The sequence below is a fragment of the Mytilus galloprovincialis genome, chromosome 10 (assembly GCF_965363235.1).
Source record: "Mytilus galloprovincialis chromosome 10, xbMytGall1.hap1.1, whole genome shotgun sequence".
NCBI classification, from domain to species: Eukaryota; Metazoa; Mollusca; class Bivalvia; order Mytilida; family Mytilidae; genus Mytilus; species Mytilus galloprovincialis.
The window spans coordinates 7924660-8034606 of NC_134847.1; the positions used below are offsets into that span (position 1 = coordinate 7924660).

The following is a 109947-nucleotide window of genomic DNA, read 5'->3' on the forward strand; positions in this document are numbered from 1 at the left end:
TTCATAATCAATTCATTGTACATGTTCAATATACGAATGTTTAATGTTTGTTCATTCAAATCTTTAAATAAAAAGGCAGCAACAGTTTTCATAATTACGTTTGCCTTGATTTTTGGTTAAATGCCTATAACGCTTATACAGAGCTTTGATTTGTGTTGACTCTTAATTCGCCAGTAAGGTAAACGCCTATTACAATAAATGGTTACCAACCTTTTAGTCTGTCCATTGATAGAGACGGCTGGTCCGGAGTAGCATAGGTCCCCCTATAACCTTAAGCTTGCGCCAGTTAATACATTTGTGAATAATTTTTTTCATATATTGTCGGATTGCTGGGATATAGTAAAATTGTCGGAAAGAAGTGACTACTTTCTTATCCAAAGTGAATTAGTCTATTTTGGACATCCTATATAGCGAGAGTTGACAATGTATCCTTGTCACGGCACAAATATCGTAGAGTGGTTGTATAGAACACAAATTAAGGCTAAGAAATAAGAGCGTCTGCTTGCATTGCTATTGTATTGGAACTCTGAATAGATAACGTTACAACAACGGTGACATCGTTAACATAGAGAGTAGTAACGGGAACATCTCATGTGCAATCATTAACAGTCCCATTGGCAATCATACCACATATTTACCGTATCTGTTGTATCCTTTATGTCTAGTTAGATTGGATAATGCGTTCAACATAAATAGTCAACAAATTTTGAATTATTTAGTTATAGAACATTACCTGTATAGCAGAAAGTAAAGTTAAAGGATACTACTGAATTCTTTTCTTTCTTCCTAAGAAAGAAATTCCTGTATGACGTCAGCCTCATACGAATAAAGGAACAAGTTAGCCAGAAGTGGGGCACAGCTGGTTTCTATTTCAATGCCGATAGTTTATTTAAAAACACGCCCTTTAAACGTAGCAAATATGTTTTCAATCAAGAAAGCAAGCCTCTTGATAATATCAGTTTCAGAAAATTTGTTTGTTTAAATCAGAGGGATTTTTTACAAAGTAGGATTTGTCACTCCATCAGACAAGTTATTTGTAAGAACGATGACCATTTTTGTTTTATAAAAAGCAATACCAACTCTTTCAATTTTTCTTTTAGTTTGGAATAGAGAATACTTGTGTTTCGTGTAGAAAGGTCAAATGTTTAATACTATTGAAAGATGAAAGACTACTACTGTAGATTGTATGTACTCTTTGGAATTTGTTAGTATCCACATATGATTCATGCCACCTCTAGAATAGGCAATTTCACAATAACTTTGAAGCTCGGCTTTGATTGCTGATATTTGTCTAGAAAGAGGTTCGTGAATCAATTGGAATACCCAGCAAAATACAGTGAAAGTATGGTTTTTAGATGTCACTTTTTTATTGGCAATAGTCACTTGTGAACTAGCGTGATGATAGTCTGCCATTTATTATCAATAAAAACAAGAAGCAATGATGAATCCAAGACGTAATACAACATGTACAACAATAATCAATCATTCGGTTTTTATTTTTTTACTGAAATATATTTTTTTTAATACACATATACATACATGATGGGCTTGATTTAATTCTAAACATGTATGTCTTTGTAATACTTCATAGACTGATGACAACCTTAGATATCCATTTAGAAAAGTTGATTATACAACAGTGTCTAATTTCCTTTAAACAATAATTCAAATAGTTTGGGTTAATAGAAACGTTGAAATGCCCATCTGTCTATCTGAAAGATGTTACCTGACCTTTACTATTTCTAGCCTTACGCCAAGAGTCATTTTAGATATTCTCGTCACTTTTTGCATATATTTGTGAAAACGACACTAATAGTAGTCGATCAGGCAGTCTACCTCTTTTTTTTTTTAGAAATTATTGCTCTTTAAAAATGATGAATTTGTACTTTTTTGCTTTGGGGGGAAATCATAGTAAAAGAGAGGAACTGTTAACAGTAAAAATGTTCAGTAATGCAAATACAATAAGAGCAGTAAAGTAATCAAATCTATATATAAATAAATGGTCTACAATGATAGGTAAAATTGAGAATGGAAATGGGGAATGTGTAAAAGAGACAACAACCCAACCATAGAACAGACAGAAGGTCACCAATAGGTCTTCAATGCAGCGAAAATTTCTCGCACCCAGAGGCGCCCTTCAGCTGGCGTATTCATTGTTGAGGATACATATAAATCCAGGTATGCTGGACAGATTTTGTATAGCCTTTGGTTAAATATTTTATATTTTGCCGATGAAAGATGAGAGAAACATACTAATGTAGGAATGTTCCTAGGAATTTTCTTATTCCAGGAATAGATTACCTTTGCCGTATTTGGCACAACTTTTTTGAATTTTAGGTCCTCAATGCTCTTCAATTTTGTACTTGTTTGGCTTTATAAATAGTTTGATCTGAGCATCACTGATGAGTCTTATGTAGAAGAAACGCGCGTCTGGCGTACTAAATTAAAATACTGGTACCTTTTATAACTGTTTACACCACTGGGTCGATGGCACTGCTGGTGGACGGTTCGTCCCCGAAGGTATCACCAGCCCAGAAGTCAGCACATCGGTGTTGACATGAATATCAATTATATGGGCGTTGTTATAAATTTAATGTTACAAAACTATGAATTTTTCGAAAAACTAAGGATTTTTCTTATCCCAGGAATAGATTACCTTAGCCGTATTTGGCACATTTTTTTTGGAATTTCGGGTCTTCAATGCTCTCCAACTTTTGTTTGGCTTCACTGATGAGTCTTATGTAGACGAAACGCGCGTCTGGCGTACTTAATTAGAATCCTGGTACCTTAAATAGCGATTCTCGAGGGTATCACCAACTCAGTAGTCAGCACTTCGGTGTTGACATGAATAAGAATTACCGGTAATATGGTGATTTCTATAAATTTCCTGTTATAAAACTTTGAATTTTTCGAAAAACTAAAGATTTTCTTATTTCGTTTTAGGCACATTTTTTTGGAACTTCGGGTCCTCAATGCTCTTTAAGTTTGTGCTTGTCTGCCCTTAGATATGAGCGTCACTGATGAGTCTTATGTAGACGAAAAGCGCGTCTAGTGTACTTAATTAGAATCCGGGTACCTTTGATAACTACTAACTGGTATTTTTGCTTCTGAACCTGCAACGGTGCCAGGTGATCGGGCTTCTAAGAACCTCTTAGAAATACTGTTATACCCCTGCTTTCAAAAGTTTTTAACAAACTACTCCTGTTTGAATCTTTGATGAATCATACCTACCAGTAAAGTAAATAGACGTACCAGATTAATACATATCGGTTGTATAGCAAAAAATATTGCCAAATATAGAACAATGGTACATGTAGGTTCCAGAATTAAAATAGTCTCATTAATTTTGACATTAGATCCAGAAGTATTTTTGTATCTACATATCGCTGAAGACACATCCCTTTTTTTAAAGGTTATTTTCCATGTAAGTCTCATAAATAATATGTATTAGCAAGTGTATAATTCTGCAGTGACTGTAACGTTACGGACTGTGGTTAGTGGTATCATTATAACATATATTTTCTCTTTTATTTGGTAGCTTTATGAATAAGGTTCCATACACAGTTTTCTAAATAAAATGAACATTATTAAGAACTGGATACATCTTCTTCAGAATCACTCCCTTTTGTTCATGACCCGAAAGTCTAGAGAAGAAAGTCTATTGGCCCTATAGAATCATTCAAAACTGTTATTTGGAACCAACTAATTGACTACACTGGGTTTACTCAATGATACAAAAAATCTTATATAATGTCAAAAAAATGTTAACTTTAACAACAAAGTCTATTGATTTTGATATGTTTCCTTGATTATCATTCATCATGAACACTTATAGAAGTTCAACATTTGAAGTAGCCAAAGGTAGTTCTTACATTTTAGACAATATAACCAAAAAGACAAAGAAAGAATAGCTAACGCCTTAGTTCAAACACGCTTTAGAGAATTAGGAACATATAGTCTGGACAAATAAAAATTAAAAAAGAGAAGGTAATCGTGATAAGTGAAAAGTTTGATCACAATACAGATGATACTGACATTAATATTCAAGGTACTTAATACTAAGATTTTACACTACCAAGAAACTACACATTACATGATTTCAACTTATAAATTACCATGCACTTATTTGTTTCTATTTATATGTTTAAGTTCAAATCAATCAGATATTGGAAAACTGGAAGATGCATGATTCACACTTTGTGGAGACCAGAGCTGCTAAACATGTACTAAAATGTATACAGGAAAACAGTTGCGTAACTATTACTGCAAGTTTTGGTGTTGGGAAAACAGCAACTTTACGTCATGTGGCATTAAAAATGGCCGATGAAGGGTACGATGTTCTACTGGTAACCAATTCACATGACATTATTCAATTTTACGATCCAAACAAGAAAACATTGTTTGTCATGGATGACTTTTGTGGAATTTATTCCATTAACCAATCTGATCTTAACAGTTTAGAGTCAGTCATGCAGCGTCTAAAATTAATGATTCAAAACAAAAAAACAAAAATACTTGTAGCCTGTCGATTGCAAGTGTTTCATGATTACAAGTTTCAGTCACTTTCAATTTTCAGAACAGGTGTATGTAACCTGCAATTAGAAGATTTGTGTTTATCTCAAATGGAGAAACAGTCAGTTTCAGAATTATATCTTGGAAAAAAAGCTTTAGAGGTTTATCAGTACCGTGATTTATATAAATGTTTCCCTCTTCTCTGTAAATTGTATGCTGATAATCCTGAACAAAATATTGCAGAATTTTTCAAAAATCCATTTTCAGTGTATGAAACAGAACTAGAAAAATTGTATCAAAAGGGATATAATGTGAAATATAGCGCCTTAGCTCTGTGTGTTATGTTTAACAACAGATTGGAGGAAAAAATGTTAACAGATGAGATAGATACAGGAAAAAGAATCATTATAGAGAATACAAATAAGGAATGCAGATTAGACAGAGGAACATCTACGCTTTTACTACTAGATGAATTGAAGTCACTCGAACATTCTTTCATAAAGAAAACACTAAATGTATATTCAAGTATAAACAATAATATATTTAACTTCCTTGCATATCATTTCGGACATACGATGATCAAATGTTTGATTAATAATGCAGACAGTGAGCTTATTATGCGGAGATTTGTATTAGAAAGAAAAGATGACATGGATCCCTTTATCACTATTGTACCACCTAAATACCATCATATGTATATGCAGAGACTGATTGAAGACTGGTTTAAAGGTATATTACATTGTGTGTTTAATAACATCAACATGAAGATACCAGTGTTCAGACAGAGATTCCTTTGTTTTTTAAACACACTTGATATTTCAAACCAGAACAAATTAGCACATACCTGTGATGTTAATAACAAAGATAATGTACTATTACAGTGTTGTCAATATGATGACATTCCTTTTATTCAGTGGTGTATTTATCTTGGTATTGATGTTAACCAGTGTAACTATAAGGGGATGAGCCCGTTATATATATCAGCACAAGAGGGTCTTACTGAGGTGGTAATGTTATTGCTGAAAAACAAAGCAGACATTAATAAGTGTACAGATGATGGAGCATCTCCTTTGTATGTTGCTTGTCAGAAGAATCATATAGAGATAGTGAAGTTATTACTTGATAAGAAGGCAGTTATTGATAAGGGCATGGATGATGCAACATCACCTTTGCTTATTGCTAAGAAGATGAATCATATAGATATAGTTAGAATGTTAGAAGAGAATGGGGCCTTCTAATGAATAATCAAGATGGAAATAGTTTGAATCCTGTAAGGCAAGGAAATTTACGTATAGAAATAGTATAATGAAAGTTCGTATATAGATGTAAGAATTAATTATTTTTTATGAATTACCTTTTGATTTTGATGTTTCCGGTGGTTGCATTGTTTGATTAAAACGAGGCTTATACATGTGGAAAAATAGGGCTGGAGAGGACACCTATTGATTTTGTAGTCAATATGTCAAGTTAGTTCAATGTCACTGTTACTTAAAATAGTATTCTTTTGAAAAAGTTGATTTTCTTGAAAGGTTTCTTCTTAATCTTCTAACTTACAAAAATGATGTTGAACACGCCTACTTACCTACTTTGCAAACAAAGCTATAAATGGTAACACGTAACTTTGATCTATTATCTTGAAAATCACGAATGATAAAGAAATCTGACATGATAAAATATATTCAGAATATCCAAATCTACATACTGTCAAATATTGCTAAAACTGTTTTACAAAATCTACGTATTTATCAAGAATACTGTATGCTCCAAACGTTGTATAAAGATGGCTTATGTGACGAGGTTTCAGTTTGTGATATGTCCATATTTCTTGACCTTATTTGTATAGTTCAACAAGTCCCAAAAAAACTAAATTATTTTATGAAATTTGAATTTCTCAAAGATATTGAGTTCGAATATAGTTAAATTTGGTACAAGGTATCCTTGCATGGCCACCTTAAATTGATATTGATATTAATCTTACTTCTTTGATCAGTAATCAAGCTGAAATTTCTAGGTGAATTCGAAATTATAAAAACAGTTTAATCATATGTATAATAATTGTAAGGTGTACATTTTCGTTCGGTATGTATCATATAACCTTGACCCCATTTTAAGGATTAATTAATCAATGATTATATTTTGCTGATTTGCCTGTCGTTATAAGCAATGCATATTAATTAATCTTGAAAGGTGTGCATGTCTGTATGGCAGGGTTCAAAGACATTTTAACCTGCATAACTTTATTTTAAAATGCAACCTAATTTTTGTTTGTGTTCTTTCCTGTTTCTGTGTTTATGAACATTAATAATGTGTTAAATAACTGTCGATCCACACATATTTACGCAGACAACACTTATATTTAAATAATCCACATGTATATACAATTCCTGGTGTCAATCTGAATTAATACTATAGTATCTATTTGAAGTGACTTATAGGTCCATTGGGCCGGGTGTAATTTAATTGAAATATTTTAATATTGTACATATTTTGTTAAACACAATGTCACTATAATAAACATATTTGTATTGTATTGTATTGTATAGTCTTTTTTTCTTCGCTGTGAATACCACTGTCACTCTAATATAATTATAATCAATTTAACTATTGTCAGTTTATTGTCTTCATACTGTATGCCACAACCATTTAATGTAAATGTGTTTGAGCTAATAAATGTTGTCAAATGTCTATTGTCTATCACACCACAAATGTATTAAACCACATATCTATGTATATATATATATTACCCTGTAAGACTAAATAGGAAAAAAGCTTGTTATACAGTGTTTCAGATCAAATTCATTGGTTTAGTGAGTGTTAATTTGTGTTCTTACGTTTTTTGATTGAGTTAAGCCTTCCAATTGATATTTTATAGTGTGTTTTTCTATGTTGTGATGTTAATCTATTGTTTCAGAAAAGGGGAAGGTTTGGTACCATTAAAGCGTTTAATCCCGCTGCAATTGTTTGCACCCGTCCCAATTCAGGAATCCGATGTTCAGTTGGTGTCGTCTGTATATGTGGTTCCTAAGTGTTTCTCGTTTCTCGTTTTTATATGGATTAGACCTATGATTTTTCAATTTGAATGGTTTTACACTAGTTATTGTTTGGGCCCTTTATAACTTGCTGTTCGGTGTGCCCACTGCTCCGTGTTGAAGGCCGTACCTTGACCTATAATGATTTACTTTTATATATTGTTATATGGATGGAGAGTTGTTCCATTGACACTCATATCACATCTTCTTATATCTATTTACTTTAATCCGTAATATTTTCTGCTTTTAAGGATTATGTACCTTTGTGTTGACTCAATGCTAAACATATGGAATTTTAAAGAAAATCCACAGCTTTTACCTTGTACTCTTAATATTTTGCAATGCGATAGCTATATTATATTTATATAGAGAATTATTGCATGCAGTGCTTACAATGATTTCCTTATAACATGTTTATAAATAAAGGCAACAGTAGTATACCGCTGTTCAAACTCATAAATCCATGGAAAAAAAAACAAAATCGGGGTAACAAACTAAAACTGAGGGAAACGCATAAATATAAGAGGAGAACAACGACACAACACTACAATGTAACTAACACACACAGAAACGGACCAAGCATCAGACAAAATACCACGAGAATAACAAATATAGCATCAAAACCAAATACATGAATTTGGGATAGACAAGTACGTTGACTCAGCACGAGTTGTTTTTGTAATTGAAAAGTTGTCTAGGACTTTTTTGTAAACAATTGATGGCACTAGCACATCATAGACAAACAATTAAGTAATCTATGTTTTAAATTTTATAACAGAAATCTCCGTATTAAAATGTTTGGATTTTTCTAAAAATACCTTGGTTTTATTTGCCACAAAATTGACTTGTTCTTTTAAATGCAATGAAACTATAAATAATAATGCTTTGTTTTGCACGTGACTCTTCGGCATTGAACAAGCCTCCGTGCACACGTTGTATATAAGTTAAAGTTTCTAAACGACAAACGTCAAAAAATTGGTGACATTTATATGGAATGGTTAAGAACGTTTTCGGTTTTATTGATCCTCACACAAGATTTTTTTTATCTTCGTTCATAATTTTGTATATATTAGACACAATTGGAAGTTGTAGCAAGAAAGAAACATTTATATTATTTAATATAAGATTAATAGTCATGTACATTTATAAGTCAATGATGTGTGCATTATAGTCAAGATGAATATGAAATAATACCTATGGTGGAACTTTATAAGTTGTAATATCGTCTGAAGATACCGACATCTCATGTTGTAATTTGAGAATCAAAAATATAACTTTAATCAAGTATTACCTAAAACAGAAATAAATAGATGCGCCTGGTTATTAACTGTTGTTTTGAGTTCAGTTCATTCGGCATATTTATGTAAAGTATTGGTATAACAGATAATCAGATTTTTCTAAATAAAAAAATAATATGTAGATTTCTTTGTGTGTTAAATATATATATCTGATTAAAACCCATTTTAGATTTTAGATTTAGTGTTTAATTATTGCCCACACCTATTTTTTACATTCATATCAACATTACATTGTTTTGTTTTTATCAACAAGTCATAAAATAATGCTAATCATTCCAATCTGTATAATAAGTACAGTTTTCGAAGAAGTTACATTAAATTCGTCTAACAGAACAACACCAAAACAATACACTGAAAGAATCAAAAGAAAATAACAAAATATGTGTGCGGTATTCTATAAGAAAATACGAAGATGAGGTATGATTGGCAATGAGAAACTTTTCCACCAGAGATTAAATGGCGTAGAAGTTATCAATTTCTCCAAAATCACCAAAACTAAATATCAAAGGCAAATAAAATGTTAAATTCTGTTTGAATTTTTTACTTCTTAATTCGAAAAATTAGGTATATAAACCCTGTTTTGTATCATAATGAAAAGCAGTGTAAGATTCTATACGGTCATCATGAACACACTTTATATTGTAGCATGTTTTACTTAGAGAAAACAATTCTTTGTTTTTACTATATTTGCCACTTGCTAGATTGATAAACAGCAAATACTAGTGATTGGACCCAGTTTATATACAACTACAATCAACTCAATCAGAGGCGAGCATTTCACCGTAATATTATTTGAGTTAACTATTTAATAGGGCAAATCATATAAAATGAGTAAACAAATGAGATACAGTTTAATTGCCAATGAAACAACTATCCACTAAAGACTGACTTGAGCACAAGGATGTGTATATGTAAAGGATATAGCATACAGCCTGCTCTAATATGTAACACGGGTGCACACACTGAAATGTCTCGCCTTCTTTACTAATCATTGATAGTATGTTGATAGCCTTAAATATAAAGCTTTACTACAATTGTCACATAAACTTAACATTAACCAAGAAAACTAAACATTGACATATGACCCATGAAAATGAGGTCAAGGTCAGATGAATTATGCCATGTAGACCTGTACAGCTAACAATTCTTCCGTACAAAAAAAATAATTGACATTTTGCTTTTAGTTTAAGAAAAACCGACCAAAACACAAAAACTTAGCTCTGACCACTGTACCATGAAAATGAGGATTGTAATTTAGTACGCCAGACGCGCGTTTCGTCTACATAAGACTCATGAGTGACGCTCATATCAAAATATTTATAAAGCCAAACTAGTAAAAAGTACAAGGTCAGATGACACCTCACAGCTAGCTATATATATATACAACTCGTCTTAACATCAACCCAATTAGATCTGAAAATTTGCTTTTGCAAATTTTTTGTTCTTCCCTCGCCGGGATTCGAACCCATGCTACTGAGATATCGTGACACCAAATCGACTGCACAGTAGCCGTCCCGCTAGACCATACGACCACCTGGGCTTCACAATAATAAAGCTTTCGGTGGCCATGTGTTTCCTTTCCTCGTCAGTTTTAATTTAGCGTCGTACTACAGTACATGATATATAGGGCATGGAGATAGAGTTGTCACTGACTCAGACGTACTTATATATAGTTTTCAATTTAGACTTGTTTTTATATATATATATATATATATATACAACTCGTCTAAACATCAACCCAACAATGTTAGATCTGTAGCAAATTTTTGGTTCTTCCCTCGCCGGGATTCGAACCCATGCTACTGTGATATCGTGACACCAAATCGCCTGCACTGCAGCCGTCCCGCTAGACCACACGACCACCTGGGCTCTCAAAAAAGAGCTTTCGCTGGCCGTGTGTTACCTTTCTTCGTCAGTTTTAATCTAGCGGCGTACTACAGTACATGATATATAAGGCATGAAGATCAGCTAAATTATCTATAGTAAAGGATCCTACAAATTAATGTAATATACAGTCACAGAAAATAATTATATTTATAAGTACGTCTGAGTCAGTGACAACTCTTCAACAGATGTATCCATCGGATCGCCATCAATGATGGGGATACATGGCTGTGTACATAATGTATATATACAACTCGTCTAAACATCAACCCAAAAATGTTAGATCTGTAAATTTGCTTTCGCAAATTTTTGGTTCTTCCCTCGCCGGGATTCGAACCCATGCTACTGTGATATCGTGACCCCAAATCGACTGCACAGTAGCCGTCCCGTCAAATCGCCTGCACTGCAGCCGTCCCGCTAGACCACACGACCACATGGGCTCTCAAAAAAGAGCTTTCGCTGGCCGTGTGTTACCTTTCTTCGTCAGTTTTAATCTAGCGGCGTACTACAGTACATGATATATAAGGCATGAAGATGTTATTGTTACAGATCAGCTAAATTATCTATAGTAAAGGATCCTACAAATTATTGTAATATACAGTCACAGAAAATAATTATATTTATAAGTACGTCTGAGTCAGTGACAACTCTACAACAGATGTATCCATCGGATCGCCATCAATGATGGGGATACATGGCTGTGTACATAATGTATATATACAACTCGTCTAAACATCAACCCAACAATGTTAGATCTGTAAATTTGCTTTCGCAAATTTTTGGTTCTTCCCTCGCCGGGATTTGAACCCATGCTACTGTGATATCGTGACACCAAATCGCCTGCACTGCAGCCGTCCCGCTAGACCACACGACCACCTGGGCTCTCAAAAAAGATATATATATATATATATATATATATAGAGAGAGAGAGAGAGAGAGAGAGAGAGAGAGAGAGAGAGATCTACACCTTACAATCATTCCATACACCAAATATAGTAGACCTAATGCATACAGTATAAGAAAAACAGACCAAAACAAAAAAACTTGACTATAACCACTGAAACATGAAAATGAGGTCAATATCAGATGACACCTGCCAGTCGGACATGTACACCTTACAGTCTTTCCATACACCGAATATACAAAACATGTTGATTATATTATCTGAGATATAGACTTGACCACCAAAACTTAAACTTTTTCATTAATTCACGAAATGAGGACGAGGTCAAGTGAAAACTGTCTGACGGGCATGAGGCTCTTGCAAAGGTGCACACATACCAAATAAACTTTTCCCATTACTTATAATAAAAGAGATTTTAAAATTACAAAAAAATCTTAACTTTTTTTCAATTAGTCAATAAACCATGAAAATGAGGTCAGTTACATCGGACATGTGACTGACGGAAATTTCGTAACAAGAGGCATCTATATACAAAGTATGAAGCTTTCAGGTCTTCCACCTTATAAAATATAAAGCTTTTAAGAAGTAAGCTAACACCGCCGACGCCACTGCTGACGGATCACTATCCCTATGTCGAGCTTTCGAGGTTCGACAAAAACTATACTGTATAGTACACAAAAAATACCCCAGGATGAAAACCTGTAAAACAATTAGATATAGAAAAGAAACAACCTGCTTTATACTAAATCGAATATCAACAAAACTAAATATTAGAGCAAACAGCAACAAAAACAAACAACTGCATTTCAGACTTCTAGCCGGAGACAAATAAAGACTATGGTAGAATTACCATATAGTTGTGAGCGTGAAACCCTGTCAAAGATGAAATAAAAACAAACAAAAACAACCATATATACATATTTATATCAAAGTAACAAAAGCATATTCAGTACAAAAGAGCTTTTAAAAAATCTAAAAAAAATACTGATTCTGAATCATACATGAACGGCTAATGCAGTAAGTCTAATGTTATATATGGATTTGAAACAAGGGCTGAAGCATAAAAACAAACATGGGTCCAATGATAAGCGCATTGAAATCACAATTATGGGTTCGTACAATATATATTGAAATGGAAAGTGGAATTTAAAATTGTCCCTATAGAAAATATCTTCCCTGTAAGTACCATGAACATTCAAATGGATCAACCCTTATATAATTTGTGTTGGTATATAGAAATTGCAAATCATTTACCTATTCTAGGCAGTTTAGTCTTCTAACTTTAAAATGTACAGTTTACTGTTACCTTTTCCGTTGGAACTCATTCTATTGAGTATGTTTTGGGGGGCAAAATATTCTTTATATATGTCTGAATTTGGATTGTAATTTAATATTTGACCCATAATAACTGTAGTCAAAGAACTCAGAATGGCTATATGATTTGAATTTATATTCATGATTTTGCTTTTGTGAAATACACTATGCTGTTGCGAATTGACCGCCTCCCCCCCCTCCAAAAAAAACCCAAATATAATGACCTTACTTTTTTTCTCGCTTTTGTGCAATACGCTATTTTCAGCTCTTTGGTCGGGTTTTTGTCTCTTGACAAATTCCTCTATGATTGTTTTGCAAACTTTTAAATATTGGCAGACATGATCAATTCACGTTATGTTTATTTTATCTTACCTCCTATATATTTCTAGGAATATGATTGGTTAAAAGCAACTGCGTGTAGTCTGAGTTCATTCCATACTAGGTTAGTAGGGTTCCATATAAGGTAAAAGGCGGGGTTTATTTAAATACACGGTTAGTAGGCGTGTTACGTCCCTTTATAAAACAACAAGATGCTGAAAATATCTTAAAGGTTACAAAAGACGATGGAATAGATGATGAACGATTGAAATAAATTCATAAAACACATTTAAAGCTTACACATTTTTGTTGTTGACATTTGTTTTTGTATAGACTAATGGAAGTACGTTCTTTATACTGACGTTAATGAAGACTTGATCTTTTGATAGGCCACTAGTCCAAATACCAAATGTTACGATAGTTGGTAAGATGCATTCGTTACATAGTTTGCTAATGTAACTTATATATATAATGTCGGCCATTTTAATTTGCAGCTGTTTTCCTTGCAGGGATCCATATCCAAAGTAAAACATGTTCAGTTTCATCACAACTAATTTTTTAATTTAATTTTAAAACTCTACAAAGCTTCATGTTTTTATCGTAAAGTGAACACTTCTCCAAGTATACTAGACTAAAAGTTTCTCTCTATTTTTTCCTTTAGTTGCTATTAAAATATTAATATATATATATATCTATTTAAAACATTCAATTTTTTAACACAATATGCAAAAAAATAAGTTTTTAACAATAACATGTGCAGAGTCGAACCCTGAACAGTTAGGGTGGATCAAAATGAACACAATATCCAAGCTTGATACAGGTATGAATTTGGATTGTAATTAAATACTTTGTAATTATAGGTTTCATAGAACAATTGTAGTTGAAGAACTTGGAATTGGTTATATGATTCAAATTTATATGCAATTGAAAATTTCTTGCTGTCGTGCAATTTACTGTGATGTTGCCTTATTATTGTAAATTTGTTTTCTGACTATATACAAGAATTAGCAAAATGAATTGTGACCCCAAATTGTTCTTTGGAAAATATGCAATTTCTTAAATCTTGACGGTTACCCCTCCCAAAACAATTAGTCTGCAAACCAATATATTGCTATATCCCTTTTTAACCCTTATTCCCTAAACTCAATCCCAGTTCTCTCTTGTAATATGGAACCTTGCGGTACAATTTCAGAGTTATCAATACACTGACACACAAGGTATTGTCCTGAAACTGCAAAAATGCTTGTTGTTTGTCCTTTTTTGCCCCCTTATTCTTAAACTGTTGGTAATATAACCACTCCAAAAGCATTCCCAATCTTACTTTTGTGGTATTGAACCTTCTGGTAAAATTTCATAGATATCCATTTACTTACGCTGAAGTTATTGTTCGGAAACCAATTGTATCTTTGGACGACGTCGACGACGCCAACGCAGACGACAACAATGACAACGTAATAGCATTATACCAACGTAATGACAACGTAATAGCATTATACCAACGTAATGACAACGTAATAGCATTATACCAACACAAATTTGATGCGGTTCGATAAAAATTCATCTGCAACACATAATTAAACTAGATATTTCATTTCTTAAACCTCATAACTCATTTATTTTGTCAGGTAATACTTTTCTTAAAAGGAGGAAAACTACAATTTCATTGAAATTAGTTATCAAAGGTACCAGGATTATAATTTAGTACGCCAGACGCGCGTTTCGTCTACATAAGACTCATCAGTGACGCTCATATCAAAATATTTAAAAAGCCAAACAAGTACAAAGCTGAAGAGCATTGAGGATCAAAAATTCCAAAAAGTTGTGAAACTTGTACTTGTGGTTTGTAACCACTTGAATTTGCAATTAGACTTTACTCAAAAGGATTGATAACAAGAGTGCACACGCCGAAATGTCTCGACTTTTTTACTTACCATTGATACTATGTTGATAGTTCTAAATATAAAGCTTAACAACAACTATCAAATACATTTTAAATAATCAAAGGTCAGATATATCAAACTGGAAATACACCTACAATCATTCCATACACCACATATGCTTTAACTATACATGTAACTGAGCTAGTGCATATCTAAGAAACATAGTTGACCTATTACTTATAGTTCCTAAGAAACAGACTTAACTAAGAAAATCAATGAACCATGAAAATGAGGTCAAGGTCAGATGAATCATGACAGACAAACATGTATACCTTACAATCATTCCATACACCAAATAAAGCTGACCATTATTCCTTAAAGTATTATTTAAGTATTAGAAAATAGATCAAGAAACACAAACATAACACTAGGCAAAGAACTGTAAATATGAGATCAAGATCATAAATAAAACATGCCTGACTGACATGTACATCATGATTTTTTTTAATACACCAAATAAAGTAGACCAATTGCATACATTATAAGAAGAATAGATCAAAACACAAAAACTTAACTTTAACCACTGAACCATGTAAATGAGGTCAAGATCAGATCACACATGTCAGTTGGGCATGTCCACCTTACAATCAATCCATACACCAAATATAGTAGACCTATTGCTTATAGTATCTGAGATCTGGACTTAACCACCAAAACTTAACCTTGTTCACTGATCCTAGTTACTATATAATAAGAGAGAAATTAACGTTACAAAAAATGATAACTTTTTTTTTCAAGTAGTTACTGAACCATGAAAATGAGATCAATGACAATGGCGATATGACAGACGGAAACTTCATACCATAAATTCATAAGGCATCTAGATACAAAGTATGAAGGATCCAGTTATTCTACCTTCTGAAATATTAAGCTTTTAAGAAGTTAGCTAACGCTACCACCGTCGTAGCTGCTGCCGCCGTAACCACCACAAGATCACTATCTCTATGTCGAGTTTTCTGCGACAAAAGTCGACAACAATTGATTAATATCGTATAATCAAATTTTAATTGCATTCAAAACTGAACAATAACCTATCACAACGAGCATATCAAATTATTGCAAGACACTCTTATTTTTCATTATATTTTTCTCCAATTTTTTTATTAAAACATTTACGCATATTATAGTTATAATCAATCTAAGGCTGAAGATTATTTTCCAACAGTATAATCACAAATCAAAGATGTATTCTGAAAAAGTAGGCAATATATAAAAATATATATAGCTAATACTAATAATGACCACTGTCCTTTCCTCGATCTTGATATCTATATCTTTAACGGAAAGCTTAATACTAAAATATATGATAAAAGAGATAATTTTTCCTTTCCTATCTTTAATTATCCATTTTTAGATGGCGACGTTTCCTTGTGACCGTCTTACGGTGTTTATATATCTCAACTTGTACGATTCGCTCGTGTATGTTAAAATGTTTTAGATTTTAACGAGAGAAATTTATGTATTATTGAAAAACTATTACACCAGGGTTTTCGATATCACAAACTAGTCAAAACATTTACTTTTTTTTGATAATTGTATCATCGATATAAGGACATCATTCGTTAATATAGCTCAACATGCATACTTCTTATACGATCAGGTATTTCACTTTCTTTCTTTTTTTGTGGAAATGTTCTTTATAAAGCACAAAAATGTCAGTATTCACCTCAGAAGCTAACAAAACCTTTAAAAAGACTTAAGAAGGAATATAGTTACGATAATGTAGTCAAGTCATTAAAGATTGCATATTTTGGCGTTAATATTGATTCATTTATACTAGGGTCTTTGCATCGGAAATAAACACATTTATTTAAAAACCAGTTGTTGGCATGACACGGGTTGTGTTCTTATCATATATGTTATGATATTATGATACTAAACCCCTAACGGGAATGATTGTGCCTGATATTCATATGATGAAGACATAATCTTTAAATAAGTTTAATTGAAGTCTGGAGCTGGCATGTCAGTTAACTGCTAGTACTCCGTTGTTATTTAAGTATTATCGTCATTTTGTTTATTTTCTTTTTTTTTAGTCTTCCATTGGTTCCAGTCATAATTACATAGTACCACATATGTAGATCTATTGTAGCTTTTTGGTAGCTATAAGGAGTCATCCAATGGTTTCATTCATACAGACATTCCTGTAGATCTTGTTTTGCTAATCACTTTAGCATTTTACAATTTCTTCATATGTATTTATACTTTATTATATAAAAGGCAAAACATGAAAATATGTTACAAATTATAAATTAGAAGTTTTAATTTTTTAGCCATGTTGGGCAACAGACAAAACTAAGAAAATATACAAACTTCATACTACACTCCTTTAGTATAATGAAACTAAAGTTTGGTTGAAGTGTAGAAGATTTCTTTTTTAAAATTAATGCTGAAAAACACCAAAGCCAAATAATGACAACATTTCTTGTTATAGCCAGGATAAGCCAACAATAACCACATTGTACAATACTTAAAAAGGGAAAACAAGAGGGCAAACACTGAAAGTCTCCCCTGCTTTACTAAAAATATCACATAAACTTAGTATTATCAATAATCAATGTAAATGAGATCTAGGTAAAACAGACCCTGTCAGACAGACATTTACACCTAAAAATCATACAATACAACAAATATACTTTGCCAATTCCTTACATAATATGAGAAACAGAATGAATTATGAAATTTGAACATTGAGTAATGAACCATAAAAATTAGTTCAATGTCAGATGAAACCTGTCAAACCTCACATACACCTTATAATAATTCCATACACAAAAAAAATGATCAAATTTTGTCAAAGCCTTTTCATGTTAATGAACATGCAGCAGCTAGTCTGCCATACATACCCAAATCAATAACCGATTTTTTTTTTCTCTTTGAAAATCTGGTTTAAATTATTGACCATATTGCTAATAGTATCTGACAAATAGAACATTCAAATAAAAAGAAATAATGGGCAATCCATATATCCTGATAATGACCAGTTTCTCAAAAAGCTATCATATAATTGTCCATTCTGCAATTTTTTGACCATCACTAAATATTAAATATTGACTGGTAATTCAAACAACTTTGATCAAAATCTTAAAAATCATCAAAAGTGAGAAGTAAGATATCAAAACGACATTCAAACTCACAAGTCGAAAATATCCTGACAAAACCATGGCTAAAAAAGACTAAGAAAAGAAGACAAACAGAAGTAGACAAAACACAACATTTCAAATCATTTTAATCATGGTTACAAAAATATCACAGCAATTTATTGCATAAAAAATACTAATAAAATGGAAAATCAAATCAATATCAAACTGTACAGTTTGAATAAAAATAAATTCAAAAATTAAGACAAAACAATAAAAATATAAGTTCTTTATCAAATGGTCTACTAATAATTACATAATATTTTGTTATCTTTTTGGTAAATAATTATGTTTGGATAAATGTTATTCTGTGGATTTCTAAAAATAAAAATGACATCTTCTATCAACATGTCATTATTCATCATTTACCTGTGCTATACTATATTACAGTAATTGTTAAATATATACATTCATTTGTTAATAAAAGATAAAAAATATTTGGTTAACTTCTGTAACATGAAAATAGGATAAAGTAAAGTAATATCCTATCCCTATGGGCCACCATACATGGCTAGCTCTATTCTATGTTTAAGTTCAGTGTACTGTAAAATCAGTATCAAAACTGTAATTTGTCATATAGTATTTGCAATTGACCATACCATGAACATGTCTACTAGGTTGCAGCAGTAAATGAATGTTTTCAATGATTCTAAGTAAACCACCTAAAACAAACAAATAATCCTGAGAATGTACTTATTTCCCACTAACATATTTCTATTGTCAGTAGGGTCAGAATCGTAATTTGGCAGAAAATCAAAATGTTCATGTTGTAAAGAAAATGTATTCTATTGAACCTGTATTGTGGCAGGTTTTAGTTTTCAATATATCTTGTTGAAAAGGTTGATGGCTCAATATTTTCTGTAACATAAAATTTCCTGTTTATGCAAAAACATAACCTTGGTTACCACACTGTAAAGCTACCATCAGTCTGTTATGTAACTCTGTCTTTGATTTATATTCTGGCATCTTCAGCATGTTGATACTATAAAATAATAATAAAGAATTTTCTCTTATGCAATGCAGTTGTGTATTTTCCTACAACATAAAGTAAAAAAAAAAACAGAGGCTTTCAAGAGCCTGAATCGCTCACCTTGATTTTTTTGTATTTATCTTTCGATTAAGTGTTTACGTGTCCAATTTCATTGTAGTGTTTGAGATTTTGAGTTTGTTAGGTTTTTAAAAGGTGACTAACTGCAGTTGACTTGAAGATGCTTGCTTCAACATTAATTAATTTGTTGCAAATAACTGTCTCATTGATTATCATACAAGATATTGTTCAGTAGTTTCAGAGAAGATTTTTTAAAGTTTGAAATCATGATTAAAAAATTGTGTAAAATTGTCTTTAAAGGACAATAACTCCTTCAGGGGTCAATTGAAAGTTTTGGTTATATAAGCTTATTTGTAGATCTTACTTTGCTGAAAATTTTTGTTGTTTACACTAGTTTATCTTTATCATTAATAATATTCAAGATGATAACCAAACACTGCAAAATTTCCTTAAAAGTACCAATTTAGTGGCAGCAACCCAACAATGGGTTGTTAGATTCATCTGAAAATTTCAGGGCTGATAGAACATTACCTTATGAGCACTTTAACCCAATGTCAGATTTGCTCTAACTGCTTTGGTTTTTTAGATATAAGCCAAAAACTACATTTTACCCCTATGTTCTATTTTTAGCCATGGCGGCAATTTTTTTTGACGAAACAGAAACTAAAACACAATTCTATTCTAGACACCCTTATAATCATTCAGCTAAAGTTTGGTTGGAGTTGGTTCAGTGGTTTCAGAAAAAAAGATTTTTTAAAGTTGGAAAACATGATAATCAAATTGTGTAAAATTGTCCAGGGCAATAACTCTTTAAGGGGTCAAGTGACAATTTTGGTCATATTAACTTATTTGTAGATCTTACTTTGCTGAACATATTTGCTGTTTACAGTTTATCTTTATCATTCATACTATTCAAGATAATAACCAAACACTGCAAAGTTTCTTTAAAATTACCAGTTTAGTGGCAGCAACCCAACAATGGGTAATAAGTTTCATCTGCAAATTTTAGGGCTGATAGAACATTACATTATGAACACTTTAACCCATGTCAGATTGGCTCTTACTGCTTTGGTTTTTGAAATATTAGCCAAAAACTGCATTTTACTTCTATGTTCTATTTCTAGCCATGGCGGCCATGTTCTATGACGAAACAGAAAATAAAACACAAACTTTATGCTGAATACCATAAGAATCATTCAGCTTAAGCTTGGTTCGAATTGGTTCAGTAGTTTCAGAGGAGAAGATGTTTGAAATAGTTTACACCAGACGGACGACGACGGAAGCCAAGTGATGGCTAAAGCTCACTGTTCCTTCGGAACGGTGAGCTAAAATAGGATAAAAGTGAGTGAAAGAATCTATCTAAAGAATGGTATACAATGCCACAAAAATACTGTTATTAATATCGTTAGTATATTCATCATATAAGTTGAATGTGATGCTATAATGCTTGAAGCAATGCCAACTAAAAATATTTTTTTCTTCTAATAATAATCTAGATTGTGTTATGGTTGGTGGCTTGATAAAAACAGTAAAAACAGTCAACTTGTTCATTTGCTCTTGACTCTGAGCCTGTTTTCACTTAAACATTAAAATGATAAAGTTATCACATGTTATAATGGTACCACAATCTTATTTGCTATGAATCTTAAAGTCCATTAATATTCCTTCTCAATAAGTAAACAGATAAGGCTGCAAATAACATGTACAAATAAATAAGAAGCAGTCTATACAAAGGAGGACTATAATTCCTTACCAAGTACTGGCTGTAGGTAATGTATGTTCTTTATATGGCACTATAGCTATGGTAAAATGTTGTGGCCCTCCTCCACCAACAAACTTTTCAAAACCTCCAAACGGTACTCGAGAACTGTATTTGAAAATAAAAATCAATAATAATCTTTATTGTCTTAAAGCATGCAAAGAATTGCTTGTGATAAACAAAATACAAATTACATAACATATATATATATATATCTACATTTGATTTAACAATCATTTCGTCGAGATTCCCTTGTCCTCTTCATTGACTGTCTTAAAAATGAACCTAGACTTTGTACCTGTTGAAAACTGGATATAGGAAATATTGTAGATTTATAAGTGAAATTCAAAATTTCTGTTTGAGTTTTGGGTTAATATATTGATATTCATTTCATTTGTCAATAACTATTAATCATGTAGATACTATTGGTATCCCTAATCACTTATGTGTTATAGAATGTCTAGATCACTAATTTTAATATAAAAAAAAAATTGAACTGTGACCAAATAATTATTTTGTTCAGGATTGTGTATAAAAAAAAACACAATAATTTTATCATTTCTTTATAAAAATAAGGAGATGTGGTATGATTGCTAGAAAGATGTACAATTATCCACCAAAGTTCTAATAAAGTGTAAGCAGTTTTATGTCTACATTACCTGCCAGTGGTGAACTGAAGCAGCAAAACTCTGTTCTCTTGACTGAAATCTTCAACAATTTCCCAAAACCACTAAAAGTATGAAATATTTAAAAAAAAAATTAGTATTTATACAATTTTTTTTATTCATATCTAAAAGGTGTATACAAAACAATATCATTTAAAATCAGTAACATCACAACAATGTCTTGTTTGTTAACCTTGATATTGTCTTTTTTAATATCAGTATAAGGACATTGTTCCATTTATTTGACCACATAACCATAAAAAGACATTGGCAAGGTTTTAAGTATAAAATGTTTATCAACTGAATTTCCTTGGCAAACTTTAGAACCATACATAATAAGTGGTGTTGAAAGCTGTATTTGAATGAATGGTGCTAAGTAGTTTAATATTTTATTCAACATTTTAAAGATTTAATCTCACTACCATATTCTTTTTTTAATTTGATATGGGTGCAAAAATTTATTCCTATAATACTACAGTTTTTATGTGAATTACTTGTAATAAACAAATTTTTTAAGCTAACTTTCCAAAGAGCACCTATTTAATTATTTCACACTAACCTGGATAACAGATGACTGTCTATCATAGCCATTGTATTCTGTATGTTTCTCCCAGTCACTGATATCTATCTCTGGAATACCTGACAACATTAACTCCTAAAATAGAACATAAATACAGTAAATCATCATTGTCTATCATAACCATTGTATTCTGTATGTTTCTCCCAGTCACTTATATCTATCTCTGGAATACCTGACAACATTAACTCCTAAAATAGTACATACATACAGTAAATCATCACTGTCTATCATAGCCATTGTATTCTGTATGTCTCTCCCAGTCACTTATATCTATCTCTGGGATACCTGACAACATTAACTCCTAAAATAGAACATAAATACAGTCAATCATCATTGTCTATCATAGCCATTGTATTCTGTATGATTCTCCCAGTCACTGATATCTATCTCTGGAATACCTGACAACATTAACTCCTAAAATAGTACATAAATACAGTAAATCATCATTGTCTATCATAGCCATTGTATTCTGTATGATTCTCCCAGTCACTGATATCTATCTCTGGGATACCTGACAACATTAACTCCTAAAATAGAACATAAATACAGTAAATCATCACTGTCTATCATAGCCATTGTATTCTGTATGTTTCTCCCAGTCACTTATATCTATCTCTGGGATACCCGACAACATTAACTCCTAAAATAGAACATAAATACAGTAAATCATCACTGTCTATCATAACCATTGTATTCTGTATGTTTCTCCCAGTCACTGATGTCTATCTCTGGGATACCTGACAACATTAACTCCTAAAATAGAACATAAATACAGTAAATCATCATTGTCTATCATAGCCATTGTATTCTGTATGTTTCTCCCAGTCACTGATATCTATCTCTGGAATACCTGACAACATTAACTCCTAAAATAGAACATAAATACAGTAAATCATCATTGTCTAGCATGGCCATTGTATTCTGTATGATTCTCCCAGTCACTGATATCTATCTCTGGAATACCTGACAACATTAACTCCTAAAATAGTACATTAATACAGTAAATCATCATTGTCTAGCATGGCCATTGTATTCTGTATGATTCTCCCAGTCACTGATGTCTATCTCTGGGATACCTGACAACATTAACTCCTAAAATAGAACATAAATACAGTAAATCATCATTGTCTATCATAGCCATTGTATTCTGTATGTTTCTCCCAGTCACTTATATCTATCTCTGGGATACCCGACAACATTAACTCCTAAAATAGAACATAAATACAGTAAATCATCACTGTCTATCATAACCATTGTATTCTGTATGTTTCTCCCAGTCACTGATGTCTATCTCTGGGATACCTGACAACATTAACTCCTAAAATAGAACATAAATACAGTAAATCATCACTGTCTATCATAACCATTGTATTCTGTATGTTTCTCCCAGTCACTGATGTCTATCTCTGGGATACCTGACAACATTAACTCCTAAAATAGAACATAAATACTGTAAATCATCACTGTCTATCATAGCCATTGTATTCTGTATGATTCTCCCAGTCACTGATATCTATCTCTGGGATACCTGACAACATTAACTCCTAAAATAGAACATAAATACAGTAAATCATCATTGTCTATCATAGCCATTGTATTCTGTATGATTCTCCCAGTCACTGATATCTATCTCTGGGATACCCGACAACATTAACTCCTAAAATAGAACATAAATACAGTCAATCATCACTGTCTATCATAGCCATTGTATTCTGTATGTTTCTCCCAGTCACTGATATCTATCTCTGGAATACCTGACAACATTAACTCCTAAAATAGTACATACATACAGTCAATCATCATTGTCTATCATAACCATTGTATTCTGTATGTTTCTCCCAGTCACTGATATCTATCTCTGGAATACCCGACAACATTAACTCCTAAAATAGAACATAAATACAGTAAATCATCATTGTCTATCATAATCATAACCATTGTATTCTGTATGTTTCTCCCAGTCACTGATATCTATCTCTGGAATACCTGACAACATTAACTCCTAAAATAGTACATACATACAGTCAATCATCATTGTCTATCATAACCATTGTATTCTGTATGTTTCTCCCAGTCACTGATATCTATCTCTGGGATACCTGACAACATTAACTCCTAAAATAGTACATACATACAGTAAATCATCATTGTCTATCATAATCATAACCATTGTATTCTGTATGTTTCTCCCAGTCACTGATATCTATCTCTGGGATACCTGACAACATTAACTCCTAAAATAGTACATACATACAGTAAATCATCATTGTCTATCATAACCATTGTATTCTGTATGTTTCTCCCAGTCACTGATGTCTATCTCTGGGATACCTGACAACATTAACTCCTAAAATAGAACATAAATACAGTAAATCATCATTGTCTATCATAACCATTGTATTCTGTATGTTTCTCCCAGTCACTTATATCTATCTCTGGTATACCCGACAACATTAACTCCTAAAATAGAACATAAATACAGTAAATCATCATTGTCTATCATAGCCATTGTATTCTGTATGTCTCTCCCAGTCACTTATATCTATCTCTGGGATACCCGACAACATTAACTCCTAAAATAGAACATAAATACAGTAAATCATCATTGTCTATCATAGCCATTGTATTCTGTATGTTTCTCCCAGTCACTTATATCTATCTCTGGGATACCTGACAACATTAACTCCTAAAATAGAACATAAATACAGTCAATCATCACTGTCTATCATAACCATTGTATTCTGTATGTTTCTCCCAGTCACTGATATCTATCTCTGGAATACCTGACAACATTAACTCCTAAAATAGAACATAAATACAGTCAATCATCACTGTCTATCATAACCATTGTATTCTGTATGATTCTCCCAGTCACTTATATCTATCTCTGGAATACCTGACAACATTAACTCCTAAAATAGAACATAAATACAGTAAATCATCATTGTCTATCATAGCCATTGTATTCTGTATGTTTCTCCCAGTCACTTATATCTATCTCTGGAATACCCGACAACATTAACTCCTAAAATAGAACATAAATACAGTAAATCATCACTGTCTATCATAACCATTGTATTCTGTATGTTTCTCCCAGTCACTGATGTCTATCTCTGGAATACCTGACAACATTAACTCCTAAAATAGAACATAAATACAGTCAATCATCACTGTCTATCATAGCCATTGTATTCTGTATGTTTCTCCCAGTCACTGATGTCTATCTCTGGAATACCTGACAACATTAACTCCTAAAATAGAACATAAATACAGTAAATCATCATTGTCTATCACAACCATTGTATTCTGTATGTTTCTCCCAGTCACTGATGTCTATCTCTGGAATACCTGACAACATTAACTCCTAAAATAGTACATACATACAGTAAATCATCATTGTCTATCATAACCATTGTATTCTGTATGATTCTCCCAGTCACTGATATCTATCTCTGGAATACCTGACAACATTAACTCCTAAAATAGAACATTAATACAGTAAATCATCATTGTCTATCATAACCATTGTATTCTGTATGTTTCTCCCAGTCACTGATATCTATCTCTGGGATACCTGACAACATTAACTCCTAAAATAGAACATAAATACAGTAAATCATCACTGTCTATCATAGCCATTGTATTCTGTATGTTTCTCCCAGTCACTGATATCTATCTCTGGAATACCTGACAACATTAACTCCTAAAATAGAACATAAATACAGTAAATCATCACTGTCTATCATAGCCATTGTATTCTGTATGTTTCTCCCAGTCACTGATATCTATCTCTGGAATACCTGACAACATTAACTCCTAAAATAGAACATAAATACAGTCAATCATTATTTTTTTTTAAATTCTTTGCATTTGAAACCAAAGTCATTTATATCATTTTTGTTAAGCAATATCAAAAATTGTTAAGTACATATACATCTCTTTGGTGACATACAAAATATAAGAGTATCTTTGTCACAATGATTTATTTACTGAAATATATAAAGTTTATTCATAGTTTGCACTAATTATCTCCCTTTGAAAGGTAATATAAAGGAAATAATTCAGTGTATTTAATATTTTCCTCCTTAAAATGGCTGTGAGTAAATAACTGATTTTTTTTCTCTACATCTGATTTGCAAGTAATAATTAATACAAAATCAAAGCATGACCTCAGTGTTGCAAAAGTGTAACTCTTGACTATATTTTTTTTCAAATAGAATTTCATGGCAATTGGAACTCAGTTTTGAAAGTGTCCTCGAACTTTTTCTGTAATAAATGATACTAACCAATTCATACTCATCAAACATTTGTATAAGTGATTGTGGAATGTACTGGTGGAAACCAGATAGAAAGCTATTTATCTGTGGCTGTATGGCTCTAGTCATTCTTAATTCTGTTACTAACTGAGCATACTCTGTCTGCAATAAAATATATAATTATTCTGTATTAAAGAATTTTAAATTGAGAACCTGTTCAACACTTGCATATTCTACTAAACAAATTTTTTTTCCTCTCGATACTATCTTTTGATTGTCAGAAGCTTCTGTCCAAGTTTGGTAAAAATCCAGGAGTGTTTAAGAATCTTAAAAATGTTTTTAAAACTTGAAATGCAGACTGTATGTAATGATAAACTGGAAGAAAGTAAGTCCATTTAAAAGTAAAATACAGGAAAAATGGATTTTTTTTTTACACAAAATTTACTTCTGGATACTATCTTATGATTAGAAACATGTTTCTGTACAAGTTTGGTACAAATCCAGGATAGTTTAAGAAAGTTATTAAAATTTTAAAAACTTTAACCACAAAGTGAATGTTATGTTTCCAGGCAGAACCAGGTGCTCCGCAGGGCGCAGCTTTATACGACCGCAGAGGTCGAACCCTGAACAGTTGGGGCAAGTATGGACAAAACATTCAAGCGTGATACAGCTCTGAATTTAGATTGTGATCCAATTTTTGACATTACATGGGTTTTTTTTACACAAAACAAATGTCAAGATTTTACAAATCAACTAAAGATTTCTTCTTCAAACTTTTTAAATCTAAAATTAAATAGTTGATCATGACACAGCATAGGTTTCTGACACATAACGAATGTGGTCTAATGAATTTAAAAGTTTTTTGTTGCCTTTGAGCAATTCCCTATGCTGTTGAATATTAATCCTCTCAAAAAAATGTTTGAAGAAATTTTATTTTTATTTATGAAATCTGAAATGAGAAAAAATTAAATCCCCCCCCCTTTTTTCACATCCCCGTTTCCCTTTTTCCAAAACTGATATCAATTCAAATTTCTAATGGAGTTTGCAACAATAACTACTCTTTTAAATACATCATAAGATATTAAAATGTAAAATAAAGTGCTTGTTATCACTGAATGGTAAAGATTGGTTGGTAGTAAAAGTGAATATACATTGTTTATTGTATAAAACAATAAAAAAAACTTCATCAGCAACATTTTATATTGGCTGATTAAATTGATTGATAGAAAAGTATCTTTGAAAGGTTTATAAGTGCATATATATCAAAACATAAATAGGACAGAAGCTTGTTTACGTTCATAAGATAGTATCCTAAAATAAATTTTGTAATAAATAAATTCTATTTTTTCTGTATTTTACTTATAAATGGACTTAGTTTTTATACGACCGCAAAAATTTTAATTTTTTGGTCGTATATTGCTATCACGTTGGCGTCGTCGTCCGAATACTTTTAGTTTTCGCACTCTAACTTTAGTAAAAGTGAATAGAAATCAATGAAATTTTAACACAAGGTTTATGACCACAAAAGGAAGGTTGGGATTGATTTTGGGAGTTTTGGTCCCAACATTTTAGGAATTAGGGGCCAAAAAGGGCCCAAATAAGCATTTTCTTGGTTTTCGCACTATAACTTTAGTTTAAGTGAAAAGAAATCTATGAAATTTTGACACAAGGTTTATGACCACAAAAGGAAGTTTGGGATTGATTTTGGGAGTTTTGGTCCTAACAGTTTAGGAATAAGGGGCCCAAAGGGTCCAAAATTGAACTTTGTGTGATTTCATCAAAAAATGAATAATTGGGGTTCTTTGATATGCCGAATCTAACTATGTATGTAGATTCTTAATTTTTGGTCCCGTTTTCAAATTGGTCTACATTAAGGTCCAAAGGGTCCAAAATTAATTTAATCAGTCAAATTGAATACTGCTAACTTTTTTATGTATATCAATCTGTATTATCCCTAATTAAAGTGATCTGACCTTCTTTAATGCTTTATCTTGTACAACAGCCTGTTCACATATATACGTATACCTTCATTATTACATAAAGGCATAGTAAAATATGAATTACTATAAAAGTTTCATTTTTAATCTGTAATTACCCTCTACATTTAGTTTTCCATCTGGAGTATACCCAATAAGTTTCTTCAAGGTGACGTTACCTTATTTTCTTCTGTCACTGTTATCTTTCTGCCTCCAGGTTTTAGTTCTACTTCCTGCATCACACCAAACACATCAGTCTCAACAGAAAATGTCAGGTCCAATCCTAAGTTGTCAATGTCGTGGTCAAGTATCCACTGTTATATAAAGTCAACAACCGTTATGAGAAATTATTACATAGGTTGCAATGAATTTAATTAATTTCCCAGTGAAAAAAAGACACGATAATTTCACATGTAAAATAAACGTAGTTATTTCACTCCTCTGACGTCATATAACAAAAGGCATTGTCAAGACGTCAGATCAAAATAAATTGTGAAGGCTTTGAAAAAGATATAGTTCCTTGCATTTTCTACTTTAATTTCAGAAAAAAAGCAAAGAATTCAAATATCGAAAATATATTCAAAATATTCAACTTGTGACAGAACAACACTGATAATTAACTAATATACTACTTGCATTCGAGAATTTAATGGGGTTTTTTTTCAGTCACTCGTTGATTAATTTAATTTTGGATGTAACACGTCTTCTAATACACTGACAACATTTTGCTTATCAGCTCATAGACTTAATTTTGTCATGTGACCCTGACGTCATCAATGTTTTTTCTTGATTTACTCGTGTTTAAAATGGAATTAAGAATTAAATTATAAGAAATGCCTGTAATATTTTTTCTGCCTTGGAAATAACATAAAAAATGTGTTGCACACTTTAAATAACCTGCTACACATTTTTGATGTTATTTCGATCTTCATAGACATAAAAAAAACATTACTGTAACAGTCATTCTTTGAATTTTTTTCTCTATTTAAATTCTCTGACTAGCTATTTGTATAAATATCTATAGAATGTCACAGATGGTTATTCAAAATTTACTCTACAAAAATCATATTTTATCTATCGATATTTTTGGGTAAAACAAACAAATGTTTAAATAAGAACTTATCAATGCATTTGTTATCTTTGTTTAGCTTTGCAAGAGAAAAAGTAAAATGTCCATACTGTCACTGGTTTCTTGAATGCTATATTAATGGCATGAAACCAGGTAATCAGTTACTGTATATGATAGCAAGTTTTTCAAGAGATATCAAATCTTTCTTCTGTTAATTGTTTCATATTCTTGATTGATTAAAGGAAAATATTTTGAATAATACACATACTTGTAGATTTTTAGCATAGTCAGGATCAATAGATGCCACATCTGTATAGTTCACTGGAATACCTACAAATTAAAAGTCAAATTGTACATATGTTTTTATTCCTGTTTATTATGGGAATAATAATATACTATCTAAAATAGTCAGATATCATAGTGTTTCAATCTGTTGTTTTATTTAATTAGAATGTGCTGAAAGATAGTATGGTATGTTAACTTGTGACGCTTTCTTTGTGCAAAGCCTGAACACTTGAGGTATCTACTTCTTTTATAGGAGTAACAAAATGGGGATCGCATATGGAACAAAATCTTCTTTCTCTTCTGGAGCACCTGAGATCACCCTCTTTTTTTTAACTCAATCTTTAGTTTTCAAGGTTGCGTTTTATGTAGTTTGTTTTTTCATTGTTTTTTGGTTGTTAGCTATCACATTCATATTGTCAGTTTGTTTTTGACTTACGAGTGAAAATATCACTGTGGTATCTTTTGCCTCTCATTTTTCAAAAGCAAACATTTTTTTCAAACTATCCAAATTACATTAACCAATTAACCTATATTATGATAATAACAACTTTTCAGAAATTTTTGTTTGTAAAGTCTTACAATTTCCTAATTGATTTTTTATTCAATTATCACGGATAAGACTTTAAAGCATTCTCTTACATTCTAAACTACAGGCCTGGTATCTTTCACGAGGTTTAACTTACAGTTAATCAAACTTACCAAGGATATGTTTATAGAATGATCTGGTAAAGTAAACATTGATTAACTGCTTGTGATAGAGACAAAGTCCTAATATTTGTCCTGCAAATCTAAAGTAGTTAAGGTGGTCTGGATTAATAGCTGAGTTACTGTTTGGCTGGAATGTACTCCCTAAAAAAGATATTTTCATAAAAGGGTAAAAAAGAACTCCTTAAAAAGATATTCACGCAATAATAGGATGAGAATGTAATTTTGTGCTAAAAAGTACATCTTAAATATATATCAACGTACATAATATATGTTGTCATGTATTAATGCATACATTATAAGAACCATCCATTAATATAATTATAGAGTATTTAGAACTTTTTTCCCAGTCCCTCCTGTACATGTGTTCCTTTTCAGGTATGCACTAGTTTAATTTTATTCTCTCAACAAGACCTTGGAAATGTATTTCTATACCAAGATCTAAATTTGGTGACAGTAGTTTTTGGTGTAAAAAATGGTTCCATCTTTGAAATTCTTGTGCTTCTTTTGCAACATTTTTAAAGATCTGACATTTTAAATATTTCTGAAATCATCCAAAGTTTATTGTCTCTATGACAGCACATCTCCTTATTTTTCCTCATAACTATTTGTTAAGGTCTATTTGGTCATTTAGCAATTGAAGTATTTAAACATTCATAGCTTTCAAGTTTTTCCTTTTGAGCCTTCTTGTTGATGGTAGATCAGAAGAGTGCTTTGGACATTTAAAACATATAAACGGTTATCTTAAAAAAAAATTAAACCATTTATCTTTAAGCCTTAAAATATTTTACATACCATCTGCTGACTGGGTAAACAATGCATAATCTGGGTTTAGGATTTCTTTAGATAAAACATCAAACCATTCTCTCACTACTCCCTGCCCCTAAAATTAATCAAGTAAAAATAATGTTTAATGAATAAGATATCCCATTTGGTTTTTTATTTCATGGCCATTGCATTTAAATTTCTTTATCAAGAAATGGTATTACTCTATTTATTTCACTTGACTGGGCGGAGTTTAACGTATTCGCTCACAATAAAACAGTCCATCTATAGATAGGTGTTTTAGGATAAACTCATCAATGAAGTGCCAGTCATTGTTTTGTAAATTCCTTTGATGACACTGATAGGTGATTAGAAATCAGAAATAATTATAACGGTAATCATCCTTGTCACACACATCCTCAAATAGACTGTTCTTATGCAAATTAAAACAAAAGCTCCGCCCGATCAGTTGAAATAACATTGGTAATACTGGAGAGCAAGTTATGAATTCTATTTCTAAGCAATATGCTTGTTTCCAATTGTTAACTTTCTGACCAAATGTTTGGTTTTAATTGGTGTCAGATGGCGGGATCCAATTAGCCTATAACACATTTAAATGACATAAGAATTCAGAGAATAGTAAAAGAGTATTTCTGGTAATGGAAATGATATGTATCATACATACTCCTTTGACATTTTGACAATAACCAGAGTAAGAAATTTTGTAATATTTTAGATTTTTCATTCATTCATTTTCTTAAAAGAATAAACAAACATAAGACCTATTTTTTTGGAAAATATTGATATATTTATGACATTTAAAGATTTAGTATTTAACAACAAGAATATACATGTATAATTAAAGTTACAATAATCAATATTACTTATCTGACGTAAACTATTTAAAAACAAATTTTATATCTACAAAATATTTTAGAGAAAAGTACAAAAGATGGATAACAAATAATCCAAATAATATAAGTACCATGCCCTCTTCACCATCAAACTTTAACGCCAGTCCTTTCTTCAATTTATCAGGATTTTCTTTAAGCACCCTATCACAGCTACTGTCGAATATTCTTTCTGTTCATAAAAAAATAGATATGGTAATCAGTTTTGTAAACATGAAATCATTATGTTTTGTACACAATTCCAACATTCAATATATGTTGTATAAGAGACATATGGAAGACGTTACTTTCTAGTCATGAAATAATAAAAAAAAAATAATCTGGTAAGGAACACCCTTTCGTTACACAATGATATTTTTTATTTACAAATAAACATAAAATTTAACTAAATATTTCTTTTCTAATAACTAGTTGTGGTTTGTGTATTTGAATAAACAAATATGTGTACTTAAACTTATCATATTAGCATCATAATATAACTTAAATATGCAATGCTATTGCAGTCATCTTGATCAATCAATTGAATATAAAAATAATTTTACTCATCAAATTAATCAGTCTTTGCTTTATTATTAAGCTGTATTTAAATTAATTAAGAAAATATGGAGGGGGGAGTAAAAATAACAAAAGATAAGATTATTTCCCTTTTTTTATATAATTTAGCAAAACACTACCTCTATTTATAATGAGAATGTCCTGGTCAGTTGCTGGGATATGTAAAGCTTCACTTGGATTCTCATCATTGGATATATCCTTACCTCTATTTATAATGAGAATGTCCTCGTCTGGTCAGTTGCTGGGATATATCCTTACCTCTATTTATAATGAGAATGTCCTCGTCTGGTCAGTTGCTGGCATATATCCTTACCTCTATTTATAATGAGAATGTCCTCGTCTGGTCAGTTGCTGGGATATATCCTTACCTCTATTTATAATGAGAATGTCCTCGTCTGGTCAGTTGCTGGCATATATCCTTACCTCTATTTATAATGAGAATGTCCTCGTCTGGTCAGTTGCTGGGATATATCCTTACCTCTATTTATAATGAGAATGTCCTCGTCTGGTCAGTTGCTGGGATATATCCTTACCTCTATTTATAATGAGAATGTCCTCGTCTGGTCAGTTGCTGGGATATATCCTTACCTCTATTTATAATGAGAATGTCCTCGTCTGGTCAGTTGCTGGGATATATCCTTACCTCTATTTATAATGAGAATGTCCTCGTCAGTTGCTGGGATATATCCTTACCTCTATTTATAATGAGAATGTCCTCGTCAGTAGCTGGAATATGTAATACTTCACTTGGATTTTCATCATCGGATATATTCTGGTAAAACCATTCTCTTCTTTTCACGAAAGGCTGAGGAAAATTATTAAAATAATTGAATTAAAAACATTTTATCACAAATTTATGTTAATTTTTTTTCTAAAATTGAAATTTGAACTTGACTAGTATTTATTTTATTTATGTTGCATAATAATCCATAACGTTGATTGGCAGAAGAAACAATTGGGAGGCATTCCGAAATTATATCTCATTTTCAAATGTACTTCATCATTACAGTACATGATTCACATTATAACAGTACAACAGCTCATAGGAAACAAACAATCAAATTGATATAACTTGTATCCTAAAACGTAAATATAATGAACTAATTCTGTGTGATATATTTTTTTTTTTTGGTAAAAAAATGTATATATTAATTAGGACATTAGTTTTCTCTTTTGAATTGTTTTGCATTTGTGATTTCAGGGACTTTAAAACCTGACTATGGGGTATGTTCTTAGCTCATTGTTGAAGGCCGTAAGGTGATCTGTTAATGATTATTTCTGTGTCATTTGGTCTCTTGTGAAGAGTTGCCTTATTGGCAATCATACCACATCTTCTTTTTTATTTTCTATTTTCTAAATATAAATCATGCAATTCAAGATGGCAGCTAGTTCGTTTTTACTACCATACAACATTAATGCGGTAACATGTCTATAGAGTACTTATCTATAACTAGCATTGTTAGACCATACTGTTTGTATCAGGTTAAGACACTGGTATTATACACCACTAATAGTTAAAAGCTGCAGCTTTGTATGTGACAATTTTCACTTAAAAATTAATTTGGTACTATGCACAATTAGTTATACAAGCATATTTTGGGTACAACTTAATTAGACACTCTTATAGTGACTGTCATTAATGCTAAATATACAAAATTCCTTGAGCGCAATATGGTGCCACTATTAATCCATCATTCTGTCCCTGCAGCATGTGCAGAATGTTTAAGAAGGACTATGAATTAGGAGCTGTCAATTATGTGGTTTTTTTTGCATTACCTATACTTTTTGTTTGTTATATATGATACACATAATAAACATGAAGTTATGGTACCTGGAGTCACCTCTTTGTCATTAGTTATCTGTAATACTGTAAATTCAAAAATTATTGAGATGTTTTTTATTATTGCAAAAAATGCAACAGGGTGATCATCGCAATAATTTAAACTCGCATTTAGAATTTTTTATATATGAATTAAAACTAGATTTTTCTCCATATCGCAAAAATTAACATTGCATTTTAGTCTAAAATGACAAAATCACAATAATACCTGCATGTCACTATTTCTTAAATTACAGTACTCATAGTCTCATATATATGTTACAGTAAATAGGTGAAATTAGGAATTACATGTAATTACTAAAATTTAGGAATTACATGTAATTCCCGATGCACTTAGTAAATACAAGTAATTCCTAAAACTGCCCAGTTATTACCAGTAATTACTAATTTTTAAATGATTTTTTACACCTATTTACTAACTGTTAAAACAATGTTGTAATATGGTCAGCTGATCATAATAATAATAATCTTTATTCTCATAAACCATAAGGTACAACGGTACAGAGATATACATACATATAGCAATAAAAACAAACTTATTTATAATAACATCTTATACACAAACATACATACACACAGGCATACACTAACTATCGTTAAATACACACATACACATATATTAGTATGTACAGAATATACAAAATGGGGGTTATGTTATTGCCTAGAGAACAAATGATTTATTTATTTGGCGTATAAATCTACATAATTTTTCTAATTTAAACTTGTTAGTACAACTCATTATTTCTTTGAATTTTAAAATATTTGGCCTTTGCCACAAATTTTTATCAATTAGTTTTTCCTGTTATTTTCAAATAATTTACATTCCAGAATATAATGATATTCGTCACCAATACAGTTATTATTACATTTCAAACATTTTCTATTTTCCCTTTCTATACCATTCCACCGTCCTGTTTCTATAGGAAGTCTATGATTTGTGGTTCTAAACCTGCACAGCGTATAGATATCTTTATCTTCTAATATATTTAAAAAACATTCAAACTGAAATGTCTCCTTAATTAATCTATAATTTATAGATTTTTTGGTGAATTTAACATAAGTGAATGCAATTCCTGTCTAAATTGATCATGTAGGCGCATCTTTATCGAAGGGATAAGCCAATCTGAGCTAGGAAAAAGCTGAGTTGTCCAAATATAGGAAAAGCCAGTATCATCAAACACGTTTCTTAAAAACTTTAACCATGGCGATTCAAAATGATTGTCGACCGACAATTTGTATAATAATTGATAAGATAAATAAGACAGCTTTGAATCCTTTCCAGATAAAAGTCGTGTCCAAAATGCAATCATTTTTAGTTTGATATCTAGTTGAATAGGAAAAATGCCAAGTTCACCATAAATCATATAGTTCGGGGTGGATGATTTTAACTTAAGTAACAATTTACAAAATCGTAATTGTACCCTTTCAATACATTGAATATTTTTACAAAATCCCCATACTTCTGAGCCATACAAAAGAATGGGCTTTACCATTTTATTAAAAAGTTCTAGTTGACAAAATCAATTGCTAAATTATGAATGCGACCTCTTTTTAAAACCTCATACATTGCTTTTGTTGCCTTCTCTGCTTGCTTTTTTATTGCCTTACTAAAATTGCCGGTCCTGCTAAATAGTATACCAAGATAGTTAAATTCATGAACTATATCTATATCTGCCCCAGTTATGGAAACATTTAAATCTGCACAAGGCCTTCCCCTGGAAAATATCATGACTTTGGTTTTGTTAACATTTACCTTCAGTTTCCATATATTACAGTACTCTCCAAATTTCTTTAATATTTTTTGTAAGTTTTCTTTTGATTCAGACATTAGGACCGTATCGTCTGCATATAGCAGAACAAAAAGTTTCAGGTAAATGTTTAACTTATCTTCTAGTAAATCTGAAATCACGTTAAGACCCTGAGGATTTTCCGTTTCTAAAAAATCTTGCAAATCGTTCAAAAATAAGGCAAACAAAAAAGGCGACAAATTCTCACCTTGCCGTACACCACTATCACATGAGAAATAGTATGATTTCTGTTTATTATACGTAATACAGGATTTAATATCTTTATACATATTTAAAATAACATTATATATTTTCCCTTTAATACCATGTAAAAGAAGTTTATACCAGAGAGCCTCTCTCCAAACTGTGTCAAACGCCTTTTCAAAATCGACGAATGCACATAACAGCTTTTTATTTCTATATTTCAAAATTTCAAAAAATTAGTATAGAGCAAACAAACTATCAGTTGTCGAGTATGATTTTCGAAATCCAAATTGATTTTCATTTAGCAAGAGTGTTTCTTCAGAGAAAAGACATAATCTTTCATTAAGTATAGCTGTAAATAATTTACCAAGGCAACTCAAAATTGTTATCGGACGGAAGTTTTTTGGATCAAATTGGTTGCCTTTACCTTTATATACAGGTTTTATATTTCCAATTAGCCAAATATCGGGCAAAACGCCGGAGTCAAATATGAGATTAAATAGCTTCTCATAGATCGGAAGAAAATAATCTGCAGTAGATTTCATGTATTCATTTACTACATAATCTTCACCGAAGGCTTTGTTATTCTTCAGATTTTTAATCCATTTGGCTATTTCTTCTCAAAAGTTATGGTAATACCTACTAGAAGATCAGTGAATACTCTTCGAAAGTGATCAACCTAAAATAATCTTTTTTGTTATTGGTGCATAATTCATATTTCGATAATAATAAACATATAATATCTTACCTTTTGCCGATAATAATCCAAAAGCGAAAAGATTAACACATGAACTATATTATCCTTCAATCATGTCAGGTTACGATTATTTGATCACACTAAGACCTTGCACGATTTTTCTAAACGAGCAATATGTGTCAGGTAGACTGTATCCAATAGTAAGTATAAGCCCTAAAAATCCCTATCCCTTTACTTTCTTGTTTGGTATCTTGAATTATGTCTTTAATTTTAAAGCAAAAAAATCAAGTCAGTAAATAGCTGTAAAAATGACAAAAATAATCAGTAAATACCAGTAATAACTGAATCAACTAGTAAATACATGTAATTACTAAATTGGCTAGTGATTACAGGTATTTACTGAAATGTTTAGTAATTACGTGTAATTCCTAATTTCACCTATTTACTGTAACATATATATATATATATATATATACTAATTCATACCTGCAATTTAATGATATGTATAAACTGGGACATCAATTCTGGACATTCCAATAAGAAATGGAAATGATCAAATATCACAGTGGTATTTCTGAAAATATATCAACTGAGACATCAATTATGGACATTCAATAGTACATCAATATGGTGAAGTCTTAGGGACCCAACAAAACTATTTGACTTATTTTACATTCTAATCCTACAAGGTCCCAATTACATTATGTTGTTTCATTTCAAGAATGTATCTTGTATCGTCAGCCAGGAGTGTAAAGGAGGAAAAAGTTTTACAAGTATTTCAACACAATGAGGTTCTACTCTAACTAACATATGACCTTGCTTTACATGTATCTGGCATTTCACTATATTTCTTTAATTATAAAACAAATGCCAACATTATTTCATTAATGATAATAAATTTACAGTTTCAAACTAGGGTATCTGATGCAAAAACATATCTTTTAATGAATAATGATCAAATAATCTGATCTTTCAGTCAGTTATAGTAAAAATTCCTAAATTGTACTGCTTAAATTAATAGCATGTGTTCAACCATCTTAAGATATGCAAGAAGTATTCTCATCATGTTATATTTTGTATAGGTATCTTAATAATGTAAAACAAACTATATGTGTGTTTACCTCTGAACTAAAGCTTTGAGCACCTTATTATGTTTACAAACAAACTCTATAAATCTTGGAGATGTAATCCTAAAATTAAAGTAAAAACTAATCATTATTAAATAACTCAAAAGCATTTTGAAGTAAACAGACTAAAAAATGTCATGCATTTTTAAAAAAAAACTTTCAAGAAAATTTCTGCTTTAAAACAAAATGTCTTCAACAAAACATACATTTTCTTCATGCAAACAATGCAGAAATTACAGTATACATTGTTTCACTCATTTAGATTCAAGCATCACTGAATAGCCTTCTGTATAGGAAAGACATGTTTGGCATACAAAAGTTTAACTTATTCTCAAGGCTACTTTTTAAAATTTTCACTCTATTGTTTGTATCTTGTTTGTGTTTTTTGTTGGATAGTAATTATACGACATCCCATTATTTTCATATATTTTTGGTCTTAAATAGTTATTATATAGATTTAGATATAAAAAAACATACACACACAATAGACAACACCAACCCCTTATATTCAACTTCGTAGTTCCAAAGTAATAGATGTCCAAACTAATATCAATGGTAACTGCACATGGTCAAAAAAGCCTGATCTGGCCTTAAAAGCATTATAAATGGGAAGGTCAATAGGTTTACTTGTGGATAAAAACCTCCACATTTCTTTCTGGACCAAATGTCATAAAACTGAAGCATAAAATAGAATTATATGCACACTCCAGCTGTCAGCCGAATGTCTAAATGAGATTAGTAAGTAAATGGATACTTTAACAAATGTTGATATTTCTATTTAATATCTTATATGTAAATGTCTTGTTCTGATTTGGTAAGATAAGACCATGTGATATAAAAATGTTTGCTTTAATTGCATATGATAAGAACATGTGAGATGCCATGCCTTACATTGATATGGGTATGACAGGAACATGTGATATAAAATGTCTTACCCTGATTGGATATGACAAGAACATGTGATATGAAGTATCTTATTCTGCTTGGGTATGACAAGATCATGCGATATAAAGTGTCTTATTCTGATTGGGTATGACAAGAACATGTGATATACAATGCCTTATACTCATATTGGGTTGAAAGTACAAGAACATGTGATATAAAATGCCTTACTCATATTGGGTATGACAAGAACATGTGATATCAAATGTCTTACTCTGATTGAGTATGACAAGAACATGTGATATCAAATGTCTTACTCTGATTGAGTATAACAAAAAACATGTGATATAAAATGTCTTACTCTGATTGGGTGTGACAAGAACATGTGATATAAAATGCTTGAACAACTCCACAGATCCTTGGTAATGTAGCACCAATTACATCCTGGTCCTCTAAACTCATATGTTTTAAAATTCCCTCAGATACTTGAAGTTTATCTTTACTACAGTTCACATCTAAGTACTGATAAGCTGCCTTTTGTTGTTGTGGAGATGCATTTGATGAAGTAGTGGTATTCATTGTATTTGGCTTTTCAGCTGAATGAGATCCATTTTCATTTTCAACAAGATTTTCTGTAGATTGTTTTGGACTTTTCTGGTCAAATTCTACTTGTAATAAATTCAACCAGTCTTCAAGAAGCTGCCATAGACTTTCTGCTGGCTGAAATATTTTATTATTGAAAAAAAATCAAAATTGACATTTTTTATTTAAAATACACAACATTTATATACATTTGAATTAATTCCAAAATTTTATTTGTGACATAGCAATGATGACCAAAAAAAGTTGAACTAAGAATAAATTGGCAATTTATTGTTGGTTCATGTTGATAAAATAGATCACCTAATATTTATGGCCACTCCTGGCTTTCAAATTTTTGATAATTCTGTTTGAAAATTAATCAAGAAAAAGCTTCAGACATACAAAATGTCTTCTGCAGTTAAGAATGAAAACAAAACTAAATTTCATGTCTGTAGTGCTTTTCTGGATTGACCTTCAACTGGAACGCTCAAAGCTGAAAATTTGAAAGCCAAGGATTGTCAACTTGATGGACATTCACTGTTTTATTCTTCACGACCCTTCATTTCTATCCTTAACATACACTGTATATTCATAAATTTTTGCTTTTTTGTTCCTTTTTTCCACATACTTCAGTTGTTAAACAAAAAAACAAAGATGTGAGATTAGTTTTTATAATGTTTGGTATGAGCCATTCAAAAAGATATCAAAATTCAGAATGTCACTCTTTGATTTTGGAAAAAATCACTATTTTCAAAATAAACAAATCAGGGCAAAATTTTCTAAATTTAGAGTAAATTACATGTGTTTGTCTCTATTAAACAATTTAAGATATAATTTCAGTGATATAAATAATTTAATAACCTTGAATATCCTTATAGTTTTTGGTGAGACAGGAGTGACACCATTGGCTACTGCTGACTGTATGGATGATGTCATAGACTGGTACACTGATGTGTAAAGTTTACATAGAACTCTGACACAGGTCAACAGTACAGAAACATGGACTTCAACATTACTGGATAAACTGTAATTAGAATAAATGTTGTAGAAATTAATACAGCAGACTGTATGGATGATGTCATAGACTGGTACACTGATGTGTAAAGTTTACATAGAACTCTGACATAGGTCAACAGTACAGAAACATGGACTTCAACATTACTGGATAAACTGTAAGCAGAGAAAAACATAGATTTCAACATTACTGGATAAACTGAAATCAGAATTAATTTTCTATAAAATGATAAATCAAAAGATCAAAGCAGGGAATTAAATGTATGTACACCTACTGGCATATCCCTTAAGGAAATAAATAGGGAATGTGTCTATAGGCCACAGTTTGGACCTTTGGTTATTACAAGCATTGTGTATAAATTTCATAACATTTGGTTGAGCAGATTCAGCATTTTTTTAAATTCATAAAGGGTCATAACTCATAGAGGTAAAAGTGATGCCATCCAATTTCAAACCTGATCTGTATTTTGGGGTCATATGCATTGTGCAGTTAGTTTCATAACATTTAGTTGAGGCAAACTAAAGTCAGAGAACTGAAATGAAGAATTATGTTTATAAAGAGGAATAACTCATGGATGGTATAAGTGATGTCATCTATGTTTAGTGGTTAAAAACATTGTGTATCAGTTTTATAACATTTGCATGTTTGATGCAAACTAAAATAAGAGAACAGAAACCAATTTGGGGGACATAAGGAGGATGGACAAATGTGACAGATAGGATGAACAAAGGTAACACTTAATGTGTGGGCATAAAAAGCCACTTATTCATAGCCAAATTGCTTTCTATGTTAAACCTGCAATTTGAAGCATAAATGGCTACTTTGTCTCAAGTTCAAAAACAAATAATTAGTACTAGCCATGATAAACTCTCTTTTGGCCAATCCATGTGGTAAAGCATCATTAAGCAAATAAAAAAATGCAAGAAATAAATATATATTTGATTTTTTATAGTAGGGTTGCTATATTTATTAAACAGATGATTGAGGAATTGGCTTATTTAATAATTTTACCAAATTTAGGACTTGAAGAAATGCTAAAATATGTTGACCAATAAGTCACAAATGAGGTCAGGTGTCTGACCAACAGGTATACCTTACAATGATGCCTTTAAAAATAAGTTTATTGGTCCTAAAGCCCATTTATTGGCATATTAATTAAAGAAATTTAAAATTAAAAAAAATTGTTATATCGTAAATAGTCTGGTAATTTAATAACTGTTGAATTTTAAAACTTGTTAGTATTATTGATTAAACATTTTTTTGGCATGATATGAAAACAGAAAATTTATTTTATTAGAAGCTGTTTTCTTTATTAATTTTTTTAAAGAAAGTTACTGCCAATAACCTGATGCTTAATTTTCCTAGAATAATTACCTTTGAACAATTATTAACTGTAAGAATCGGTAAATAGTTATCAAAGGTACCAGGTTAATAATTTGATACGCCAGACGCATGTTTCTTCTACATAAGACTCATCAGTGACGCTCAAATCAAAAAAGTTTCAAAGCCAAACAAGTACAAAGATGAAGAACATTGAGGACCCAAAATTCCAAAAAGTTGTGCCAAATATGGCTTACTAAGATAATCTATTCCTGGGATGAGAAAATCCTTAGTTTTTCGAAAAATTCAAATTCTTGTAAACAGAATACACATATATTCATCTATGATAACAGACATTTAATTCTTTTTTATTGCAAACAATCTATTCCTGGGATGAGAAAATCATTAGTTTTTCGAAAAAAATCAAATTTTGTAAACAGAAAATTTATAAAATTGACCATATATTTGATATTCATGTCAACACGGAGTGCTGACTACTGGGCTTGTTATACTATCGGGGACGAAACGTTTACCAGCAGTGGCATCAACCCAGTGGTGTACATAGTTATCAAAGGTACCAGGGTTATAATTTAATACGCCAGACGCGCGTTTCTTCTACATAAGACTCATCAGTGATACTCAGATCAAAAAAGTTTAAAAGCCAAACAAGTACAAAGATGAAGAGCATTGAGGACCCAAAAATTCCAAAATGTTGTGCCAAATACGGCTAAGGTAATCTATTCCTGGAATAAGAATACTTAGTTTTGTAAACAGAATACACATATATTCATCTATGATTACAGACATGTAATGCCTTTTTTTTATTGCAAACAATATTTGAGAAAAAAAGTATATTTGTTCATGTACAATACTGCTAGGCTGTTTACTAAAGCCTTACATTTATCTACATTTACTAGCAGTAAGTCATCTGTCCATTTTTAGTTTTTTATATATGAAAGTAGGAAATATTCAAGAACCAGCTTTTTTTTCAGACTAAAAGAAATGAAGTAAAGATTGAAATACATTTTAAACATGGCCAAGTGTGTTATCATGGTTATGGTAATTTTTCAGACAACCCTTAGTCTTACATTTTTAGGTTTTTTTTAATCATAAATCAATTTATTTATTATTGTGCATCTCTTTTTTTTTAATATAAAACAGGAAATATTTTAGAATAAACTTATAATTTACATGTCTTTCCAAAACAAAGTATAAACTGATTAATGCTTATAAAGTGTCCTAGAATTATTTCCTTTTGAATGTTTATAGTACAACTGTAAGCTATTTTAGAACAAATTTGGAATTTACATGTCTTTCCAAAACAAAGTAACTAATGACTAATGATGAAATTTCCCAACTTTATTACTTTTTTAATACTTATAATAGAACTGTAAGCTATTTCAGAACAAGTTCCTTTCATAAACAAAGTTAATTGCAAATGGTTCAATTTTCCAAGAATAATTACCTTTTAATACTTAAAGTATAAATATAAGCATAAGTAACACATGCGAATTAAGACATCTCTGGTGAGACAGTTCAGGTATTTATCTTAGCAAAGACATTTTTTTAGATTTGTTTTATAATTTATTTAAGTTCAACATTGTATGACATTGTTAACGTTGTGTATTCTTGCTTCATTGTGTTAAATTGGTTATGTCTACTTAACTCTGCTTAAAGACAAATCCTTCTATTCAGATCTACCAATAATATCTTCTTTATATTTTATTTTTACTTTAGGCTAGGTAAAAGCTTTAAAATAAGCAAATAAAAAAATGGGGTCACCGACCTCGTTTTCGATTTAAAACGCCATCTTTTTCACGGAATTTGGAAATTGGGACTTCTAGTCAATAGCAGTGTAATATTTTTTTTAAAGTCCGTATCCAATAAAAACTTGTCTGTTTTGTTAACCTAGTTGTTAATACAAACTATTTTAATAAAATCACCCTTTACTGAATGGAAAACAATAATGATAAGTCGCTATAATAGTTTTCCCGCCCTTTTTTTATTGTGAAATACCTATAAAAAAATAAGTTTAAAAAAAATTGACCAATAATTTCTCCATGAGTCTTCAATAGAATATGCGTTGTTTATATCTAAACAAAATAAGGAAATAAAAAGATGGGGTCACCGTAATGGAAAAAAAGATATTTCAAAAAAGGGGTTAACAATTTGAATTGGCGGGAACACATTGCGCCAATTCTAAAAACAACGTCGAAAGACGTTCGGCCGTTTTAGGCTATATTCTCACAAATTAGAGACAACCCAGTTCTCGTTATTTGCTGTTTTGTTGTTTGTTTGTTTTAAACTACGATAAATTCACATTAATCTACACATGATAGTACTTAGTTTTCAGTCAGTATCACAGACACGTAATATAAATGCGGTGGTTGGAAAACAATGCGTTGTACAAATGTACACACGAATGCTTCTGTGAACATTTCATTTCAGGTTATTCATAGTGCTTATGTGTTGAACAGAAATTCTTTTTAAAATAGTGAAGACATTTTTATATAATATCATTGTTCAATCAAAGTACATCTGAAAGACAAGACAGAATTTTGCTTCCGGTATCATGAATTTTAATTTCGTTTAAGAATGTTGTTCCTTTTTATTTTGATGATAATTACTTAAAATCATTAGAAATCTAAGACTCCGTTTCCAATAACAATAAAGATCGATCATTTCTGAGATCGCCAATCTTTAGTATTGCAAAAATGAGAAAGATCGAGCTTCAATCGGACGTAAACATTCCATCTCCAGACGTAGTTTTAAAAGACCGATTTTTTTATGAACCGATTTTTCTTCAAGTGAAAACGCTTTAGATACATCGTGATCGACTTTTCAATCAATCAATCGATATAAAATTCCAAGTGTTTTATGTAGATATGAAAATAAATCTGCGCATGGTCAGTATAAAAATGTTTTCAGTGTTTATTCTCAAATGATTTGACAAATGGAGATAATAAAAACCAAATTAATATATTCAACGTTTTTTGCGTCATTCTTCTGAAAATATATAAATAGAAAAAGAAAATGTGGTATGATTGCAAATAATACAATGCTCCACAAATGACCAATTGATACTGGAAATTATTAGCTATGGGTCACCGTACTGCCTACAACAATGAGCAAATCCCATACCGCATACACAACTATAAAAGGTCCCGAAAGGACAAATGTAACACAATTCAAACTAGAAAATAATAAAAAAAATAATTAATGAAAAACAAATGTGTGACTCTTTTACAAACAACAACCACTTTAAATTACATATTCCTGAGTTGAGACAGGACCCGTTACAGCACTCGACTGATACCGTTACTTATTCGTTCCTTATTTGATTATATGTTGAAATACATTGCACCTATTACGAAACAAATCTTTTCAATTGTTTTCTTGTCTCTGGTGTTAGCTATAGGTTCTTAAAAGTGAAATATACCTATTAGCGCGTATGTACCAGTTTTAGCGCTAGACCGATGACCTGCTACTTATTCGCTTACAATATGTTTGTTATAGGTCGCACCTTTTTAAACAAATCTTTTCCATTTTTTTTTCTTGTCACTGATGTTATTTATTGGTTCTAAGAGATAAATTAACCCTATTCTAAGGCGTAAATACTGGTTTCAGTGCTCGACTGATGCCCTGTTACTTATTCGTTCCATATTCTCTTTCTATACGTGTGATATTCGGTGCACCTTTTAAAAAAAATATCTTTTCAATTGTATTCATTCAGTATTTTTTTTCTGTAGATTACTCATCTTCAAACGAAATGACCGTTATAAGTAATTTTTTTCTGACAATTCTTTTTTTAATTACTTATGACATGTTAATCAAATATAATATAAATAAATGCAGAAGCATATAATTATCTAATGAACCAAATTTTTCCTTATTCAATTTTTTACGATTTTTTGTCAACGAAATGGTTAGGCTGATTATTTTAGATATGCAATGTATACTAAATGTAAACGCACAAGTTCTTTTAAAAAGATCGAAAACGCGAGATGCTCGTCAGAGATCGATTTTATTTCAATTCCGTGCAAGTGTTAACGGGGTATAATTAAGAATGTCTGCTTGTCATGTTTTGGAATTTTTGTCGGATTTTCGGACTCCTCTGTTTTTATCCATTTGAATGCCTTAAAAAATTTTCCCCATGAACCCCCATTTTTCATTTTATAAATCTTTTACATGTATAATTATAAGTCATTTGTAAAAGTCTTATAAAATTTTATTTATTTTTTAATAGTATTAGAGAACTTTAACTGGTCAATGATAAAGCTATGAAAAATCAAGAGAGAACAAGCACATTGACCCCTATAGTTTTTTTGCTTTTTTGATTCCTGAATTTATTCCCTATCAATACATACTAGTTTTATGAAAAGTTATTTATTTTGAAACTGAGCAGCGAACATCCTTAACACCATTTCTGTTTTGATCACTCATCCTTAGGCATCTATGAATATTGAAATATTCCGTAATGTTGCTAGAAACTCAGTCTTAGTATACTCATACAGCTCAGTGTCATACCGTGAGTATGAATAAAACCTAGTCCGACCTCTTTTCTCAAATCTCCTTTTAATTATTTTTTTTCCATATGCATTCATCTGTAATTCTTCATTCCGACATCTTTTTAACACAGACACGATTATGTTTTTTTATACAAAAATTGCGCACCTTATACATAAATATCAAACAATCGGAACAAACTCGGAATGGTCATATAAAAAAACCTACAATGTTAGAAGATTATATGTTAACTTCTCTAGATGTACTTTGTTTTACATGTATGCGTCATTAGGTTACTGTTTTGTTGGTGTTTATTTGAAATCTAATTATCATATTCATGTAAAAATGTAAGTGTAGTACACATTCAAAATACGTCAGTGCAATTTGCCATATCCATACTTATTGCTAAAGATACAGTGAATTTTGAGGACATGATCAGAAAGATTGATGATTTTCGTACTTTCTTAATGATTTTTTTGTAAAATATCGATGTAATTAAGAACCTACAAAAGTCTATACATGTAGAAAATTAAGAAAAAAGTATTATATTAAAATTTGATTGGCTCATCTTGTTGTCGAGTATCCAGATTCTATTTCGTTTCTTTACGGTCATTTTTGTGTATTTTTTGTTGTTAAATTGCTGTATAGTTGACTCTCTTTTCATTCTCATATTTTATCCAATTCTGGAACATGTCTATTATATAAAACAATTTTCATTTTTTTCTCGGCAAATTAACCTATCAAAATGATTGTCACTCTCTCCATCGGCTCAAAGAGGAATAACTCTTATAAATGTTTCCAGTTCGCGGAAACCGCGACGTCATAAACCACTGACGGCACAGTGCTGTTGCGCTTGTATATGCGCATAAACAATAGAGGGATTTGTCTTTAAGCTTATTAACTACAAATACACTCTTGTTTACATATAAATTTATGCTTTTAAAAGAGTGCCAGATATGAACTAATTTGGCTAAAGTGACATTTGGACAGTTTTGCATGGTTTTCTGGCAGATTTGCTCTTAATAAACATGTCCATCTTTTATGGTGGGATTCTCAATCTTCAAACTCATACTTTATTTTTAACTTTTTTTTATAAGAGTGTCACTGATGAGTATTTTGTAGATAAAACATGTTTGGTGAATAAACTTTAATCCTGGTATCCATGATGAGTTTATTTATGGTTTTGGTATTTACATACATATAAAACTATATAAAAAAAGTAGGAAATATTTTCGAACACATTTTTTCTATCCTGCAGGATGTCACAGTTTTAGAGTTTCGTTCCCTTGAATTATTTAAAAAATATTTCACTTACTTTTCAGACAAAAATTATATTTGTTAATGTACATCATTGTACGACATTAAATTTCATTGACATTTATAAGATCTCATTTCCTTTCAGCTAAACCTATCAAATGATAACTGTAATTGGTTGTGCTCACGAAGTGTATAGATTGATTAATGTAAAGTAAGACAGACTGATAGGTATGTTAATAATCCACAAAATAACAGCTTAGCAATGTCAAATTGAGTCCAGTTATATGTATTTTCAAGAAAGTAGGAATACTTTTAAAAAATTTTATATTTAAAGCCACTGATGTATCTAATAAAAATTTTATTTTTTCGTGGATTTAAGATAACTTGCATTTTTGTGGATATTACATTTTGTTGATTTGGCAAAGTTTGCAAACATTTCTTTTGAAAATTTGTAATTTATTGAACATTTAAATTTGTGGTTCCCCTGTTCAAACAAAGTCTGTGAAATTTGGTACCCCACGAATATTAATGAGTCCACAGTACTGTAAATAATACGATTGACAATAGTATACAAAACACAACCTAGAAACTAAAGAGTGAGCAACATGAACCCCCCCCAAAAAAAATGGATTGATCTCAGGTGCTCCAGAAAGGTAAGCAGATCCTGCTCCACAATGTTGCTGATGGCTTCAAAATTGTAATATCCATAACAGTAATAGGAATATCAAAGCAAACAGTTGAATTTTATGAAAGTTGGCACCTTAATTCATCCTCAGTTTTTGGTACAGATCATGTAACTCAATCTTAAGCATTCAGATAGCATTTTTGTTGACTGTTATTTGTATATTTTTATTTTTTATATTGACCATGGTGTTGTCTGATTTCCTTACAATAACAGTATTTTATTGCACCTTATATTTGTATTACCTTTGTGTTTTTATACAAATTCAATGTAAAAATAAGTCAAACTAACCTCAGAAGATTATGTCCAATATTTGATAGTTCTTCAGCTAAAGCTACCAATATTCTATCTGCCATTTCATTATTCTTTTTACACAGAAATTTCAGCACCTTCAAATACTTAAAATATAAAAAAGAAAGTTTTTATTTAAATTTCTTGGTGTCTGATCTGCAATTATGATAATGATTGTGTATTATTACTGATTGTGATATTTTTACTGTGTATGTATTTGCATGGCCTCGCTGTGACTTGTGCATAGCAAAAAGTCAAATCACAAAAATACTGAACTCAGAGGCAAATTCAAAACGGAAAGTCCTTAATCAAATGGGAAAATCAAAAGCTCAAACATATCAAACGGATGGATTACAACTGTCATATTACTGACTTGGTCAGGCATTTTCTTATGTACAAAATAGTGGATTAAACCTGGTCTTAAAGCTAGCTAAGCCTCTCACTTGTCATCTTGTATGACAATTGCATCAAATTCCATAACATTGAAAACAATGTGTGAACAAAACAAACACAATAGATAAAAGTGTCCCAAATACAAGAGATGATTTTGCAGTGTATTATTTGGTCTCTTTTGGAGAGTTGTTTCATTGGCAATCATACCAGGTCTTCTTATTTTTTATATGTACAGATTTCATCATTTTATTTACCATCGATTCTTTGAGATCTTCTTTCCTGACCATCTGAATCAATTGCTCAAATAATTTAGGAAAATGCATCAGTAAATTGTCACAGGTTTCACAGTATCCTCCCTGAAATAGATAAAATAGAAAGGGTTTATATATTTATAAAGGGCCCATTTTAACCTCAAATTTCAGGTTCATCTGAAGAAAGATTTTGTACACTTTTTAAACACATAAGTGTCTACTTCAGTCGATTCAATTAGGTTGTGTGAAATTTTTTAACTTCATGAAAGACACTTGAGAGTCTGAGATTGTTTTGACCTCAAAAAGCATGTTTATTAGGAACATATTAAAGTACATTGTAATTTTATTGTTTCAGTAAATTTGTCAAATCTGTATGAAATATGTAACAATTGACAAAATTTCTGTAACAAGGAAATAAATGCTTATGAAATTATATGGATATAATAGACACAACAGGAAGATGTTCTTGAAAAATATACTAACAAGAAACTGAAAGGGATACCATATTTTCCAAAATTCAAAATAAAACAATAATGATTATTTCCTGCTAACATGACTCATAACGAAACCTTTTTTTTAAATTTTCGGTTGATAAGATTACAAATTATTAAGCTGAAACTATAAAAGGTTTCAACTTCATGAGGTAAAGTTGACCATAGATGGATTTGGCTAGTGTTTTAGGTTCTTCTTGGTCTTAAGCAGATCAACTGTTTTGGAACTTACACATCCTTTTAAGCTTTCAAATAATCAGCATTGAGCATTTCTTATGAAAGGTAGTTCAGTAAAAGTGTTTAGGACGCATAAAATTATTAATTGTTATTTTTGTCTCTCTGTGTAAACACAATATAAACTTTCCACCAGATGAAAACTATGAATGTAATGAAATTGTCATATTTCAGATTAATGGATAATCAGTTTTGTATTAAGAAAGGTTAAGAATTATGCTAATAAATCTTATGCATACCTGCCAACATTTTAAGATGCCCATGGGGGTTTTATGGCCAAGGTGGCTCTCAGTCCTAAAAAAACTTTAAAGGGACCATCAAATCTATTTCAATATTGTTTATTTGCTTCTTTAAGGTGGTACCTAACACTACAGGGAGATAACTCTGTAAAGTCAGCTTAACGTTTTAATTACGTTGGGTTGTAAACGGAATATTAAGCTTCTCAATGATCAAAACTGGTGTTTGTCAAATTGCTATATAACCAGTGTAATTTTTCTGATAAAACGGTTGGTTCAATTTTTTTGAAAGTTTTATATTTTTGTCAAAGGGTCAAAGTAAATACTTTGTCAAAATTTTATGAAAATTAAACGAGCCAAATTAATTTAAGTGAAAGTGTTGGGTACCACCTTAAGTGACAGATGGCAGGTATATATGCTTATGACATAGAAAATATATGTACACTGAGAAAATGAAATCACTTCCAATGTATGCTGGAAGTTAGAACCCTTTAACACATATTAATTGCAGTATACATTGATACTTTTGCATATAATTGTTCTTTATTCTTCTTTTATGGATACCAAAGTAAAAAGATGATAAATCTGTCAATATTCATGTTGTTCAATTGTTTATAATACTTCATTGTTTTCCTTTTATCTAGCTCAAAAAGAAAACATTTCATTATTTTTATAAACAGTAAACTGTGTTAAATTTTTGTCAGTGTAATACACAACTTCACAACCATCTGGTGGAAATGAACCATTGTTGTGTTCAATTTTAACTGTCATTTAAGACAGGAACATGTATTATTATTACAAAAGTCTATCACTGCTCTCCTCTAATGTATTTTTATTTTCTTATAGAAACATACAAATGTACATTCGATAAAGTGTGACAATGGCAACAAATAAAAGTGAATCATTACATCTTTACAAATTCTTGTGTCAGAAGATTGGATCTGAACAGATTGTGAGACAAAGGCGGCTAACTTCCACAATTGTTGACATAGGAAATAACTCATATATAAAACAAATCTGTAGTGGAAGCAAAGGTGAAGGGCTTAAATTAAAAGGCAGTGACTTGGATTTAATGTATATTTTTTCTACTTTAAAAGTTTATGAATCGGCTAGAGATATTGTTCCTCGAATCAATATGCCTTATCCTCTTGTTATGGATACAGAGGATGTATCTCCATGTTTCACAAAGCTACGTCCTATCTTCAATGATCTAAATACATTCTGTAAAGTAATACAAAACATAGTGCAGATTGATAGCTTTGGAAAATATTTTCTTTCCAGTAAATTATTTAAAATGCATCTTTTTGGAGCATATTCAAACTTAAAAATACATGGGCCATGTTTATCTGACAATGATAATATTTTTGACATTGCAGTAGTTCTTCAATGTGATCACTGGATATCTCCGGCTCAACCTTGGATAACTAGATCGCGTAGGACATGGCCTTTACCAGATATAATTTCCAAAATAACCTCCTGCGGTGTTTTATTTGTTCCAATTGGGTATAAAGGGTCAGTGAATGAGGAGGAAGAGTGGCGAATATCATTTTCAATTGCAGAAAAATTCCTCATATTTTCGTTCAACCATACCCAATTATTATGCTATGCTTTGTTGAAGATTATACTCAAAGAAATAGTAGAAAAGCATGAAGATTTGAAAGGTTTACTGTGCTCATATTTCTTAAAAACACTGATGTTTTGGATTATAGAGGAATCACATACCTACACCTGGAGGCCTGACAACATCATCTCATGTTTCAAGGCATGTTTACAAAGACTTATTTATTGTATACAATATTCAACTTTGTTACATTATTTTATTCCAGACAATAATTTATTCTATTTACGATTCAATTCTTTGAGCAAACATATATTGATCAGCATCCTGGATACTTTATATCAGCAACGACAAGGATTTCATTGGTTAGCATTATCAGAGACTTTATCTGATTATCCCAGATTAACTAATCATTCACCAATAAATGAACATATCATGGAATTTATAGAAACACGTAAAAGTCCGTTTCTTAAAAATGAATATAAAGTTCTACTGTGTAATATGCTACATTATTCCAGAACTGATTTATCTGTAGGTTTATTTACTTCATTTTTTTCTAATGCCTTTCATGATTTTCCAGACACACAACAAACAAATTACAAATTAAATAACAAAGTCCAATACTATAAGTACAAACATGACCTCAGTCATCTGTTGATAGGCGTACAATCAGATGCAGTATCTGGATGGATGAAATTAGCATCATATTTTTATGTTCAGAAAAACTATATAACAGCTTTATTTCTATTAGATTATTCTTTGCTGAAGTGCACAGATGAAAAAATAGATAGTTCATTAGTACACATGTATCATGAGGTAAAAATAAATTGGAATCCGAATCAGGAATATGTGATGAAACTAACAAAGCACTGGAAACTTTACACAGTACTTAAAATGCTGGTTGTTCAGTGCATTACATTTTCTGTTGAATCACCAATCATTCCACCAGAACTACAAATGAAGGTAGGAAAACTTCCTGTTATATTTCCTTCAATACATTTTGCACATTTCCTTCATTTCCTGTGTTACTTTCATTTACATGATCTTACATCTTGTACATATGCTTTACATGAACTAGAACAATCAAGTTTAGAATGCCATAAAAATGGTGATAGATTATATGTCATGACATTTCTTGGCATAGCTTATCAGATGATAGGTGAGACCAGCTTAGCAAGACAACAGTTCTACCATGCTGACCAAATTAGACAGGAAATTTACTATACCATGTGTAATTAATAATCATGCTTTTAAATGATTTCAGAATCGAGAAATTGAATAAAAAAATTACCAAATCCAACACAATTTTTTAAATCACAGAAACAAGTTGTTTGAGAAATAAAAATGTTAACATTTCAGAAAGTGTTTATAGCATTTTCTTAAAATTTCCCACAAATTTGATTTTTTATTGGTTAAGGGGGCTCATAGGAATAAATCATTTTCTTTAAGTATAGGATTTCGCTATATTTTTCTTCGAAAGAAGAATACATTTTTGTAAAGGTACTTTTTTCTGTTGAACTAATAGGAGGAATAAAGGTAATATCGAAATAAAAAAAGAACTTAATTACAGAAATCGCTCAAATTTTTCAATAATTTAGTTTGAGTACAGCTTATTTGAAAAAAATAATAAAAACTGTAGGTCACCAATGATTTAAAAAAGATATTTCAATTTTAATGCAAAAAAGTGGCATTTTTGCACCAAAGGGAGATAATTTGGAGCTTTTTCAATGATATCTTCATTTTAAAATTCATCTGCAGCTTTTTGAATGATTTTTGTACCATATGATAAAGTAGCAACTAATAAAGTAATAAATAAAATTTGTAATGAAAAAAGAATTAAAAAATCTGAAATTTTTGTACCCTTGAGCCTCCTTAAATGACATGGGCTCCTTTTAAATAAAACAACAACTATATATACATTGTACATGCAGAAATTATCTAATGTAGTTTTCATAAGACCTAGAAAATTGTATATTACACTTATATTCATTAATAAAAGTTGTTTATATCTTGTCATTATCTTAGTGTCTCTCTAGCAATAAAAGGGATAACCGGAATTATAATGAGATTGCTCTCCATGAATGTCTCCCATGCTGTATCAATGAGAAAGTAAATTATGTGTAATTATCATAAATTTAGTAGTAAATACAGTAGTTTTGAATATTTGATAAATAGCCTGCTGTTTAACCCATATCGCGCAACTTTATCATACCCTTTATCACACCCCTACAAAAAAATCAATTTTTAAATTAACTCCTTTTTAATTTATGCAAGCTTCAACAGAAATATTTTTTTCAAAATGGGTCCTAAATGAAAGGTCATTCGGGCAAGACGCAATTTATTGAGTGACGTCATTGTTTTAAACGTGACGTCACAAACGTCGAGTTTTCATATTTCAGACACACGAAATGCAACAGTAAAAAAGAACTTAATGAAATACCATACAAAACACACAAAAAATACAATAAAAAACATTTTTTAAAACAACAGCACGCAAATTGTAAGGTAACCCAGGTGCTTCGGATGATTAATTGAGCAGTTCTCTTAAAACAAGACAAAAGAAGAACTGAAGGTAACCCAGGTGCCAGGAATCAGAAAGCAGTTCATATATACTCTCCTGTTGAAATATATGATAAAGCTCATAAAACATGACAAAATCCGTAGCATATTCCGTATCATCCCGAGATACCAATATCATCCCTCGGGCCTAAAGGCCCTCTGGCTGATATTGGTATCTCGGGATGATACGGCATATGCTAAAGGCCCGAGGGATGATATTGGTATCTCGGGATGATACGGAATATGCTACGGATTTTGTCATGTATTATTCTCTATTTATAGACTGAGTATACTACATTATAGACAAAATATGGTTCAAGTCCCAAAACTCCCATGAAAATGATCACATCAAAGTGACAGTATCATGTAATGATAAACTACACAGAACAGAATTTAACAATCCTTCCAAGTATGAGAGCTGAATGTCAAATGGTCTCTCAGGATTTGTGTTCACAATTACAATACTCCAAAAAATATTTAAAGTCCCTAACTCCTGTAAAAGTAGTCAGTTCAAAATGAAGATACAATATTTCAACTACCGGTACACATGATAGCAAATAATCCTACTGAATACAAGAGCTTTCTATCATATAGCCTCTGAGGAAGTGCGTTCACAGGTAAAATAATTGTCAAAGTCCTGTGACTCTCGTAAAATATTTAAATCAAAATGACCGTGTAATATGGTCAACTATACATATGATGGCAAATATTACAGTATAGCTGGGTTATTTTTGCTGGTGTAAAATTTGGCAATTTTGATTGAATAAGGCATACAAAATATATTGGCGGTTATTATTTGGTGGATTAAAACTTTTATCGATACTTTTGCATGTGAACTTTTAAATTGGCGGAATTTATTTTTTGGCGAAAATAACCGCCTATACGGTAGTACCAAGTATGAGAGTTTTCTGTCATATAATAGAGGAGTTGCCTTTACAAGTTGCTATTGTTACAGTACTCCAAAAAAGTCCAACAACATCCATAAAAATAGACCATCCCCATGGCAGTACAATATGACCAAAAACACATGGCTGTAAACACTCCTACCAAATATGAGAGTTTTCTGTTAAATGGTCTTAGAGGAGTTTTGTTCACATGGTGTTATTGTCCTAATACAAAAGATAATTAGCTTATGTTTGTCTACATACCATGATGGCAAACAATCCTACAAATAACAAATCTTTTGGTAAAACAGACCCAGTTGAGTTGTTTTCACAAGGTGTCAGTGTTACAATACAAAATAAAAGAAGAATGTGTTTGAGGACACAAATGCCCCTACTCAAGCTTTGCAATTTTAAAAAGTTTAAAAGGGGCATAACTCTATATCGGTAAGCGACACAGTCCAAAATCAAACTCTGTCTGCTAGTTTTGGTTCCTATAACTCACATAAAATTAATAAAAAAACAGAATTCCAATGTCCCCTGTGTTGTAATTTATATATCTAAGGGGCATAACTCTTTTGATAGTCAACCATTATGAAACTTGTGCAAGATATTGCTAAAATCAACCTATAGTACAAGTTTTATAAAATTCTGGTAAGAATTGTACCTGTGTTATTGAGGTCAAGGTCAGATAAAACTTGTCAGTCAGAGGGCGCATTACGTTTGCGCGCATTTAGGGATTAAAATGTTTTACGTTTGCGCGCAGCTTTTGCCTACATTTGCGCGCATTTATCTTACAGGTAAACCCAAGTAAAAAAGGGTCTATAATAAAACGTAAATAACATCAAAATCTAAATGACTATAATTTTCATATTAGATACGAAGTTAAAAAGCATTAACTTTGAAAATATATTTTAATTATATATTGTTTATATATATTGAATTCTAAGACAAAATATAAAGTGTTCATGATAAATTCCGTTATAACTAAGAGCATACATGTAACTTCATTGCGAATTTGTCAAGGTGAACAAGTACCCCGAATAGCGATGTCTTTTAAATTCGTAAATAATTTTTGTTTTTTGATTTTAAGTTTTGTCAAGGCACAAACAGTTGAAGGTTGTTTTTTTTTTATAGCAAATTGGGGGGGGGGGGTAAATCATTAGTATGTGATGAATATAAAACTTTTCGTATTGATAGAATAACCGACTTATTCTGCTTGAATCCCACTCGTTGGTGAGTAGGTGACTTAGACAAATGGAAAGGGTACTTTTGAACAGATATATCATGTTAAGGAGGGGTATTTGCGAAAAATACCAGTCGAGAGAATGTTAAATTTCACGAGCCGTAAGGCGAGGGAAATTCATTCTCAAGACTGGTATTTTTCGCAAATACCCCTCAATAACATGATATATCTGTTTAATTACACCGAATGTTAATGTACTAAAACGCATTGATGATCGTGACATTACAAGCGTCCAGTTGGATAGAGTATTTTTTGGCAAATACCACGGCAGAGAGGGTAAAAAAGGCATATCCTTTTAGCAAATACCCCGGCGGCGTTAAAAATGAACGATATTCATTTGATAACAGTAAATTGGTGAAAAATACACTGGCTATTAACCAATCAAAACCCCGGATTCTCACATAAGGTGTAATTATACTTAAAAATGATTGAATACATTTATAAATAAATAAGTATTATTACCTGTGCTTACCTGAGTTAACCTGTCAAATAAATGCGCGCAATTGTAATCAAAAGCTGCGCGCAAATGTAATGGTAATGCGCGCAAACGTAATGCACCGCAGTCAGAAATGTTCACCATACAACTATTACCAAATACAAATTGCCTAAGGTTTATAGAATCTGCGTGAGACTCGACCATGTGTGTCTATCAATTGAAAAACAAGAATGTTTCGCTTGTATACTGATGCCCCATCGACATTATCATTCTATATTCAGTGGACTGTGAAAATAAAAATACTGTATATATGTCCCAAGTGTAAGATGCATAGAAAACAGGTTTGAGAGGTGCTCTCAAATGATATTCTGGTACAAAAAACGTACCCCTGTTCACCTTCCCATTCTTAATAGGTTGTAAAAAATCAAAAAAGTCATACAAATCCAAAATAAAATATTATATCTCAAGTAAAATGATGTTTCGTGTGTATTTAAAATGATACAGATTTCAGCTTGTTGTTCTGTGTGAGCCAAGGCTTCGTGTTGAAGGCTGTACATTGATCTATAATGGTTTACTTTTATGAATTGTTATTTGGGTGGAGAGTTGTCTTATTGGCACTCATACCACATCTTCCTATATCTAGTTTCTACTTAAATGTTTCCACACAGCTTGAAGACCAATAATTCTTATATGATTTACATATTAATATGACAGTTCTTGTCCATTCGTTTTTGATGCGTTTTGTTATTTGATTTTGCCATGTGATTATGGACTTTCCGAATTGATTTTCCTCTGAGTTCAGTATTTTTGTGATTTTACTTTTTATATTAGGGAATACGTTCATATGATTGGTTGAGAGGACTTCCGATAGTTGATCTTGACGTTGGTTATTTTTCAATAGATGACGTTGACCGAACTTCTTTTTGTAACCAATGTAAACAAGATGGCGGCGATAATAACAACAACGTAACCAAAATGTATTTTCACTGCAAGTTAATCGTTCAATAAAATAATACACAAAAACATTCGTTTGAATGATAATAAGAGTTTTTGCAGTTTACTTTTTTTCACATTGCAACTTTTATTTTAGTACATATTTTTGCGCCAGGCCTATTCAGTGACATAAATATACAATTTACGTGTGATAGAGGTAACGAGTGTGGAAAAATATATTCCCCATCTCTGATTTGAAAGAATTATAAGGATTAAACGCCTTTTTAAAGGAATTTATTGGTGTATAAACTGAACAAAGTCACTCACAAACATATCATAAAAGTCCTTAGGCGTTTAATCCTATAATGATATTAGAAAAATTAGTAGAGAAAATAAAGATAAGCATTTGGAATTCTTCCACCAATGTGAGTGCAAATCTACTTGTTGATTTTAGTTGGCATAAAAGAAACAAATTACAGTTGAACTACTATTTCATTATTTTTATTATAATCATTTGTTTTGATTGTGTATAAAGTTGCTACTTCTAATCAGCCATTAAGTAGAATCCAAAAAGTACTGAACTCTGAGAAAAATTCTAAACAGAAAGTCCCTTATCAAATGGCAAAATCAAAAGCTCTAACATATCAAGCGAATTGATAACAACTGTCATATTCCTGTAATGTTGCCCATGAAGCCCAGCTTGGTTCAATGTCAGATGAAACCTGCCAAACAGACATGTACACCTTACAATCATTCCATGCAAAAAGAATTTGTAAAGGTTTAGTCAAAGCCCTTTCATGTTTTTGATATTTTTGGCAGGCGCCAGCCCACAATACATCCCCAAATCAATAATCAATGTTTTTCTTTTAATCAGATTACAAATTAGTGACCATATTGCTTATAGTATCTGACAAATAGAACAAATAAAAAGAAATAATATTAACCAAATAAACCAAGAAAACTAGTTCAAGATCAGACGAAACCTGCAAGTGGGAAAAACACTTTTTTATCTATTGCGAACAGTATCTAGGATATGTACCTAAAAAAAAAATTACAAAAAGTTAACATTATATCCACTGCTACCACTGCCGTTAACCAGTTTACCAATATAATCCCTATGTATCACATTCTACAACATTTCAACCTTCACTAAATCTTAAATATTGACTGCCTATTCAAACAACTTGATTTTTCATTTTGGCTGAGTTCAGGTAGATACGGTTACTGGTCATAAACATTTCGGCATATTTTTTAGCAGTGACTGTAAGAGGACCAAGCATGTTGATTCTTTAATAGAAAGGGTATCAAAATAATTAAATGTTCTTAGACGTTTGAAATTCCGACTAAAACGGGAATATTTAGAAAGAATATATTTAACTTTTATAAGGCCTGCAGGAAATTAAAGTTAAAAGAAGTAAGATACAAAGAACATAAATCCTTCCCACCACCATTTCCAGTTCAACCAACATTGCCAAGAAATTTTGCGACAGTAAACTACTTTACGGCATTCCCGACGCGATTGGAAGTAGTACCTCCGGCCAAAGGGAACCCAGTCGAAGTGGTAGGGGTGTGCCCTATAAGTGTTGTCCAAATTAGGAAGAAACTTTATAAAACTGTACACTGACATTGTACTTACATTCATGTTACACAAATTTAATTTCTATTTAAAAACACATTTTATTTATACACTTACCATTATAATAGTTTACAACCATTTTAAAGTAAAAGACAATTTGAAAAATTATAGATTAACTCTAAATTTAGTAACTTCATTTGCATTGTACTATGTTTGATTCATTTTCTGTTCAACATTACATAATGATATAGAGTATCCCATAGCAACGTCAACAATGGACAATTATGACGTCACATACATGATACCATTTTTTTGTACTTCAGGGGTTCTAATTTTGTATACTTTGTCCTGATGAAGCCGATCTAATCGGCGAAACATGTCGACAATAAAAGATCCAGTTTACTTAAGTGTTGTTGTCAATGTAGCGGTAATTGATTTTTTTATCTGACAACCCTGCATACCATCTGGTATCCACTTAAGGGAACTCTACCAGCACAAAACATAAGAGGCGTTGGTTCAGCAGCTCTTTATTTATCTTTTTATAAAGCCTGTTCCAGAATATTCTTCTGAAGTTTGGGATAATTGTGGTCAGTTGAATTCTGAAAGATTAGAAAAATTACAACTGGAAGCAGCACGTATTGTCACTGGTCTAACAAGCTATGCTAGCACTCAATCACTTTATTTAGAGACGGGATGGAAAAAATTAAAGATTAGACGGGAAGTGAAGAAATTAACTTTATTTTACAAAATTATGAAAGAGGACGCCCCAGAATACTTATTAGATTTAATACCACCTACAGTTGCAGAAACGAACAACTACAATCTACGAAGCAGTCAAAATATATACCAAACCTCTAGCAGACTGTCTCTTTATCAGGAATCATTTATTCCATCTAGTATCAAACTGTGGAATTCGCTCGATTTAAGTATTAGAAATGAACTTTCTTTAAATATGTTTAAATTAAAAATTAAACAGAAATATTTTAAAAACAAATCACATGAATATTGGCGATAGATATTTAAATGTTTTACACGCAAGATTAAGAAACAAATGCAGTGCCCTGAACATGGATCTGTATCACGCAAATATTAAAACTAACGCAATGTGTCAATGTGGTTATTTTTATGAAAATGCTCAACATTATTTCCTCTCGTGTAAAAATTATACAGTGCAAAGGAATAAATTATTTTTTGAACTTAGAAAAGAAAATATACCTACCGACTTTGAAAATTTAATGTACGGCAATGCTTTGTTTAATATGAACATAAACACGCTAATTTTTATAAAAGTGCAGAATTATATTAAAGAGACCAATCGCTTTTCATAGTTTATAAACATTATGGTTAAATATATACCAATAACAATGTTATTACTTTTTGTTGACTTCGAATGAAATTGTTCATTTTTTCCTAAGACAGGGATCATCAATTTGATTTTATTATCCATCAGTTGACAACAACACTTTAATTTAATTGTTCAAAATACAATAAAAATTTACCTTTTGAGTGAATTTTTATTCAAAGATTAAAACAACCTATTAGGTAGGTCTTTCATAAAAATTTACGGTCAACTCGACTTTTAGGAATTGATGAACAATGTCGTATAAATTCTTGTTAATTTCATGTCTCCATATTAATATTGTTTATGATGTTATTATTATGTATTTCATATTTGTTCGGATATGTATTATTTGTATGTAATGGAGAAGACGTTCTAAGTTGCAAAACTTGTGTCCAATCCTATTGTCAATGTTTTGTAACGGAGTTGCGCAGCTGTGTTATAATCTCCCTTTGCTAAACACGGAATGACGCCAAATTAACTATGTCACTGTCAGAGAAAGGAATAACAAAGTGTATATTTAGATAAATTATATGGTAATGATTTGGTAGACGTTTCATCCAACTTACTGGATATTTAAGAGAAGATTTTGCCATTCTCATGGAAGAATTATACCTTCATAAATGGACCTGTGAAAAGTATAGACTTATTTAAGAAATATTTTGTACTGGGTCTGAATTAGACCACTTGGATTTATCATTAATCCGTCTTACATTTATTACTACATGGATTTATCATTAGTCCAGCCAATGAATTTCGCTATACATAATCAAATTTATGGTTTTGATTCACTGTTTTCATGTAAATTATGTAGAATATATTTAATAAAGTATCTGAACACCTGTATTTGGTCTCATTTGCCAGATCTCAGTCGCAGCGGAAAGAACCATTAATCTACAAGAGGGAACGGTAACGCATAGCCACCCGACCCTCCTGTTACAGTTTTTTTGGACAATAAAATATGTTTAAACTAACCACTTTTATCAAAATCTTTGGACATCATCAACAGAGAAAAGATACTAAAGGACATTCAAACTCACAAGTTGAAAATATACTGACAACACCATGGCTAAAAAAGACAAGGATAGAAGACAAACAGCATTACAGAAAAAAAAAACAGATTTGGAAACATTTCATTTATGATTAAAAAAATATCACAGCAACTTATTGCATAAAAAATAATAATAACATGGAAAATCAAATAAATATCAAAATATTAATTCAAAAATTAAAACATAACAATGAAATATTAGTTCAATAACAAATGGACTACTAATAATTAAATAATATTTTATTATCTTTTTGGTAAATAAATATATTTGGACATTTGTTATTCTGTGGATTTCTAAAAATAGAAATAACATCTTCTTTCAACATGTCATTATTCATCATTTTCCTTTGCTATACTATATTATAGTAATTGTTAAATATATACATTCATTTGTTAATAAAAGATGAAAATTTTGTTAACTTCTGTAACATAAAAATAGGATAAAACAATAACATATATAGGCCATCATACATGGCTAGCACTATTCTATGTTTAAGTTCAGTGTACTGTAAAATCAGTATCAAAATTGTAATTTGTCATATAATATTTCCAGTTGACCATACTATGAACATGTGTTCTAGGTTATGTCAGCAATTTAATGTTTCAAATGATTCTTGGTAAACCACCTAAAACAAACAAATTATCCTGAGAATGTTCTTATTTCCCACTAACACATTTCTATTGTCAGTAGGGTCAGAATCGTAATTTGGCAGAAAATCTAAATGTTCATGTTGTAAAGAAAATGTATTCTATTGAACCTGTATTGTGGCAGGTTTAAGTTTTCAATATATCTTGTTGAAAAGGTTGATGGCTCAATATTTTCTTTAACATAACATTGTTTCTCAATTTCAAACAGAAAATATGGTAAAACGTTTGTTCATCAGACCTTCTAACTCAAGCAATTAAAACCTTTCTGTATATGAAAAAAAGTCAAATTCCAAGTAGTTTCAGAATTCAAAATGCCAGAGGTTTTCAAAACAAAACTTTCAATAACTATAGGCTATTCAGAAACATCAGAGTTCTCTGGTCAATGTGAGGCATGCTTTTTTGTTTGGTGTCACAATGGGTCTCATCTTGAATAGTTTTAAATGAACTCTGTGCAAAAATGTGTAAAATGGTTAAACAACATTTGGTCAAAATGTATGGCTACTAATCACAAACTAACAATTATTTTTTTAAGCTTTAAAAAATTTGAAAATTCTTATTGTAGATTAAGTATGATACAGTAAAATGCATGGCTTGTACCAATGAGGGTAGGATTTTATATCTCTCAAATATATTTTAAATTGCAGTTACATGACTTTCAGAGGAAAGAGATATTAACTTTAAATTTTGAATAGAGTTTCTGTTCTCATATTAAAAAAAATATATGAAGTTACAATAGATTTGCCATAGAAAATCCGATGATCCTGTTTGTTTCTGGTTAAAGCCTACACTGTCTGTTTTAACATATATTCTACAGTAGAGAAGAGATATGGAAAGGTTACTGAAAAAAACATTTACCACTCTTTGATAAATGGATAGATTATTTCATTGAGTTTCTATATTCTCTTTGATTGATCATCATATTCTATAATTCATTCTACATGTTCTAACTCTTAAACAGTCAAAGTTCTGGTCATCATTGCCAATCCCAGAATTCATTGCACTTCCTGTTCATGCAAAAGCATAACCCTGGTTACCACACTGTAAAGCTACCATCAGTCTATTATGTAACTCTGTCTTTGATTTATATTCTGGCATCTTCAGCATGTTGATACTATAAAACCAATAAAAAAAATATTCTTATGCAATGTAGTTCTTATATCATATAAGTTAAAATGATCAGATAAATGTATGTGAAAGGAATTTTTCGGAAGGATACCATGCAACATTACTAAATTCTTTTACATCAAGTTATTGTGCTATTTTAGTTGGATGTGATGCTATAATGCATGAATGCAATGCCAACAAAACGCATGTTCTTATATATGTAGATTGTGTTTGGTTGGTGGCTATCACTTCACATAAAAAAAACATTCAGTCAGTCAACATGTTCATTTACTCTAAGCGGATTTTTCTACGCAGATTATCACATGTTATAATGGTACCACAATTTTTTTTTTTTCAATAAATCTAAAATATCCTTAATATTCCTTCTCCATAAGTAAACAGATTATTAATCTTGACTAAAGATACCCTAGGCCTGTACAAATAAATAAGAAGAAGTCTACACAAAAGAGGAGTGAATATTCTTACCAAGTACTAGCTGTAGGTAAAGTGTGTTCTTTATAAGGAACTATAGCTATGGTAAAATGCTGTGGACCACCTCCACCAACAAACTTAGCAAAACCTCCAAACGGTACTCGAGAACTGTATTTGAAAATAAAAATCAATAAGCATGCAAAGAATTGCTTGTGATAAACAAAATACAATTACATAACACATACATATGTATCTACATTTGTTTTAACAATCATTTCGTTGAGATTCCCTTGTCCTCTTCATCGACTGTCTTAAAAAGGAACCTAGACTTAAACCTAAACTGGATATAGGAAATATTGTAGATTTATGAGTGAAATTCAAAATTTCTGTATGAGTTTTGGGTTAATATATTGATATTCATTTCATTTGTCAATAACTATTAATCATGTAGATACTATTGGTATCCATAATCATGATAATCACTTATGTGCTATAGAATGTTTAATTCACTAATTTTAATATCAAAAAAATATTGAACTGTGACCAAATAATTATTTTGTTCAGGATTGTGTATTTAAAAAAAACCAATAATTTTATCATTTCAATATAAAAATAAGGAGATATGGTATGATAGCCAGAAAGATGTACAATTATCCACCAAAGTTCTAATGAAGTGTAAACAGTTCTATGTCTACATTACCTGCCAGTGGTGAACTGAAGCAGCAAAACTCTGTTCTCTTGACTGAAATCTTCAACAATTTCCCAAAACCACTAAAAGTATGAAATATTTATAAAAAAATTAGTATTTATACAGTTTTTTTTTATTTATATCTAAAAGGTGTATACAAAACAATATCATTTAAAATCATTAACATCACAACAATGTCTTGTTTGTTAACCTTGATATTGTCTTTTTTAATATCAGTATAAGGACATTGTTCCATTTATTTGACCACATAACCATAAAAAGACATTGGCAAGGTTGTAAGTATAAAATGTTTATCAACTGAATTTCCTTGGCAAACTTTAGAACCATATATAATAAGTGGTGTTGAAAACTGTATTTGAATGAATGGTGCTAAGTTGTTTAATATTCTATTCAACATTTTAAACATTTAATCTTACTACCATATTTTTTTATTTTGATATGGGCGCAATACTCAAATTTTTTAAGCTAACTTTCCAAAGAGCACCTATTTAATTATTTCACACTAACCTGGATAACAGATGACTGTCTATTATAGCCATTGTATTCTGTATGTTTCTCCCAGTCACTGATATCTATCTCTGGAATACCCGACAACATTAACTCCTAAAATAGAACATAAATACAGTAAATCATCACTGTCTATCATAGCCATTGTATTCTGTATGTTTCTCCCAGTCACTGATATCTATCTCTGGAATACCTGACAACATTAACTCCTAAAATAGAACATAAATACAGTTAATCATCACTGTCTATCATAGCCATTGTATTTTGTATGTTTCTCCCAGTCACTGATATCTATCTCTGGAATACCTGACAACATTAACTCCTAAAATAGAACATAAATACAGTAAATCATCACTGTCTATCATAGCCATTGTATTTTGTATGTTTCTCCCAGTCACTGATATCTATCTCTGGAATACCTGACAACATTAACTCCTAAAATAGAACATAAATACAGTAAATCATCACTGTCTATCATAGCCATTGTATTTTGTATGTTTCTCCCAGATACTGATATCTATCTCTGAGATACCTGACAACATTAACTCCTAAAATAGAACATAAATACAGTAAATCATCATTGTCTATCATAGCCATTGTATTTTGTATGTTTCTCCCAGTCACTGATATCTATCTCTGGAATACCTGACAACATTAACTCCTAAAATAGAACATAAATACAGTAAATCATCACTGTCTATCATAGCCATTGTATTTTGTATGTTTCTCCCAGTCACTTATATCTATCTCTGGAATACCTGACAACATTAACTCCTAAAATAGAACATAAATACAGTAAATCATCATTGTCTATCATAGCCATTGTATTCTGTATGTTTCTCCCAGTCACTTATATCTATCTCTGGGATATCTGACAACATTAACTCCTAAAATAGAACATAAATACAGTAAATCATCACTGTCTATCATAGCCATTGTATTCTGTATGTTTCTCCCAGTCACTGATATCTATCTCTGGAATACCTGACAACATTAACTCCTAAAATAGAACATAAATACAGTAAATCATCATTGTCTATCATAGCCATTGTATTCTGTATGATTCTCCCAGTCACTGATATCTATCTCTGGAATACCCGACAACATTAACTCCTAAAATAGAACATAAATACAGTAAATCATCATTGTCTATCATAGCCATTGTATTCTGTATGTTTCTCCCAGTCACTGATATCTATCTCTGGAATACCTGACAACATTAACTCCTAAAATAGAACATAAATACAGTAAATCATCATTGTCTATCATAGCCATTGTATTCTGTATGTTTCTCCCAGTCACTGATATCTATTTCTGGTATACCTGACAACATTAACTCCTAAAATAGAACATAAATACAGTAAATCATCACTGTCTATCATAGCCATTGTATTCTGTATGTTTCTCCCAGTCACTTATATCTATCTCTGGGATACCCGACAACATTAACTCCTAAAATAGAACATAAATACAGTAAATCATCACTGTCTATCATAGCCATTGTATTCTGTATGTTTCTCCCAGTCACTGATATCTATCTCTGAGATACCCGACAACATTAACTCCTAAAATAGAACATAAATACAGTAAATCTCCATAGCCATTGTATTCTGTATGTTTCTCCCAGTCACTGATATCTATCTCTGGTATACCTGACAACATTAACTCCTAAAATAGAACATAAATACAGTAAATCATCATTGTCTATCATAACCATTGTATTCTGTATGTTTCTCCCAGTCGCTTATATCTATCTCTGGGATACCTGACAACATTAACTCCTAAAATAGAACATAAATACAGTAAGTCATTACTGTCTATCATAGCCATTGTATTCTGTATGTTTCTCCCAGTCACTGATATCTATCTCTGGGATACCCGACAACATTAACTCCTAAAATAGAACATAAATACAGTAAATCTCCATAGCCATTGTATTCTGTATGTTTCTCCCAGTCACTGATATCTATCTCTGGTATACCTGACAACATTAACTCCTAAAATAGAACATAAATACAGTAAATCATCATTGTCTATCATAACCATTGTATTCTGTATGTTTCTCCCAGTCGCTTATATCTATCTCTGGGATACCTGACAACATTAACTCCTAAAATAGAACATAAATACAGTAAGTCATTACTGTCTATCATAGCCATTGTATTCTGTATGTTTCTCCCAGTCACTGATATCTATCTCTGGGATACCCGACAACATTAACTCCTAAAATAGAACATAAATACAGTAAATCATCACTGTCTATCATAACCATTGTATTCTGTATGTTTCTCCCAGTCACTTATATCTATCTCTGGGATACCCGACAACATTAACTCCTAAAATAGAACATAAATACAGTAAGTCATTACTGTCTATCATAGCCATTGTATTCTGTATGTTTCTCCCAGTCACTGATATTTATCTCTGGGATACCTGACAACATTAACTCCTAAAATAGAACATAAATACAGTAAATCATCATTGTCTATCATAACCATTGTATTCTGTATGATTCTCCCAGTCACTGATGTCTATCTCTGGAATACCTGACAACATTAACTCCTAAAATAGAACATAAATACAGTAAATCATCATTGTCTATCATAACCATTGTATTCTGTATGTTTCTCCCAGTCACTTATATCTATCTCTGGGATACCCGACAACATTAACTCCTAAAATAGAACATAAATACAGTAAATCATCACTGTCTATCATAGCCATTGTATTCTGTATGATTCTCCCAGTCACTGATATCTATCTCTGGAATACCTGACAACATTAACTCCTAAAATAGAACATAAATACAGTAAATCATCATTGTCTATCATAGCCATTGTATTCTGTATGATTCTCCCAGTCACTGATATCTATCTCTGGAATACCCGACAACATTAACTTCTAAAATAGAACATAAATACAGTAAATCATCATTGTCTATCATAGCCATTGTATTCTGTATGATTCTCCCAGTCACTGATATCTATCTCTGGAATACCCGACAACATTAACTTCTAAAATAGAACATAAATACAGTAAATCATCATTGTCTATCATAGCCATTGTATTCTGTATGTTTCTCCCAGTCACTGATATCTATCTCTGGTATACCTGACAACATTAACTCCTAAAATAGAACATAAATACAGTAAATCATCACTGTCTATCATAGCCATTGTATTTTGTATGTTTCTCCCAGTCACTGATATCTATCTCTGGAATACCTGACAACATTAACTCCTAAAATAGAACATAAATACAGTAAATCATCACTGTCTATCATAGCCATTGTATTCTGTATGTTTCTCCCAGTCACTGATATCTATCTCTGGTATACCTGACAACATTAACTCCTAAAATAGAACATTAATACAGTAAATCATCACTGTCTATCATAACCATTGTATTCTGTATGTTTCTCCCAGTCACTTATATCTATCTCTGGAATACCTGACAACATTAACTCCTAAAATAGAACATAAATACAGTAAATCATCACTGTCTATCATAGCCATTGTATTCTGTATGTTTCTCCCAGTCACTGATATCTATCTCTGGAATACCTGACAACATTAACTCCTAAAATAGTACATAAATACAGTAAATCATCACTGTCTATCATAGCCATTATATTCTGTATGTTTCTCCCAGTCACTGATATCTATCTCTGGAATACCTGACAACATTAACTCCTAAAATAGAACATAAATACAGTAAATCATCATTGTCTATCATAGCCATTGTATTCTGTATGTTTCTCCCAGTCACTGATATCTATCTCTGGGACACCTGACAACATTAACTCCTAAAATAGAACATAAATACAGTAAATCATCATTGTCTATCATAGCCATTGTATTCTGTATGTTTCTCCCAGTCACTGATGTCTATCTCTGGTATACCTGACAACATTAACTCCTAAAATAGTACATAAATACAGTCAATCATCATAGCCATTGTATTCTGTATGTTTCTCCCAGTCACTGATATCTATCTCTGGAATACCTGACAACATTAACTCCTAAAATAGAACATAAATACAGTTAATCATCACTGTCTATCATAGCCATTGTATTCTGTATGTTTCTCCCAGTCACTGATGTCTATCTCTGGGATACCTGACAACATTAACTCCTAAAATAGAACATAAATACAGTAAATCATCATTGTCTATCATAGCCATTGTATTCTGTATGTTTCTCCCAGTCACTGATATCTATCTCTGGAATACCTGACAACATTAACTCCTAAAATAGAACATAAATACAGTAAATCATCATAGCCATTGTATTCTGTATGTTTCTCCCAGTCACTGATATCTATCTCTGGAATACCTGACAACATTAACTCCTAAAATAGAACATAAATACAGTAAATCATCACTGTCTATCATAGCCATTGTATTCTGTATGATTCTCCTAGTCACTGATGTCTATCTCTGGAATACCTGACAACATTAACTCCTAAAATAGAACATAAATACAGTCAATCATCACTGTCTATCATAGCCATTGTATTCTGTATGATTCTCCCAGTCACTGATATCTATCTCTGGAATACCTGACAACATTAACTCCTAAAATAGTACATTAATACAGTAAGTCATTACTGTCTATCATAACCATTGTATTCTGTATGTTTCTCCCAGTCACTGATATCTATCTCTGGAATACCTGACAACATTAACTCCTAAAATAGAACATAAATACAGTAAATCATCATTGTTTATCATAACCATTATATTCTGTATGTTTCTCCCAGTCACTGATGTCTATCTCTGGGATACCTGACAACATTAACTCCTAAAATAGAACATAAATACAGTAAATCATCATTGTCTATCATAACCATTGTATTCTGTATGTTTCTCCCAGTCACTGATATCTATCTCTGGAATAGCTGACAACATTAACTCCTAAAATAGAACATAAATACAGTAAATCATCACTGTCTATCATAGCCATTGTATTCTGTATGTTTCTCCCAGTCACTGATATCTATCTCTGGAATACCTGACAACATTAACTCCTAAAATAGAACATAAATACAGTAAATCATCACTGTCTATCATAGCCATTGTATTCTGTATGTTTCTCCCAGTCACTGATATCTATCTCTAAGATACCTGACAACATTAACTCCTAAAATAGTACATAAATACAGTTAATCATCACTGTCTATCATAGCCATTGTATTCTGTATGTTTCTCCCAGTCACTTATATCTATCTCTGGAATACCTGACAACATTAACTCCTAAAATAGAACATAAATACAGTAACTCATCACTGTCTATCATAACCATTATATTCTGTATGTTTCTCCCAGTCACTGATGTCTATCTCTGGGATACCTGACAACATTAACTCCTAAAATAGAACATAAATACAGTAAATCATCATTGTCTATCATAGCCATTGTATTCTGTATGTTTCTCCCAGTCACTGATATCTATCTCTGGAATACCTGACAACATTAACTCCTAAAATAGAACATAAATACAGTTAATCATCACTGTCTATCATAGCCATTGTATTCTGTATGTTTCTCCCAGTCACTTATATCTATCTCTGGAATACCTGACAACATTAACTCCTAAAATAGAACATAAATACAGTAAATCATCACTGTCTATCATGGCCATTATATTCTGTATGTTTCTCCCAGTCACTTATATCTATCTCTGGTATACCTGACAACATTAACTCCTAAAATAGAACATAAATACAGTAAATCATCACTGTCTATCATAGCCATTATATTCTGTATGTTTCTCCCAGTCACTTATATCTATCTCTGGGATACCTGACAACATTAACTCCTAAAATAGAACATAAATACAGTAAATCATCACTGTCTATCATAGCCATTGTATTCTGTATGATTCTCCCAGTCACTGATATCTATCTCTGGAATACCTGACAACATTAACTCCTAAAATAGAACATAAATACAGTCAATCATCATAGCCATTGTATTCTGTATGTTTCTCCCAGTCACTGATGTCTATCTCTGGGATACCCGACAACATTAACTCCTAAAATAGTACATAAATACAGTTAATCATCACTGTCTATCATAACCATTGTATTCTGTATGTTTCTCCCAGTCACTGATATCTATCTCTGGAATACCTGACAACATTAACTCCTAAAATAGTACATAAATACAGTAAATCATCATTGTCTATCATAGACATTGTGTTCTGTATGATTCTCCCAGTCACTGATATCTATCTCTGGGATACCCGACAACATTAACTCCTAAAATAGAACATAAATACAGTAAATCATCATAGCCATTGTATTCTGTATGTTTCTCCCAGTCACTTATATCTATCTCTGGAATACCGGACAACATTAACTCCTAAAATAGAACATAAATACAGTTAATCATCACTGTCTATCATAGCCATTGTATTCTGTATGTTTCTCCCAGTCACTGATATCTATCTCTGGAATACCTGACAACATTAACTCCTAAAATAGAACATAAATACAGTAAATCATCACTGTCTATCATAGCCATTGTATTCTGTATGATTCTCCCAGTCACTTATATCTATCTATCTCTGGGATACCGGACAACATTAACTCCTAAAATAGAACATAAATACAGTTAATCATCATTGTCTATCATAGCCATTGTATTCTGTATGATTCTCCCAGTCACTTATATCTATCTCTGGAATACCTGACAACATTAACTCCTAAAATAGAACATAAATACAGTCAATCATCACTGTCTATCATAGCCATTGTATTCTGTATGTTTCTCCCAGTCATTGATATCTATCTCTGGAATACCTGACAACATTAACTCCTAAAATAGAACATAAATACAGTAAATCATCATTGTCTATCATAGCCATTGTATTCTGTATGATTCTCCCAGTCACTTATATCTATCTCTGGGATACCTGACAACATTAACTCCTAAAATAGTACATAAATACTGTAAATCATCATTGTCTATCATAGCCATTATATTCTGTATGTTTCTCCCAGTCACTGATGTCTATCTCTGGGATACCCGACAACATTAACTCTTAAAATAGTACATAAATACAGTTAATCATCACTGTCTATCATAACCATTGTATTCTGTATGTTTCTCCCAGTCACTGATATCTATCTCTGGAATACCCGACAACATTAACTCCTAAAATAGTACATAAATACAGTAAATCATCACTGTCTATCATAGCCATTGTATTCTGTATGATTCTCCCAGTCACTGATATCTATCTCTGGAATACCTGACAACATTAACTCCTAAAATAGAACATCAATACAGTAAATCATCATAGCCATTGTATTCTGTATGTTTCTCCCAGTCACTTATATCTATCTCTGGAATACCTGACAACATTAACTCCTAAAATAGAACATAAATACAGTAAATCATCACTGTCTATCATAGCCATTGTATTCTGTATGATTCTCCCAGTCACTGATATCTATCTCTGGAATACCTGACAACATTAACTCCTAAAATAGAACATAAATACAGTAAATCATCACTGTCTATCATAGCCATTGTATTCTGTATGATTCTCCCAGTCACTGATATCTATCTCTGGGATACCTGACAACATTAACTCCTAAAATAGAACATAAATACAGTAAATCATCATTGTCTATCATAGCCATTGTATTCTGTATGTTTCTCCCAGTCACTGATATCTATCTCTGGAATACCTGACAACATTAACTCCTAAAATAGAACATAAATACAGTAAATCATCATAGCCATTGTATTCTGTATGTTTCTCCCAGTCACTTATATCTATCTCTGGAATACCTGACAACATTAACTCCTAAAATAGAACATAAATACAGTAAATCATCACTGTCTATCATAGCCATTGTATTCTGTATGATTCTCCCAGTCACTGATATCTATCTCTGGGATACCTGACAACATTAACTCCTAAAATAGAACATAAATACAGTAAATCATCATTGTCTATCATAGCCATTGTATTCTGTATGTTTCTCCCAGTCACTGATATCTATCTCTGGAATACCTGACAACATTAACTCCTAAAATAGAACATAAATACAGTCAATCATCACTGTCTATCATAGCCATTGTATTCTGTATGATTCTCCCAGTCACTGATATCTATCTCTGGGATATCTGACAACATTAACTCCTAAAATAGAACATAAATACAGTTAATCATCATTGTCTATCATAGCCATTGTATTCTGTATGATTCTCCCAGTCACTGATGTCTATCTCTGGAATACCTGACAACATTAACTCCTAAAATAGAACATAAATACAGTAAATCATCACTGTCTATCATAACCATTATATTCTGTATGATTCTCCCAGTCACTGATATCTATCTCTGGAATACCTGACAACATTAACTCCTAAAATAGAACATACATACAGTAAATCATCATTGTCTATCATAGCCATTGTATCCTGTATGATTCTCCCAGTCACTGATATCTATCTTTGGGATACCCGACAACATTAACTCCTAAAATAGTACATAAATACAGTAAATCATCATTGTCTATCATAGCCATTGTATTCTGTATGATTCTCCCAGTCACTTATATCTATCTCTGGGATACCCGACAACATTAACTCCTAAAATAGAACATAAATACAGTAAATCATCATTGTCTATCATAGCCATTGTATTCTGTATGATTCTCCCAGTAACTGATATCTATCTCTGGAATACCTGACAACATTAACTCCTAAAATAGAACATAAATACAGTAAATCATCATTGTCTATCATAGCCATTGTATTCTTCTGTATGATTCTCCCAGTCACTGATATCTATCTTTGGGATACCCGACAACATTAACTCCTAAAATAGAACATAAATACAGTAAATCATCATTGTCTATCATAGCCATTGTATTCTGTATGATTCTCCCAGTCACTGATATCTATCTCTGGTATACCTGACAACATTAACTCCTAAAATAGAACATAAATACAGTAAATCATCACTGTCTATCATAGCCATTGTATTCTGTATGATTCTCCCAGTCACTGATATCTATCTCTGGAATACCTGACAACATTAACTCCTAAAATAGAACATAAATACAGTAAATCATCACTGTCTATCATAGCCATTGTATTCTGTATGATTCTTCCAGTCACTTATATCTATCTCTGGAATACCTGACAACATTAACTCCTAAAATAGTACATAAATACAGTAAATCATCATTGTCTATCATAGCCATTGTATTCTGTATGATTCTCCCAGTCACTGATATCTATCTCTGGAATACCTGACAACATTAACTCCTAAAATAGAACATAAATACAGTAAATCATCACTGTCTATCATAGCCATTGTATTCTGTATGATTCTCCCAGTCACTGATATCTATCTCTGGAATACCTGACAACATTAACTCCTAAAATAGAACATAAATACAGTCAATCATCACTGTCTATCATAGCCATTGTATTCTGTATGTTTCTCCCAGTCACTGATATCTATCTCTGGAATACCTGACAACATTAACTCCTAAAATAGAACATAAATACAGTCAATCATCACTGTCTATCATAGCCATTGTATTCTGTATGATTCTCCCAGTCACTGATATCTATCTCTGGGATATCTGACAACATTAACTCCTAAAATAGAACATAAATACAGTTAATCATCATTGTCTATCATAGCCATTGTATTCTGTATGATTCTCCCAGTCACTGATGTCTATCTCTGGAATACCTGACAACATTAACTCCTAAAATAGAACATAAATACAGTAAATCATCACTGTCTATCATAACCATTATATTCTGTATGATTCTCCCAGTCACTGATATCTATCTCTGGAATACCTGACAACATTAACTCCTAAAATAGAACATACATACAGTAAATCATCATTGTCTATCATAGCCATTGTATCCTGTATGATTCTCCCAGTCACTGATATCTATCTTTGGGATACCCGACAACATTAACTCCTAAAATAGTACATAAATACAGTAAATCATCATTGTCTATCATAGCCATTGTATTCCGATGATTCTCCCAGTCACTTATATCTATCTCTGGGATACCCGACAACATTAACTCCTAAAATAGAACATAAATACAGTAAATCATCATTGTCTATCATAGCCATTGTATTCTGTATGATTCTCCCAGTAACTGATATCTATCTTTGGGATACCCGACAACATTAACTCCTAAAATAGAACATAAATACAGTAAATCATCATTGTCTATCATAGCCATTGTATTCTTCTGTATGATTCTCCCAGTCACTGATATCTATCTTTGGGATACCCGACAACATTAACTCCTAAAATAGAACATAAATACAGTAAATCATCATTGTCTATCATAGTCATTGTATTCTGTATGATTCTCCCAGTAACTGATATCTATCTTTGGGATACCCGACAACATTAACTCCTAAAATAGAACATAAATACAGTAAATCATCATTGTCTATCATAGCCATTGTATTCTTCTGTATGATTCTCCCAGTCACTGATATCTATCTTTGGGATACCCGACAACATTAACTCCTAAAATAGAACATAAATACAGTAAATCATCATTGTCTATCATAGTCATTGTATTCTGTATGATTCTCCCAGTCACTGATATCTATCTCTGGAATACCTGACAACATTAACTCCTAAAATAGTACATAAATACAGTAAATCATCATTGTCTATCATAGCCATTGTATTCTGTATGATTCTCCCAGTCACTGATATCTATCTCTGGGATACCTGACAACATTAACTCCTAAAATAGAACATAAATACAGTAAATCATCATTGTCTATCATAGCCATTGTATTCTGTATGATTCTCCCAGTCACTTATATCTATCTCTGGAATACCTGACAACATTAACTCCTAAAATAGAACATAAATACAGTAAATCATCACTGTCTATCATAACCATTGTATTCTGTATGATTCTCCCAGTCACTTATATCTATCTCTGGGATACCTTACAACATTAACTCCTAAAATAGAACATACATACAGTCAGTCATTATTTTTTTTTTAAATTCTTTGCATTTGAAACCAAAGTCATTTATATTATTTTTGTTAAGCAATATCAAAAATTGTTAAGTACATATACATCTCTTTGGTGACATACAAAATATAAGAGTATCTTTGTCACAATGATTTATTTATTGAAATATATAAAGTTTATTCATAGTTTGCACTAATTATCTCCCTTTGAAAGGTAATATAAAGGAAAAAATTCAGTGTATTTAATATTTTCCTCCTTAATGCTTGTCATGTTTTGGATTTTTTGTCAGATTTTCGGAGTCCTCTGGTTTTATCCATTTGAATGCCTTGAACCCCCATTTTTCTTTTTGAAATTCTTTAACATGTATAATTTTAAGCCATCTGTAAAAGTCTTATAAAATTTTAATTACTTTTTAACAGTTTTTGAGAACTTTAACTTGTCAATGATAAAACTATGAAAAGTCAAGAGAGAATATTTTCCCGCCAAAATTTCAATGGCTCATATCTCGAAAACAAGCACGGTGACCTATATATATTTTTTTGCTCTTTGGATACCTTTATAAATTCCTTATCAATATAAACTAGTGTTTTGAAAAGTTAATTACTTTGAAACTGAGAAGCGAACTCCCTTAAAATGGCTGTGAGTAAATAACTGATTTTTTTTCTCTACATCTGATTTGCAAGTAATAATTAATACAAAATCAAAGCATGACCTCTGTGTTGCAAAAGTGTAACTTTTGACTTTTTTCAAACAGAATTTCATGGCAATTGGAACTCAGTGTTGAAAGTGTGCATGTCCTTGGACTTTTTCTGTTATAAATGATACTAACCAATTCATACTCATCAAACATTTGAATCAGTGATTGTGGAATGTACTGATGGAAACCAGATAGAAAGCTGTTTATCTGTGGCTGTATGGCTCTAGTCATTCTTAATTCTGTTACTAACTGAGCATACTCTGTCTGCAATAAAATATATAATTATTCTGTATTAAAATATTTTAAATTGAGAACCTGTTCAACACTTGCATATTCTACTAAACAATTTTTTTCCCCTCTCGATACTATCTTTTGATTGTCAGGGTGGTGAGCTAAAAATTTACTTCTGGATAATATCGTATGATTAGAAACATGTTTCTGTACATGTTTGGTACAAATCAAGGATAGTTTAAGAAAGTTATCAAAATTTAAAAAACTTTAACCACAAAGTGAATGTAATGTATCCTTGCAGAAAAACTAAGTCCATTTATAAATAAAATACAGGAAAATTGGATTTTTTTTACAAAGTTAACTTCTGGATACTATCTTATGATCATAAGCAAGCTTCTGTCCAAGTTTGGTACAAATCCAGGATAGTTTAAGAAAGTTATTAAAATTATAATTTTTTTTACCACAGAGTGAATGTTATGTTTCCAGGCAGAAAAACTAAGTCCATTTATAAGTAAAATACAGAAAAAATGGAATTTATTTATTACAAAATTTATTTTAGGATACTATCTTATGAACGTAAACAAGCTTCTGTCCTATTTATGTTTTGATATAAATGCACTTATAAACCTTTCAAAAATACTTTTCTCTCAATCAACTTTTTTATGTATATCAATCTGTATTATCCCTAATTAAAGTGAACTGACCTTCTTTAATGCTTTATCTTGTACAACAGTCTATTCACATATATACGTATACCTTCATTATTACATAAAGGCATAGTAAAATATGAATGACTATAAAAGTTTCATTTTTAATCTGTAATTACCCTCTACATTTAGTTTTCTATCTGGAATATACCCAATAAGTTTCTTCAAGGTGATGTTACCTTATTTTCTTCTGTCACTGTTATCTTTCTGCCTCCAGGTTTTAGTTCTACTTCCTGCGTCACACCAAACACATCAGTCTCAACAGAAAATGTTAGATCCAATCCTAAGTTGTCAATGTCGTGGTCAAGTATCCACTGTTATATAAAGTCAACAACCATTATGAGAAATTATTACATAGGTTGCAGTGAATTTCATTAATTTCCCAGTGAAAAAAAAGACAGGATAATTTCACATGTGAAATAAACGTAGTTATTTCACTCCTCTGACGTCATATAACAAAAGGCATTGTCAAGACGTCAGATCAAAATATATTGTGAAGGCTTTGAAAAAGATATAGTTCCTTGCATTTTCTACTTTAATTTCAGAAAAAAAGCAAAGAATTCAAATATCGAAAAATATTCGAAATATTCAACTTGTGACAGAACAACACTGATAATTAACTCATATACTACTTGCATTCGTGAATTTAATGGGTTTTTTTTTCAGTCACTGGTTGATTAATTTAATTTTGGATGTAACACGTCTTCTAATACACTGACAATATTTTGCTTATCAGCTCATAGACTTAATTTTGTCATGTGACCCTGACGTCATCAACGTTTTTTTCTTGATTTACTCGTGTTTAAAATGGAATTAAGAATTAAATTATAAGAAATGCCTGTAATATTTTTTCTGCCTATTGGAAATAACATAAAAAATGTGTTGCACACTTTAAATAACCTGCTACACATTTTTGATGTTATTTCGATTTTCATAGACATAAAAAAAACATTACAGTCATTATATGAATTTTTGTCTCTATTTAAATTCTCTGACTGGCTATTTGTATAAATATCTATAGAATGTCACAGATAGTTATTCAAAATTTACCCTGCAAAAATCATATTTTATCTATCGATATTTTTGGGTAAAACAAACAAATGTTTAAAACAGAACTTATCAATGCATTTGTTATCTTTGTTTAGCTTTGCAAGAGAAAAAGTAAAATGTCCATACTGTCACTGGTTTCTTGAATGCTATATTAATGGCATGAAACCAGATAATCAGTTACTGTATTTGATAGCAAGTTTTTCAAGAGATATCAAATCTTTCTTCTGTTAATTGTTTCATATTCTTGATTGATTAAAGGGAAAATGTTTGAATAAAACACATACTTGTAGATTTTTAGCATAGTCAGGATCAATAGATGCCACATCTGTATAGTTCACTGGAATACCTACAAATTAAAGGTCAAATTGTACATATGTTTTTATTCCTGTTTTTTATGGGAATAATAATATACTATCTAAATAGTCAGATATCCTAGTGTTTCAATCTGTTGTTTTATTTAATTAGAATGTGCTAAAAGATAGTATGTTAACTTGTGATGCTTTCTTTGCACAATGCCTGAACACTTGAGGTGTCTACTTCTTTTATAGGTGTAACACGATGGGTATCACATATGGAACAAAATCTTCTTTCTCTTCTGGAGCACCTGAGATCACCCTCTTTTTTTTTTAACTCAATCTTTAGTTTTCCAGGTTGCGTTTTATGTAGTTTGTTTTTTCATTGTTTTTTGGTTGTTAGCTATCACATTCATATTGTCAGTTTGTTTTTGACTTGCCAGTGAAAATATCACTGTCGTATCTTTTGTCTCTCATTTTTCAAAAGCAAACATTTTTTTCAAACTATCCAAATGACATTAACCAATTAACCTATATTATGATAATAACAACTTTTCAGAAATTTTTGTTTGTAAAGTCTTACAACTTCCTATTTGAATTTTTATTCAATTATTACGGATGAGACTTTAAAGCATTCTCTTACATTCTAAACTACAAGCCTGGTATCTTTCACGAGGTTTAACTTACAGTTAATCAAACTTACCAAGGATATGTTTATAGAATGATCTGGTAAAGTAAACATTGATTAACTGCTTGTGATAGAGACAAAGTCCTAAGATTTGTCCTGCAAATCTAAAGTAGTTAAGGTTGTCTGGATTAATAGCTGAGTTACTGTTTGGCTGGAATGTACTCCCTATAAAAAGATATTTTCGTAAAAGGGTAAAAAAGAACTCCTTAAAAAGATATTCACGCAATAATAGGATGAGAATGTAATTTTGGGCTAAAAAGTACATCTTAAATATATATCAACGTACATAATATATGTTGTCATGTATTAATGCATACATTATAAGAACCATCCATTAATATAATTATAGAGTATATAGAACTTTTTTCCAAGTCCCTCCTGTACATGTGTTCCTTTTCAGGTATGCAATAGTTTCATTTTTTCTCTCTCAACAAGACCTTGGAAATGTATTTCTATACCAAGATCTAAATTTGGTGACAGTAGTTTTTGGTGTAAAAAATGGTTCCATCTTTGAAATTTTTGTGCTTCTTTTGCAACATTAAATTTAAAGATCTGACATTTTTAAATATTTCTGAAATCATCCAAAGTTTATTGTCTCTATGACAGCACATCTCCTTATTTTTCCTCATAACTATTTGTTAAGGTCTATTTGGTCATGTAGCAATTGAAGTATTTAAACATTCATAGCTTTCAAGTTTTTCCTTTTGAGCCTTCTTGTTGATGGTAGATCAGAAGAGTGCTTTGGACATTTAAAACATGTAAACGGTTATCTTTAAGCCTTAAAATATTTTACATACCATCTGCTGACTGGGTAAACAATGCATAATCTGGATTTAGGATTTCTTTAGATAAAACATCAAACCATTCTCTCACTACTCCCTGCCCCTAAATTAATCAAGTAAAAATAATGTTTAATGATTAAGATATCCCATTTGGTTCTTTATTTCATGGCCATTGCATTTAAATTTCTTTACCAAGAAATGGTATTACTCTATTTATTTCACTTGACTGGGCGGAGTTTAACGATTCGCTCACAATAAAACAGTCCATCTATAGATAGGTGTTTTAGGATAAACTCATCAATGAAGTGCCAGTCATTGTTTTGTAAATTCCTTTGATGACACTGATAGGTGATTAGAAATCAGAAATAATTATAACGGTAATCATCCTTGTCACACACATCTTCAAATAGACTGTCCTTATGCAAATTAAAACAAAAGCTCCGCCCGATCAGTTGAAATAACATTGGTAATACTGGAGAGCAAGTTATGAATTCTTATCCTAAGCAATATGCTTGTTTCCAATTGTTAACTTTCTGATCTCGTGTTTGGTTTTAATTGGTGTCAGATGGCGGGATCCAGATAGCCTATAAAACATTTAAATGACATAAGAATTCAGAGAATAGTAAAAGAGTATTTCTGGTAATGGAAATGATATGTATCCTTGGTATTCCTTTGACATTAATAGACAAAAACCAGAGTAAGAAATTTTGTTGTTATTTATTCATTTTCTTAATGTAAAATAAATAAACACATATAAAACCTATTTTTTGGAAAAAATTGATATATTTATGACATTTAAAGATTTAATATTTAACAACAAGAATATATCATTAAAAACCAATCCTTCAGAGAACAATTGAAGGTCTTTCCACCTCGATAATAAGAATGAAATTTAAAAAACCTTGTTAGAAAATGTCACTCCGTGTTGATGTAATGTGGTAAATCAAACTGATATAAAAGAAAATAAGATTAATAGGTTTATGCAGTAGACTTAATCGTTTTATAATAAACCAGAAATAATTTTTAGCAAAGGTCAAAATCAAGAACGTCAAATTGACCTTTGACCTTGACCTCAATTTTGAGGTCATAGATTAGTGATCTCAAATCAAAAGACCCCAGGTCAATCACTTGTATGGTTGTGTAAAAGTACTGATTTCAAATGCATAAGGGGAGAATACTCCTATAAGGGATAACCAAAACTCTTCGAGTTAATAGGTTGAAGTTGCGCCTTATTGTAAACAGTTATTTGGCAAACAAATTATATCATTTACTGTAACAGTTTCTTTTGAATAACGATAACAAGCAAAATTTAAAATTTAAAACATGACCTTGACCTTTGACCTTAGCCTCAATTTCCTTCAAAATTACCAAGGACTTCATATCTAAAGACTGTAGACTTCTCCGACTTATAATGTATGAATTGATCCAACATATCGCCTATCTTAAATTTTCAAAGGGAAATAACTCCCATAAGATGTCTTCCGATCACTCCAGTCAAAATTAACCACATCATTCTTAAGAGTAGACGAACAATGTGGTGAAAACAGTTTGTTAAAATCTTTTATGGTTTTAGAGATATGGCTATAACAAGAAAAAGGGGACATGGGGAGATAACTCCTATAAGAATAAGTGTTTGGTCACACAGGGTGAGTTTTGAAACCCCCATTACTGTACAACATCATTGGCTTAAAAATCCATTCGATATGTTGTAAAACAAAAAAAAGAATCTCAGACGGCAGAAGAAAAAACTAGAGGCTCTAAAGAGCCTGTGTCGCTCACCTTGGTCTATGTGACTATTAAACAAAGGAAGCAGATAGATTCATGACAAAATTGTATTTTGGTGATGGTGATGTGTTTGTACATCTTACTTTAATGAACATCCTTGCAGCTTACAATTATCTCTATCTATAATGAACTTGGCCCAGTAGTTTCAGTGGAAAATTTTAGTAAAAATTTACAAATTTTATAAAAATTGTTGAAAATTGACTATAAAGGACAATAACTCCTTAGGGGGTCAATTGACCATTTCGGTCATGTTGACTTATTTTTAAATCTTACTTTGCTGAACATTATTGCTGTTTACAGTTTATCTCTATCTATAATAATATTCAAGACAATAACCAAAAACAGCAAAATTTCCTTAAAATTACCAATTCAGGGGCAGCAACCCAACAACGGGTTGTCCGATTCATTTGAAAATTTTGGGCAGATAGATCTTGACCTGATAAACAATTTAACTCCATGTCAGATTTGCTCTAAACGCTTTGTTTTTTGAGTTATAAGCCAAAAACTGCATTTTACCCCTATGTTCTATTTTTAGCCATGGCGGCCATCTTGGTTGGATGGCCGGGTCATCGGACACATTTTTTAAACTAGATACCCCAAAGATGATTGTGGATAAGTTTGGATTAATTTGGCCCATCAGTTTCAGAGGAGAAGATTTTTGTAAAAGATTACTAAGATTTACGAAAAATGGTTAAAAATTGACTATAAAGGGCAATAACTCCTATATGGGTCAACTGACCATTTCGGTCATGTTGACTTATTTGTAAATCTTACTTTGCTGAACATTATTGCTGTTTACAGTTTATTTCTATCTATAATAATTTTTAAGATAATAACCAAAAACAGTAAAATTTCCTTAAAATTACCAATTCAGGGGCAGGAACCCAACAACGGGTTGTCCGATTTATCTGAAAATTTCAGGGCAGATAGATCTTGACCTGATAAACAATTTGACCCCCGTGTCAGATTTGCTCTAAAGGCTTTGGTTTTTGAGTTATAAGCCAAAAACTGCATTTTACCCCTATGTTCTATTTTTAACCATGGCGGCCATCTTGGTTGGATGGCCAGGTCATCGGACACATTTTTTAAACTAGATACCCAAAAGATGATTGTGGATAAGTTTGGATTAATTTGGCCCAGTAGTTTCAGAGGAGAAGATTTTTGTAAAAGATTACTAAGATTTACGAAAAATGGTTAAAAATTGACTATAAAGGGCAATAACTCCTATATTGGTCAACTGACCATTTCGGTCATGTTGACTTATTTGTAAATCTTACTTTGCTGAACATTATTGCTGTTTACAGTTTATTTCTATCTATAATAATTTTCAAGATAATAACCAAAAACAGTAAAATTTCCTTAAAATTACCAATTCAGGGGCAGCAACCCAACAACAGGTTGTCAGATTCATCTGAAAATTTCAGGGTAAATAGATCTTGACCTGATAAACAATTTTACCAATTATCAGATTTGCTCTAAATGCTTTGGTTTTTAAGTTATAAGCCAAAAACTGCATTTTACCCCTATGTTCTATTTTTAGCCGTGGCGGCCATCTTGGTTGGTTGGCCGGGTCACCGGACACATTTTTTAAACAAGATACCCCAAAGATAATTGTGGCCAAGTTTGGATAAATTTGGCCTAGCAGTTTCAGAGGAGAAGATTTTTGTAAAAGATTACTAAGATTTACGAAAAATGGTTAAAAATTGACTATAAAGGGCAATAACTCCTATATGGGTCAACTGACCATTTCGGTCATGTTAACTTATTTGTAGATCTTACTTTGCTGAACATTATTGCTGTTTACAGTTTATCTCTATCTATAATTATATTCAAGATAATAACCATATAACGGCAAAATTTCCTTAAAATTGCCAATTCAGGGGCAGCAACCCAACAACCGGTTGTCCGATTCGTCTGAAAATTTCAGGGCAGATAGATCTTGACTTAATAAACAATTTTATGATTTGCTCTAAATGCTTCGGTTTCAGAGTTATAAGCCAAAAACTGCATTTTACCCCTATGTTCTATTTTTAGCCATGGCGGCCATCTTGGTTGGTTGGCCGGGTAACCGAACACATTTTTTAAACTAGATACCCCAATGATGATTGTGGCCAAGTTTGGTTAAATTTGGCCCAGTAGTTTCAGAGGAGAAGATTTTTGTAAAAGTTAACGACGACGGACGACGGACGACGCCGGACGACGGACGACGCCGGACGACGGACGACGCCGGACGACGGACGCCAAGTGATGAGAAAAGCTCACTTGGCCCTTCGGGCCAGGTGAGCTAAAAATCAGAAGAAAAACAAAAGGTCTGTCCACGAAAGACCTAATTAAAGTTACAATAATCAATATTACTTATCTGACGTAAATATTTAAAAACACATTGTATATCTACAAAATATTTTAAAGAGAAGTACAAAAGATGGATTACAAATAATCCAAATAATATAAGTACCATTCCCTCTTCACCATCAAACTTTAACGCCAGTCCTTTCTTCAATTTATCAGGATTTTCTTTAAGCACCCTATCACAGCTACTGTCAAATAGTCTTTCTGTTCATAAAAAATAGGTACGGTAATCAGTTTTGTAAACATGAAATCATTATGTTTTGTACACAATTCTAACATTCAATATATGTTGTATGAGAGACATATGAAAGACGTTACTCTCTAGTCATGAAATAATTTAAAAAAAAACGGTAAGGAGCATTCCTTTGTTACACAATGATCTTTTTTATATACAAAAAAGTAAAATCACAAAAATACTGAACTCAGAGGAAAATCAATTCGGAAAGTCCATAATCACATGGCAAAATCAAATAACAAAACGCATCAAAAACGAATGGACAAGAACTGTCATATTCCTGACTTGGTACAGGCATTTTCAAATGTAGAAAATGGTGGATTGAACCTGGTTTTATAGCTAGCTAAACCTCTCACTTGTATGACAGTCGCATCAAATTCCATTATATAGTCACCGATGCGTGAACAAATCAAACAGACATAATAGGTGAAATGTCAAAAATAGGGGTACAGCAGTCAACATTGTGTTATCATCTTAATCACTATAAAAGCAACAAATGTAACGAAGAAGCACAAAAAGGCATACATCAAATTAACATCCTCATTTTGATTATATTATACGATTATATTTGTCTATGTAAAATGCACCCATCAAGGAAGGAGGGTATGGGTACTGGTGTAAAATTGCGCGTAATAAACATAAAATAATCTTAAATATTTTTTTGCTAATAACTAGTTATGGTTTGTGTATTTGAATAAAGAAATATATGTACTCTAATTCATAATAATAACAACATTACTTTAATATGCAATGCTACTGCTGTCATCTTGATCAATCAACTGATTAAAAAGAATTTTGCTTGTCTTATTAATCAGTCTTTGCTTTATTATTTAGCTGTATTTTCAGTTAATTAAGACATATGGGAGGGGAAAGTAAAAATAACAAAAAAAAAGATTATTTCCCCTATCTTTTTATATATCATTTAGCAAAACACTACCTCTATTTATAATGAGAATGTCCTGGTCAGTAGCTGGGATACGTTCTTACCTCTATTTATAATGAGAATGTCCTCGTCAGTAGCTGGGATATGTAATACTTCACTTGGATTTTCATCATCAGATATATTCTGGTAAAACCATTCTCTTCTTTTCACAAAAGGCTGAGGAAAATTATTAAAATAATTATATTAATAACATTGATCACAAATTTATGTTAAGTTTGTTTTCTAAAATTGCAATTTGAACTTGGCTAGTATTTATTTTATTTATGTTGCACAATAATCTGTAATGTTGATTGGCAGAAGAAACATTTCGGACGCATTCCGAAATTATATCTCATTTTCCAATGAACTTCTTCATTACAGCATATTCTTCCCAATATAACACTTCAACAACTCATAAGAAAACAAACAATAAAATTGATATAACTTGTATCCTAAATGTAAATATAATAAATGAATAGTTCTTTTTGCATCAAATACAGTCTAAAGGTGGGATAATTTGGAAGTTTACAAAAACGAAATTGTTGTCTGCTAAAATAAAGTTTTTTGTTCGTTGCTGTGTGATATATCTGTTTTTTATTCATATTTGTTTTTATACATTAATTAGCACATTAGTTTTCTTTTCTGAATTGTTTTACATTTGTGACTTTTAAATCTGACTATGGGCTTTGTTCATTGTTGAAGGCCATAAGGTGACTTGTTGTTGTTAATTTCTGTGTCATTTGGTCCCTTGTGGAGAGTTGTCTTATTGGCAATCATACCACATCTTCTTTTTTATATTTTGAAATAAAAAACAAAAGATAAAATGTATAAAGTTTTTTTCCATGTATAAAACAAATTGAATCACTACATATTCCTTCTTTTTCTTTTTGTATTTGAAATATAAAATTATACAAATGTCAGTGGGGGATGAAGGAGGGGGAGTAAATGGTGTACACACCCCTTTGGTCACATCTTTTTTTAAATAAAATTGTCAAATATATTTTTCCTGGTAAATATACAAAATTCCTTGAGCGCAATTATAATGGTGCCACTATTAATCCATCATTCTGTCCCTGCAGCATGTGCAGAATGTTTAAGAAGGACTATGAATCATTAGGAGCTGTCAATTATGTGTTTTCTGCATTACCTATACTTTTGTTTGTCATAAATATGATACACATAATAAATATAGAGATATGGTATCTGGAGTCATCTCTATTTCATTAGTTATCTATAATACTGTAAATTAATAAATTATTGCGATATTTTTATTATTGCGAAATGCGACAGGCTTATAATCGCAATAGTTTTAACTCTCATTTTGAAATTTTTATAGAATTATGAATTAAACTAGATTTTTCCCCATATCCCAAAAATTAAAATTGCATTTTAGCCTAAAATGACAAAATCGCAATAATACCTGCATGCCATTATTTCTGAAATTACAGTACTCATATAAATATATACTAATTCATACCTGTAATTTAATGATATGTATAAACTGGGACATCAGTTCTGGACATTCCAATAAGAAATGGAAATGATCAAATATCACAGTTGTATTTCTGTAAATATATCAACTGAGACATTAATTATGGACATTCCAATAAGAAATGGAAATGATCAAATATCACAGTGGTATTTCTGAAAATATATCAACTGAGACATTAATTATGGACATTCCAATAAGAAATGGAAATGATCAAATATCACAGTGGTATTTCTGAAAATATATCAACTGAGACATTAATTATGGACATTCAATAGTACATCAATATGGCGAAGTCTTAGGGACCCAACAAAACTATTTGACTTATTTGAGATTCTATTCCTACAACATTGTACAAGGTCCCAATTACATTTTATGTTGTTTCATTTCAAGAATGTATCTTGTATCATCAGTCAGGAATGTAAAGGAGGAAAATGTTTTGCAAGTATTTCGAAACAATGAGGTTCTACTATAACTAAAATATGACCTTGCTTCACATGTATCTGGCATTTTACTCTATTTCTTTAATTATAAATTAATTTCCAACAATATTTTATTAATGATAATAAATTTGCAGTAATAAACCAGGGTATTTGATTCAAACACATATCTTTTAAGAATAATGATCAAATAACCTGATCTTTCAGTCAGTTATAGTAAAAATTCCTTAATTTTACTGCTTTAATTTATAGCATGTGTTCAACCATCTTAGGGTATAATGCAAAACGTATTCTAATTATGTTACAGGTATCTTAATGTAAAACAACAATATGTGACATGTGTGAGTTTACCTTTGAACTAAAACTTTGAGCACCTTATTATGTTTACAGACAAACTCTATGAATGTTGGTGATGTAATCCTAAAATTAAAATAAAAACTAAATATTAGAACAACTAATCGCATTTTGAAGTAAAAAAAAATGGCATGCATTAAAAAAATTAATGTTCAACAAAATGGTTGTTTAAAAACAAAATGTCATCAACAAAAACTTAATAAACATAAATTTCTTCATGCCAATAATGTAAACACATGTGATATAAAATGTCTTACTTTGATTGGGTATGACAAGAACATGTGATATAAAATGTCCTACTTTGATTGGGTATGGCAAGAACATTTGATATAAAATATCTTACTCTGATTGGGTATGACAAGAACATGTGATATGAAATATCTTACTCTGATTGGGTATAACAAGAACATGTGATATGAAATATCTTACTCTGATTGGGTATGACAAGAACATGTGATATACAATATCTTACTCTGATTGGATATGACAAGAACATGTGATATAAAATGTCTTACTCTGATTGGGTATGAAAAGAACATGTGATATAAAATGTCTTGCTCTGATTGGGTATGACAAGAACATGTGATAGAAATGTCTCAATCTGATTGGGTATGACAAGAAGATGTGGTATAAAATGTCTTACTCTGATTGGGTATGACAAGAACATGTGATATGAAATATCGTACTCTGATTGGGTATGACAAGACCATGTGATATGAAATATTTTACTCTGATTGGGTATGACAAATACATGTGATATAAAATGTCTTACTCTGATTGGGTATGACAAGAACATGTGATATAAAATGTCTTGCTCTGATTGGGTATGACAAGGACATGTGATAGAAATGTCTCAATCTGTTTGGGTATGACAAGAACATGTGGTATAAAATGTCTTACTCTGATTGGGTATGACAATAACATGTGATATGAAATATCTCACTCTGATTGGGTATGACAAGAACATGTGATATGAAATATCTTACTCTGATTGGGTATGACAAGAACATGTGATATAAAATGTCTTACTCTGATTGGGTATGGCAAGAACATGTGATATAAAATGTCTTACTCTGATTGGGTATGACAAGAACATGTGATATACAATGTCTTGCTCTGATTGGGTATGACAAGAACATGTGATAGAAATGTCTCAATCTGATTGGGTATGACAAGAACATGTGGTATAAAATGTCTTACTCTGATTGGGTATGACAAGAACATGTGATATGAAATATCTTACTCTGATTGGGTATGACAAGAACATGTGATATGAAATATCTTATTCTGATTGAGTATGACAAGAACATGTGATATAAAATGTCTTACTCTGATTGGGTATGACAAGAACATGTGATATAAAATGTCATGCTCTGATTTGGTATGACAATAACATGTGATAGAAATGTCTTAATCTGATTAGGTATGACAAAACATGTGATATAAAATGTCTTACTCTGATTGAGAATGACAAGAACATGTGATATGAAATATCTTACTCTGATTGGGTATGACAAGAACATGTGATATGCAATATCTTACTCTGATTGAGTATGACAAGAACATGTGATATAAAATGTCTTACTCTGATTGGGTATGACAAGAACATGTGATATAAAATGTCATGCTCTGATTTGGTATGACAAGAACATGTGATAGAAATGTCTTAATCTGATTAGGTATGACAAAACATGTGATATAAAATGTTTTACTCTGATTGAGAATGACAAAACATGTGATATAAAATATCTTACTCTGATTGGGTATGACAAGAACATGTGATATAAAATGCCTGAACAACACCACAGATCCTTGGTAATGTAGCACCAATGACATCCTGGTCCTCTAAACTCATATGTTTTCAAATCCCTTCTGATACTTGAAGCTTATCTTTACTACAATGTTCATCTGAGTACTGATTAGCTGCCTGTTGTTGTTGTGGAGATGCACTTGAAGAGTTAGTGGTTTTCGTTGTCTTTGGCTTTTCAGCTGGATGAGATTTATTATCTTTTTCTGAAAGATTTGCCATTTAAGATTGTCTGGGACTTTTCTGATCAAACTCTACTTGTAGCAAATTAAGCCAGTCTTCCAGAAGCTGCCATAGACTTTCTGCTGGCTGAAACATTTTATTATTGAAAAAAATCGAAATGTACAAACACACTATATTATACATATGAAAATGCAAATGCAAAAATGGTATTTGCAACATAGAAATGACTACAAAAAAAAGCTGACCATATGTAAAATTGGTAATTCATTGTTGGTTTATGTTCATTAAATAGCTCACCAAATATTTAAACTCTCCTGGATTTCAAAGGTTTTGTTTTGATAATTCTGTATGAAGGTCAATTAGGAAAAGGCTTCAGACATACAAAATGTCCAATGCAGTAAACAATGCAAAAAACTCTTTAAAAATATCATAAGTCCTAATTAGAACTTGTCTTGATTTACCTTCATCATGAACCCTCAGAGCTGAATGTTTAAAAGCAATGACTAGAAGTTTGATTGACTTTCACAGTTTATTCTTCATGACCCATCATTTTTTCATTAACATATATATATAAACTGTACATTCATAAATTTTCATGATTTCTTGAATTTTTTTTTCTACATATATTGCAATTGTTAAACAAGGAACAAAAATGTGAAATTGCTATTTTTACAATTTCTGATAATGCAACATACAAGAAAAGCTATCAAAATAATTCATAATGTCACTCTTTATTTTTGCAAAAACTATCTTGATTGAAATTTTCACAATAAACAAAAACATTGCAAAATTTTCTAAATCAGCAGTATATAATTTATCTTTATTATCGACAGTCATTAATAGTTCTAGTGATATAAATAATTTAATAACCTTGAATATCCTTATAGTTTTTGGTGAGACTGGAGTGACCCCATTGGCTTCTGCAGACTGTATGGATGACGTCATAGACCGGCACACTGATGTGTAAAGTTTACATAGAACTCTGACACAGGTCAACAGTACAGAAACATGAACTTCAACATTACAAACTGTAATAAGAAAAAATATTGTATGAGTTAATAAATCAAAAAGAGGAAAGGAGAAAATAAAATGTATGCATAAGACCTCATACTTGAAGTACTAAAACAACCATTATATAGCCCCATTGCTTTTAAGTTACATTCTGCAATTTAAAGCATTAATGGCTAATTTATTTAAATTCGAATACAGTTGCAGTCATTACCTTATCCTGAAATATGCTGAATAATTCAGCATACTTTTATAGCATATTAGAGCACAATGTTTCCAGGAAGTTTGGTAGTGCAAAAACTTCTGATCTGAACAACAGAGTAAATGTGCCCTTCTGTTATAATTTCATATAATCTATATGTTTTATCATTCATATGAATTTTTTAACAGTAGGGTTCTTCAGCATTCAAAAGTCCTTATCTAATATAAAAAAGAAGATGTGGTATGATTGCCAATGAGACAACTCTTCACAAGAGAACAAATGACACAGAAATTAACAGCTATAGGTCAACGCACATCCTAGATTTCATTTCATACCAAAATAATTAAAAAATATTTCATTTATTGATAAAAACTAAAATCACAAAAATACTGAACTTACCGGATAATCGATTCGGAAAGTCCATAATCACATGGCAAAACCAAATAACAAAACGCATCAAAAACGAATGGACAAGAACTGTCATATTCCTGACTTGGTACTGGTATTTTCAAATGTAGAAAACGGTGGATTAAATCTGGTTTTATAGCGCTAACCCTCTCACTTTGATGACAGTCTCATCAAATTCCGTTATATTTACATTGATGCGTTAACTAAACAGACACAATAAATAAAACAGTCAAAATATGGGTACATCAGTCATCATCGTATAATAATTTTAAAAGGAACAATTTAACAGAACACAAAAACATCTATCTACAATCACATTCATTGATTTGCGTGTCTGACGTCAGAAAATTTTATACGTCACATAGATTTGTCGTTCAATGTAAAGACAATCAATTTTAAAATTTACATAGGCAATGTTAGCATATAGGGTTAAAAATCAAAAGTATGTAAGAATAAATTTCAGAAATAGACCGAGATTGAAAATAATCCAAAAGTTATAATAGAATTTATAAGAATCCACAAATAGTTAAATCCAATACGCGATTGAATGATTTTGACGTTTATGGTTCAACGTACTTTGTAATTCATAATAGAAATATATCATAATGACATAAAATAGAACAATATCATACTGTCGGGAGTCACGTTATAAGAACCAAAGAAATACAAAAAGTCGCATATACAAAACACGCCACGCAAACATGAAAGACAATACAAACATATTGACGAGATGTATAAGTACCGAGGCACGTCAAACGGATATCACATAAAACCATGTAAACAGAAACAAAAACAGTAAAAGTAATATTTATAATAGAACAAATAGACAAATGAAAGAATTATAAAACACGTTGTTAAGATGATAAACAACATCAGTATGCATAATCTATACATCAAGACCATCGTGTATTATTTGTGAAGTTGATACGGAATATTTATCAACAAGGTCTTAGTACCTTCCGATGAACATTTTTAGAAAAAGGACGAGACGTTCTATGACATACCCCTGGTTCATCAACTTTCTTCTCAGACACTGGTGACGTTTTACAAAGTCTGAGTAGGAGCTGCAAGCTCTTGCATATCGAATAAGTTGGGAAATATATATCCCATATGCAGGTGAAGTTGGTATATTGCTACTAAGGTGGGGGAAATTTATACTTTCAAAATTAAAATCGTTTCGTTTGTAATAGATTCTGGTACTGAGATGACTGTGTATGTCAAATTCGAGACACAAGTCTAAAAATAAGGCGGAGGAAGCCGTAATTGTTGTTTCTTTAATCTCTAGTTATGGGGGATAATAGTAATGGAACCCAATCAGAAAAGTTCGGATTGTTTAATATGGAAAGAACATCATCAATATATCTGAAAGTTGAATAAAATAATCTGGCCTCGTTGATCCTCTTGTTTTTGACAAGTGTCTGGAGGAACTCCGATTCATAAGAAAATAAGAAGAGGTCGACAAGAAGAGGCGCACAGTTTGTTCCCATAGGAATGCCGACAATTTGTTTGAAAAGTCTACCTCCAAACTCAACAAATATGTTGTAGATAAGAAACTCCAGCATACTGACCCCTTGTTCTTCTGTGTAGCAAGTTTTAACCTTTTTGTTTGTCACTATTAACGAAATATGCCTTATGAAATCCCAAAGTAATAAATTTATAGCGTATGCTACCATTTTTATGTTGAAAGGCATTGTGGATTATTTCTGTAAGGCGATTTTTCAATTTCATATGGGGAATGGTGGTATACAGGGTTGAAAATCAAAAGTTTTGATAGAACTAATTTCAGAAAAAGACCGAGATTTAAAATTGTCTAGAAGTTCTTTAGAATTTTTAAGAATCCACATATGGTTAATACCACTACGCGAGTAAACAGTTTCACAGTATTTATGAAGACCCTCTTTCACTGCGGACAGAATTTTAGTCAATCTAATGGACAATTCTTTAGTGGAACATGAAGATGAGCCAGCAATATACCGTCGTTTGTACGGAATTTTATGAAGCTTTGGTATCCAATACAAACAAGGTAAGTCCTCCGATTTGGTGTTCAATGTAATGTTTATTGAAGCCATGAAGGACTTATGATTTGCTAAAATCTCATCCTTGTCAAATGATATGTCTTTGTATGTGGGATTACCTGATTGCTCCTTTATACCCAATTCTTTTATAAGACATTCGTAGTAATACGATTTACATACAAAGACAATTTTATTTGAAGCTTTGTCCGCAGGAACAACAACATACTTACCACGAAGAGATGATAGACATTTCATGGCCTCTTTGTCTCTGAAAACAGACTTTGGTCGATCGTTCACACAGTTTTGCAACTTGTGAATGCGACGTTTTATCAGAGACCTGATAGTTTTAACCCATTCTGACAAAGTGTCCAGTTCAACTTCATCTCGCTTAGCCCATGTTCTGGCGTAGTCCTCAATGGAATCCATAATTATTTTGAAGTTATGGTTCCAATTGATGTGTTGGGGTTCTCTAAACTCAGGACCATGAGCAATCACCTTTCGGAAATTTTCATGTTGAATTATATTTAGATCCCCAGTTATAACATGACCGGAGGGGCTGTAATTATAAGGCGAGTGGGAACAGTCAAATGTCGGAGGGTTTTTTATGTATTGTTCTAAGTCAAGGTCCTGCAATGCTTGTTTATAGTTAAATATTTTAGGTGCAATGGTTTTGGTGTAACTGTAGGATACACTAGGAACAGACTGATTTTGAAAATAAATAGGAATTTTAGATGTTACCTCCTTGTGATGTAGAACGTTGCAGATATTGATTGCATCAATTCCTCTGTTGGCAAAATCAACAGGAAGGAATTTCCTCTATTCCTCATGTAAAGGTTCCGATCTTACTGGTTTGAAAAGAGCTACATCACAAATAATACTGACTAGTCTGTATATTGCAGAAAATATATTGGTGCCTCCTTTGTCAAGTGCATAATCTCTCAAACGTTTTAGAAAATTAACTGGCAGTGAAAAGAGAATAGTTCTTATGTAATGTAACCCTAGTGGATGATGAAGATGCGAAAGAATGTCATCAAAGCTCCCAGAGGGTGATCTAGATTTGGAAGACTTTTTTACATTAGGCCGATGGTAATGTTTTTGCCCATGACCACGTTTTTGTCGTAAGGTAGTATTAAATAAACTCATTACATTAACATCACATCAATGGCGCTGCGAGCATCTGCTACTGGTACAAAAATTGTATATAGAATAATGCCTGGAAGTGAGATGTTAGAATTGGTTATGAGGTTTGACCAGCCGGTCATAGAATACCATGGCAATTCTAGGTGGCATCTAGGGAACTGACCAGATGGTTTCCGAGTAGAAGTCTCGGGGTTGTACAGTAGTGGACCTAATAGTTGCTCGGATGGATGGTACGTAGCCCTAAAAAAGAAAAGGGGAAGAGTGTTGTAGACCTGGAGATATAAAGGTAGGCTAACTTAAGTTGAGTTAGGGAAGATCTTCTTTGGCTCAATTGGTTAGAGCTCTGCCTTTAGATCCCGAGATTGAGGGTTCGAATCCCGCTGGTACCATCCATGTATTTTCACATCAATGGCAAGTTACAGCTATGAGTAGAACCTTTTTTGTTAAAAATATGTACTACTTTCAGCTTTCAGAAATTTAGCCTCTGGCCTTTGTTAGTCTTGTATTATTTTTAATTTTAGTTTCTTGTGTACAATTTGGAGTTTACTATGGCTTTCATTATCACTGTACTAGTATATATATATTTGTTTATGGGCCAGCTGAAGGACGCCCCCAGGTTCGGGAGTTTCTCGCTACATTAAAGACCCATTGGTGTCCTTCGGCTGTTGTCTACTCCATGGTCGGGCTGTTGTCTCTATGACACATTGTTCTGCATTTCCATTTTCAATTGTATCTTGTATGTACTTTCTGACAAGGACTTAATTAGTAATTCTATACTATAATGTTGAACATTATATACCTATATGGAGTTATTTTCTTTCAGAACGACAGGTCATTCTTTTTCAGAATCAACCCGGACGATACCATGTTTCAATGAACTATGCTCAAAGGCATAAAATAATGACCTGTGTGAGGTCATTATTTTCCTTGATAAAATTCAATCTATAGTTAACTTCAAAATTTTATTCGTCTGATAGTTTTTTGTTGCCGATTTTGAAATTTAATTTTTAAAGTTCAATCGATGATAGATGTAAAAGAAACCTTCATTGCCCGCATTTTAAAACAAATAACGTGAAGTTTAGTTAATTTATCGCTACAATAAAGAAACATCATCATATATGTGAAATGAATTTTAATATAGACTTTCATAAATAAAAGCCAGATTTAACATATTCGTGTGTTAGATTTTGAAAATCTTATTGAGTCACACTGAATAGGTTGATTGATTTTTGGTTGCTTGCTTAACTTCCAGTGGCAAATATTTCATGCATGTTCAGGACGATAAACGCCGAATAGGTAATTATCCTGTGACCTACATGTATTTATATTCGTCTTCGTGTCAGTTCTTAACTTTTTTAAATTTATGTATACCTTTTACTCTATCATATGATCAACTAAAAAGATAATCTTATATTCTATTGAATAACATTAACGTAACTCAGAAAAGGGTCGGGTGCTGAGGGTATATAATTATATCCTGATTATCTGTTAATAAAATGTATTGCTTTTCAAAGGACAATCTTTCTGAATTTTTCATTCGATTCAATTAAAATTGTTAAAAAAATAACCACTTTTCCGCGATAGAAATGACATTACAAATAGGAAAAAAACATACCCCTCCCCCTTTTCCATAAACTAAGTGGTACAATAAGTTACTTACAATGTGTCTTGTATTTGTCATACACCGTTATCGGATGGTTACAATACATTGTGTCTTACTTCATGCCGTTACAGTAATATTTTTATTATATATGGATAATATTTTTTAAAAGGTTTATATCTAGATTTATTAGTGAGTTTTATTTCACATTCTAAATGAGCCGTAGGGCGTATTAAAACCTGAACGCATTAGAAAGGAATATCCCACTTTAGTGTTGTCGGTAAAATAGGATACTAAAGTTTGCAAATCTTTATAAAAAATAATATTTTTTTGAGGGTATATAAGTCAGATAATGCATATTTTGAGGTTTTTCTTGTCGTTGAACACACCTTAAAATATGCATTATCTATAACATAAATGACAGAGGAGGTCTGATCATTTGAACAATGCGTGACCAACAATTATTTAAAAATAAGTTTATATGTTCTTAATAAGCCCATAATATAATATTACTTATCAAAGTTAAAAAAATATAGTCATATATAGTCAATAGTATGGTAATTCAATAACTACTTTAACACTTTAATAGTATTATTATTACATCATTTTTGGTATGATACAAAAACAGGAAACATTTTATAAGAAGACTTAATTAGAAGAAACTGGTTTTTGATTTTTTTCTAAGGAAGTTACTATTGAATGCTTTTATTTTCCTAGAATAATTACCTTTTAAATAATTTAGTTTAACTGTAAGAATATGTAAATAAAGGCAACAGTAGTATACCGCTGTTCAAAACACATAGCTGATGAAAGTCAGGTAAGATCTTTTTCATTCCAGTAAAAATTTGGGGAAAAAATCATATTTGTTCATGCACAATTTTTATAGCCAAACATTTATTTACATTTTCATGCACTAATTCAAATATCTATCTTTTTTTTTGAAAGAAGCCAGAAAATATTTCATAAGTAGAACAAATTGATATGAAAGATAGGTAAATTTTATTTCAGTTTAATTTTCAGACAACAATTATGTTTGATACATTACTAAACAACATAAAATTTCATTTAAAGCCATCAGATAATCTTATTTGAGTTATCAAAACTATGAATTCTTGCTAATTCTTGCTCAGTTTTGTTAAATTGGCCAGGAAAATTTAACTGTAGACCAACTATACAACTATTCATTCACATGTCTATCATGTATTTGAAAATAAACACCGTTACTTGCAGTAACATATTTCAAGTATTGTCCACTTTCGAGTTCATCATTTTCACCGGAAAAAAGTCAATTATGCGCGCCTTTATGACATCATTTACCAGATAGAGGGGATCGCCTGTATCCCTGCACTATTAGCGTTTAAGTGATCGTCATTGCGCAGGATTAACTAGAAATAATATTGTTTTGTAAGTACTTAATTACAATTTCTTAATGACAGCAGTGCTGATTGTCAATTATATAAAAATCTAGTTTGCCCAATAATTTGTGCAATAAAGCATTAATAGTTTTCCAATCACTTGCTCAACATTGGCAAGGAAACTATATTGCCCCAAAATGCACAAATGATGTTCACTAAAACCAGAGTTTTTCACGGAAATGCATCAAACTCGAAAGTTGTCTATTCATTAGTGGTTGACACCAGGCTTTATGATTGACAAATGAAAATATAAGAAGACAAATAAAAAGGTATCCTATTCACAAAATGTTATCATATACAAGCAGAAGAATGCTGTAGAACAATCATTATATAAAGTATTAGTAGAATTCGTCATTTTCTTTATTTGTTCATGTATAATATTGTATGACAGTACATTTCAATGAAAGTTATCAGATCATCTCTTTAAAGTTAAGGTTAATCACTTATATATTCTTCCTCCATTGTATGAAATTGGCTAAAACTACCAGTAATCAAACCTGATTTAACTCAAAGTTTTTTTTTATCTTTATTGCTTTAATTTTTCGTTATTGTCCATCTTTATCATTTTTTATAGGGTTTTGATATTAAAACGGGAAATATTTTCATATTTTATAATTCTTTCCAACAGGATGCTACATTCAAATAAATTGTACTTTCCTTGAATAATTACCTTAAAAGCTTTCTGTTAACTTTTCGAACAATAATTCTATTTGTTTATGGACACTTACAGATGACTTATTGCTATTGTATCACATTAAATTTCATTGAAATTTATAGTATCATATCTCATTGAAATTTAGGTTCAAAACTATGAATTCATGCTTCATAATATTGAAGCCCGGATTATTTGAATTGGATTAAATTTTATAACCCTTAATAACATGAATTATACAATATTAACATTTACACTGTTATTTTCAGATAAAACAATCAAAAACAATCAAATGATAACCCTAATTGGTAAAATGCTCACAAAGTTTATGGACTGGCAAATGAAAAGTATCCAGTAGAAAAATAGGTATGTTTGTACACAAAATGAAAGCAAAGCAGCTTCAGAATTGAATCATTTACTTGTGTTCACAAGGACATATGAATACTTTTCAAAAATATATTTAATATTATTGATTTACCTGGCCAACATTTTTATAATATAAATTAACCTTAATTAAACTACATAAAGTATTTAGTAGACTGATATTTTTCTATTTTTCTCTTCTGTTTAGCCACTGTCACAGGTGTCTGATAATTTTTTTCGGGGGTTTTATTTTTTGATGATATCTATTTGCGCCAAAAGGAACTCATTTGCGCCACAACTTTATTGCGCCATTACTTCTTTTGCGCCAACTTATTTCCAAAACTATAGATATTATTTGCGCCAATAAAATAATCATCTAATTGCGCCAATTTTATTTATTTTTATTTATATAACAACTAAATGATTGACTTCCTCCTCCTTTATCCAGGCTTGGGACCGGCAGTTTGAAGGTCGCTCTGACAACATATCCGTTGCTTTTCTTTTGCAAGCAGTTCTCAAAATGTTATGTTCTAATTTTTGGACATTTGTTTCATAAATCTGATCTTATTCTCCATTCAAAATAATTGTACACGACTCATCTGTGAATAACCTAGTACAACATGACTTAACTGTACATCTCTACCTTATTTCTCCAGTTTTCTTTACAAATGCCTGACGAATTTGTGTTCTTCAACATTGATGACCGGTTTTACTCTATCAGACTCTATTTTCTTGAATGGTATGTCAGACATCTTTACTCGTGAAAAAAATATTTTATTACTAAACAATTTATTTTTTGGTGAGTTAAGTGGAAAGGTTAATTATAGTACATGGATGATATAGGTAAAAAATGTACAGGTATGATATAGGGAAAAAAATATCTACAGGTAAATTTGGCGCAATTAATACCATCAAAATAAAAGAGAGTGGCGCAATTAATACCTTTTCAAAACTGCAATCGGCCGCTTAAGAATCTAAAGATTCATGGGTAATTTCATTGTTCGTACCCCAAAATGAAAATAACATCACATCATTGGTTGAATTGCCATTGTTTATGACATTCTTAACCAATCACGACGTTTTGGTGTACATTTTTGAAAATATCAGGATGCATTAGATTCTGAAACGGCGAATTGGCGCAAATTGATTCTGCCCGTATTTTTTTTGGTCAACTGATGGTAGTTTTTTGAACCTTTGTATTATCTTTGTATTTTTTATACAATGTAAAAATAAGTCAATCTAACCTTTTGTCCAATGTTTGACAATTCTTCAGCTAAAGCAACCAGTATTCTATCTGCCATTTCATTATTCTTCTTGCACAGAAATTTTAGCACCTTCAAATACTGAAAAAGTAAATAGGACTAAGCTTTTATTTCTTGTTGTCAGGGATTTAAACGTTCGGATTTTTTTTTAAGACATATTGGAAATTCTTTTTCAAATTTTCAAAATTTTTAATACTTTGAAAAGTATTTTTGTTAGAAAAGACTATTTTCATACATAAGGTCAGGCATTTTTGCTATTTGTCATTAAAATGGTATGCCAGAATAAAGCAGCAAATATAAATTAATAGTAAGAATTAGTAAATTTAACCCAAAATGCATCATCACTGGAAATAAGACAAGTTAATAATCATTACTGTACACCAACTTATTTTCGCGGATACTTTATTTCGCTTATTATCCTTTCTAGTCCACTTCCCGGCTATTTAATTCGCGATTTTCAAATTTATATAATGTAGTTTAATAAGGAAAGATCCAAGTTTTACATTTTTGCGAGGACTTATATTCGCGTTATTTTTCTACTTGAGAAAGTCGCGAAAATAAGTAGGTTTACAGTAATCATGATAACTAATTTCATAACTACGACAAAAAAATGTGTCCATAGGACACCTTGATCTTCTTGTAAGTACAACAGTATCACATTTGCATGTTCTGTTAACAGAGAGTTTGGATCATATCTTTATCTGGCATATCTGAATTTGGATTGTGGTTAAATATTTGACACAGCAAAGGTTTGTGACACAGAATGAATGTGGTCTAATGAACTTATTTTTTTTACCTATTATGGTCAATATCCAAAATCTAAATACATGGATTGATTCAGCGTATAAAAAAATCCAAAGAATTCAAATTTTGATGAAATCAAACAAAGTTTAATTTTGGACCCTTTTGACTTCAACGTGGGCCAATTTGATAACAGGACCCAAAAATTAAAAAAAAACATGGCTAGATTTAGAATATCAAAGAACCCATGATACATTCAAATTTTGTTGAAATCAAACAAAGTTAAATTTTGGACCCCGATTTGAACCAACTTGAAAATTGGGACCATAATCAAAAATCTAAATACATGTTTAGATTCAGCATATCAAAGAATCCCAAGAATTAAACTTTTGTTGAATTCAAACAAAATTAAATGTTGGACCCTTGGGTCAACCTTAATGTACACCAGTTTGTAAACGGGACCAAAAATTTAAAATCTAAAAACACAGTTAGATTCTGCATATCAAAGAACCCCAATAATTTGATTTTTTGATGAAATCAAACAAAGTTTAATTTGGACCCTTTTGACCTCAATGTGGACCAATTTGATAATCGGGACCAAAAATAGAATAAACAGCTGCGCCATGAGCGCATGATACGCCCGACGTTTTGTGTGGAAGTTTTATGCAATAATCATCAATAGTTTCTGAGAAAGTTTTAAGCAATAATTGTTTATTGTTCTTGAGACATGGCGGGACATGTGAAACCCCCTTACCCTGTTTTTTTTTTACAAAAAACTAAATATCACTAAAATAAAATTTTGAATGAAACCAAAAAGTATAAAGATCTTTAGATTTATATAACAAAGTATACATTGTGTGTACAGTTTCAAAAATAAAATTTTGAGTCATCACCAAAAAGTATAAAGATCTTTAGATTAATACTACAAAGAATGGTGTAAAGTTTAAGCAATAAACATAAATGGTTTTTGAGATACGGTACGACATGTAAAAAGTCCCTCACCAGTTTTAGTTACAAAGTGTCGTAACTCAAAAAGTTTAAATTTTATTTTCACCAAAAAGTATACAGATCATTTAACCATCATAAGAAATAACTATATTATGTTTCATGAAATTTAGATAAGTCGTTCTCAAGTTATGGTGTGACATGTTTTTGCCGCACAGACAGGCGGACAGACACCGGACATTTGTATACCATAATACGTCCCGTCAAAATTTTGATTGGCGTATAAAAATCTAAATACATGGCTAGATTTAGCATTTCAAAGAACCCCATATTATTCATTTGTTGTTGAAATCAAACAAAAAGTTTAATTTCAGACCCCAATTTGGACCTACTTGAAAACTCGGCCCATAATCAAAAATCTAAGTACATGTTTATATTCAGTATATCAAAGAACCCCAAGAATTCTATTTTTGTTAGATTAAACTAAGTTGAACTTTGGACCCTTTGGACCTCATGTGAACCAATTTAAAAACGGGGACCAAACTTCCAAAAACTTAATGCACGGTTAGATTCGGCATATTAAAGAACCCCAAGAATTCAAGAATAAAACCTTAACGAAATTTGTCAAAAAATAACCAATTTATATAAAGTACTGTAAACCAACTAATTTTCACGAGCGATTAATTTTCCCGACTTTCGCGAGAAGCATAGACGAAAGTTATTCATCGCGAATATGTTAAGGCTAAGCATGTATCTTTCTTTATCTAACTTCATAACACAAATTTGAAAATCACGAAATTAAATCGCTGTGAAAAAGGCTAATAAAGGCTGAACGCGAAATATATTATCCGCAAAAATAAGTTGGTTTACAGTATAAGAAAAGTATTGCTTTTGGGCCCCTTGTTCCTTAAGAGTTTTAGCAATAACCCCCAAAATCAATCCCAACCTTCCTTTTTTGGTATTGAACCTTGTGGTAAAATTTCAGAACGATCCATGCACTTACACACAAATTATTGTCTAGAAACTAGAAAAATACTTATTTTGACACCTTTTGGGCCCCTTGTTCCTAAACTGTAAGGACCATAACCCCCAAAATCAATCCCAAACTTTCTTTTGTGGTTTCAAACCTTGTGTTAATCACGAATTCAAATGTTCAACAAATAACATATTCTCAATAGGCTTTGTATACAGAGATTGGCAAAACCACGAGATCAAATATCCGCGAATATGCAAGTTTTCAACAATCCACGAAAATAAATGAATCCACAGTACAATGTTTTCTGCTTTTTGGTTGAATTGTTGTTATTTGACGCATTCCCCATTTCCATTTCAATTTTATACAAGGCAGTAACAAAAAAACGAAGACATCTAACATCAATTAAACAAAAAACTAAATATAGAGCATCACAAATATGAAACTTCCTTATTTATTACTGTGGATTCATTATTATTCGTTGGATACAAATCTTGAACATGGATTTAATGAGTACAGGTGAACCACAACTTAAAATGTTCAACAGACTGCAAAACTTTTATAAGGTTGTATGAAGATTTTGTCAAAATCACAAAAATCAAATAAAATACAGCATTATCAATCTAAAAAAATTGGTACCCACAAAAATAAATGAATCCACATGCAGTATCATTGAATGGTAATTGAAATTCTGCAACCCATAAACATCACTGAATATAAAAGTTTGAAATGAAAAATAATCATTTCTATACAATTTGAGGCATAATGCTGAATGGCCAGTGGTAAATACAAAATGTACTTAAGGTATTCTTAAACATTGTTAAAATGAATTTAAGGCAATATAAGCTATACTACTTATCAATACATCATCTAATATATTGGCCAAATAATAATGTCCTATTAATAGATTCATTTTTGTATTTACCATAGATTCTTTGAGATCTTCTTTCCTGACCATCTGAATCAATTGTTCAAATAATTTTGGAAAATGTGTCAGTAAATTGTCACAGGTCTCAACATATCCTCCCTGCAATAAATAAATAATAAAATAAATACTATTAGTTTTGCTAAGTTTCTTCTAATCTAACATTGGACTCAAACTTCTTTTTAACTAAGTTTTACTGAGTGTATTGCTGTGTTTATCAACTAGAGGCTCTTAAGAGCCGGTGTCGCTCACCTTGGTCTATGTGAATATTAAACAAAGGACGCAGATGGACTCATAAAAAAATTGTGTTTTGGTAATGGTTATCTGTTTGTACATCTTACTTTACTGAACAGTCTTGCGGCTTACAATTATATCTATCTATAATGAACTTGGCCCAGTAGTTTCCGTGGACAATGTTAGTAAAAATTTACAAATTTTATGCAAATTGTTAAAAATTGACTATAAAGGACAATAACTCCTTAGGGGGTCAATTGACCATTTTGGTCATGTTGACTTATTTTATGGTCTTACTTTGTTGTACATTATTGCTGTTTACAGTTTATCTCTATCTATAACAGTATTCAAGATAATAACCAAAAACTGCAAAATTTCCTTAAAATTACTAATTCAGGGGCAGCAACCCAACAACCAGTTGTCTGATCCATCTGAAAATTTCAGGGCAGATAGATCTTGACCTGATTAACAATTACATTCTGTCAGATTTGCTCTAAATGCTTTGGTTTTAGAGTTATTAGTCAAAAACTGCATTTTACCCCTATGTTCTATTTTTAGCCGTGGCGGCCATCTTGGTTGGATGGGCTGGGTCATCAGACACATTTTATTTAACTAGATACCCCAAAGATGATTGTTGCCAAGTTTGTTTAAATTTGGCACAGTAGTTTCAGAGGAGAAGATTTTTGTAAAAGATTACTAAGATTTACGAAAAATGGTTAAAAATTGACTATAAAGGTCAATAACTCCTAAAGGGGTCAACAGATCATTTTGGTCAAGTGATTTATTTGTAAATCTTACTTTGCTGAACATTATTGCTGTTTACAGTTTATCTCTATCTATAATAATATTCAAGATAATAGCCCAAAAACAGTATAATTTCCTTAAAATTATCAATTCAGGGGCAGCAAACAAACAATGGGTTGTCCGATTCGTCTGAAAATTTCAGGAGAGATAGATTTTGACCTGATAAACACTTTTTACTGCATGTCAGATTTGCTCTAAATGCTTTGGTTTTTGAGTTATAAGCCAAAAACTACATTTTACCCCTATGTTCTATTTTTAGCCATGGCGGCCATCTTGGTTGGTTGGCCGGGACACGCCACACATTTTTTAAATAAAAGATCCCAAAGATGATTGTGGTTAAGTTTGGATTAATTTGGCCCAGTAGTTTCAGAGGAGAAGATTTTTGTAAAAGATTACTAAGATTTACGAAAAATGGTTAAAAATTGACTATAAAGGTCAATAACTCCTAAAGGGGTCAACAGACCATTTTGGTCAAGGGACTTATTTGTAAATCTTACTTTGCTGAACATTATTGCTGTTTACAGTTTATCTCTATCTATAATAATATTCAAGATAATAGCCAAACACAGCAAAAATTCCCTAAAATTACCAGTTCAGGGGCAACAACCCAATAACGGGTTGTCGGATTCATCTGAAAATTTGAGGGCAGATAGATCTTGACCTGATAAACAATTTTACCCCATGTCAGATTTGCTCTAAATGCTTTGGTTTTTGAGTTAAAAGCCAAAAACTGCATTTTACCCCTAAGTTCTATTTTTAGCCATGGCGGCCATCTTGGTTGGTTGGCTGGGTCACGCCACACATTTTTTAAACTAGATACCCCAAAGGTGATTGTGGCCAAGTTTGGTTTAATTTGGCCCAGTAGTTTCAGAGGAGAAGATTTTTGTAAAAGATAACAACGACAGACGACGACGACAGACCACGGCGACGACAGAAGACGACGACGGATGACGAACGCCAAGTGATGAGAAAAGCTCACTTGGCCCTTCGGGCCAGGTGAGCTAAAAAGAAGATGTGGTATGATTGCCAATGAGACAACTCTCCACAAGACCAAAATGACACAGAAATGAACAAAAAACAACTACATAGGTCACCGTAATGTTCCTTATATGATCTCTCTAATTTTAATGCCAAATTATTTAAATGCCAAATTATTTTAATGCCAAATTAGAGATTTTACCAAATTTTCACGGTCCACTGAACAAAAAAAAATCCTAAAATTTAATAGATATCCACACACTTATACTCAAGTTATTGCCTGCAAACAAAAATAGTTTTTGGAGTCCCTTTTCAGCTCATCATTATTTAAGTTTGGGTCATTAACCCCTAAAAATCATTATAATTTACCAACTTTCCTTTTGAAGTATTGAACCTTATGCTTAAATTCAATAGAAATCTAAACTCTTATAAAATTTCAAGGAGATCAATATTCTTATACACAAATTAATGTCCTGAATTTTAAGTGAAAAGAGATTGATTTTGATCCTTAATTTCTAAACAGCTATGACAATTTTCCATAAAATTAGTCCAAACCTTCCTATTGTAGTGTGGAACCTTGTGCTAAATTTAAAAGAGACATGTACACTTATACTGATACTCAATTTATTTATTAATTAAACATAATTGTTTTTGGTCTTTACCTGGCCACTAATTACAATACAGCTTAATAACATAATGCGTTTAATACAGTTTTCATATTCATATTCATATTCAAGTTCAAGAACGCTTTTGGATTAAGGAACTAAATGTACATCATCCAAACAGCATCAATAAGAAATACTAACAAATTTAAATATCAAGTTTTGTTTATATCATGATGTTCAAGATTTTGAATTAAAAGCAATAGACCAAAAATTACCTGTATTACTGATTTTTACACCTAATATCAGTATTGTTAAAACCATTGACAGATGAAGAAGGCTATTTGTTAAGCTGAAATATTTGTCAACACGATTTATAACAACACCTTCGTATAATAACATCTTATATCAGTACCGTTGTGCAAATTCTTAGACTTATATAATTTTTTCCTTATCTGTATAATATTGTCTATTCTAGACGATCAGGTACATAGTAAATTTGCTGGATGGTCCTTTTTATAGACTTCTATATATTATATGTATATATCATGTATATATTCATTTTCTTACAGAAACCTTCCATAAGTTGTAAAAATGGAAACAGATAAAAGGGAATCATTACATCTATACAAATTCTTATGCCAGAAAATTGGAACGAAGCAGGTTGTTAGACTAAGACGGCTTACTTACACAATTGCTGACAATGAACTACAAAATATGAATCCAATAAGCAGTGGAAGCAGGGGTGAAGGACTAAGTATGGAAGGCAGTGACCTAGATATAATGCTGATTAACACTCTTTTTAGAGTTTATGAATCAGAAAGAGATGTTAACATAAGAACATTCATTAATTTAATTCCTGTTATTATGGATACAGAGGACACCCTTCCTTGTTTCACAAAGCTACGTTTTCTTTTCAATGATCAACAGTTTAATTACCATCAATTAATCCAAGCCTTTTTGGTGCATGATTGTTTTGGTAATACTCTGCTTTCAAGTGAATTATTTATAAAGTCTGATTTAAATAGATTAGATGAAAAATTAAACTTAAAAATACATGGACCATGTATTTCTGACTTTAATAATTCTTTAGACACTGCAATGGCTCTTCAATGTTATCAATGGATATCTCCCGCACAAGCTTGGGTTACTAGATCCCGTACAACATGGCCTTCACCAAACCTCATTTCCAAAATAACCTCCTGTGGTGTTTTGTTTGTTCCAATCGGGAGTAAAGGATCCATTAATGAGAGTGTAGAGTGGCGAATATCATTTTCAGTTGCAGAAAAATTTCTCATATTTTCTTTCAGCCATACTATGTTATTATGCTATGCTCTGTTAAAAATTATTCTTAAAGATATAGTGGAAAAACATGAAGACTTGGAAGGATTACTGTGCTCATATTTCTTAAAGACAATGATGTTTTGGATTGTGGAAGAATCGCAACTATCTGTCTGGAGACCTGATAACATCATTGCATGTTTCAACGCATGTATACAAAGGCTTATCTACTGTATTGAATATTCAACTTTATTACATTACTTTATTCCAGACAACAACTTTTTCTATTTGAGATTCAGTTCAACAAACAAAAATAAATTAATCAACATCTTGAAGTTTTTAAACCAAAAAGGAATTCACTGGTTTACATTTTCAGATACTTTATATGATTATCCAATAATAACTACATGTAATTATACATATAATAAGGAAAATGTAAAAGCCTTTGTTGAAACAATACCTAAGTCTTCACTAGTATCAAATATATTTAGCAGAGAATTTGTAAGAATCTTGAATTATACGCTGCATTATTGTAAAACTAACCTTTCTGCAGGTTTATTTACTCTATTCTTGGCACGTGCATACAGAAATTTTCCACAGACACAACAAATACAATGCAAATCAAAGAACAAACACCAATACTATAAGTACAAATTTGACCTCAGTTGTCTGTTGACAGGTCTACAATCTGATGCAGCCTCTGGATGGATGGAAGTGGCATCTTTTTTCTATGTTCATGAAAACTATTTAACATCATTAAATTTAATAAATTATGCTTTGTGGAAATGCACAGATGAAAAAATCGATATAACATTTCTATTGCATGGGTTAAAATTAATTCTGAATCAGAATCAAGATTCTATGCTGAAACTGACGAAGAATGAGAAACTTTGCACAGTACTTAAAATGTTTACCATTTCTAATCTTCAATTTTCTGTTTTGTCATCAATCATTCCATCAGAACTACATTTAGATGTTCATATATTTCCTGCTTTAATACCTCCTAAACCATATGCACATTTCCTTCGTTTTCTTTGTTACTATCATCTACATGATCTCACTGCATGTACACATGTTTTACTCCAGTTACAAAAAACGTCTTTAGAATTTGAATTAAATGAGTGGAAAATGTTTGCTTTGATACTTCTTGGCACAGCTTATCAAGTGATAGGTGAGATAGACAGAGCAAGAGAACTTTTCCTCTATATTGCAGAGCTGGATGAGTGTAACCACACAAGTGCAACATTAAGACTATCTACACTCAATTGACACACTAAACATGTTATTATAATGTAAATGTTGCATATACAATCAAAGTGACATTACCTGATAGTGATACATATATGGAATTAATTCAAGTTTATCTCAGAATGCACCAATTTAATAATAATTTATCCAATTTATGGCTCAAAATTATAGTCCTTTTAAAATCTGAACTTAATCTGAGTGAATGCCCACAAAACACAACAAACAAAAATCATACAAAGTTTTCATTAGAGATCTACAAATAAGACAGGAAATCAAAATATGAAATATGTTTGTTTCAAACATTTTTAAAAAGCTGAATATTGAATGAATAATTTACTATTAGCAGTCAGTTTTGTTTAAGTAAGTTGAAAACATTACTTATGAAATTTACTTGCCAGTTGGCAACTGCTTATTTCAAACCCTGTATATTATTGACTTTCAAGACAATA

General features: G+C 31.3%; 1 protein-coding gene across 1 annotated transcript; it reads right to left on the minus strand.

Annotated features, from left to right (window-relative positions):
- Positions 1-18410: 18410 nt before the first annotated feature.
- On the minus strand, positions 18411-90741 carry LOC143048850 (E3 ubiquitin-protein ligase HACE1-like). Its single transcript, XM_076222719.1, has 22 exons — positions 90592-90741; positions 86495-86606; positions 79660-79721; positions 78505-78639; positions 77520-77651; positions 49751-49852; positions 49104-49210; positions 40894-41056; positions 39812-40170; positions 38563-38631; positions 37928-38015; positions 33607-33718; positions 32433-32530; positions 31478-31565; positions 30677-30826; positions 29961-30022; positions 28803-28937; positions 26678-26809; positions 22371-22466; positions 21806-21876; positions 21141-21254; positions 18411-19321 (listed from the first exon to the last, which is right to left on the minus strand). The coding sequence occupies exons 1-22, from the start codon at positions 90739-90741 to the stop codon at positions 19219-19221; spliced, it is 2640 nt and encodes an 879-aa protein (XP_076078834.1). The 3' UTR covers positions 18411-19218.
- Positions 90742-109947: the final 19206 nt, after the last annotated feature.

Coding starts and splice junctions, on each gene's coding strand:
- LOC143048850 (XM_076222719.1), bottom strand. CDS start 90,741: ATGGCAAATCTTTCAGAAAAAGATAATAAATCTCATCCAGCTGAAAAG. Junction 78,640..79,659: donor ACTATGCTAAAAATCTACAA/GTATGTGTTTTA, acceptor TTTATATAACAG/TGGATACTTGACCACGACAT. Junction 38,016..38,562: donor CTCAAAGCTTTAGTTCAGAG/GTAAACACACAT, acceptor ATATATTTTCAG/AAATACCACTGTGATATTTG.